The 122,110-nt window shown below is 38.2% G+C and overlaps 6 protein-coding genes and 1 long non-coding RNA gene across 24 annotated transcripts; 2 read left to right on the forward strand and 5 right to left on the reverse strand.

The window, feature by feature from the left end:
- Window positions 1-9,821: 9,821 nt before the first annotated feature.
- Window positions 9,822-11,994, reverse strand: LOC127942114 (uncharacterized). The gene is made up of 3 exons (XR_008149259.1): window positions 11,310-11,994; window positions 10,970-11,208; window positions 9,822-10,868 (listed from the first exon to the last, which is right to left on the reverse strand). It is a non-coding gene; the product is annotated as an uncharacterized LOC127942114 (long non-coding RNA).
- Window positions 11,995-33,088: 21,094 nt separating this feature from the next.
- On the reverse strand, window positions 33,089-40,389 carry LOC127941663 (myogenesis-regulating glycosidase-like). Its single transcript, XM_052536977.1, has 3 exons — window positions 40,261-40,389; window positions 37,099-37,552; window positions 33,089-36,872 (listed from the first exon to the last, which is right to left on the reverse strand). The coding sequence occupies exons 2-3, from the start codon at window positions 37,359-37,361 to the stop codon at window positions 35,078-35,080; spliced, it is 2,058 nt and encodes a 685-aa protein (XP_052392937.1). The 5' UTR covers window positions 37,362-37,552; window positions 40,261-40,389; the 3' UTR covers window positions 33,089-35,077.
- Window positions 40,390-47,392: 7,003 nt separating this feature from the next.
- LOC127941664 (protein FAM219A) lies at window positions 47,393-74,929 on the reverse strand. 4 transcript variants are annotated; one of them, XR_008149127.1, is made up of 8 exons: window positions 74,694-74,929; window positions 60,624-60,723; window positions 58,349-58,451; window positions 57,236-57,316; window positions 53,707-53,782; window positions 52,450-52,644; window positions 48,729-48,853; window positions 47,393-47,885 (listed from the first exon to the last, which is right to left on the reverse strand). XR_008149127.1 is itself a non-coding variant. In XM_052536980.1 (7 exons), exons 1-6 carry the CDS (start codon window positions 74,751-74,753, stop codon window positions 52,486-52,488), a joined length of 579 nt encoding a protein of 192 aa, XP_052392940.1. In that variant the 5' UTR covers window positions 74,754-74,929; the 3' UTR covers window positions 48,691-48,853; window positions 52,450-52,485. The 4 variants fall into 4 exon arrangements, 3 of the variants coding, with proteins under 3 accessions (XP_052392940.1, XP_052392938.1, XP_052392941.1); XM_052536980.1 differs by lacking the exon at window positions 47,393-47,885 and having other exon boundaries at window positions 48,691-48,853; XM_052536978.1 differs by lacking the exons at window positions 47,393-47,885; window positions 48,729-48,853 and having other exon boundaries at window positions 49,332-52,644; window positions 74,694-74,928.
- Window positions 74,930-76,127: 1,198 nt separating this feature from the next.
- LOC127941318 (outer dense fiber protein 2-like) lies at window positions 76,128-77,697 on the forward strand. The gene is made up of 4 exons (XM_052536262.1): window positions 76,128-76,589; window positions 76,900-76,985; window positions 77,181-77,285; window positions 77,442-77,697. Exons 1-4 carry the CDS (start codon window positions 76,544-76,546, stop codon window positions 77,667-77,669), a joined length of 465 nt encoding a protein of 154 aa, XP_052392222.1. The 5' UTR covers window positions 76,128-76,543; the 3' UTR covers window positions 77,670-77,697.
- A 1,131-nt stretch (window positions 77,698-78,828) lies between these two features.
- Window positions 78,829-110,783, forward strand: LOC127941310 (spectrin alpha chain, non-erythrocytic 1). 14 transcript variants are annotated; one of them, XM_052536235.1, is made up of 57 exons: window positions 81,820-81,864; window positions 88,023-88,262; window positions 88,672-88,797; window positions 89,202-89,342; window positions 89,454-89,734; window positions 89,826-89,970; window positions 90,141-90,295; window positions 90,415-90,550; window positions 90,735-90,836; window positions 90,952-91,089; window positions 91,207-91,317; window positions 91,416-91,493; window positions 91,629-91,784; window positions 91,866-92,070; window positions 92,206-92,387; window positions 92,524-92,767; window positions 92,858-92,980; window positions 93,097-93,314; window positions 93,513-93,605; window positions 93,719-93,853; window positions 93,948-94,096; window positions 94,659-94,718; window positions 95,068-95,266; window positions 95,367-95,471; window positions 98,115-98,147; window positions 98,288-98,323; window positions 98,593-98,640; window positions 99,317-99,408; window positions 99,535-99,679; window positions 100,144-100,325; window positions 100,614-100,713; window positions 100,848-101,045; window positions 101,132-101,278; window positions 101,361-101,464; window positions 101,555-101,717; window positions 101,952-101,966; window positions 103,555-103,686; window positions 103,771-103,908; window positions 104,021-104,125; window positions 104,221-104,429; window positions 104,530-104,650; window positions 104,767-104,888; window positions 105,046-105,178; window positions 105,292-105,390; window positions 105,511-105,670; window positions 105,792-105,868; window positions 105,966-106,175; window positions 106,264-106,560; window positions 106,635-106,747; window positions 107,238-107,255; window positions 107,608-107,670; window positions 108,638-108,692; window positions 109,377-109,573; window positions 109,707-109,760; window positions 109,848-109,994; window positions 110,073-110,220; window positions 110,325-110,783. In XM_052536235.1, exons 1-57 carry the CDS (start codon window positions 81,835-81,837, stop codon window positions 110,448-110,450), a joined length of 7,539 nt encoding a protein of 2,512 aa, XP_052392195.1. In that variant the 5' UTR covers window positions 81,820-81,834; the 3' UTR covers window positions 110,451-110,783. The 14 variants fall into 14 exon arrangements, with proteins under 14 accessions (XP_052392205.1, XP_052392201.1, XP_052392206.1 ...); XM_052536238.1 differs by lacking the exon at window positions 107,608-107,670; XM_052536236.1 differs by lacking the exon at window positions 101,952-101,966.
- Window positions 110,772-114,773, reverse strand: LOC127941311 (cytoplasmic dynein 2 intermediate chain 2). Its single transcript, XM_052536250.1, has 9 exons — window positions 114,416-114,773; window positions 114,073-114,324; window positions 113,876-113,985; window positions 113,634-113,791; window positions 113,124-113,233; window positions 112,865-113,032; window positions 111,766-111,998; window positions 111,507-111,664; window positions 110,772-111,142 (listed from the first exon to the last, which is right to left on the reverse strand). Exons 1-9 carry the CDS (start codon window positions 114,491-114,493, stop codon window positions 110,904-110,906), a joined length of 1,506 nt encoding a protein of 501 aa, XP_052392210.1. The 5' UTR covers window positions 114,494-114,773; the 3' UTR covers window positions 110,772-110,903.
- A 1,060-nt stretch (window positions 114,774-115,833) lies between these two features.
- LOC127942053 (protein SET) lies at window positions 115,834-119,302 on the reverse strand. Of its 2 annotated transcripts, none has more exons than XM_052537586.1 (8): window positions 118,981-119,302; window positions 117,963-118,020; window positions 117,715-117,857; window positions 117,503-117,606; window positions 117,299-117,412; window positions 117,044-117,214; window positions 116,808-116,943; window positions 115,834-116,657 (listed from the first exon to the last, which is right to left on the reverse strand). In XM_052537586.1, exons 1-8 carry the CDS (start codon window positions 119,051-119,053, stop codon window positions 116,653-116,655), a joined length of 804 nt encoding a protein of 267 aa, XP_052393546.1. In that variant the 5' UTR covers window positions 119,054-119,302; the 3' UTR covers window positions 115,834-116,652. The 2 variants fall into 2 exon arrangements, with proteins under 2 accessions (XP_052393546.1, XP_052393545.1); XM_052537585.1 differs by having other exon boundaries at window positions 116,803-116,943; window positions 118,981-119,301.
- Between the last annotated feature and the right edge of the window lie 2,808 nt (window positions 119,303-122,110).

Consider the following 122,110-nt stretch of genomic DNA (forward strand, 5'->3'; position numbering starts at 1 on the left):
AGTATCTTATAGCCATGTCACACAGGTAAACCATTCATATAATACAATGAAAGAACCATTTAGACCATTTATCTTAGAATTTAAATAGCATTTTGCAGAAAATATTTAACATATTCTGCCCAGAAGATTTCCATTGTGCATGGATGCATTAGTGTAAACATGATTTTTTCTTCAGAATTATTAATCCTTCCATAAAAAAAAAAATGAATATTGATATATTATCTAAGAAAAATAAATAAATAACAGGATATATTAAGCTGTATTTATGAAAGCCCTTAAAAAGGTGATGGTGATTCTTTTATCTCACAATGCTAAACATATATCTAACAAATGTGACTTTCTTTCTTGCAATTCTCACGATAAGCTCAGAAATCTTTATTTTACATGCAATTGCGAGTTATATCTTACTGTACAATTTTGACATCTCAAAATGGACAGTTATAAACTTGCAGTTGTCGGTGAATTGAGCTATTTCTCATAATTGAGAATTTATCATCTTGCAATTCTGAGTTTGTATTTCAATTCACAATTTTTCTGAAAAATATGAGACATAAACCCAGTTTCATTTCGCAATCTGTCCCTTTGCGCCATCTGGCGGTAGTTTCGCGAATGATTTTAACACGCGACTGAATTACAGTTACCATGGCGGTATGCGTGGCGGTAAGGCCCAGATTGTCACGCTATCAGTCTCTGTTTCCTGGGTGTCCCCTAGTGAGCGCACTTCTCCTTAGGCACTTCACCATAGGCACTTTAATTCCGCTTGTCTGGTCATGTCGTCACAGTAATTGCACTCCAATTAAATCGCACAGGTGTTGACTATCCTTAGTCATTAGTCTCCCTATATAGAGCTGTCTTTCTCTGTCGTCTTTATGGAGTCCTTACCCTATGTGTCTCATGCTCTCGTTTCCCCAGACTTCCTCTACCTTCTCGTTCTTCCGAGTTCCCCGTTTCATCCGGTTCCCTTTTTGTTTGGTTTGTCTCTCAAGACAGTTTTATTTTGTATTTAACCTGTTTGTGCAATAAACCTTACCTGCTATTGGATCTTACCCTTTCCTTGTGTTTTTCCCTTAACCCAACCGTGACAGAAGGACTCCATCATGCCTAGATCCAGCGGTGTGAGATTTCGAATCTGTTCCCCAGCCACCATGGAGGAACGGAGGAGGAGATTCCGGAACTTAACCACCCTTCATCAAAAGGGAAGCGAGGTGGGTGGCCTGGCGCAATTGTTTTGGACTTTGGCAGTCGGGTTAGGTTACAATGATGCAGCACTTAAAGATTTGTTTAATAATTGCCTGGATGATCCTTTACCTCAATGGGAGATGAAGGGGTTAGAGATCCTGGACTTTTGGGGGTTTACCAAATACCTGCACCATCGTGCTCAGTGGGGTGCAACAACCACACCAGAAGTTCCAGACAAGACTGCCACCTGCCCAGCGCCACCGCACAAGATGGCCGCCAGCCCAGCGCCACAGCACAAGATGGCCGCCAGCCCAGCGCCACAGCACAAGATGGCCGCCAGCCCAGCGCCACAGCACAAGATGGCCGCCAGCCTAGCACCACAGCACAGGATTGTCGCCAGCCCAGAGCCACAGCTTAAGATGGACGACTCAACGCCTGAGTCTCCAGACAAGGTGCCGCCGACTCGCCATCGTGGAGGACGGAGGAGGAGGAGACAGGCGTCGACCGTCCCTCAAGGCCTGGAGAAAGTCCCAGAGGCCGAGGCTGTTCCCGAGGCGGAGCCCGATGCTGTTCCCGAGGCGGAGCCCGATGCAGTTCCCGAGGCGGAGCCCGATGCAGTTCCCGAGGCGGAGCCCGATGCAGTTCCCGAGGCGGAGCCCGAGGCGGTGCCCAATGCCGAGGCGGTGCCCGATGCAGTTCCCGAGGAGGTGCCTGAGGCCGAGGCGGTGCCCGATGCTGTTCCAGAGGCCGATGCGGTGCCCGATGCCGAGGCGGAGGCCGATGCTGTTCCCGAGGCCGATGCTGTGCCCGAGGCTGTTCCCGATGCCGATGCAGTTCCCGAGGCGGTGCCCGATGCCGAGGCGGTGCCCGAGGCCGAGGCGGTGCCCGATGCCGAGGCCGATGCTGTTCCCGATGCAGTTCCCGAGGCGGTGCCCGATGCCGAGGCGGTGCCCGATGCCGAGGCCGATGCTGTTCCCGAGGCCGATGCTGTTCCCGAGGCGGTGCCCGATGCTGTTCCAGAGGCCGATGCTGTTCCCGATGCAGTTCCCGAGGCTGTTCCCGATGCCGATGCAGTTCCCGAGGCGGTGCCCGATGCCGAGGCGGAGCCCGATGCTGTTCCCGATGCCGATGCAGTTCCCGAGGCGGTGCCCGATGCCGAGGCGGTGCCCGATGCCGAGGCGGAGCCCGATGCTGTTCCAGAGGCCGATGCTGTTCCCGATGCAGTTCCCGAGGTGGTGCCCGAGGCTGTTCCCGATGCCGAGGCGGTGCCCGATGCCGAGGCGGTGCCCGATGCCGAGGCGGTGCCCGATGCCGAGGCGGTGCCCGATGCTGTTCCAGAGGCCGATGCGGTGCCCGATGCTGTTCCAGAGGCCGATGCGGTGCCCGATGCCGAGGCGGAGCCCGATGCTGTTCCAGAGGTCGAGGCCGATGCTGTTCCCGAGGCCGATGCTGTTCCCGAGGCGGTGCCCGAGGCTGTTCCAGAGGCCGATGCCGAGGCGGTGCCCGATGCCGAGGCGGTGCCCGATGCCGAGACGGTGCCCGATGCTGTTCCAGAGGCCGACGCGGTGCCCGATGCTGTTCCAGAGGCCGATGCGGTGCCCGATGCCGAGGCGGAGCCCGATGCTGTTCCAGAGGCCGATGCCGATGCTGTTCCCGATGCAGTTCCCGAGGCGGTGCCCGAGGCTGTTCCCGATGCAGTTCCCGAGGCGGTGCCCGATGCCGAGGCGGTGCCCGATGCCGAGGCGGTGCCCGATGCCGAGGCGGTGCCCGATGCCGAGGCGGTGCCCGATGCCGAGGCGGTGCCCGATGCCGAGGCGGTGCCCGATGCTGTTCCAGAGGCCGATGCGGTGCCCGATGCCGAGGCGGAGCCCGATGCTGTTCCAGAGGCCGATGCGGTGCCCGATGCTGTTCCAGAGGCCGATGCGGTGCCCGATGCTGTTCCAGAGGCCGATGCGGTGCCCGATGCCGAGGCGGAGCCCGATGCTGTTCCAGAGGCCGATGCGGTGCCCGATGCTGTTCCAGAGGCCGATGCGGTGCCCGATGCCGAGGCGGAGCCCGATGCTGTTCCAGAGGCCGATGCTGTTCCCGAGGCGGTGCCCGATGCCGAGGCGGTGCCCGATGCCGAGGCGGTGCCCGATGCCGTTCCAGAGGCCGACGCGGTGCCCGATGCTGTTCCAGAGGCCGATGCGGTGCCCGATGCCGAGGCGGAGCCCGATGCCGTTCCCGAGGCCGATGCTGTTCCCGAGGCCGTTCCAGAGGCCGATGCCGAGGCGGTGCCCGAGGCGGTGCCCGATGCCGTTCCGGAGGCCGAGGCGGGGCCCGAAACCTTTCCCGATGCGGTGCCGGAGGCCGTTCCCGATGCAGTGCCCGAGACCACTTCGCCCTGGGGGACTCCGACGGTGACCATGAGGACGTGGTGGTCATCCGCTCCGCCCTGGGGGACTCCGGCGGTGACCAAGAGGACGTGGTGGTCATCCGCTCCGCCCTGGGGGACTTCGGCCGCGACCACATGGGGGTGATGGCCCTCTGTTCCGCCCGGGTGGGCATCACCTAATGTCCTCCATTTACCAATGGTTTTTGTTTTCATTTGTTTTTTGTTTTTTCTATTTTCCTCCGTTGGACCTGGCCCTCCGTCCCTCCCCTCTTTCCTTCCGCCGGTCCACCACCCTCCTGGACTCCTTGTTTTGTGTTACACCTTCCTGTCTCTGCCTTTCCATCACGTCTGGTTGTTCCGTCTCTTTTCTTCCATTTTACCTGGTTGTCCTGTCTTTGTCTCTCCTTTTCACCTGGTTGTTTGTCTCTGTTTTCTGACCCTCCGTCCCTCCCCCTAGTCCGCCTCCGCTTCACCTCCCTCCTACCTCCTTTTTCTGTTGGGTTTTCCGGGGTTTCAGGTGGAGCATCTGGTAGCTGCTCCGTAGGGGAGGGGGTAATGTCACGCTATCAGTCTCTGTTTCCTGGGTGTCCCCTAGTGAGCGCACTTCTCCTTAGGCACTTCACCATAGGCACTTTAATTCCGCTTGTCTGGTCATGTCGTCACAGTAATTGCACTCCAATTAAATCGCACAGGTGTTGACTATCCTTAGTCATTAGTCTCCCTATATAGAGCTGTCTTTCTCTGTCGTCTTTATGGAGTCCTTACCCTATGTGTCTCATGCTCTCGTTTCCCCAGACTTCCTCTACCTTCTCGTTCTTCCGAGTTCCCCGTTTCATCCGGTTCCCTTTTTGTTTGGTTTGTCTCTCAAGACAGTTTTATTTTGTATTTAACCTGTTTGTGCAATAAACCTTACCTGCTATTGGATCTTACCCTTTCCTTGTGTTTTTCCCTTAACCCAACCGTGACACAGATAGGCTGGCCACCTACTGTATGTGTGCTGGGACTAGAGCATGAAAACTGTTAGCAACTTTATAACCAAGTCACACTGATAAACCTGTAACAAGGAAAGGACCATGTAGGCTTCTTACAGTTTAAATACTATTTAATATAACTGCTTCTGTATGCCTTGTTTATGGCTTCCATTATAAGTAACTTACTGTAAAATGCATTTTGCAGACAATAGAGCAATCTTTCCATTATGACAGCGCTATTCCTGAACTTTCCCCTTTAGGCCTTATCTACACACACACACAAACAAGTTTTCCATTGCTTGTATTTCCTGTGTGATTTGGAGTGGCTGATCTGTTTAGATGGCTGTATCTGCACAGAGGACATGCTGCTATATCCACCGGCTGACTAAGGCGTCCCTCTCAGAACAAAGGACCACATTAATGTAGACAGGAATTGCCATTTGATTTCTTTGAGGTCTCTTTCTCCTCTCGCAGTGGGTCAGATAGGTCCTTGAATAAAAACACACAAAGGCAGCTTTTCCTCTATTTTGAAAAGGAAGGGACTGGAGAGAAAGGTTACAGGCAATGATAACATGTTTAATAAGACGAGGCCACAGCGGCAAGCTCTGTTATCTCACACAAGACAGCAGAGAGAGGGAGAGAGCGAGAGCGAGCGAGCGAGTGCTGAGCCGTATGGTGTGCGTTAACCCCTCCCCACCCCTGCTCCGGTGGCCCAGCCTGTGGTCCACTCCTGAGCCCGGTCAGTCAGAAGCCATTACACCCACTATTAACTCCTGCTAAGCATCATTAAGCATGCAAATTGAAGGGGGACGACGGCTCGGAAAACTTTTTAGTGCCCCCTTCCCCCTCCCCATCCCACCGCCAGATCTTCTCACGTCGTCTGATGCTTGGCAGAGCCGAGGATCCTACTAAGAACTGCCCAGATCACTGTCAGTCCAATGATATCCTTAATTTAACTCCATTCCTTCTCTCCTTCTGATCCACCCGTGCACGAGCTGCTCTTCTATGAGATCTGACCTTCTGCAATAAACACAAATCGAAGCATTGACTGAAGTATATTGTTGACTGTATATTGAGTGCTTACACACTTGGGTCTCTTTTTTGGCTTGGCATTCACTTTAAAGAATCTAAGCTTGTCTGGTGCAAAAGTGTCTCATAAATGTATGTTTTGAAAAGGTTCTGGTTGTGTCCCCCTATACGGAAGACATATGAAATATTTTCATGGTAGATTATCAACAGCTGACAGTTAAAATCATAAAGGTATTGCTATATCAGTGCATAAATATTATGTATTTTGTTTATTAAAGTGACATATTCATTGAGTTCACGTAATAGAATGGGTATTTTGAACTCAATTTCTATTCTATATATTATTTTATTATAGCTGTCACAGTAAAAATGTAATAATAATGCAGAAAAACACCAATAACGTGATGGCTCTGAAAATACAGCTCAAAGTAAAACGTCAACATGAGAACCTATTTATGCTACACACCTCGATAAATACAAGACATACATCATCGACAGTCAGGAAATAAGGACTTCATCAACGATTTGAGTACATATTATAAAAGTATGATAATCTGGAAGCAGTTTATGAGCAGGGGAAACAACCTTGTTGGCATTCTTTCCATTTAGCTTCACAGAGGAAAAGGAAAGATTCATTTCATGGGAAACATCGCCCTCTGTTGGTGGCTGTTGGAAAGGTTACATACATTGTTTGAAATGACAACAAAATAATGACAAAGATTATGCTGAACTCTAATGATGGTTATTTAAAAATTCATTTTTCTCATTAACGGACAATATAAGGCATAAACACAGGTGAACTTTAGCGTTGAGCCAACTTGGGATTTCATCTTTGATGAATATGTTTTGTTCTACTCTCATGTTAAAATCATTTCCAATCTTCTTTTCACTATTCGCATTATAAGTGAGCTTAATTATTTATGGCTCCATTAAGGCAAATGACCTTTTAATATTTCTGTGCATGTTTAATTTTAACGATAAGCAAGTCAAAGCAAGTAAATGGAATTGCAGACAAAAGATAAACAGCTTTCAAGGCAACAACGCAGATAAGTAGCATTTAATTTACTTCCTGAGAGAAACTCTTTGAGTAGATAGAAGACAATTGATGCCGGTGGCCCCGCCTTTTACTGATTCGTAAAAATACTTTCATTAAATGGTTTAAATAGCATCTAATTCATCTTAATGTAATTTCACTCACTAATTAGTTATTAATTATCTGATTAAACTATCCCAAACTTTCTCAAACCCCATTTTCAACCTTTATTTTCGACTAGTTCACCAAAAAACTAAATTCTGTCATTTACTCATCCTCATGTTGTCCCAAATCTGTGACTTCCTTTCTACCGTTGAACACGAAAGGAGATGTTAGGCCCAATCTTCTTCTGCCAAACTCTAATAAGAAGAAAAATACACTAGACAAGTGGTCAACTTATGTGCACTATTTGTAGTCTTCTGAAGTCATACAATAGCTTAATGTCAAGAAATACATGTTTGTGCCTGGTCCTCACATGTGTCCTAAAATACAATATTTTTGAATGCAAATGTTACTCAAGTTTTGCATTCGACTAAAATTTTGCTCTCGACCTCTCACAAAACTTTTGAAGACTTAGAATATAGAATATGTTAAATATGACATCTCAATAAAAATGCGATCTCTTATCATTTCTGTAACCTGATGACACACAACACTTGTGCTTTTAGCTTCATTGACAGACGTGTAACTTTGACAAGGCCATCTGTCTCTGCTTAAAAAAGGGTACTGTTGTTCTCTTTTATCTTGTTGCTTGTTTACTGACAACAAATCAGAATGATAAGACTACACAAATGCCACTTACAACAGGTGCCATATTTGCAACAATGAGGGCCAGCCAGATTACTTGGCTCATTGGTTCATTTTACAGGGGTGAAATTAAAGGCCTGGCGCAGGTCCTTTCATTCTCTTGTAATTTGGTTGTGGGTAAAAAGAAGCCTAAATGATGTTTTGGCAATATGAGGGTTATTATGCATTACATGGACAGGTTTCAATTTCAAATTAATCGGAGAAAATATTTCCAAATGCACGTTTACTTTAACACAACACAAATTATTTTTGCTACTAAAGAAAAGAGTTTAATAAAGCAACACAAAAAAGCATATGTATAACTAAATGAATGCATTATTATTATTATTACCAGTCCTATTTAAATTTTTTTCAGATTAATTTTGGTGTGACAGCTTAAACTTGCTCGTGTTAAGTGACTGTGTTGGAGCCCATGTAAGGGCCAGGGGCCAAGAGCAGGACAGGTGGGGGACTAATCATGCAGAAAATGAGGCCTTTGGTGGAATGGAGGAGGTGAACGAGGAATAGAGGAGTAGACAGATGAGAGGGCGACACACCTGGGATCTGACCTGATGGGAACAAAACTAGCGAAACGGCTACAAGTCCTCTCAGTTCGGAGTTGAACCCAGCCCACCAGCATCCAACAGTCATCTTCCATCCATCCTCTGGCCAGGCCTCTAACAGAGGCTGATTCAGCTCATTGCCCCCCAAAAATGCACAAAAGAATAAGATGGCATTTATAATTCTAGACAACTTCTGAACTGGTATCATCTGAAAACTTTAACATCTAAAGGTGTCACATGTAACATCCAGTCTATCACATGATCATTTAGAAATCATTCTAATATTCTGATTTTAAAAAAGTTTTTTTTATGTTTTCATTTCATGAGAATTCAGGTGAAAAGAAAAACCCACTAATATTAGGAATTTGCATCCATCAGTGTATTTGCAGCCATCCGCTTCTGTTATTCACATCGTTCCCGCCAACCCTACAGCACATTCAAACTGACCCTGGCCGACCGTCTGCAATCCTGTCACACTCTGCATTTTCTCAGCAGCTTGTTGTACATGACATTATATTAATCCGAAAGCTAAAAATCACACCAGCTATTGGGTTCTATTACATTAGCTGAGACAGCACTTTTCCAATATGTGCAGAAATATTCTCTGAGATGGCATATGCATTAAGAGAACGTCCTTATTGGTGCAGAGATGGAAGCTGACAGCGGTAAATTGGTAATCAGCTTCCTGGATATTGAAAAATTTCTCATTTATCAGGTGGAAATGGTGGAAATCTTTTCACTGCATGTTGTTAGTGTCCCAACAGTGGGTATGTGATGCTCATGTGGGGTTATTGTATTATCCTGATAAGGTCTTTCTTCACACACTTTTGATTTTTACAATAAATATGAAAGTATTGATTTTTACAGTACATAATATGATGAAAATAGATCTTTATCAGTACAAAAATCCCAAATATAAACACACAAGTAGTTTTGTAGTTAATGTATGCATTGTCTATGAAATAAAACCTCACATAGCTTGGGCTGCCGAGATGAGGGATTAAGAAAAAAGAAAAAAAAAAGAAAGCTATGAAACACTTGGGGGGAAAAGAAAAGACTGGCGTTATAAAGGACAACAGAAAGGAAATCAACTTCCTCAGCTGTGGCCATATGTTACCAAGGTGATGTTCCATGAAATCGATCCCAGTCTTAATATCTGCCAGCACTTGGGCTTCCAGAGTCTTAGCTGCTCTTTGCATGCTGATCTGGGCACGGCTGGAAAAAGTGTTACAGGCTACTGAGAAAAGAATATATGCATCTGTTTTTTCATCCTTATTTTAGATGTACTGATATCTCAGCTTGAACTGTCTTCTGAAGATCCTTTTAATATGAATTTGGAAAAAAGTTCCTCCAGTGATTTTGTAGCATGAATCATCTGTCACACTTTATATATCAATGCGTGCACACATAGAGATAGTCAGAGTAATTTCCTGCCTCAGTGTTCCAAAAAAAAAAAAAAAAGAACAACAAAAAGCACACTAGCTAAGAGAAGAAAAAAAAAGGTTTTTGTATTACTTAAATATTAGGACGTTTATGGTAACAACTGCAAAATTTACCAGAAAAAAAGAAATCATTAATTCTGACACCCTATTTATTATGTGTACAGATGATTAATGCTTTTTCTCCAGTGAATGCACTGATTCTTGTTAAAAGACACCAATTCGAAACACATTTGATGGATCCAAAATGAACCAAGAAACAAAGAACACAGTTCTTTTTGCAATCAAACTGTATCTGCCCTTACAAATGGATCTGAGATTTTATTTATTGGATTTTTAACAATTACAATTACAATACAATACAATCTTCCCATCCCCCCCACACACACACAGCTTAAGAAAAAAAAAAAAAGGGATTTTTTTAAAATAAATAATAATAGTATATTAATAATAATAATAATAATAATGAAAATCTTGAGACAAGACATCCTAGATTTCCCAGCATTGACAGCACGGAACCAAGTATTCCACATTCCCTAGAAGAATTGGTACATGTTCATAAAATACATAGATCACACATTATAAGCTACTAGTCCAGAAAACAAGAGAGCTGACACACACACAAAAATAAAATAATAATAATTATATAGTGGTTTAACAGAAACAGACATTTATACAGGACCGGCATGCACACATTAAAAAAATAAAAAATAAATAAATTCTTAATTTGCTGCTTATTAATAGTTCGTAAGGTACAGTAGTTGTTATGTTTAGGTATTGGGAAAGATTAGGGATGTAGAATAAGGTCAAGTAGAATAAGGCATTAATATGTTCTTAATTAGCACTAATACATGGCTAATATTCTAGTAATATGCATGCTAATAAGCAACTAATAAGTGTTACCTATTCTAAAGTGTTACCTAATGTTTATATTAATATTATTTAAAGCTTTAGTTTCTGTGTATAAGTTTTTAAAATACATGCCATTCCTTATAAATAGAAAATGCATGACATCTTGTTGCATGTCATCATAAACTCTGCACGGTAACCTAGAACAGCCAAAAACATTTGAAATGTTGCAGTGTAAGAATCAAGAGAACGTTGAGTGTTCTGCATTCACAATGTAATTTAACACAACCCCCGCACTTTCTCTCGGAATAATCAAAAGGGTCAGTTGGATTACACACCCTCAGGAAGTTACAGCCTCATTCCTTTAAATTGCACCACACTCAGAATTGATCAAATTCAGCAGCTATCCAACAATATATCCTCATCAGAATGCTAATACAAGGAGCTTTTCGACTGTCTGTAGAATGCATGAGAGATGCTGTCGTAGAGAGCCAGGGCCTGGAGACATGCAGCCAGACAGAGCAGGAAACAGCAGGTGAAAAAAGGCCTTTTGTCCCTGTCCCGCTATTAATCTGAAGACTATAGAGAAATCCCAAAGGAATTAAACGTGTTACTCCTAAAGCTTTTTTGCTCTTGCCGGTCTGACTGCAAATTAAAAGATGGGGAGGGGGAATAGTGAAGAGGGAGGGACTGTTAATTGCTTGCCAATCAATAATTCTATAATTACTTTGTGACAAATGGCCGACCTGCAGTGCTGGAACTGGTGTGGAAAGGAAGGGTTCAGGTGTCGGAGGGGACGCGTAGAGGGGGTTGAGTACAACCAGGAAAGGAAATATTTGATTTTGTGCCTACAAGCGCCGTCACTCTGGGCACTGTGACGTGGAATTTGTGTCAGGTTTAAACAAGGCGGGTAGGTCTCCAGGGAGCTTCTGTCTGGGGCTTCAGTGAGAGTGAGAAGGGAGAGAACAGCAGCAGGCCTGCATCCCTGAAGAAATCACAGGGTGAAATTCATTCACAGTGAGATCCGAGGCAGATTTAAAAGGAATAGTTTACACAAAAATGAAAAAGGTATCATCATTCACTCACCCGCTTAACACTCCAAACCTGTATGAATTTTTCTCCATGCAATTAGGCTCTCAAACTTCAAAGACGATGCAGAAGCACTATAGAGAAGGATCATAAAACTGGTCCTCGTGAAAACCCTGTATTTTCCAATAGGTATTCTGAAATGATAGCTTTGTTGAACAATAAGAAAATTTAACAATGGCAGGGAGTTCATGAGATTGTGATAACAAATGCTGAAGATTAAAAATGAAATTAAAACACTTGCATGTACATGCATTTCAGGAAAAAATTACTTGATGATATTAACTATTTGATAAATGGAATATGTTGCTGTGTTATTTTAGTTTAATTGAGATAATATGATAGCTTTTTAAGTGTTTGTTTATATATTTTCCATTTTATTTTAACTTTAAAGTAATTTTTAGTCATTTTTGTTACTTTAAAATGTTTCTACAAAGGTTTTATAAACTTGTATTTCAGTTTAAGTTATTTTATTAAGTTAAACAAAATTATAATGAGAAATGTTTCCCTGACAAACAGCTGAAATAAAAACGTTTTCAGTTGATTTCAAGTAACACTTTTTTAGCTTCAGTTTCAGTTTACTACTGTATAATAACATTGATATGCTGTTGTTTACACTTTTTGTATTTATATTTTATATAAATTCATATTTATATCATCTCATTTTCCAAAATCATCTAAAAATTCCCTTAAAACAGTATTTACTGTAGATTTCCTCAAAGTTTTAAAATGTATTGGGTCTTTAAAAAAAAACTGAGTAATTCTATCAAAGGAAAACATTATATTACATTATATTTAGAATCTTGAAGTTGTTTTTTCATACTACTGGTAGAATTTAATATTTAATTTTAGGTTTAAGATTAATTTAAGTTTTTATTTAACATAAAAAGTATTTTAAAACTGATTTTTAAAAAAACATATGTATTATAGCTACATCAAGGACTTATATTTCTGAGACATATCACCTTCACACCAAATCCATTTTATTGCTTGTCACCATTAACCTTGAAGCAATTAGATTTATTTACTTTCCCTTCAAACTGGACACCGACCTTCGCCCATTGTTACCAAACCCTTTTGTGGATTTTCATGTCTGCCTTTTTCCTTTCAGGGTTGCATTTGCATTATAATAGCACCAAATTTTAATATTTTCAATATAAACCATTTAACTGAATACAAAGCCTTTCAACGAACTGATTTGCATTCCTTCAGCTGACTTTCATGCATCTCTTATGTTTCACAGCAGGTGAAAGAGCTTTTGTGTGCCTAAAATCGTCTCAATTTCAGAGTGGACAAATCTTTTGAAAGAGCATAAAAACAAGGAAAGATGTCAAATGTACGAAGCCAGTGAGGGCCAATTGATCCTGGGCTTCTGCAGACTGTTCAGAAGCCCAGTGCCATCACTGAGCTGCTTTATTCAGTGCTTCTGCCGAGTCTGTGTGTTTGCGCTCAGGTATCACAGGGAACTAATGAAGTGCGGTGGGAGGCAGCCGCACTCACTGTGACATGATAAAGCCAGGCATGGACCACCGATCTCCTGACTGCCAGAGAGCTGCTTGTCATTTAGCACAAACCCCTTCTGGAATATATTAACTATATTCTTACTGCTCAGACAGCAACATAAACCTCCCACAGATTCTGAAGAAATCACTGTACATATTAAGACACGGAATGTTTTTATACCAATGAATCAATAATGTAGGGTTAGGTCAATATGCTGTGTATAGGATATTATTTAAAAATGAATAATTTCACCAAAAAATGAAAATTCACCAGAAATGTACACACCCTCAGGCCATCCAAAATGTAGATTAGTTTTTTCTTCTTTGGAACAGATTTGGATGAATTTAGCTTTCCATCACTTGCTCACTAATGGTCTGCAGTAAATGGGTGCCGTCAGTACTGATAAAAAGAAAAAACATCACAGTGATCCAAAACATGACTGCAATGACTCATACAGCATTCCAGATCTGAATCAGGAGAAAGATATGCACAGATCAAGCAGCATATACTAGCAAAAACAGTTATATACAAATCTTGTCAATAAGAGATGGTATAAAAGTAAAAATACCTTAATGATTTGTTTATTACAAATATGCAGCTTTTTGCTTCAAAAGACATTAATCTGTTCCAATGAAGAAACAAACTCATTTACATCTTGGATGGTCTGAGATTGAGTTCATTTTCAGCAAATTTAAATTTTATTACATTTAAATTGTTATTATTATTATTATTATTATTATTTAATTTTTTTTTTTTTATGCACTGGTAAATGTTGATATTTTGGGCTAGTTTGCTTTTATAATTTGCCTTCTTTCAGATTAGTGGAAATAAATTATCCAGATCTGTAGATTTCAATTAATAAATATCTTTAAATGCCATTTTCTCAAAAAGATTTTTTTCTCCTCATGCACTAGACCAGAAATCTCCACTCCAGCAGCACAAAAATATACCAAACTTTCAAGTTATATATACATTCTGAAAGTTTTTAGAATTTTTTTAATATATCATTTGTGTGACATGAATGTAACATTTTATGATGTGTATTAAACATTTAAAGAAATTTCAGTCTTCCTACACCAGAATGTCACATTTACGTTTGTTCCACTTGGCCTATCCTTGTAATTATCCGTGAAATTTACTAGCAATCACTAAAGGAAAATTGCTTTAAAGTAAATCCTACACCAGTGTAGGATCTTCTGAGACAGAAGTTGAGAGAGAACATCTTGTGCAACAGCTCTGTAGCCTAAAACCGAAACCGAAGGATCTGTAGTATTAATAGAAACCTTCACAGTAGTCATTTCAAAGCCTTAATGCCTTAAGTAACAGTATTAGAAAACTGAAAAAGGTTATTTGAGGGCAGTAGGTTGTGTGCTTAGTGTAGCAATGATCAAAGACTCTGTACCAGTGGTTCCAGTTGCTGAAACTATATTACGAAGCAAAGAGGCCAGAGCTGTAGCTCAGGGCCAACTTTTGATGGATACTGATTAGTGTGAGTATAAACACTTCCACAATCCTGGCGCGATCCCTTTGTATCAAAACTAAGATGGAATGATTATCTCCAATTTTCCGCCACTCCTTTGATCCCAAATTGTGCCACCTTTGATTCCTTCTGTCCGATTATTGGACATTATCGTATATCATCCGTCATGGCTCCTTTGAAATGTCTTGGTTTCATCTTTAGAACTCTGACTCACTTCCTTTTTGAAGCTGGTAGCACATTCTGATGGCTGGTAGGCCGTTGTGAAAAACTAGCTTGCTGTTGGAGCTAGTTTTAATATGGCCAGCAGGGGGTGATCATTCCCTGACTTGTACGGGTGCAAATATGTCACGGACAGTTGGCTAAACATCTGATGCATATAAGACACAAAAGTAAAAACACTTCCGGAGTGTCAACGTCAAAATGCTTGAATTCTGAAGTGTGTGTCACATTCTTTAACATTCTTTTAACGTTTAACAAAGATACTGTGACACCAAGCCCCCTTACAAAAGAATAAACCCACCACACAACTGTGAAGGCAAGCGCTTGTCAGGATCAATTCAACTCAGTTTTAAACATTACACATCTGTTATTGTGGCGACATTTCCACACCTCGAAATGTGACGATGAACGAAACAAACTTTGATTGGTTCTTTGACATGTCAGTCAAACGGCCTCATGGGTGGCGGGCCTTGGCCAATGAAAGCTGCCATGAATCCCAGACCTTCAGTCTCCAGACTAGAGAGCAAAAATCTTAGTATAACGAGTCCAACTTTTTGAATGTAAAACGAAGCAACCTCCTGATAAAGCGTTTATACAGGCACCTGTTAAAAGGAGCGTCGTTCAGATGAGGCATTAAACTTGCCTCCTGACATTCTGTAGTAATTAAAGGGTTAGTTTATCGAAAAATCAAAATTATGTCATTAATAACTCACCTGAGACCTCTGTTTATCTTCAGAACACAGTTTAAGATATTTTAGATTTAGTCCGAGAGCTCTCAGTCCCTCCATTGAAACTGTGTGTACGGTATACTGTCCATGTCCAGAAAGGTAATAAAAACATCATCAAAGTAGTCCATGTGACATCAGAGGGTCAGTTAGAATTTTTTGAAGCATCGAAAAAACATTTTGGTACAAAAATAGCAAAAACGACGACTTTCTTAACTCAGAGGTGTCAGCCACATTAAAAAGTTAAAAGCTTAAGTAATTTGTGGATAAATGGGTATTCGAGACGCGAACCATTTAAAGCGATTCAGTTAGATTTGGTTAACTCAAAACGATTTGGTTACATCGAATGATTCGTTCGCAAACTGGATATCACAAACTGCTTTGTTTTGAACTCTCTCACAACAGACACGGAAGAGAAGAAAATGCTGAATAAAGTCATAGTTTTTGCTATTTTTGTACCAAAATGTATTTTCGATGCTTCAAAAAATTCTAACTGACCCTCTGATGACACATGGACTACTTTGAAGATGTTTTTATTACTTTTCTGGACATGGACAGTATACCGTACACACAGTTTCAATGGAGGGACCGAGAGCTCTCGGACTAAAATATCTCAAACAGTGTTGCAAAGATAAACGGAGGTCTCATGGGTTTGGAACGACATGAGGGTGAGTTATTAATGACATAATTTAGATTTTTCTATGAACTAACCCTTTAATTCCCCACCTTAATCATGAATTTGACTTGAATGTTTAAGCTGGTAGCGCATCCTGATGGCCGCATTGAGCTTGTCAGGGTGCGCTACCTCTCTAGAGCAGCTTTATTAAGGCATAGGTTACGAACGCAGCTGTGGCATGCAGAAGGTCTGTGGCATGCAGAAGAGTCTGGTTCCTCTAGGAAACATCTTGAGCTGCTGTATGCATCTGCACACGCATTTTTCTAGCCTCTGTTCTTGTTCTTTTACACAAGCACTGCTCAAACACTGCTTCACAGCAGTTCAGTTTTTCCTTGTCAAAAATACATTTATTCTGGTTCAACTTGTTAAAGCGAGCAAGCTGATCAAGTACTAAATTTTGTTTCTTTCTGAACAAGAGACTAGACATACTTACAAATTCCTTGTCTGCCTAGATTAATTACTGCATTTACATTACAGTGCAGTGTATGAGAACTGCAGCTAAACACTAAGAAAACAAGAGGTCGTGTTTGGGGTAAACAGTGAATGGCTAAGGGGTTGCTTTCTGAAAATTCTGAAAAACATATAACTACTTTATATCTTGGTGAAGATTTCAAAATAAGCAGAAGATTTATGTGCAAAATTTAATTGGTAAAAGATAGAGTGGGGTCCTGAAATCTGAGAACACTAGTTAAATGTTTCTGGTGTGTAATTTCCTAATTTAATTCCACTTTTCAATTGTTAATTGTTTTTTTAAATGTTATTCATCTGTTTTAATTTTAAAATAGAATATATAATCAGAATAACAGGTTAAACTGAAACTTAAAATTAATTCCAGAATTCATTGTATATTCTACAATATTCTTGGTAAACATTGATCAACATATTATCCAGCATAATTTGAAAATGATCCAAATAGCAATAAATAAATAAATATATATACATATATATATATACATATTTACTGTGGAGTTCACAGGATCACATACTGGCTTATATCACTCTTGCACTGTGGGACAAAAAATCCATAAAATTACAGAAAAAGTACTGGCAGCTCTTTACACAGGACATTATCCATTAACATTTCTGTTAACTCTGAAACTCAATGCAGTGTAAAATTCAAAAACCTGGTAAAACACCTGTAAAATGCAATTTAGTCCTGTGATGGCAAAGCAGAATTTTCAGCATCATTACTCCAGTCTTCAGTGTCACATGATCCTTCAGAAATCATTCTAAAATTTATTTCATTTTATCAATGTTTGGTTATTATTATCAATGTTGAAAACGTTGTGCCGCCTAAAAAAATGTTTGGATAAAAAATACTTATATTGGAATTGTATTGACTGTCACTTCTGATCAATTCAATGCATCCCTGCTAAATAGAAGTTAATTTCTTATAGGAAAGAAAAGACTCCGGTTGCAAGCATCAATCATTGACCTTTACACTGTATAGGTCAATATACAGTGGTGGTGGATGACCCAGCTCATAAATGTCAATAGTCTATTCACTTTCTTCCTGGAAAACATAATAAAAAGCAAATGATGTCTGAAATAACATCTGCCTCCTTTTATGCATCAGAATACACTCAAAGACCTCAAAATCATGCAGCACTGTGCAGCCACAAACTCAACAACCTCAGCACTGGCTGTACAGTACATGCAGTATATTTAGAACTTATGCAAATCAACATTATCTTCTCCTACTTGGTGTCTTTTCTCTCGCTCTCTAAATGTAATGTACAGATCAGAGTTTCTTATGAAGTTTTAATTGGAACCCCAAAAGCTTCTTAGTTCCCTTGCAGAGTCGTTCTGCAATAGGTCTGTGGTGCAACTAATTACTTTTCCGAGCCGGCATAATCCCCAAGACAGATTCTCAAGAATTCCTAAAGATATTTAAGACCTTTCTGAACACAAAGTGTTAGGTCACAGTGCCATGGACAGGTATCATATACAGTAAATATTCAACATCCTGGAATTAATTGAGGAAGAAAGTCATTTCACAAAAAGATCATTTGGAAGGCTTACTAAAAGACAAGTTTGAAAAGTCAATGCCAACACCCAGCATCTCTCAACAGAGCGGTCCTTTGTGCTCTACAATTTCCATTCCCTCATTTATCTTTGGGATACATCTTGCAGACTGACATGACATTAATGAGCAAAAAATTCTCTAAAACTAATTTGAGTCTCAAACTTATGGGGGGTTTTATGCTAGATTTAGATAATGATGGAAAACCAGTTTTGAGTGGCACATCAAACTTCCCCTGGCTCATTTGTGCTCAGATCAGCACAGATCTCTCATTAAATGGCTTGCAAGCTGCAGACCGGAGTCTTTCATTGGCATAGGCGACCAGCAGACTGACTGGAAAATAGCAGCTCAGAAACTGAGGGAGTGTTGAATTCTGGCAATACTTACTGTCTGAGTCAGTCTCTTTAACTCTGGAGATGAGATGCTTTGCTCTGACACAAATAGTGCGTCTGGATTCACAATGGCTTGAATAAAGCATCCCTCTTATTGAGGTATCAATTCATTTCAAAAGTTTTTGAATTTTCTGTTCGCCCTGATTCAACATCATCAAACATGGCCAGATAATTGGGACCAAAGCATTGCAAAGTACCTCATCAGCTTTTGATGAAAGTACGCAGTCATTTAACAAACAAGGACAATCCTGCTGGATCATTACAAGATGAGATCGAACTAGCAACTGTGTTCACCAACACTGATTTGCTGATGGCACCACAGATGATCTGTAATATAAAAGACAAAAGACATACATTAGACACACATAATGTAAAGGTTTGGGGTCAGCGTATGTATTTATTTATTTGGTTATTTGTTCATTTGTCTTAAAGAAAAGGGCTGCTGAAAATTCACCTTCACCTTCTATCACAGGAAAAATTATATATTTTAGAATATAATCAAACAGAATTTTTTTTTAATTGTAACATTATTTAATAATATTACTGTTTTTACTGATCACATAAATGCAGCCTCGGTGAGAAAAAAAAAAAAAAAAGAGACTCATTAAAAACAATCTCATTGACCTGAAATATTTGAATAGTAGTGCACACTTTAAAAAATACATTTCATGCTTTTAAAGAGATAGTTCATTTAAAAAAAAAAAAAAAATCAAAGATTGTTATAATTTATTCACCCACGTCATAAAATATAAAATATTATATTGTAAAAAAAAAAAAAAAGTATCATATTTTGAATGGGTGTCAATGGGAAACAATGCTGCTTGCCTCCCAGATGGTGTAGTTACGACATGAACCTGCAGGAGCCAACACATCAGCCAAACCTAGACCCCTTGATGCTGTCTTCATCAGGACCAAAGGTGGGAAACCTTTAGGAGAGGAGATGGATTGTGTTCAGAGCAACTGGGGCAATGTGGCACAACAGGAGAGGATCTGAGCTTGGAGCAGCTGTCATGGGAAGATAAATCTCTGCATGGACGCAAGGTGCCATCTCAGAGGGTTCGAAAGCAGATGGATGGGGGCGTGGAGGGTTCGGGGAGCCCTGGCAGACACACGCAGAGCTAAGTGACAGCCACCAACGTGCAGGACCAATTGCTACAATATGGCACCTTGGCCCAGGCCATCACGGGCAGCTCTCTACGAAGATGTACAGCAAGACAGAATGGTGCTTTTATTTCCTCCAGCTTTCCCTTTAAACAACTAATTCCTTGTAAATTCAATTCTACTTGGCTCCAACCCGAACCTCTATTATCAGCTGTAGAGATTAACCACTTGTGTTTCCTGTACTCTCCCACACTCAATAAGCAGCTTTAATTGTGTTGAGTGAACAAAAGAAAACTACAACAGATGCTTGTGTTGTGTAGCAGGGGTCTGAATGGTGAATGGGGGAAAATACCCATAACCCATACTCAAAAATAATACATTTTTAATTAGCTTAATTAAATTTCAAATCTTTCAATGAAATTCAGTGGCAGAAGTTTAGTCTTGTTGTTAGAACTTTTGGTATGCCAAATGTTTAGTATAATTTTTTTTAAAGCTTTTTTACAAAATGCTGCATAAGTTACATAATTAAAAGGACAGTTGATGTTAAGATTAAAAACTTCTGTGTTTGCTGGATGGATGCTATAGGCGTTTATTCAGGTTACCTTTGTTTTAAGGCGTATTGTTTTTATTGTATGCTGTATTTAGAAGATCTAAAACTATTTCATATGAGATACCAAAAAAAGAAGAAAACAGGATATGATGAATAAATAATAATATAATATAATTTGTATTTTATATATATGTTTTTATTTTATTAACTAAAATATTTTTACTCTGGATTAAAATATAAAATATTTATATTTAAAAAATTATATTTAAAATATTTCTTTAATATTTTATAAGTCATGTTAACATATTTTACTATGCTTTAAAAATTATATATTCTTTAGAATATATTTTCTTTTTCTTTTTTCTTTTTTTAAGAGTAAACAGCTACTTTCTAATACTAATAATAATTTCTAAAGAAATATGCTTCTTTAATTGTGTATTATGGCATCTACCAACATGAGCTAACAGGGCCTTGCTAAACCAGCCCAACCTTGAGGCCTTGGAGATGGCGATGGATTAATAATGATTAATTCTGGGCAGGTGGGGTCTTCGTGGCACTATGGTGTTGCCTCTGCCTGTTTATTCACCCTCTTCTTTCAACCAACCTCATCCTCTCCAGCACGTCATTCGTTAAATTTACAGCCATCTGCAGAGCAGGTATGCTAATGAGATTTATCCACAGGGTCTTTGCTGGAAACTCCCACATAATTCGCACGACAAACTTTATTCCATCAGCATGCGAGTTCCACCCATCGGCTTTTACCTAAAAATAAACAAGGTGGAGGAAGAGGGAGACAATCAGACAGACGGATGGATGATGGCACGTCATACATTACGGGGTGGACACCATTGTCCAATTTGCAATAATCAGTTTGCAGACAGGACAAGCATGTTTTGACTTAATCAAAAAAGCAGCTACAGTCACAATGTAAGCTAGCATGTTCTTATGGCCTTATTAGATATAATAATAATATAAAAACACATCATCTTAACCATCAGAACGACTGAATCATTCATTAAACTCAGAGTGCTTATTAAGGCCTCATCAAATCAATGTCTGCCCGAGGAGGGTACCGTCTCAGTTGAATGCTCACTCAGTATGCAGCGCTGAAGTCATTGCTAAGTCTGTTGCCTTTTATTTTGTGGCTTGCCCATCGATCCCCTGCGCCGCTGAACCTTTGTTTGGCCTGAAAAGCCCAAGACATAAATCAAGGACTGGCTACTGAGAGTTTCTCCACAGGAAGTGGAAGATGGAGGGAAATGCATGGGGCTAGCAGTTAAGATGGAAACAAAGCAACCTCAACCCATTTTCTGGAATAATACCATCAGCTTTTTATAATGAGCAAGCATAATAAATGTTAGGTGCCCTGACAACATCTGGTGAGAGATGTGAAGTCTTGAATCCAAGAAACCTGTCAAGAAAACATCATATTTTACCCCAAATTTTAACATTGTAAAGAATAAAAAATGTAATTACTACTACTACTACTACTAATAATAATGATTTAAAAAGGTCAAATCTTATTACTAGAATGCAAAAAAAAAAAATTATTCTTATTGGTGTAATAAAAAATTGCAATATATATTTTAAACAGTAAAGTATTTAAATTTCATTGTGTTTTACCAATTTCAATCTTAGTTAAAAATGTTTAATTCTTAATTACATATATATATATATATATATATATTTTTTTTTTTTTTTTTTTTTTTTTTTTAATTTGTGTAACAAATGATGTCTTATTGCCTAAAAAAAGCCTTTATTTTTTATTCTCTGTTTCTCTTTTTATTTAAATTGTTTATTTTTTTATTTTGGGGGGTGAAATGTGACCTGGACATGCATTGGTGAGATTTATTATTGAAAAGTTATCCAACAAGTGCCTCAAAGGAATGCCTTCACTCCTATGTCATAATTTATATATAACTTTTCTTCTGTGGAACATAAAATGTAAAATTCTCAAGAGTATGTTTGCAATGCAATGGAAATGAAGAAATGAAGCAAAAACCTTGTGAAAGCCTTGGTGTTGCTATATACCAAGCCTGCTGTAGCCATACGATTGCTTTCAGAGAAGAACAAACCAAAATGTTAATTTAAAAATGTAATTTTTTTTTTACAAAATTCACACGTTTCACAATTTGCATTGTATCACAAGCGACTGTGCACCATTCGCAAAACAATTCACCACTGCTGAAGCTCTGTGTGTTATAAAATCGCCATTATTGCACAAGTTGAGCTGATAGGAAATTCATTTGAGAAGCACATTAAATTGGAATGGTATGCATGTGTTCCTCCCCCCGCAAGCCCCTTCCTGGTTATCTTCAGCTTTGCTCAGTAGGAAACTCATTAGCTTCTTGTGCTGGGCATGGAAATAAAATTCTGGCACACTTTGTCTCCATTTCTGAGAAAATTAATTAGAGAGAACAGACACCATCGCCGATGTGCCAGCCTCTATCCTGACAGTTGCTCCCTTTTTTCCCCTAGTATCATTATTTCCTGCTGTTTTTGTCGCTTTAGAAATGCTCTCTGTGCGTCTAAGGGATTGTGGTATCGATCCACTCAGACCTGTTAAAAAACTCTGGATCAAATTTGCTGGTCTCTGTGTTTGCTGGTCATGCTTTTAAAAATACAGTTTACTGTGTGAGAGGAGAGGGTATTGAATTTTAGTGTTGGTAGTATATTGGGCCATTTACACAACGCGCACGCTCCATCTCTTTAACACAGGCGGGCAGAAAATTACATGGGATATCTTGGATCTTTTGTTTATTTATTTATTTATGGGTGTTAACAGAGGGGCTTGTGGCGCTACACAAATTATGTTACACCTTATCTTTTTGGTCTGTAATATTCCTTACTGGATACTCCAACTCTATCTGTGAATGCAATACATGTTCTCCTCGTATCGCCGAAACCAGTCACGCTGCCTCCTATCACCACTCGTGTGTGCACTTGTTAACAGAGAAGACCAAACTCCTTCACCAAAGGGCAATCATAAAGGAATGACAGTTTTGTCTAATAATGCAGACACCATAACAGTTAGTCCATATTTTTAGTAGGGCTATCAACTCAATATGATATATAGTAATAAGATTAAGACACAACTAGATACAGCACAAAATAATAAAACAGAATGCAGTTATTAAAACTTTACAAACCGTCTTAAAAATGTGCTGGTCATGGCACAAGATGTTGCAAAACAAGACAAAGCAATGGCCAAAGACATCTTTCTGCATGTGATTCATGCTATTTTTATAAATTAATAAGTGTATAAAACAAGTGTTAGGTACTCTGACAACATCGTGACAAAATCCAAATAAATAAACCAAATAATTGAGGGAAGAAATATATATCAAAAAATAAAAAATTATTTTAAAAAAAGTATTTAGCTTTTCTGCATTGCATTTCAAAAAAGTTTCCCCTCAATTCCAGTTATATACATGCTACAGTTTAAAGGTTTTGGGTCAGTGAGATTTTCTTTTAAAGAAATAATCCTTTAATTCAGCAAACATAATTTCACTGAAGACTTAGAAGACACTGAAGGCTGCTGAAAATTCAGTGTTGCCATTACAAGAATAAATGACATTGTAAAATATATTAAAACGTATAATATTACTGTTTTTACTGTTTTATTATTATCATTCAACAAATATTTGTATAAAACAGCCTCTATATCTACCTTGGACAGATATAGCAAAATCGACTGCTATGGACCCTGTGAACAACCTCATGTTCATAGGGGAAAAAAAAAACAATACATTTCTACTGTCATTTTTTTTTTGGATGGTATGAGTGGTTTTCTCAGCATATGTGGATGTATGTGATTCACTGACATAGTATGTGTTTAATATTAGTTATTATCACTGCACAAACTTAGACAAACTTTTTACATGCCTTTTGAGTGTCCTCAATTCTTTCCTTATTGTTGTCCTCTTTTCTTACTCTTGATTGAGGGTGGAGTTGGTTATTGAACTCTGGGTAAAACAGACTTATAGAAGAGGTGAATGGGAGGTGGGAGCCATTTTGTTTCCAGCCGGAGCAGATCGAGAGGAGCAGCATCTTGGTGATATAAAACATTGATCAGCATTGATTTTGTGTGTCTGCGAGTGCAACGCCCTCTCTGTCTCTCCTCGCTCGCCTTCTTCCCGCCTTTCAGGCTAAGCTATGAAATTATGTTTACTCCACGGTTTCTTAGTGGGCGGCATTTTGTCTGAACAGAAGATGGTGGAAAAATCTATACAATAGATAAATAGAAGAAAAAAATGTAACCTCAGGGAATGAAGGAAGAAGAGGGAACCAGGGACAAAGGGAGGGAAGAAAATAAAACAGGTCCATTTTCTGGCCCGTGCCACAAGGCGTGCAAGTGTCCTTTTAGCATTGGTCTGCAATTCATCCTGAAGAAAGTACAAGTTCCATCGACACCGACCTAAACTAGACATTAATCAAAACACTACTTCAACCGAACGTTTTACTGACAAACAGTGGTTTTGTAGCTGCACTGGTGTTTCTTCTCAAACTGTTGTCTTAAAGTTAACATCAGGAACTGACTAGATTGTGAAAAGTGAGTGTTATGTCCCAGAATGGAGCGATTGGTTGGAGAGGGGTTGATGAAAGATTATGAAGACAAACCTTTTTTCTGGGATTACATCCAGTGACCTTATTGACCACAATAAGACAATAAACCTGGAGTAATAAACACAAATAAAAACAAAACTCTCTCTAGCTCTTTTTCGCATTGACTCCCCACCACTTCCCTTCGGGGAGAGTGTTGCAAGGCCAACAAGCCGGAACCCCATGCGCTGGTCTCAGGGGCTGTTGCTCGCTAGTTGAATAAAGGAGAGACTGGCTGATTGATAGACCCCGCACCAGTCCATGCCCCTCGCACGTTTCCTGGTTCACTGCCTTAAATAAGAATCCTTTGCCGGGCGGCCCGGTTTCAGCATTCGTTAAATCTGGTACTTGATGGATGGCACCAATCTTCTGCCAAACCCAGATGAGTCACCTAAGCATTACCCTTTCCCTTCTCTGCCTCAGGTAAATCCCCTGGTGCCCAGGCGAACAGGAGTACTCTAAAACGGTATCAATCACACCAAAGGCCACTCTGCCACGGCACAATGTTTCAATTATACCTCCCGCTCTCTCTCGAATGTATCGTCCTGTCCCAACATCCCAGTCAGGCCCTCTGGCCAAAGTGGAGAGCTCTCCGTCTCCACAGCAAAAGGTGCCTCTTTATCTCTTTTAATTCATTTCAGGGTTATTTTTAAGCAAGTCTATCATTCCCCAAGGGCTGTACCAACTCCAGAGCTGACAGATGCTGCCAAAGCCAGAAGTAAGCTGCTCTCTCCTGCTAGTGTGCCACTTGGTCCGAAAAGTATCGTCTGGAGCCCACAGGGCCCTGAGCTTTCTCAGTCTGGTGGGATGGGAGACAGACTCGTGAGAAAAGTTAAGCAGGTGCAAGCACAGAGTCTCTGGTGTGTCAGAGTCATTTGTTACCCAGCAAGGACAGAGAAGTTCCCCTCAGACACGACTCGGCTGATGGAAGGTCACTCCTCCGATGGCAGGAAAGCTTTGACGCAGTTTCAGCAGTCCTGTGATGTTACAAGTGTGACCGTTTGTTCCAAAAAAAAAGGAATTGGATTCATCAGAAACATCAGATCATCCGGCACAAATCAAAACTTATTCAAAACCGCTTCCGTCCTTAAAGAGACAGTTCACCTAAAAAATAAAAGTTACTCAACCACTTGTCGATCCAAACCCATTAGACTTTCATTCATCTTCAAAACCCAAATTAAGATATTTTTGATGAAATCTGAGAGGTTTCACTCCTTACACTGAAAGTCCATTCCACCAAAACCTTCAAAAAGTTCATAAAAATATTTCGAAACTAATCAATATCGATCCTAGTCTTCCAAAGAGACAAAATCACTTCATATAAAGAATGACATTCTTCTGGAAAGATGTGGGTGAATAAATCACAACGGAATTTTCATTTTTAGATGAACTAACTCGTTAAGCAGTAATTCATTCACTGATAACATTCTCTACCTCAGCTATTAAATCTCATTCAAGTTTGTGTATATTCAAATATGCCTTTCATAACCAACTGGGAAGATTTTCAGTAAATAACTTACATTTCATTCTGTTCCTCACATAAAGCTGACTCACAAACTTGGGATATATCATATGGACCATATTTAGGGGTACTATAATTGCTGTGTTGGTAATTTTTAAAGTTTGGCAGTTTCTGGAAAACCCTTCCAAAGATCTCCTATGTGGTCTACAGAAAAGAAAAATCATACGAGTTTTAAGTTCTGGGTGAGCTATGCTTTAATTATAGTACATGGCCTGATTTAAAATTAAATTGCACCATTGGAACAGAGCTGGTTGTTATGAGAAATTAAATGCACCTTAACCCACCATCTGCATCTACCTAGAAACAAATAATTAAAAGGGTGCATTTAGTTAGAATACTTATAATCCACCATCAAAAATAAAAAGAAAATGTTATCCATTAATTTAAATAAATTCCACCATTAAATCAGCATAATTTTGAATGTCATTAAATTGTATATTTAATGAAACAGTCCATCATCTTTGTCCATTGCTCCTTGGATAATCAATGCACATTCAATAAACACCCATTTATGACATTTTTAAATTTCAGCTTCAGAAATTAACATTTTTTCTCAATTTCCTAATTTTTTCCGGCATCGCAGTTGGTGAACCAGAGTTTCACTTCGGCATAAAGTGAAACTCATCATACGAGAAGCACTCATAGCAGCCAAGGTCCTGTTTCCAGCAGTAATCTCTTCCTACCATTCCTCGGTATCAAAGCTTAGCGTGCTCGTCCATCAGAACAGCTGGGATCTCAAACAGGAATGATCCACTGTGGAGATCCTGCCCATTAACAGTCTCATTAAGTAGCCTCATCTTTATTATCTCCCTCTGGCCAGGACTATTGATTAAATATTCAAAAATGAAATGAAGCTAGATCGATGTGCCAATCTTTAAATCATCAACCCTTTATGAGCAAACTACCAGAACTTAAGTTTACCTTTCACACAAGGCCCAGCATGCGTCGTGGCTTAGGGAACTCTTGGATGTGTAAAGATGCTAAATGTTGCATGTGTGCAACAGGGGATCTTCATCCATACCTAAGAAGAAAAGAAATCTATTTAAATCTTGCTTTTAACCACTCATTAGTACTTCAGAAAAGAGTATGCAGAGAAATGCAGCAGGGCACAGGTGCTCTAAAGTGTCTCCACAGAGGACATATCATTTAATGTACTATTTCACCAGATGAGCTTTTTCAATAGTGAAACTCAATAATTAGCTTTAGAGGCGCTCATTTATTTTATTTGCTATGCACATCCAAATGTTCATTGATTCTGAAATAAACAATAGATAAATAAACAAATAAATAAAATGTTTCCGCTGTTTATCATCACTATTCAAATAAAACAACAAAGCCTAAGATGTGTTAGCTGATCTCCACCTGGCCAAGCTAGTTAGACTTATTTGATTGTTTTATAAGCTTTTGGCCATCTTTGGGCTAGATGGTCTGAATACAAGTTTAACTAAACCACCAACTTGGGTTTCAGCATGGTCTTCGTAAATTGGCACTTCCATAACTTAACATGGCACAAACCTATAGACCAAAACATCTTAAAGCATAAACATAAAACACCTTTTGTTTATGCATCGCTGACGTATTTCTAAGAAAAACTAAATATATTAAGCTAAATAATGAAATGGTACCTAAATCAACGCATCGACATCTGTTTCGGACATTGGTTAACACTGCACTGACTAGATAACATCAGCGGAATGAAAAGTCATTCAGTAACAGAGGAAATTGCTAAAATAAAGTTATGATGAAACAGAAGTAGCAACAGATCTGTTCTTCCATCTACGTTAAGTGACATAATCCGATCAAACAATGAAACAGCATGATGAATCCATATAATCAACAACATGCATTTGGAAAATAAATGAATTTTTATTTACAAAAAATAAAACTTTTTTCTTAAGAACATTATCCACTGCTGAGCACAATAAGAGCAGGAGTATTAAAGTAAATTGGGTCAGTTTTGAATTCATGTTGATTTAAAGGTAATTTAAGCATGTGGTATGCAAAGGATTTGGTTTTGGGGGGAAAACAAGTATATGTGATGTCTGTCATTCCAACATCTCAAAGCTTTTGCATATACGTATATGACATAAATGCTGCATATATTAAGGAACATAAAAAAAAAAAAAACTTGCCTGTGCTTCTCTGATGGCATATGAGTCAAGAAATTATTCATTTTTTAAAGCTGTGTAGCCAAAACTGTATTTGGACCAGCCAGGACACAATCTGGTTCCATTCCTTTTATATAAACCATAATACAGCAAGTGGACTTTTGGGCATCTTATGACTGGTCCTTCCCAGGAAGGCTAGTAGTATGCTCTCGAGGAGGTGGACACAGTCAGATACACACCTGGGAGTGGAGCCGATGGGCTTGATTCACCCTGGCACACAAACAGAACAACTGGCGGGGCTCTTCTGCAGATGGGCACACAGGTGGGCATAGGGCAGAAGAGAGCGCAGGGGACCTCTGCCAGGTTTGTGTCGTCCTTGTAGCTCAGAGTAGGTGCACTTATTTTTTTTCCAGTTGATTACATCTGGGCTGAGGTCCACAATGCTTCACTAACAAAAAAGAAATCACTGTGAAGCTGTACTGCCCCCTAAAGGAGAGTCACGCAACTGCCTGGGATCATCAACTGGCAAGCGACACAGCATCCGCTGCTAAATTCAAATCAGCGTTCGCTGGCTGGCGCTGAGCCAGGATAGACCGTTCGTTCAGCGCTAAAAAAAATCGGATATAATTCTGTTGAGTTTACGAATGCAATGGCCAATCAGAGGCGTTCAGATGAGTCATCGCTGAAATATTTTGTTTACTGGCTCGCTGACTGAATAGGGCTTGGGCGCCAAGTTGTATTCTGGGACGTGGCGGCCATGTTGCCAGCTTCGCGAATGTAAACATACAGCCAGTTGAACGAGAAGAGCAGAGAAAGAAAGAAAAAAAAGATGTCAAAATCGCGAAAAGGTTGTGGGATTTATAGGGATACGCTAAATAGGGATGCCAGGGACCGGTATGTGGACAAAATCGGCTCTATTAACGGTTTGGATCCATATGAAATTCCCAACAAATAGTGGAGTACCGACGGAGACTTTTTGCCGCACGTTTGCATTACAGATATCCTCGGCTACCTTGTTTGTTTTGTGAGCGCCTACACTTCAGAATAGCTCCGAAGCTACAAGTCAAGTCTCATGTACAGTTCACAAATGGATGGGTTCATGAGCTGCAAATCATAGAAATGGAACAGCGGCAAAACAGTATACAGTAATCCGGTAAGCTGCGCTCTAACGTTACCTAGCTGCTAGTTTAGTAACCGTTAGTGCTAACAACCATTCACACATGGACTTTTAACAATGTGTTTCAAAAGTGTAGTTAGTAGCTGTCCACCCTCCTGTTTTTCCGGGGTTCTCACGTATTTGAGCTCTTTCCCAGCTGTCTTCCTTTTTTAGTATTTTCCTGTAAAATATCCCCTTAGCCCCCCCATAAGACCTGTCAAGTCTCTTAGCTGTTGTCCTGTTGCTACTCCTTGCCCTTCCAGCGAAACAGATGTTTTCAAAGCATCGTTTTGCTTACTTGAAAGCAACCTTAGCGTGATTGTTTGGCTTTTTAAGATAGCGTGGTTGTTGTGAGAGCAAGATTTCACGCCAATCTGTAACTAAAGTCACGTTAGACCTAGCTTCACAAATCGCTTAAAGTTAGTTAATGCAGCAGTTTTATAGTACGAATTTTTGCTGTCAGCAGAGGGATAGCAACAAAAAGATGAATGTTGAAATTTCGAGTAACTCGAGAAATTTCCCTTATTTTCAATGTTGACTTAAGCTATATAAATTAATATTCAGATGTTATGGTCTCCGTAGTCGCGCCTCCAAGCAGGAAAGCGGTGTAAAGTTAATCCATTCTCATTTTATTTTCCCCATGGCTATTATGTGTTCCGCTATTACACCCCACAATACAGCAATGGTTGAAAATGGTTAAAATAGATTTTTAATTCATCAAATTAAGACACACGGATGAGAGGGAGTATGTCTAAACACTGCGCAGTAGTCCGAGTGGCAGTAAAGGAAGCATTCAACGTGGCGGCCACGCCAAGTAATGACGTCACGACGCCCAAGCCCTATTATCTGGTGAATTTTCTCATCAGAAACAACATTGCAGATGTGCGTACTAATGTAAGTTAAGATATTAATTTCACACTGTAAACAGCTTCAGTGATTTTAAATGGAGTTTTTGAGAGTGCATGAACTTTGGCTAAACTGAATGAAACTTTTCTTTGTTCTTTGGTCTCTGTAAAATGAAATCATTATAATTAGTAAATTTACATTAAATTCAAAGTCAGTCTAATTAAATATATTTTATGTCATGACACTCATATCTGGTACTTTAAAAAGTACTTAAGTAAAAAGTAAAAAGATAGATAGATAGAATCAAAATGGGTGTGTGTCTTCAGCGCAGGCTGTGAGTGCAATGTCCCTGTCCCAAATGGCACCCTAAACCCTCGAGGTCTTCCTCTAAATCTGCTCTTTGGTGGCGTAATGCTGCTTTGACTGTCGGGTAGAAGTCTGCTGCCAAACTTGCCACATCGTGGGCACATAACTGCCACAAAAGGAGCGCTGCGAGCACGCTTCTGAATGCTAAAATGACAAATAGGACACCCTACAGCAGGAGACGGCAAGTAAGTATAGATATTAGGCCAAAAAAAATTATCCAATAGATGATGGGCCAGAACATATGCAAAGGATAATTTAAAGGGGTCATATGATGCTTTTTTTTTTAAAGATCATTATTTTCTTTCTTTCTTTATTTTTTGAGGGGGCAGCACTGGCTCTTCTAGTTCACCTGGTACCATAGGAAAGATAAGACGTGATCTAAGGAAAAATACTTTAATAACTTGGTTTATTAGTCTTGTGTAATGGTATTAGACTAAGCCAACTTAAACATGCAGGTGTGTAATTCACACGTGTTAATAGCAACGTGCAACAGTCTCAAATGTTTTTTGTTTTGTTTTTGTTTTTTGGAAGCTGCATTAAAAAAAAAATCAACATTCTTACATTTTTTTAGAGAGAAGACATTTTCTGAATGTATCCATTTTGGGAATTGACTGAATCATGAAAAGTAGTCTCAGATGTACAGAGCCCCTACAGGGACATGTTGACGTAAAAATGAGATGGGAGGATCATATTAAATTAGATTTCATTCTCTCCCAAACGTCTTGCATTCCCCTGAGGCTGAGGTACTTTGTGTATGCTAGCAAATAACTTTTTTTGTGAAAAAATGCAAAGTTTCTCTGTGGAACATAAAATCTTTGGGAGACAACACAGAAGCAATGTCTTTTTTTCTCCCATCTAATTTTTCCATCACCATGTACCATTTAGGGGCTTAATACAAATGATAGGTAGTCGAAACAAAGAAAAAAGAAGTGACATCAGCTAAATATAAAAGTTTGCTTTAGAGAAGAAGCAAGTAATTTGATCTTGACAAGAATACAAACCAATTTTAGGGGCTTCGTTCTTGGGCACAGTTGTGGTCTAATAGAGAATCGGACTTATAACTCAAAGGTCACAGATTTGAGTCTCAGCTCTAGCAGGGATTTGATTTTTGTTCTCTTCCACCTTTAATACCACAAATGAGGTGAGACCCCAAACTGCTCACCACCACAGCAAAAAATGGCTGCCCACTGCTCTGTGTGTGTGCACTTGGATTAAATGTTAAACGCAAAGCACTAATGTGCATGATGCCTATATGATTATGATTTTTATTATTTTTTCTTTGCAACAAAAATGCATGCACAATACAACACATGAAATAAATAAAAATAGTTTCCTGTATAATTACATATTGACTTGTGTATAAGGTGTGATTAAAACAAATATTATAACATGAAAAACGAAATTCTCTTTATGTGGAATTGTGTTGTAAATCTTGGACCAAACATACTACTGTCAGGCCACCTTTGGTCTTTGCCCTTTCCTGCTCAACAAATCACTGTTCCACCTCTGTCCCAAACTCTACTAAATGATTTATTGATTCAAGGCAACCTCCAAATAACCTGTATATTCCCTCAACACTGTGTCATTATCTACCAATGATGAGTAGGGCATAAAAAACCAAGATGCCTCTCTGAGGAGAGCGCAGGTCAAAGTCTGATTCAAACTTTGATCAGGCTTAACCTGCTTTGTAATAATTACTATTCCTGTGATGGGCTAAAGGAGGTTGGAGATTAAACGAATCCATGGACCTATGACCACCCTGCCTGAAAGCTTCATTTGAACTTAGCGAAGAGATACAGCCCAATCCACCAGTAAGGAAAATGAGATGAAGATGGATCAAACCAAACCTGTAGACCTGTGGACCTGTGGACAGTGGTCTTCTGACGTTAAATATCTCTCACTAACTAGAGCTAAACCATTTGTACATGCAATTTCAAAAGCGCTATTTGGAATTGAAAACACAGAGGTGTCTATTTTGTTACCATCTCAAGTATAACCATAGTCTTTACTGTTATAAATCTATGTGCAAACTGGTTTTGGGTCTTAAGATTGGGTATTTACAATTAAGTTGCTATTCGAGCTGCTCTTATTTCCGTCATTCTGTTGTTGTTTGGAAATCTTACAGCCTGCATCTACATTAAAACAAAAGTCAACAAAGTTGTTCCATAGAATGATTCATTAACGTTTTCATTTACTTCCCACAAATTAGAAATACAATGGAAAACCATACTGAAATTATACAGAGGGCTGAGGCCGGCAGAACCAACTGCAGAATGCCAAAGAAACTAAACTAATAACCACTGGAAAGACAAGCTAAAATTGCATTGCATATTAGTGCCAAAATTCATGTGGTGCTAAAGTCCAGTAACACTATAAAATGGGAAAATAGTGAACTGGTAGTAGTGAGTAGTGAGGGGGTGGCATCATTCGACCACTAAAGACAGTCTATCGCTGATGTAGAGCAGTACAATTAATGCAGAAGAGAAAGTATACAATTAATAACTCATAACTCTTGAGAGAGGTCAAAAGTTTAATGGTACCATTTTACTTCAATATCAGGCTAATTATATTCAGTGAGAGAAAAATACTGAAATAACAAAGTACATGATTTTCTTGTGCCATGCCAACACACTTCACAAGCTTCAATTGGAGGGGTTTTAAAAGCAGTGGAACACTGCCCTCCTGTGACACTCTAGAGAACGATACCATTTTCAGGGCAGCTTATCAAACTCGGCATTCGCTTTACCAGGACATGTAAAATGCAAAGCAAAATGCATAGCTTTATGCACAAAACAAATAATTACGTTTCATTCACTTCTATTTGTTTTGAAATAAAAACAAATGTATTAGGCTGAGACATTTTGCAAAAAAAAATTTAAAAGCAACACAAATGATGGTGAAGGATTACACACACACACACACACACACACACACACACACAGAGAGTCTACGAAATGTACAAAGCATTTTTGCTTCTGGGAATTTATGTGTTCACACAATATCAGTCTTTTTTGAATTTCCAGTCTGTGGGAAGCTTACGGTGGCTTTGCTCTAGTGAGTTTCTGGAACACCAGCAGTCTACAGTTTGTCTGGGTCAACCGGGGGCCCACACTGTCAGGGGCCTATTAACAAGATCTCCTCAGGGAAAAATCCATAAACACATTGTCACGGTAAAAAAAAAAAATTACCCCAAACACCTCTTCTCAAGTTATTAAAATAGCAAGAAGCAGCACCCTAGACATTATTTGAGGTGCAGAAGCACTGAAAAGGCAGCTGCCATGTGTCGACACACTCTGTAGCTACTTTTAGAGCAGACACATTGCTTGACAGATTCTTTGTTTCACCAGAGTGGATGAGTGCGCTTTCACAGTTGTGTGAGAAGAGCTAAAAATAAGCTTGAAGGTCGCAGATAAGAGAGAGCTTGCAGTGTGAGTCGATTGTCAGCGTGCTGGAAGAGTGTTAAACAAACAACAAACACAAAGGTGACCCTTGTGCAGCAAAAATATAATCTGATAAAGATTAACTGACTCTGCATTAATTGTTGTGTCCTTACTGCAAAGCACAAAAATTAGACAGCACTGCAAAATATTCAAAACAAGTTGAGCAGCACACATCAACTTAATATGAAAAGAAAAACAACTGTATTTGATGTGGAGGAAAATGTTTTTGTGGATGTGGTAGTAATGCAGTAATGCATGAACAAGGCCTGCTGGTGATGTGTTTGGCACTACATGATAACGTGATCAAGTAGAGTAAAAAAGACTGCTGGTCAATCCAATGCAACATTACTCATACAAACTTCTAATGTGATTATTTCAAGTATTGGTGCTTACAAGACAAGAGTAGGGCAGATTATGCTCAAATGTGCTGCATGCACAGCCTACATTTACTGGGATGCAGCATTGTTATTGCTTGCAGTTATAAAGCCATACATTAATGTTTTAAATACATTCGCAAAATTGTACATTTCAGAGAAATCAAGTTGATCTGCTATGTGGAGAACATCTGAAAGTAATTAATAACATTTGCCTTGTAAGAGGAAGGCTTATGTACAGTACTGGTAAAATTTCCCTTTTTAAAAATGCAGATGAGAGAACATCAGGAATACACTGTGCAAAATGACCTGTCACAGCCCGTTAATACATCCTTAAAGTTAGTTAATTTGGCAAGAAGCATATGTAAAAGCTTAACTGTGTCAAAGTTTTGGGCTGGTATCTCAAAGACATTCACTGTTTAAATGCAAGGCACTGATTAAGACATTAGTTTTAGATATATTATGCATGTTTAACTTTTATAATGGCACAAAACAGCACAGCCAAGCTGATGAAGAACGTCAAAATATGCAAACTGGAAGCTTATTTCTTAAACAGTCCTGTTTTTGTTCAATTTAAACCCTGGATGAGTACTAAATTCCCTGAAAAAAATTAAATTCAATTAACAACTACACAAACCCTTTTAATGTAAAACATGCTCAAAACTCCAGATGCTTCCTATAATTCTCACTGAACCCATTCAAAGTAAGCAATTTCATCAAGATCAACTGGATAATCTGTTAGATGTATTGGCTCTTTGTTGTCAAATCGTTCTCCTTTGTAACTTTTCCAGCGTCCGGCTGGTAGATAGATATCCCTTTCTTGCTTGCCCTGTTCCAGTACTGGTGCCACCATCAAGTCATCTCCTATCAAAAACTGTGAGTCAACTCTATAAGCCGTTTCATCACTGGTGGCGATCCACCATAATGGGCGAATTATGGGGTCTCCAGTGTCCAGTACTTCTCCTGCCAGTTCTATGACCCTGGGAGCCACTAGTGTCTCATGTAGTTCTGTGAACCGCTGAGCGATAGCCACCACCTCTTCATCATACTCCCATGGAGGAATGGAGAACTGCATGGAAGGCATGAAAGCAGACAGCTCCAGCCACCGAATATAGAGCTCGCGGTCTGGCAGCTTGCCATTTCCATCAGTACGGTTGGGATAGGCATTGCCTCCAATCATGTCTGGCAAGATGAACTGGTAGCCTAGGATACTGATGGTGAGGACGGTTGGAATCAGGGACTTCAGGCCAAGTTCATAGCCCCACACAGAGTCCCGGTCGATTGGACGGAAAAAACAGGAGATATTCTGAGAGCTGTAGCCAGACCGAAGTTCAGCGCGTTCATTGAAAGGAATGGCCATTTCGGTGTACCGGCGAGTGAAGGTGCTTGGGTCGGGGAGGTGGACTCGAGTTCTAAACTGCCACGGCAAGTAGTTGGTCTCGCCTGCATCAAACTTGAAGGAAGAAACACCATATTTGTGGCGTAAAGAGCGAAGCTGGGACATGAACCAGTTGCGGGCTTCTGAATTGGTAAAATCGAGGATTCCACCAATGCCATTCCACCACTTAACCAAGGCAGGAAGTTGACCTGTAGGCTCCATCACGAACAGCCCTTTCTGTACACATGGCCCGAAATTGGAAGAATCATAATTCACAAAGGGATGTGTCCACAGAGATACAAGGAAGCCATCTGCCTTGAGCTTTTGAAACATGGCAGAAGCATTTGGGAACTTCTGTGTGTCAAACTCAAATTCCCCGTACTGACTTGTGTAACGATCATCAAGTTCTAAGTGGCTACAGTTGAAACCATGTTTGTGTATATTCTCTGCATAGGTTAAAAGCTTTTCCTGGTTGATGTCAGTCTTATGTAAAGCCCAGGTGGACCATATTGGGTGCCAGAACATTTCTTTGGCAGGCACTTTGTTGGGTTTAGGGAAGTATCGACGAACCATGACCTTGTGGATAGAGGTCACATCTGGGCCCACGCAGACTCTGTAACTAAGCTCAGCGTAGGGAGGCCTTCCAGGTGAAGGTTTGTATGGACTGTCCTGATATCGTGCCTGGAAGTACATGGTTTTCTCTGTATCATTCCAGCCCAGGTGGAAAGGCACACTGTCATTGATCTTAATGGCAGTCGCATTGGATGAAAGCCAGTAGCGCTCAAGGATGCCACCAAAGTCATGGCGATTGGTGTACACGTCACTAGTGACAAAAGGTTTGGGTGCCTGCTGGCCCGAAATGGCAATAGGCCAATGCTGAACAGCAGTCTCAGCACCACCATACCAGTGCGATTCGTTGTAGGACATGGCATGCTCCACAGGTCGGTCGGACTCCAACTCTTCCCAACGCACACGGTAACACATCACCGTTTCCTTTGGCTTTACCGTCATAATGAAGAAGTTCACCTTGCCAGCAAATGAACGTGAGCAGCGAAGGATCACTCCCTCCTTTGAGCAGGAGTCTAAATCAAGCGTGCCAGATCTGAAATCAGCAAGCATACATAAGTTTCTTTTAGAATTTTATTCGTGACAAGTTATAAAACAAGAAGAACTTTCATAATTGGAAAAATGATTACTGAATTGAGTTATCAGTGAACAGTAAAAATGATTCACAACTGGTTCTGCTTCAGGACCAAGACTTTACAGTGGATAGTCTGTAGTGCTATCGGAACATTTTAGGATCAGAAGAATATTAGGACCATACTGACCTGAAGCCCATCTTCAGGACAATCCCCCCAGCCTGGTTACGGATGAGGAAGCCATCCTTATTCAGATCAAGCAATTCTGTCTTCAGTAGGTCAGCTTTACGTAGCGAGGCAATATAATAGCACCATGCAGTCACTGCTGCTATCACTAGAATCACACCAATAACTCCAGCCCCCACCAGAGGGCGACTGTTCTTGTCTATCTTCTTGATGGGCATGCCATCGGTAATGGTTCCTCCTGCGCCTCCTGGGACTACTTGATACATTCTGAGTCTTCGATTTTGAATTCACAGTTGAAAAGTTGATAAAACTGAAGGCTAAAAGTTTATACAGACTTTAGAAGACATTTAGCAGACAGAGAACAAAACCGAATAACTTGCGAATTTTGTGCAAAATGGAGTCTTGCATCCATTTTTCCTTCTCTCAGTGTAGCATTTTCCTCTTGTTCATTATGAGCCTGAGGGAAAAGGAGTGGCAAAAAGTGTCAATGTAAACGGCTGAAGTCCAAACAAGAATCTACTGGTCATGCAAATGTAGGAATCACGGTACAAATTACAGCATTAAGTATTAAAAAACTAAAAACTTTAGCTTTGATATTGGCGTGAATTGGTCTGCTTGGAGGTAAAGGCACAAACAAAAGCAGTTTATTCATGCTGTCAAGATTTCTCACTGTGGCAGTGTGTGAATTGACTGCACCAGAGGACACCACAAGGGCCTCCGGTTCGGCAGTATGCAACGCCACCTACAAAACTTTAAGACTGGATAACTGCCACCAGACACACTTGGTTCAAATGAAAGGCACAGTTAATGTTTTCTACTGAGGAAAGACCTAGAAGAGCTGAACTGCCAGCGCAGAGGCTCTCTCTTTGTGTTTTTTGAGGGAAATGTACAGCACACTAATAAGGTGCACCAGTGACGTGGTTTTGGGAAGCATATCATTTTGTCAATAGTTTCTTTAAAAAAAAACTTAATAAAGAGATTTTAATCAAAACAACCAAATAAACGTTTTGAATGGGAACTTTACATTTGAGAAGTAAAAAAAGGTTGTACTTGTAATGAGGGCTGAGAGATATATACTGTCTAAGATAATGTTGTAATTGTTGTTTTAACGATATGCGATTTGACATTATCAAGTATGTCGCAAAAACTAAACCACACCACACCCAAAGAGTGCACAAAACACTATCTGATATATATTAGACTACTGTGCACATGTAAAAGTACAAAAAATACAAATAAAAACATCAAAACGATTCTTATAAACTTGTAACTACAGGTTAAATGCATTAATGTCCTGCATTAAACAGTCCGTGTTAATGCATCTAAATGCCATTTCAGATAGAGATTCTGTGCCACCTTTGCACTACAAACACACATTTTGTTGATAATGATTTCATTTGATAAGTAACAGACCTACAGTTTCTTAATATTTGAATTTATTGTTTAAATTTTAGAATTTAAAGGATGTTGCATACATTTAATTAGGTTAGAAAAAAATGGCCTGACGGTAAAAATGCCCATGAAAGGTTCAAATCAATTTCAACTTAAAAGTCAATTTCTGTCTCTCCTGCAAACTAACCACCACACATAATATGAAGAATATGAAAAGCTTTTGACAGCTCGTTCTGTCCACAGCAGTCCTAAACCAAAGTACCAGCGCAATAATATGCTAAGCAAAATAATCATCTTATTATAGTCTGACAAAATTCTAGAAAATATAGAGATATCATTTTTAGTCATTTTCACACATCTCTAATCGTCAATGTATACTACTTGTCCCACAAAGCACTTGTCCCACAAATATAAAATATTAAATTATTAACTGTATGTCATTAATAATCAAAATAAAGTATTTTTGAAATACTAAACCAAGTTGTTTGAAGGTGTACAAATTGACTCAGTGTCATTTGCAATGCTTTATGGAAGTGGGCGGTCAATTTTATTTCTGTATTTTGACGAATTATATCTGAGTGTAACAGAGAATAACAAAAAAAATATAGTGCATGGGCCTTGTTCAATCATGTTTTTAAAAATTTTAAATATACTTGTATTAATTGTTTATAATAAGTTTTAAAATATGCGTTAAAATATAGATAGGGTTCATTTGTTTTGGTACCTACTTTAAAATCGACTAGTACAGCTGTGGCAGCAATGGGAGGAAATAGGACAAAAGTGAAAGAACAAAACTACTACTAAAAATACAAATAATGCTATAAAGACATAGAATTTAATATATCTATATAAAATCAAATTGAAAATATCCAACAGAAGCATTTTTCATTGTTTTAAATTCTAATGGTAGGTCTCTTAAAAAGTGTACACATTGCTATAATATTATATTTGGCATGTGATTCTCTGAAAAGAAACTTCAGTACTTCCCTAAATGAAAGACGTTTTTGCTCAGTAGGTTGAGTTACTGTCTTATGGAGCAACTGACTGAAGAACAAACAGTGACGGACAACAAACATATGTTTAACAAAAAGATACTCTCCCAAGCAAATGAATAAATCTAATACTTAAAAGCCCACCTTAACAAGAAAACCTTTCTGAAGAGATGAAGCAATCATGTATTATCTCACAGCACTCAAGTAAACACAATTTAGCTGATTCGGAACATGTGACTACGAAAAAAACTGGTTATTCAGTCTTTGCTACCTTATTTTATTCCTGAGAGGTTCAGGCAATGAAAACATGTACATGTTAATAGAGCTGTATCACCAGGATATACAAGTAAACTTTTCCTAAAATAGCCAAACACTTGATACACAATTAATACTGGCTGACCTCTTTAAAAGGCTTTCATGCTTCTTATTTTAATAACTCGGGACAAATGAGACCTAACACACAGACTATCACATGGGTTAAAGTGTAACACAAGTAACGTTACCGAGATATGTATTAGTCACTAAAATAACATATAGATCTAAAACTCCTTAAATGGACATGTTATCATTGGACGACGACAAATGAAATATCTTTACAAAACAGTTTAGCCTTTTGATCATATGAGAGGAGTTATGAAATAACAAGACAAGACAAAGCAAATGGTCGATGTATCAGAAAAAGTGGGTCTACGGTTAAACATACGCAGGGTATTACCGAGGCTGACAGAAGAAATTCGCTATTTAAATGTCTAAACATTTGCAGTTACATGAAATAACATACCAGCTCGAGGATTGTTGGTTTCGTGTCTTGTTGACATGTTCCTCCGACCAATTCAAGACGCTGTACTCCTCGGTGTCTTGATAGGGGAGGAGTTTATGTGGCGACTCGCTCTTCACACAGACTCTTTGACTCTGGGAAATTGAGTGTTATAGGCTGCTCAGCGAAAGAGAGAGTGCTAATATTGCCGTTTGGGTTTGATTGGCTGTCAGCAGCTAAACATATACAAAATGTCGTGTTGTACGCTTAACAAGTTTTTTTTCTGTGGATCTCAAAAATATACCAGGGTAACCCACCATCCATCCCTTGAATGCTATCACTACTTTAAAGGGGGGGTGAAATGCTATTTCATGCATACTGAGTTTTTTACACTGTTAAAGAGTTGGATTCCCATGCTAAACATGGACAAAGTTTCAAAAATTAAGTTGTACGTTTGAAGGAGTATTTTTGTTCCCAAAATACTCCTTCCGGTTTGTCACAAAGGGGGGGTGAAATGCTCGTTTTCACTCAATATCCTGTTAATCTTGAGTACATATAGAGTAGTACTGCATCCTTCATAAATCCAAAAAGTCTTTAGTTTTATTATATTCATAAGAGAAAGATAGTCTGTACCGATTTTTGCCGGAAAAACACGACCGACTGGAGGCGTGGCGTGTGGGCGGAGCTAAAGAATCACGAGCTTTTGCGTTGAGAGCATGTGGAAGCTGTGACATTACCGTGAGGGAAAACCCATCATCCAAAACAAACCATGGCTTACAGTCAGATTCAGCCGTTTATTTATGATCCAGAATCAGATCCAGAGGCTGAAACTGAACGAGAGCAGCAGCAGCAACGACTCGCTCCGAGCGGGGCTCGAACCCGAGTCTCTGGCATGGGAGGCGGACGCACTAACAAGGAGGCAGAGATATTTGAAGCAGTTTTACTCACCGCCTGCGGTTCCAACACACGATCGTGACCCTTTTTCCTTGGGACTGCATCATCCTTAAGAAATAAACGATACGCAAATCCGTCATCAAACTGGGCCTTGTGAACAAGCATCTTCGAAATGCAGGGAACAAACAAAAACACTTGCACAACTCCGTTGATGCTCTGTAAAAATAAACTCCATCCACTGGTCCCTTAATGCTGTTTTTTTTTTTTTTTTTTTGGTAATCTGTGCAGGGTTGTCTTGCCCTAGCAACCAAAAACACACTTCTTTTGTGACATTTGGCGACGCTCTCGCTCTGATCAGTGAAGTGTGTTGTGCTCTCAGTGCTCTGCTATACGGGAGCGCGCGCTCTTCTTCTTCTCTAGTAAAGAGCGCGCACTCTTCCGGCAGAAGTGCGTCAGGACCCATATAAGGAAATTCCGCTCCATCTAACGTCACACAGACCCATACTCGAAAAAAACTTTCCTAAACTTGTGACAAACCGGAAGGAGTATTTTGGGAACAAAAATACTCCTTCAAACGTACAACTTAATTTTTGAAACTTTGTCCATGTTTAGCATGGGAATCCAACTCTTTAACAGTGTAAAAAACTCAGTATGCATGAAATAGCATTTCACCCCCCCTTTAAAACTAAAAAGCTACTTTATTTAAATATGTGGATCATTAAAGAGCGTGGTATAAAATAAATAAATAAATTTTTTCTATATTATTATTACTATCATTATTATTAAATAGGAAATTTTATTTTTAAGTAAATTTGATCAATTTTCTAAATAAATCAAATGGCTTCATAACGCGTTTAAATTATTTTTTTTATGACAGTGGTGGCAAAGTTTGCAAAAAAATTATAAAAAATATATATATATATATATATCATATAATGCATGATTTTGAATAGAGTAACTATTTTTACCAGCTGTCAAAATATATTTGAAATGTATCAACTGATTTGACTGGTTTGAGTTTGGTTAAATAAATTTAATGTAACCTATATACGAATTTAACCTATTTTATTCAAAAGTGTTTTCTACCCCTCATCAGTTAAAATGGGTCACCTAGATATTGGGATGTTAATGTAAGTTGAAGCTTTAATATGCTATGTCGTATTTACATTGTATAAAAACTATAGTTACCATGGTAATGTTTGTAAGACAAAATAATAACAAACATTTAACAGGCACATCATAAACCTTGTTTATTTGTCGTGTGATGCACATTTACATCCAAAAATACATTCTACAGTCAATAAAATGAAGCTGCACCCAAGCATATTTTACGAGGCGGGATCTCTAAACACAAAATGTACCTCAATAATACACTGTAAAATGACATTATCTAACTGACAACAAAAACAACCAAAAAAAAGTTGTTTTTAGTAGTGCTTTTGATACAATCTCTGAGTGGATGATGTAGTATCCAGCTTTATACACATTTACAGCTTTTACAGATTTTATTCAACGCACTGAATCAAAGCATCACGTTATAATATGTTTGAAAGACCATAGCTGATTATCTCTAGTGGCTGTTCATAACTGAAAAGGGATTTGTTTTTATTGATCTGTTTTTATGTATTTATTAAATAGTTAGTTTCATTATTGGTAGTATGTTATATCATTTATTTATTTTGTTTAAATTAATTGTTTAATAAGAAATGCTTTTAAGCATCAAATCATCTTATTAGAATGATTTCTGACGGATCGTGAGACACTGAAGACTGAAGTAATGTCTGCTTCCAATTCAACATTATTATCACAGGAATAAATTTAATTTAAAAAAGTTTTTAATAGAAACCATTTATTTAAAATTATAAAAATATTTCGCAATTTTACTGTTTATCTGAATTATAATAATACATTTTTTTATTTTATTATTATTATTATTGTTTACTCATTGTCGTTGTTGTTGTTTTTTTTTTTTTTTTTTTTTTTAAATACCTGCAATCAGTTGTTAATTTTTTGCGTGATCTTGTGTGATGATGGTTAACCTGGTGTTTGAAGGGTTTTAAAAGATGGCATGATATCCATCTGTTGGTTCAAATAAGAGAAATGAAATGATCCTAAAAACTATATGAATTTGAGGACAAAATCACAGCATGATCTCTTCATAAACAGATAGTGTCAGAAACATACAATAGTAATGTTCAGGTATTCAATGCGTTTGAAGACATTATTGAAGGCATACAGCAGTACTGGAAATTCATCTTGTTTATTCAAACACAAAACATAAAATAATGTCATAAAATAATATTTAGGTTAAACTAAAACTAATTATGCAATGCCTATCCATCAGGTAGAACTGCAAAAGCATTACCCGTGTGTGTTTGTGTTTGTTGCATGAGCAAAGTTGGTTTGTTATGGTTTGGGAAGCCAGGTGGCAGTGTACAAACTGCAGACGAGGACTCAGATGTGTTGAGTCTTTTTGTGATGAGCTCTGCATCAACTGTCCATGTGCTGTTTGTACGTCTTAAGGTCAATACAGAAAAAAAAACAAAATTGATACGTTGTAGTTATATATGTCCCAATAGTAGTTATATATGTCCCAAGTATAGTTCATATATTTGTCTGAAGCTGGTACTGAGCACTCAATATATTTTCAACTACACTGATTTGATCAATGACAGTGATATATATATAAAAAAAAATTTTTTTTTTTTTGACTCAACCTCAGCTGTAGTGACACAAATTGTATTGATACCTGGATACTTGACTGATATGTGTCTGAATGGAGGTAGAAAAGAGGTCGGAGGAGAAGTTGTCTGAAAGTGTTTCTGTGGGCCTTATCCTGTCTGCAGCGTTCTTGGAATCAGGAAGTCCTGGGTGGCAAAATGGTTTCAGAAAACCAACCCTAAGTGACACTTAATATCCTCTAACACTGACCCAGCAGTGGTTAGATTGTTTTGCTAGCATAGTGAGAGTCGACCCCAACCTCGATCCCTGTTTAGCGGTTTGGAAACAATGTAACCGGAGCTTCCTGTTCAGGACCCCCACATGTAGGTTGTTTTGCACAATCAAGCGGCTACAATGCTCTCCTGGCTGGTGAATTATTCATGTTTTGTCAGAGCAGTTCAGTTCAAGGTAATTGAAAATGTTGCTTGTTGTTTACAGTGCTTTTCTTACCTCAGTACTTTGATTTAATCCAATTATTTCACTCATACAGCTGTGTCATTCACACATTAGCAGCAAAATAATGGTGAGAGAATACAAACAAAAAAAACACCTCACAAAATGCAAACCAAAGAAGCAATGAATGTATATGAATATATGGGTCTAAACAAATGTCACTGAAACCCCTAATGCCAAAAGAGACCCATGTATATATAAAATAAATGACATTTATGGTGATCAACAATTATTGTATTAGTTCAGGAAGCTCTTACTGGTGTTCTGTCAATTCCAGACTTTCCTACCTCCCACTAAAACAGTGGGTAGTACAATTCGACAATGAAAAGTGCATAAATTTATGGTTTATTAATGTATACACCTACCCTTACAGTACTGCAAATACAATAATTATGCGTTATATTCACGGTTGTAGCTAGAAGGGATACAGCTACAGGAAACCAACAAAAAAATGTTTTTCTACCAATTAGATTGTGTTTTTATTAAAGTCTACACCTACCCAAACCCTAAACCCACCCTTACAGTAATCCAGATACATTAAAAGTCATTGTTTAGAATGAGAAAAAGGACGCAATATTGATATGTGCATGCTGGTAGGAAAATCTGATGGGTAGAATAAAATGTCAGGACACTGGCCGTGGATGAGGATTGTTCCATTGATTTGCACAGGAAGGTCTTAGCCGGGTAGGTTGGACCCAAGCCGGGTAAGGACCCAAGCCTTGATCAATAATTCAAGCCTTAGATCCTGTGTGTCTTTTGTGGGCCCTGTTCAGCGGGACATGACTGAGGTTAAACGTGATTTCATCAAGTACATGTTCCTGGATTAACATCCTTGTTGATCCTGGAATAACATTCCTATCAACCAATCAGAATTCAGATATCATTTTTCAGGAAATGTCAGTTTCAGGTTTACAATCAGGATTGGGTGCTTCTACACCCTTGTTAATCAGCTATCATTTTCCTCTGATTTTATGAATAAATAATGGGTAAGGTTAGGTTTAGGGGTGGGGATTTAGGGGTGGCAGATTTAGAGCTGCATGGGCAGAATAATTAATATAATTATTTAATACTGATTCTAAGAATACAAATTTAAATTAATACGTTTTTAAAAAGAAAGAAATTAGAGATGTAGTTTTTTAATAAGCATTCCACCACTTTGAAGAGAAAAAATTAATTACCATATTAAGTAGTTATGCAGGATGGGACCTGTTTTCTAGGATAGGACAAAAAAAATAAAAAATTTGGAGTTGCTTCAAACTAAATAAGAAATAAATGTATAATTTTCATATGTTTATTTAAATCATAATTTACAGTAAAATAGTAATATTGTAAAACATTATTACAATTTAAAATAACTGTTCCGTTTTCAAATATTTTCAAATGTTGAAATTGTGATTTATTATTGTGATGGCATAGCTAAATTGTCAGCATCATTACTCCATTCTTCAGTGTCACATGATCCTTCAGAAATTATTTTTAATATGCTGATTTGCTGCTCATTTTGAAACGTTGAAAACAGTTGTGCGGTTTAATAATTTTGTGTGAAGTATGATAAATATATCAGGTTTGTCAAATGAATAGAAAGAAGAACAAAAAACTGCATTTCTTTGAATTGGAAAACTTTTGTTTCATCATAACTCTCTTTATTGTCACTTTAGATCAATTTATTGCATCCGTGCTGAATAAAAATATATATAAAAAAGCACAGAACTGCGGAAAGCAAGTCAATTTCCCTTTCTCTGTCTATGAATCATGCTACTACAGCCATAAATGTGTAGATATTAAACTCCACAGTAACTATAATATGATACATTAGGGGAATTTGTTAATGCCTTTGTAGTAGATACGATATTTCGGATGACAATAATGAATGACTAATCCTGTATAAATGAAAGAAGTTCTTCATTCATCAGAGATAATCAAGAGAGTCATTTAACTGAGCATTTGGCACGTATCCACAGTCACTGTCAGCCACACAAAATATCATCTGTAGCTGTGCCAACAAATATGCCATCAGCGACCTATTATGCACAGGACAGCTTTGAGGTTTCTCAGATAGTTCCATACATACTTAATAACAGGAAATGGGTCTGAAGGGTGGTTTCTGTCAAGTTCTACTTTTTTTAATAATCACTCGCATAGAGAAATAACCTATGGGTGCTGTCAAAATGAGAGTCCAAACAACTGATTTTGTCTCTTTCCCTTCAATGACCAAACATACAGTAAAGTTCCAGAAGGATTTCTGAATGAAAGTCGCTAATTCGAAAAGAGAGAAATGATATTTAATTTAAAAAAGGAATCAAGGGGAATTATAAAACACAATAAAAAAAATCAAGACATGAATTCCAAAATTTGTGTTGTAGATGTGCAATGGTTGTCTAATGTTTCTGCTTTAGTCCAGTTTATTGGTGCTTGGCTTCCACATTTGCTTTCAGTTTAGTAGACATAGTTCTGCAAACAAAAAGTAATTATTTAAACAAATTAACCAAGCCTCACATTCAAGAAATATGGGATTACAGATTCAGATTATTGATTACTGATTAAATTTCAACCTATGCAGGTATAAAATAAGGAAAAAAAATAAAAGTCACTAACAAAAAAAAAGAAAAAAAAGACATCTAATATGATCTAATAATAACTCTTTCTAAATTAAAATGACTAGGGAGTAAAGTATGTGCCAATAATACATTTTGGCAATAATTTACCCACATGCATGGTCCATATTGTCCTCCAGCCAACGCTTGGTGCCCAGGAAGATATATTTACCACCACCAGTCAGGGAGAATAAAAGGTGGTATCTAAAAGATGTTAATGAAAAATAATGCAAAATAGTGTTCGTGTTGCCAGTTTTTAAATTATTTTCCCAACACAAACATTTTAAGTTATAAAACAAAGAAAGAACTAAGAGAGCCTGGCTTCGTGGGTCGCTGTAGAGGAGATGAAAGAGTCGAAAACAGCCATGCCATTAGAGTCTGCACCATACGCCAGCCACTAGACACACATACAATCTCATAATACACACTAAAATAAAAATAAATAAAAAAACTAATGTACTTTGAAAAATTAAAATATCAAAAGTATCTTTATTCTTTTGAAAGGCTGTTTGAAAGGCTCAGTCCCCACAGCAAGTGAACCATCCCAATTGCAACATCCATAAATCATTCGGAATCATGTTTAAAGAGAGTGTGATGTATAATGTGACCAAAAAAGATGAAGCATTTATTAATATATACTGGGGAAAAAGTGCCTTGAGTGTAGTTGATCTCCCTGTGTATGTGTGTGTGGTGACTTACAAGAGCAAGGCCAAATGAGTCATAATGGGCTGTAATTACAATAGTGGGTGGGTTTTCTCCAGCTTCAGGAAGTACTCCCTTGAAATGAAGTAATAAATCGACTTGACTGACAGGTTTAATTATAGCCCAACACTATTACGTTTTCCAGAAAAGGACAGAGTTGCTGTGTGTGGCCAGCCTTCATTCTCACCTCTAAAGTCATGATGGTGGTATGGGTAATAGGCTTGATGGGGGAGTTGTTGTTCACTAATATTTGGAAAGCAGTGGCAGTGAGGATACTACGGAGAACTGAGAAAAAAAAAAAGATGGCTTAAAATTTACTGTAAATCTGCTTATATGAATATTTACTTAGTACAGCACTTAGTACACTCAAGAAAACATGTAGGCCTAACATCTTTTAAGGTTTATGTATTCAAATTACATTTATAATTTCCATTTGGATTGCATGTTTTTAATCCAACCAAGATTAAACAAAATTAATAAACTAATGTGATGCATGTTTGTCAGTCATACATAAATGAAACAGGTAAGATTTCTGTCATAGTACTGTAATAGTACTAATAAACAGACTTTTCTTTGTATACACAATGACCAGGTTTATATATTTATTAACTGAAAATTTGAAATTTCATTTTAATTTAATATCACTTGTTCCATATCATATAAAAAAATGCTAATTCTAAACCATCTGAATAAATACAAATTTAAAATATTTAAATAAAATCAAATAGATGCAAAGTTAATAATAAACAATGCCTTTTTTAATGCAGAAATCTCTTTCCTGTTTCATTTATGTATTACTGACCATTTATTTTTATGTTCAAACAGTGTAATTTAAGTTAATTTTTTATATCCAATTCAAATACATTACTTTCCATTTGGTGTTTAATTATTAATGGTGCATTTAATTTTATTTTTATAAATTTTATTTTATTTAGCAAGTCATTCACGGGCATCTATGGCAGTTTTTATTATTATTATTTTGTTTCATTTTATTTTGTATTTTATCTTTAACCAGTCATAATAATACATGCATAATAATACATTTGAGTGGCTATAGCATTTACAGCTAAAATGTTACATTATTTGACCTTTTTTATGAGTGCTGGTACTCTGTAGCATCCCTCTCACCTCTCACTAGTACAGAAGCAGACTTAGTTGCTGCAGCCTGAGTGACTTCTCTCTTCCTCTGGGACCACACACACAGGCATGAGGGTCTCCTTCTGCAGGACCTGAGATTCAGCCACCATAAAGCCCTAGAGACAGTTGAGGAAATTCATTTTCTGACCTTTAGCGAACCAGGTTGGGGAATTGAGAGTTATCTATATAATCTACTTCTGTCATTGATCACAAATAGCCTACAGTTATTTGTACGCTATACATCAAGCGTAATTGTGCATAACTGTAGTAGGTGTTGCTGATTGACCTGCACAATTTCCTCTGGTACTGAAGAAATGTTTTGGGGTAGCAGTATAAAAACCGCTTTGTGCATTCTGATTTTTTGGCCTCTAGGTGGCGTGAAATCTTGAAATCAGGCAGCTTCATGATCACACAGCGGCGAGTCAGACTTGTATCCACAGCCTTAACAACAATAAATTAATTTAAAAAAATAATTTAAACAATTGTATTTCATAAACATTTTTCTAATTCATATTCAGTATATAAATTATATATAATAAAGTCAAAACTTTTTTTTCTGGTAGCATACATATGCATAAAAATACGCAGGACAAGGGTGGTGCAATTGTAATTTACTGTAATTGTATTTACTGATATGATTCACTACACAGAACAACATTGTTAAATACTGGCATGGAAACGGTTCATGTCTTCACAATCATGTTTATCAACAGAAGTGGTGGAAATGAAGGAAAGAAAGTAGAACAAAAAACTAAATGTTAAAAAAATCCTGTATATCAATATATTAAAAACATACCACCGGTAATAAATAACATAACCCATTGTATAGCTTGACTTAAGGCATAGTCTACTTAAGTGAAGTAACAGAAATTGGACAATCTATTAGGCGTTACAGAACAGAGTGATTATCTTGAACCAAAGAAGCAAAGCAGAGGCACAGGGGATGACAGACATCCTCATTCATCACTACACAGATCAGTCAGTCATCTGTAAGTACCATGACAGCTTAGAAATGGCAGGCTTAAGAGAACTTGCCATCCGATGTACATATCTATGTAAGTCTACTGAACAGGCATTTTGTAGGTTTGTGTTACGCTAAGGGCCATACCACTCTGAAACATGGCCAACATTGGAATAAAATAACATTGGCATTGGTAAATGAAAACATTTGTGTAATGCTCATGCTGGTGTCGAATGCACTGTGATATCACAAAAATACTGAGTGAATGCACCTCTGTATGGCAGTGGAGTATGAAATACTTGCCTGCATATTAATACAACAATAAAATGTAAGCATTTCGGGATATAGGTTTGGGGAGTTTCCATTGTTGCATTTTGTATCTATACGCAATAATACAGTAAAAAGAAAATATGTAACAGCATACTGTTCTGAAGGAGTTTCAAAACGATCCACAATAACCAAAGCAAAAAGCTTGTCAATTCATACATTTAGATCTTTCAAGATTCTTGAAAGTCCCTAATACTCACCAAGAAAGAATTTATACAGTAAAAACAGAAATATTGTGAAATATTATTACAACATAAAATATATTTTTTTTATTGTAATATATTTTAAAAAGTAATTGATTGATGGCAATGATGAAAACTGTGGAAGCTTGTTTCCGCCACACGATTAAAAATAAAAAATGTAATTAATTGTGACTTTTTATCTCACATTTCAGACTTTATACTTTCAGAGAAGAAAAGCCAGAACTGGGAAAAAAATTTGAGATTTCAAGAAAAAAAAAAAAAATGTCTGAATTATACTATCATTTTTTTATGGCATGGCTGAAACTATACTGATTAAAACATTTTGTGGAAACGATGTTTATTTTTTTCAGGATTTTAATTATGGAAAATGCAAAAGAAAAACAGTGATTTGAAACTGAAATATTTTAACCCCATAAATGTCTTCACTGCCAAATTAATGCTTTAAAAATACTAAGCTATTGGGAAAGAATTAAAATCCTATGGACCTAAGACTTTTGAACAGTAGTGTGTGTGTATATATGTATAAAATTAGATTACTATTCTACTACATTGTAATCTCCCTTCATAAATTCTCTTAATTTGCCACATCAGATGAAAACTGGAGCATTACTATTGTTACGTGCTTGGTGAAATGGCATGTAATTACAGCCTGCAATGGCAACTGGGTGACGATGTACACGCGATAAGACGATAAGGTGCTCTGTAAGTTGTACAAAACAAACAACTGTTGCGAGACGAAAAGAAAACCGACATACTGTAGAGAGCAGTACAATATTCAAATAGATGCAAAGAACTTCATACTCTGAGTGTTGTAGTGTTGTTTTTGACAGAAGTTATATAGATTTGGCCATTGACTCAAACAGCTGAGATTCATTTATAAAGACATTTGTAAGGAAAGGCATCAAATTGAAGCGAAACAGAAAATGTAGAGTATCCTGTTCCTGAGTACCAAACTTAATGTCGGACAGAATGGTACTGCACTTTTAAATGACTATAAAAACGAGTTCACAGAAGTGACTAATTGATTTCTGGCAACATTTTGAATGCTGGCTATAATCATTTCATCACCTTTCCATCTTTAAAATAAAAGAAACAACACATTTTGTGCATTCGGACAGAAATCGATTAAACATAATTGATAGATTTTTTTTTTTGTCCGGTAAATGACAGAGATTATGGGATATGTATCTGGCAGCTGCTATTATCTTCAAGTAAATCAATACAAACTTTCTTCCCCTCCCCTCCTAATTCTCATAAAAATTAAATTAATCAGAAAACTGTATCGAATTATCTTGTGTCTTATGTAGAGGTACATTTTTCGTTTATCTTTGAAAACTAAAATTTAAGTTCCTTTAATCCAGTTTAACTGTTGGGTTTGTGTGAAGCAACACTGACCGAAACACTGAACACAAAAGAATATTCAAAAAATAAAGTCTCTTAGTAAACACATATCAATTATTCAATAAAATTCCCTGACTTAATTAAATCTGCTGTCAATTTCGTAGCAGATTGGTGTCTTCTGTATCGATATATATCTCAATTTAAGAGAATTCCCTTTATTATTGTTTGCTACAAAGCTACAAATAATATATTAATACATACGTCTGCAATCTAAATGATCTGAGAAACGAATTCACCTGGTCACTATACACTCCCTTTCATTACAAAACACATCTCTCCTAGCATCAGTTAAAGGCAGATATTCTAGAGCAACCAAAAAATGTTGATTTTTGCTTTGATAGACCTATAAAACAGAAACGGAGTTTAAATAAAAATGAAATCATTAGGGTGGCCAAAAGATACTCTTACCCTTTAAATTAAATCATTTTTAAATGTGTATTATATAAGTGAAAATGAAAACCTTTCTGATTTGATGTAAAGGGTCCTTCCTGATTAACTAAGACAAAAACGTTGGGAGAACTGTAGTGTGAAATGTTCATTTTTGTTCCAATTTAAAAGAGCTGCATTCTTCTAATGTTGCACCATGCATTTATATTCACACCTCGATGCAGCTTTACACACCTAACTCTAGTGCCCTCTCATGATGATAATCACGTCCTGCCATAGGAGGAACCAAAGACTGTTACGTATTTGTGCATTTTCATTCATTACTTTTCCCTATTTTATGTTCATTTTAATACACCCATTCTATTGTTTTTTTTTTTTAAGTTCTTTAGTTGTTAATTCTATGCTGAGGGTGCTAACTGTGAGTTTAACTCACAGGCTTGAGACAGGAGGGGTCCAAGGAAGGCTGGGGTTACTGAATTTGACAGGCTGTGGAGGAAGTGGCTTGGCAGCACATGCAGGTGGGGTTGACTGATTTGGGGGGGATGAGATCAAGGTCTTCATCATCTGGGATTTCGTCCAGTCGGTAGCCATCCTTCAGCAGCTGGATGTTTAAATCTTGGTTTATTTGCTGTGGCAAAAGAACACAATTTAACAAAATGATTAGTTATCTGATCATTTAAAATATTTAAAATAATATAATTTACCAATATGCATGTGTATATATATATGTGTGTGTGTGTGTGTGTGTGTGTGTGTGTGTGTGTGGGCATGTTTTTGTGACATATCAGGACACAACTCTGTATAATGACATGGGTATGACACAGGTATTACAAGGAGAGGGTGACTTATGAGGACATAACCCATGTCCCCATTTTTCAAAACACTTATAAATCATACAGAATTAGTTTTTTTGAGAAAGTAAAAATGCACAAAGTTTCCTGTGAGGGTTAGGGTTAGGGGCAGGGTTGGTGAATGGCGATAGAATATACAGTTTCTACATTATAAAAACCATTACGCCTATGGGATGTCCCCACTTTTCACAAAAACAAACATGTGTGTGTGTGTGTGTGTGTGTATACACATGCATACATACATACATATACATATAGATATATACACACACACACAGACATACATACATAACATTAGTGGCCAGCTTAAGGCACACCTGTGCAATAATCATGCTGTCTAATCAGCATCTTGATATGCCACACCTGTGAGGTGGACGGATTATCTTGGCAAAGGAGAAGTGCTTACTAACACAGATTTAGACAGATTTGTGAACAATATTTGAGAGAAATAGGCCTTTTGTGTCTTAGATCTTTGAGTTCAGCTCATGACAAATAGGGGCAAAAACAAAAGTGTTGCGTTTGTAATTTTGTTCAGTGTGTGTGTGTATGTGTGTATATAGTATACTGAACTGAACCATTAAAATATTACATTATACAATGCCACTTTAGTAAATATGTGATGACTTAACGAAACTAAACTACAAAATAAAATGAAATAAAAAATAAAATAAAATATAATAAATATTGTAACATAAAAATATACATAAAAATATTGGCTAAATTTCTACTCAATTAGCAGTTGATTTATTTTTAACAATGTACTGTAGAGGCAAGTATAAGTCTAATGAGATGGCAAAGAGTTCAAATACTTAAGTGGCTTTATTTCATTTCATAAGTACCTGGTAATTTAGACATCTCACCTCGGCTGAGGAATATCCAGATGATGAATATCTGGACATATCGAAGTCATCGTCACTAAAAAAAAAACCAACAGTAAGTACATGGTCACAAATGGGTACCTTAATTTGAGATAAACAGCCACAGATCGATTAAATTATCCCTTCTGCTGCAATTCCAAGAAGAAATGGCTCACGTAAAGACAAAACAAAGTCAAACCTTTTTTTTGATTCAGCAAAGATCTGTTTAGGTATGTCAGATATAGCTTCCATATTGAGTGTTGATTTCCCTTGTTTATTTTTCCAACATGTGGTTTCTAGTAATATTAGACACATTTTTATCATAAAAAAAAATTATTCACAGTACAGCAAGTGAGAGAGAAAACTGAAGATGACATTTTAGCCAAATTAATTTATCAGGAAAAATCTGATTGCTGCGTTAATTACAAGTTGTTTTAATGAAGCTGAGCACTTCAAGAATTAGTATGACAGCAACTAGTACAAGCATGTGATGGACAAAGTCCCTGAGCATGTGAGAGACAGTGGGTGTATTTACTAAATGTCAGGGAATGAGTGTTACATACAGCGAGGCTGATATGGAAAAACAGAAAGAGACAGACATTGAAGGATGAGTGACCTAAAACATGACTTAATCACAACCGCAGGCAGCTGAGGTCACAGAGAATCTACAGACAGCTGGCAGCACAGAAAGCATTAAGTTAAGAGACCCATCTGTGTGAAACACTGCACGCTGTGCCTGATCATCTCAACTGAACAGCAACCACGCTATTATGGCTGAACACATACTGTGACACATCTCATTACAGAGGCCTGTAGGCTACACAAACCACACCGATGATGTCAAGTGCTTTGGACTTCTGTCAACAGACATGTTTTCTTGCTTTTTTCCTGGAAACTTAGACAAGAAACATCCTGGCCAGTGTTACACTGTTAATGGTGCCTCTGCACTAAGGCCATGCCATAGTCTGGAATTCTTAAAGGGATAGTTCACTAAAATATGAAAATTCTGTCATCATTTACTCACAATCAAGTTGTTCCAAACCTGTATGAGTTTCGTTCTTCTGTTGAGCACAAACAAAGTGTGGCGAGTGGGGCGGGGCCGAGAGGCGTGGGAACGAGCGGTGGGGCTCAGGTGTAGCTCATCTCCAATCACTACACCTGGCCTCACTCCTCGTTCCCACGCCTCTCGGCCCCGCCCCACTCGCCACATACCCCCATCGCCCCTCGCAGGCCGGGGGGTACTCCCGAGACTGCGCTCTACTCCCCCCCCCCCCCCCTTCCCTCCGGGGGAGACCGCTCACGGGGACCTGCGGGAACCTGGGGGTAGGACAGACGAGGCGAGAGAAAAGGAGATGGAAGGAGGAGCGACAGGGACGAGAGAGGGGAGAGAGAAAAAAAAAAAAAAAAATTCCGGTTCCCAGACGCACTGCTGCTCGGCCCTCCACCGGCTGGGTGATCTCCTCCGCGGTGCCCGGCGGTGGCACTGGACGGCCCTCGGCGGACGGCACGACACTCCTCCGCCGCCCGGTGGACGGCGACGGCTCCTCCGATTTTGGGCAGCGGCAGGAGTCCCCCGTTCCCTGCCCCTCCGGATTCCGTCACGGAGGCGGCAGGCTCCGGCCCCCTGGCGAACGGCGCCGACTCCTCCGCTCCCTCACGGACGGCAGCCGCCCCTCCTTGTCGTGGGCGGTCGGCAGCGAGCTCGCCCGTCCCCGGCAACTCGCTCCAGCCCACCGCCTCGAGCGTCAATGGCGGCACGTACCTCGCCAGCTCGAGGGCACCGCGGATTCACCACAGCGGCGAGGGATCTTCAGCAGCGCGTCCCTCCTTCTCCCGGGTTTCGGCACCACTGTAATAAACAAATCTCCATATTCATCGGGAAGAAGGAGGCGGGAACCGGCGCACAATCAAAAACTCATTTTAATATTCAAAAGTAAATACAAAACGGCGCACCAGCCCCTCACGGACGACTGGTGCGCATAAATAAAAAGCAAACATAAAATAATGTCCCAGGCCTGGTCCTCTCTCGTCCTTCACGGTCGTCACTCCAGTTTTATATCCTTCCATCTCCTACGTGGGACTCGATACTAGCGGTGGGGCTCAGGTGTAGCTCATCTCCAATCACTACACCTGGCCTCACTCCTCGTTCCCACGCCTCTCGGCCCCGCCCCACTCGCCACACAAAGATATACTGAAGAATACTGGAAACCAAACAGTGGAGGTCAACAGCTACTTTGGTTACTGACATTCTTCAAAATACGTTTCTGTAAGTATTCAAAAGAAACGAATACAGGTTTGGAACAAGCGGAAGGGGAGTAAATAATGGCAAATTTTTCATTTTTTTCTGGGTGCACATTAACACAATCATTCCATATCATTGGAACCATATCATTCAAAAACTGCGTTTTCCACTATTTCCTGAAACAAGATAATTATAATTATGAAAATGAAGCTGCAAAACACACAGTGCACATTAAATTATTAAACAAATTATATAAATATTAAGCAGCACAACTGTTTAAAACATTGTTTCAGGATTTCTTGAGAAGAAATTCATGTGACACTGAAGAATGGAGTAATTGCTGCTGAAAATTCCCCTTTGCCATCACAGAACTAAAATACATTTTAAAATATACTGAAATAGATCAGTTATATTAGATCAGTAATATTATTTCACAATATTATGTTTCTACTGTATTCTTGATTAAATAAACACAGCCTTGGCATAAGAGACTCAAATAAGAGATTCAAAAAAATCATACTGACCCCAATTTTTTGAATGGCAGAAGAAATATTAAAGGTACCGAAAAAATACAGTTGAAATATAAGGATCAGAGAGAGGGTGGACAAAGTTCATATGAAAATAAATGCTTTAAAATTATGTTAATAATCAATTAAAAACCAATGACATTTTTGGTCTCAGAAACTTATCGAACATTCGTTAACTTAACGGATGAAGAATATACAAAAGAAAATGTGAAAGTGTTCCCTAAAGACACAATATTATAAAAAGATACTACAAACTGAACCAGGTGATGAAACTTGCTTCTGCTTTTCCAGACAATTTTCATCATAATTAATGAGAGTCTCTTCTGTGATCAATGACAATTTTATTATTATTATTTTTTTTATTTGTATTTTATTTTTTTGCAAAAGCAAATGTTGCTTCATTTCGCCAAATGTCTAGCTTTGCCTTCCGGAAAGCACATTAATTTTTAATCTTTTATGCTTTGCCAGTTTCTCACACCAGACTGAAGGGCACCAGCTTTAGTCACATTAAAATTAGTTGGTATTCTGATTAAATGTCAGGTCCTTCTTTAATGGAGATGGCTGGTGTTGCGTCTGCTAGGAAAATGGCACAAAGCTTTAATTAGTGGATTTATTTCTTTCTCTCATAGTTTCTCATAGTCTCATAGATACATCCTAATCCTTCCCTGGAAGTGAAGCATTCTGAAAAATTCACTAACGATTTCTAGAGACAGAAATAGAATGAAGTTTTTAGTGTGAATACCTGTCAGTGTCCAGTGCTACAAGTGGCTTCTCATCTGGACTCTGGTCTAAGGATGAATAGCCTTTATTAGGGACAACCAACCTGAAAAGAGAGTAGGAAAAAAGGAAGAGACTGTCAGACCAGTTCAATCAAACATGTACGGTACATCTATGCTTGAATATTAATGAATCAGATTGAAAACAACTGATGATAAAATTATACAATTTAATACCAAAAATCAAATGATAAAATAAAATAAAAAAAAAATATATATATATTTTTTAATCCACTGGCACATTACCAGTAATATAAAATATTACCAGTTATATAAATAGAATATTATCTAAATTATATCTGACTATTAGAAACCCTCGAAAACAAAGGCAGCATATTTTGGTTTTATTTTTAACTATTAACCTTTCATTTAAACATCCTCTTTTCCCAAATCTTTAAGTACTAGGACAAATCTGGCAAGGGAAATCAAATAAATAAGCGGCATGGCTGAGTTTAACATTATCAAACCCTGTTACATTAGCCAGAGCGGGCGCTAGACATCTTTTGTTGCTCATCTCTGGGACAAAAGCTCAGTTAATCTCTGGCCCTCTGGATATTAGAGTAAGCAGGCCTGTGTGCAGCTAATCTTCAGGCCTAAAGCTGTGCTCTAAACCAGGCCTGCGGATGGGTCCTTGCATTTGAGCTAATCCTGACAGGGCCCTAGGGACCGGTGGGAAGGCAGAAGTCCTCATACACACTGCACTAACACTAATTAACATTCACAGAAGGTTAAGCCTTCATATAAAGCTGCTGGGATTTATATGATGTTGTTGCTGTTCATATTTTGATGTACTAAACTTATCAACCATTATTATTAGGCCATACATTTGTTTTATATACACCCACCCACACACACACACACACACACGCACACACACACACACACACACACACACATATATACACACACATACATACATACATACATACATACATATATATATGTATGTGTGTATATGTATATATATATATATATATATATATATATATATATATATATATATACACACACACAAGAGGTAAGAAAGTCATTTTTAATGAAGTTATTTCTCATGAAAATGAGAGTGGACCAAACCTCACCTTGTTCTGGCCATAACATTATTTTTCTTGGGCTGCTGATTTACTGGACTACCCACAGTTCCATTCTTCACTGAGCCCTTCCTCGCAAGCTCTCGCTGTTTCTCTACCGAAAGAACAAATTGGAAGAAAATTACAATTTGTAAATCTCCTGTTGACTTACATTGATAGAACGCTCAGCATTCAAAACATAACCAACAGCTGATGGTGTGATCGTAATATTTGCATGGGGAATCGGTATTGGTCTTCATTCTCATAGCCATTTGCATACTGAAGACTGTCTTTCTTGCATACATTTATGACTGCAGTTACGCTTTGAATGTGTTCTATTGAATCCAGATAATTACCATGGCAGCACAAAGTTTTATGATACGTTGAGACTACAGTCTTATTAATATTCTCCATTCTGCGTGGTTCTCTGGCTGGAGAACGGTTTCTTCAGGCGTGAAGTCTGAGCTCGACTTCTGTGTGACTTACACACATTGGCCTGCATGTGTGTGTGGGAGATTAATAAGGCTGTCAGAGGGAGGACTGTAAAGTGAAGTTTAATTAACAACAGCAACTGCTGTATTTCTGAATGCCCTACAGCGCGCAACTCAACAGAAATCGACGTGAACAGATGCAGACTGGTTCTTTCTAATCTCAGCCTCAGACGTCGCACCCACGGACCGTTGGCTAAACATCTGAAAAACAAAAGTGGAACCACTTCTGGAGTCGTCATTGGATTTGTTGAATTCTACAGGATTTCCGGGAGACGCGTGTGTCGCGTTCTTTAACGTTCCACCTGGAAACAAAGATGCCATGGCACCAAACCCCCTCACGAAAAAAGAAAGCCGTCATGTTTACAACTATGACGAGTCGACGAGCGCTTAGCATGATTAACTAAACAATGGAGTTTCAAAAGTATGTGAAATATTTAAAGTTCATGGCATAGAATCTTTAACATACTTCCGAGCGTTTTACACAACGGTCTGTTATTGTGGCGACATTTCTACGGCCCTAAACGTGACGCTGAACGAAACGAACTGTGATTGGTTGTTGGATATATCGGTCAAACAACTGCTTGATTTCTATAAAAATACAAATAAAAACTAGCTTCTCTAATATTTTTGTTTATTTTTGTTATTTTGTCTCTAAAATTTTTTATCTAAATTTTTCAATTGGCTTAATTGAATTTATACAATTTAATTCACAGTCATTACATTTGGCCAGTTGAAACATTAACATGATATCAGTCATTGGAAAAATTTTAGTTGGAGATGTCTGATTTTTATTTATTTGTTTTTATTTTTTACAGTGTTTTCTTTTTATTATTTAATAAAAAATAAACTAATGTATTGCATTAAGCTTAATGAGATTCATTATAGCACTTGCAGATCATTGCTCTCGTTGTTTTTGAAGTCGCTTTGGATAAAAGCGTCTGCTAAATGACTAAATTTTAAATTATGAAACATTGCTTTACATAATTGAAATTAAGCTGCAATAAAATAAAAATAAATATTAGATGAAAAACTTCAACAAAAAAATTACTTTTCAATTTGAAAACAGCTAACTCTCAACTAGTTTTCAACTAACTGACATAATTTGTAGAACTAAAATTACTCAAACTGAAATAAGAATAAATTAAAGCTTAATAGAAATGTAAATATAATAAAAAAAGTTGTTGTTGTTGTTTTGGTAAACAGCCAATAATTGGTTTATAATTAATTATGGTTTATAAATTATATAATTGAAATTTATTATAAATGTAAACGTTTTGCATTATACCAAATTCCAAATGATTATTAAGTTATTACATTCATTATTAAAAGATTACAAGTTACACAAAGTAGATTGCTTCAAATGAAATTGAGCATTAAAACATTTTTTCATGTTCAAATAATGGTCCAAAATATGGATAACTATTTAGTTGCTTTTGAAACCTGACAAATTACATAAAGATGTTTTTTGCAATTTACACAGAAATTTATTTTGCTCATATTTCAAATGTCCTTGCAGAAAAGAAAAGCCCAAAAGAGCTCCACGATTGTATTTGAAAAGCTGTATTTACTTTATGTGAGAGAACCATTCAGACTTAAAGACTCATTACACTCCTGCTTATCGAAAACCACGGATCCATTTCACACGGCCTACTGCTTTTCGCTTCTTAGCTCTCGCTCCAAACCGTATGCTTCACAATCACAGAATCAAGTGGGAGAATCAGTCCAGTTGTTTTTACACTCAAATGGAGAAATTCCAGTGGTGTCGATATGGCATGTTATTCAGATCATTGCCTTACCTATCTTCACTTGCAGTGGAGAGGGCTTGTAGTTGATGGTGACTGACTCTGATTCTCTCGTTCCTGTTTCAGCCTCCAAAGTGGACGTTTCTGCAGGATCCTGACAAAAAAAAAAAAAAACATAAAAACAATCATACTTATGAGTAGATGCAACACTCCATTCCTGAGTGCAGATGCTAGATATTAACGATATGCAATACATTTCCAAAATTGATTAGTTGACAAATGGATTTTGACGAAGCTTTGGTTTCGATATGAATTAAGAAAGCAAATCTGGAAAAGCCTTTCAAATCTGAAACAATGTAACATAGAAGGGCTCTCTCTTAAACCCCAACCATGCTCAGTGTGCTGATGAAAAATAGACATCAAAAATTGGACTGGTTGTAAATAATGGCATCTGGAGAGGCAGGGCATGTATCAAGGGTGTTGGGTAAAATAACACCAGTCACAATAATGTCACCACACTGTCATCCAAACAGGTCATTTTAATAGATCTCCCTCAAAACGTCTCAGATTTGCTTTCACAACTGTGCTCCGGCAACTTATCGATTCTGGGACCTGAGATGGATAGAAAACTCCTAATGTACTGAAAGGTTATTGGTTATCAGATTAATCCGGATTTTGCCTGCATTAATACATTATTTTATTCCTAGAAACATTATGAAAATGATTTGTTCTGGAAGTTGGCAGTATTTTCTGATTTATGGAGTGATAAAAAGACATATCCAAAATCTATTCTAATAGTTCTATCTGTAAAAAAAAAAAAAAAATCTACTTTAACTATTATGATTAAATTGATAAGAATTTTGAATCTGGCTTTATCCAATTTTCAGGCTTCTCTTCTAGAAACGTCTAATCTAATTAGTGCATATTTAATTAGATAATGTACCTTTTGCATACTTTAACATAAAATATCAGAAACAACAACAACAAGCCATTTTTAATATAGTCAATGGGGAAATATGAAAAACAAATCAATTATGAATACACTGGTTTATTTTTGGGATGTCTTGCCTTAAACAATATTTAATAAATATTTTATTTCATTTTAGATAGTAATTGCAAAAATAAATAAATAAATAAATAAATAAAATACTTATACAAATAATATTTGATAGAAATTATTTTTAAACCATCTACTGACAAAATTTCTGAACAAATCTGTAACAAAATCAAAAGTACGACAGGCCAGTAAAATATGCTTAATAGTCAAAGGTCTCTTACAATATGCAAGTCTTGAGTCTTTATTACAAATTGAGTCTTTATTTCTTTCAGAAATATATAGAACTAATGGCACTAAAATTAGACTGATGGATAGACAAATCTTACTGTCTTGTTGTCCAATATAAGATTTACACGCCTTCATTACTACTCAAAGTCTGAGCCAACACACCTTCCATTCTCCTCAGCCTTTTTTCTGCACAGCTGCTAGTTGAGAGATGGATGAAGGAGAGAGATTCTAGCTGTCATAGTAACTGGCCGGTACTTCCTGCAAAGTTGGCTCGCATGACACCAGGCATGTTTTGTTGCTCCAGCCTTCAATACGTAGAGTCGGAGTGCACAGTGACATCACTCGAGACAGAACAGAGGGAGCTTGTTGGAGGAAGTGTTGAGAGCACACCCAAGCTGCCTTTGCCAACAGAGTGTCTATTATGACCTACAAAAAAGCCTGCCTTCATTGCATGTGGCCATTTGAGAGTCTTTGGGCCGTCATCTTGAGCCACTAGAGCCATGCGATTATAGCAATGCTATGTTTTTGGTGCAGTTCATGACACACCAGATGACTAACTGAAACAGTTTGGTAAAAAAAAAAAAGTAAAAAAAAAAAATAATAATAATAAATAAATATATATCACTGACAAACATTTTAATTTTTAGCACTACTTCTGAACTTTTTCCACTGCCCACCTATAAACAATATCAAATATCAATATCAAAATTTTATATCAATAGTGTTCCTGTAGCTCAATTGGTAAAGCATTGCGTTATCAAGCGCAAGGTTGGGGGTTCGATTCCCCGGTATCAAATGATACGTAAAAATTGGCAGCCTGAATGCACTGTAATTCGCTTTGGATAAAAGCGTCTGCTAAATGCATAAATGTATTTAATTTAATTTTATATCAAATGTCTGACATTAACAAAACAAACATGCTTAGCTCATGTAAGCGATAACTAAATGATGCTAAAACCATTGGAGGGGTTACTGGATATAAAAAAAAAAGACCTGTATCATAAAGAAATCCATTTGTGAAACAAACATGAAGCAGACTTGTTGTTGAAGGAAACCTCTTTGTCCACTGGTTCAGTCGTGGCATAGTGCCAGCTGTAGGCCTGGCAGGGCTCTCACAAACCCTTTAAGCTCAGCACCAGCTAAAGAGACCAGCGGGGGATTGTGGGTAATAGCCCAGCAGGATACCATCAAGCTCTTGAAGCTTCTAATCATATGCTGGGCATGAATTACATTGTCATTCATCTTTATCTCCAGCTGTTGCTCGTCCACAATATAATTAAAAAAGAAATCAGAACACACCTCCGAAGCAAGGAGTTAATGCTTCACTTCAACATCAATTTTAAAAAGCTATTTGTCTTTGTACTTTGCGGTCTATAAAAGACTTTGTTGAGTAAGCCAATGTTACTAAGCTTTCCAGACAGCCTTTGTTAGGCTACATAGACTACACAAATCTCAGAGCAACACCACAAAGAAGAACATCAAAGTCTTGCTTATTCCACCAGCTACATGTACAACTGCCTGTGAAATTTATGCAAGATCTACTAGAGAAAACCAAGAGAAGAGAAGCCTCACAGCACTACAGAACCCAATCTGATTCAACACTATCTCTGGTCTCATTCTTTAAAGCTGATTTAGAGTGTTGTCACAAGACTAAAGTGATCAGAAATATATAGGAACTGAAACACATAAGCAAGTCTGTTTGATCTAGAGCAGTGCAAGAGCAAGACACACATCCACAGAAACACACACACACACACACACACTGTCTCGTGTTAAATTTATCACATGGACTAATGTTTGTCCTCAAGGACTTTAAAATGGATGTCAAAGTGATGGTCAATTATTAACATCAGTCAAGATTTTAGATTAAATATAGATTAATGGCATCATGTGGGACCTCCAGGATTTTTATATGGATGTCAATCATTTCAAGGCATGTTGGTGATGTAGGTTGATGAAGGAGATGAAGATGAGCCAATGCTGACACAGCTGAGGCGATGAAAAGGATTGGTGGGATAATATGGCAAGATGTATATGGTCCAACCAAAGCAAAGAATGATCCATAAGGTGACTACCAGGTGACAGTGGTTAATCAGATAACCAATATATATAGGCTAGTGACAAATGGTCAAAAAGTGCTTTAGTTTTCGAGATACCCCTACCGGAGGTAGAACTAAACCCAACAATGTTTTTCTTAATCTCTAAGGTCTCCCATATATGAAATGGATTCTTGGCTAAAAATATTTTACTGCTAAGATTGTTAAATTAACAGATATTGTTATACACCACAAAACCAATAAAGGACTAAAATTTAGCCTGTCCGTATGGGAGTTAAGGTATATAAACTAATGCAGATCAATCACACAAGCTCTGAGAGCTTTGAAACTTGACATGTTTGTAGTCAGGAAGTTGATTTAACTACTAGAAAAGACTGGATGTGAATATCTTGATGTATGGAATAAATAGACACATGTAAACACATATCTAAAATAAGCGGACATGCACAAATTTAATATCTATGCAGAATGTTTTCATTTACTTTGTGTTTGCTTTGCCTGGCATTATCATAGAAACACATATGATGGCTTGTTGGAAAGGTGGGGTTGTGCTGAATCCAGCAATACCAAATATGTAAATATATGATAAAAGAGAAGTGTTCTGTCACTCAATGTATGAGGTGTCCAAAATGAATGAAAATGGAACACTGACATAATTGAGTCCAAACCCATTCATTATCAGTGGTGAGGAGAATGTTGAGAAATTCAAATATAAGAGACATAAAAAAATATTAAACATGGCACCTTGTACTATATGGAAACAAAGATTGAAATCGAAAGATAACACCTTACCATAGCACAAACAGGAGACCAGGGGCCCTATCTTGCACCCAGCGCAATTGACTTTGTACACCGACGCATGTGTCATTCCTATTTTGCACCCGCGCAAAGCGCGCTTTTCCCTCCACAGAAGCACGTCGCTAAACTAGTGAATGAACTTGCGCTCCCTGGGCGGTTCAGCGCAAAAAAGGAGGCGTGTTCCGGCGCAAACAATCCCTGGTGCTATTTTGCTGTTCCATTAAACAATTGCGCCACTGACCAGAAAAAACCTGGTCTAAAGTCAGTGGCGCGTTGCGCGTTGTTCATTATGCTATTTTAAGGGCGCATGCTTGACCATAATGTATAGCGTGCACAACGCGCATACACTTTGCTCATGTAATCTACACAGATGCAACAGTTATTTTTGCAAATCATAAATTGTTACACTAAAAAAATATTAACACATGAGATGACGGAAATCATTGTGGTGTGACACAAAGATGTGAAAAAAATAGGCATAAATCTAGCTTACAAATTATTCAGGCTAATTATTCTCCCATCCCCATACAACACAACTTCTCTGTCTTTCACTGCTCTTACAAGAACATCAGTCTCCTCGGCTGTGAACCGCTCCTGGCGTGCGCCTGGTAAATACGCCATAATAATAGCAATCCATAATGGAACTTGCGCACCTGCTTTTAAAGGGAATGTTGGATGACGCTCTGATTGGTTTATTTCACGTTACGCCCAAACCACACCTATGAATAATGAAGCTACTTCAGACCAACCCATTTTAGATTTGCGCCGGTCGCAAGAGCCATTTATCCCGCCGGGAAAATAGCAACAGCGCCGAGACCCGCCCACAAACTTACTTGCGCTTCGTGCTTTGACACTTGCGTTTCAGATCGTTAAAATAGGGCCCCAGGAGTTTTAACTTAATGAACTTTTTAATAAAACTATAACTTAACTTCACACAATACAACTTAAATTATTAATATGTAAATATATAATAAAAGAGAAGTGTTCTGTCACTCAATGTATGAGGTGTCCAAAATGAAAGAACGATGGACAAAATAGCCTCAAGTCCAAATCACATTAACAGTGGTGAGAGAAATGTTGACAAATTCATGGTTACTGCAAAGTAACTTACATTAGGTAAGTGCTGATCTATATTTATGATACATTTAATAATGATACATTTCATAAGGCACAGTATACTATACAATTCATATGAACCACAGATCCAATTGAATCAGGTTAACACTGGAATGGAACACCTTTATTAAAATATCGTCACTGACGGGCAGAATCCTCGCATGTCCAAATTTTGTCTATTTCATATTATTTCACAATTCAATGCTATTGGTCAAACCCCACGTGGTAAACAATCTAAAGTGTTGAAAATAGATTGAGAGCAAATCTCTTAACTCCATTGGGCACTTCAACTGTCTGAGAATCCTCGTAACGCCACCTCTTCTTCACTCCACGGCAGGAGCTTCCACGCCATTTTGTGTCCTCAGGATTTAAAGTCGCAACGATTGAGAAATCCTCATCGAGCAACACATAAAGCAAGCCTTAACTCTGATTTTATCTATTTTAAACTATGATATCAGTTATTGATGTATTTTAAATGTCTACTTATTACTAGGCAAGGCAAGGCAAGTTTATTTATATAGCACATTTCATACACAATGGTAATTCAAAGTGCTTTACATAAAATAAAGTAAAATAATCATGAAGAAAAATAAAAAAATAAAGACAAGCAATTTTAAAACTTTTAAAATTATGAAAAACACTACTTAACTAAAATGAATTTAAAAACAGTTAGAAAATGATTTTACATAAAAAAAGTGAAAATATAGTGCAATCAGTATAGTGAAGCAGATTCCAACTGCAGGCAGCATAGTAACTAAAGGAGGACTCCCCTTGTTTTGTGTGAACCTTTGGTATTTCTAACTGACTTGATCCTAGTGATCTGAGTGCTTTGTTAGGTTTATATTCAGTGAACATATCTGCAATATATTTCGGTCCTAGGTCATTTAGTGACTTATATACGAGTAAAAGTACTTTAAAATCAATCCTATATTTAACTGGAAGCCAGTGTAAGGACCTGAGGACTGGTGTGATATGCTCAGATTTTCTGGTTCTTGTCAGAATCCTGGCAGCAGTGTTCTGCATGAGCTGCAGCTGTCTAATGGTCTTTTTGGGAAGGCCGGTGAGGAGCCCATTACAATTGTCCACCCTGCTGGTGATAAAGGCATGAACAAGTTTCTCCATGTCTTGGCTGGAAACAAAACCTCTAATTCTTGCAATGTTTTTGAGATGATAGTATGCTGATTTAGCTACTGCTTTGACATGACTACTGAAACTCAGACCGGTCTCCAGAATCACACCAAGATTCCTGACATGATTTTTAGTTGTTTGACCCCTAGAGTCAAGGTATGCATTCACCTTGAACACTTCATGTTTGTTTCCAAATGCAATGACTTCAGTTTTTTCCTTGTTTAGCTGAAGAAAGCTCTGGCACATCCAACTATTAATTTTATCAATGCATTGGCAAAGGGAGTCAATAGGCGGATCTTTTGTGACGTCATTGTTTATGTTTGTCGCGTTGCATCATGGGAATCGTGTGGCAGGAAACACCGCTAGATACCTGTAATTTGATTGTTTTGCACGTTTGGAGGAGGATTTAGAGAAGAGGATGGTTCACTATTGCTGTGTGGTCGATTGTACGGTTAGTTGGGGGCCTGATAAAAAGTTTTTTCGAATTCCCTCCGAAAAGGATAGCGAAAAATGAAAGAAATTGTTGCGTGCAATTAGGCGATTGAACCTGGACGTTCCGAAGAAAGCCTGCAGCTTCTGATCGAGTTTGTGAGGCACATTTTGTTCATGATAAGTCTTAGTGACTATGTATTTATAGAAGATTGAATAAAAATAAATAAAACTGAGTCAAATCAACCGAGTCATATGTTTTCGCTTTCTGATTCAGGTGTCCCAAACCGCAATCCACAGCTCCCAGACTATGTTCCTCACATCATTCTGTAGCTGTGCTTTGCTGCAAGCCTCACTAGTACATGCAGCATTTGTAAGTCCTATCCTGACAGCTGCTTCTACTTTAAACATTAAATTCTCCAAGACTGGATTTGAAAGAAGGAGAAATTTGTAAGCTGTGATATACAATTTTTCACCATTAGTACAGACGCCATTGAAAGTCTCACACTGAAAACAATTGAATTGGTACAACAGTCACTACATTTTCAGTAAATAAATAAGGAAATAAGAACACTGATCAATGAAGACTTACCCGGATTTGCAGTCGCAGTGAGCAGTGATTATTTTGCCGTTCTCTTTGGCGATCACCCACGGGAGATGCGAATCATGCTGTGACTCTGCTTGGCCAGGTCTAACCTCTGCTTTTAGCACGATCACTGCTTTCTGTTTGGCAGAAAAGATTGGCCCAACTTTTCGAGAAACAAAATAATCATAGGCCTTCAGACTTTTGAAAGCCTTTAATCTTTCATGAGTGAAGGGTCCAGGGGTTTCTATTAAATAAGAATAAATGTCCCCCCAGCAGATTGGTGGCCAAGACACGGGCGAGTCGGACCAACGTTTTTTGTCATCCCAGATTTCATATGGGCTTTGAATAGCTTCGATTTTGTCACCAATACAAATTTTGAGCTTCTCTCCAAACCTCCTCCGGTCTTCAGATGTTAAAGTGCTTATTTATTGAGGATTTTGCCCGCTAAAGGCCGTTCACACCAAGCACGATAACTATAAAGATAACGATAAAGATATAGTTCTAAAAATCGTTCTCAATATTAAAGAATAGCAGAGTCCACACCATAACTATAACAATAAAGAAACGATATCGTTGGAATCACTTTCAGAATGATTTTCCCCCCTGATGAACGATAAAACATTGCCAACCAATCAGAATCAATCCTGCTGTAATGAGCTCGAGAATTTAAAGCAGCAGACGTGCCGGTAAATCTGGGTATCATCAGCATAGCTGTGATAGGCAATTTGGTTCTTTCTCATTATTTGACTTAGTGGAAGCATATACAGGCTAACCAAGAGCGGTGCAAGAATTGACCCTTGTGGCACTCCACATCTCATGGACGTCCACTTAGACTTATGCTCTCCTAGACTCACATAATAGCCTCTCCCTTCTAAGTATGACCTGAACCATTTGAGTACCATCCCAGAAAGCCCAACCCAGTTTTCCAGTCTCTGTAGAAGTATGTTATGATCGATAGTACTAGGGTTATTATTACTAGGCTTATTATACATGTGCATTGAAGTTTTAAAATGTATCTAATTTCTAATTCTACTTGTATTGAATTAAATGTTTTGGATACCAGCATTAAATTATTGTTTTTATTATTATTTTACTGACTCAAAGTTGGCACTGTGCATGTAAAATGCCCCAAGTAGGCCAACAGGTTTTATTTATGGGAGAAAAAAGGTCTGTCTACTGGCACCGAGTAAGCCTATCTTTGCATAACTCTTTTTCATTTCTTACAATAACGAATGAAAATCGTTAGGTTAGATACATTTGAGTAGGCTTGTTTTGTAAAAAATCCATAGCTGTAATGCTTCGGTAATGGTCCACACAGCTGTAAGGCTCCACACAGCTCACGCTGAAAAGCGACGCAGTGCCTTACTCGGAGACTGGCCCCATTCTCTCTTGCACGGATGCTTCGCTAGCATCATCGGATGCCTATCAGAATCCGGGAGTTAAGACCGCAGTTTGAGCCAGTGGCTTGAATTGATATAGCTCAGGCCCTGGCCCTGTGTCCTCAGACACCTCGGCATCCTCCACTTCAGGTGAAGGTGGGGGAGAAAAGTCCTCTACTTGAAATGAACGCTCTGTTGCAAAACTACTTGCGTCACTAGAGTCACTCTCCATTTTAGCGACTCTAACAGCAGCTGTCAATTAATCTGTCACTGAGGGTCTCAGGTTCACGCCCCACCGGCTCAGCCCTGCCCTTGGTTTGTCCCCTCTATCTCCGGTGTGGTCTGCCCACTTTTCAGCATTTTTCAAATATTGCCAGTGGGTGGAGTCAGGCTCTGACCAGGGGTTTAGTTACCCCTTAAAGCCTTATCTCTTGTCAAAAGGCTCGACACTACCGCAGACTTTGATGAACACTGCTGGCAGCAGCGACGTCTGTGCCTGTATCATTCTTATCAATGAGTGCATAACCTCGTATCTCCCCACTCCCAAGTCATAAAAATCTCGTATCTCAGATTAAACATGATTTTGTCCCACCCTCTTTGTTTTTTGATGATGGAAGCATAAAGAAGACAACAGCAGCTGCAAAGTGTAAAATAACCATCAGCATATATCATTGATGGCATGGATCTTCTTCAAATGCTCAATGATTCAGCCTTTCAAACGTACAATGACCTGGGTGAGTGTGTCTGGAAAAAGATTGCAACTTTAATGGGAAAGGAAGGTAACAGCTGTGTCGTTATAGTTTTTGATAGATATGACCACCAACACTCAATCAAAGATCTTGAAAGACAAAGAAGAGGCACCAAGATGGGCTTCCTAGCACCAACCTGGATGAGCTGAGGTGTCAGCAGCAAAACTACCCCCAACAGAAGATGGCTTCCAGCAACATGTGCTGAGAGCCGTGTACCAAACAGCAGTGTGGCATCACAGCCACCTGGCCAAACCTCTTCTCTGGAACCCAGTTGGTAGAGGATGGAGGCTCAGAGAAGGTGGCTGCATTTAATCTGTGATGTTCCAGAAGGCACCAGCACCTAAAGGAGTTAGAGACCTCACCCACCTCTACTGTAAAAACGAAAACTGCACCGATGCCACCAAATGCCAGTGTCTTTCTGTGGGCTTGACCTGCACAGGGTTTTGCTCTTGCCCTGACTGTCCAAATATGACCCACTTTGTCACTGATGACAATGTGGATGAGTGGTGTGTTGCAGTTGTAACATCATGGGGAGTTGACCCCATAATGTTTCAAGAGGGTCTGGCTGTAGGCTTGTACTTGCACTCTCAGACTTGCACACTCAGACATTTGCACTTCCGCTAGTGACATCACTTGCAGTCTTTATTTTTTATTTTGTTTATTTTTTTTTATTACTTTTCGTTTGAATTTCCCAACATTTTATAAAGCCAGGTTGTGAAGACAAGAAAAAAGAAACTAAATTACAATGTCACTTGCAATTGCTACTTGAACTCTCCGCTACCTGTGACTTCACTTGCAATCAACACAAATCGTGCATGTTGCCAATGGAGACAAGACGCTGTGGTGGTGATTAAATTATTAAAACTAATTTAGTACTATAACGTACAGGGTCCTGCAAGAAAAAGACAAGATCGGCAAATCCATGGCCAGAACACCAGAATATGAACATTTGCACAAAGTCTCTAGCTAAGCGTAGAAAAAAAACACTTAACATGGCTTAATATATTAAGATGCTATTAAAATATCAAATTAAATGTACAGTTCATTAATATAAGGAATATGTATATAGTATTTTCCTCACATACCGCAAAATGTGGCATAATGGACATAGATGAGAAAGGCCAAACTCATGCTTCTCTACTTTATTAAAATACATAACTAATATGTACAGGCAAGCAGGTGAGCCCAGAATAAACGCAACACGCAAAGTTTCACATTAAGCATTTTTCCATATAGAATAAACTGTCTACAACTTGTTTATATCACTGTCTTTGTCCATTAACCTACATTATGTGTTTTATTTATATTGATTTTCTATAGGAGGAAAATGTTTAATGTACAATTTAACGCACTGCGTTCTGTACTCGTCTTCTTGCCTGTACGGAGTTGATCCTTTTAAAATCACTTAATGCATAATGCCCGTTCATATTTGCTGGTCTGTATGTACTTAGAGTCAACAACAAGACATATAGGCTAGGCTAGGCCTACTAAATTGTCTTTATCATCTTAGTCTGTTATTAGGCCACATTAAGCGTTATTTTGTATGGGAGGACAAAGTTTGCACATTGTGTTCATAGCCATCTGCTTGACTTGCAGTACATTGAATAATAACTATATATCGAATTTGATCTTTTAATTGAACTTAATGTGTCTGAATACATTATGCCATATTAAGTGTTAGGTTTTTTCTACAGGAGGAAAACGCTTAACAAAAGACTTTGTGCATTGCGTTCATATTCTGCTGTTCTGTGGCCAAGGTCTGTGCTTGTCTTTTTCTTGCAGGACCCTGTACGTTATAGTACTAAATTAGTTTTAATCGTTTAATCACCACCACAGCGTCTTGTCTCCAGTGGCAACATGCACGATTTGTGTTGATTGCAAGTGAAGTCACAGGTAGCAGAGAGTGCAAGTAGCGATTGCAATTGACATTGTAATTTAGTTTATTTTTTCTTGTCTTCGCCACATGGCAACTGTTATAAAATGTTGGGAAATTCAAACAAAAAGTTATCAATAAATAGAACAAAATAAAAAATAAAGACTGCAAGTGACGTCGCTAGCAGAAGCAGTGTCTGAGAGTGCAAGTGCAAGTCTGCAGCCAGACCCTTCTCCAATGGTTACCAAAAGCAGTTGATGTTCCAAATGGTTGCTGCTAGAAAATAAACTAAACAGCCTGAGAAGACAGGGCTCATTTCCCCGAAGAGTGTTTGTTTCTTTAGTTAGATTGCCATTTGTTTTATTTAAGACAGTAATTTAGGTTGTATTGTGTGAAGTTAAGTTATAGTTTTATTAAAAAGTTCATTAAGTTAAAACTCCTGGTCTCCTGTTTGTGCTATGGTAAGGTGTTATCTTTCGATTTCAATCTTTGTTTCCATATAGTACAAGGTGCCATGTTTAATATTTTTTGATGTCTCTTATATTTGAATTTCTCAACATTCTCCTCACCACTGATAATGAATGGGTTTGGACTCAATTATGTCAGTGTTCCATTTTCATTCATTTTGGACACCTCATACATTGAGTGACAGAACACTTCTCTTTTATCATATTTTTACATATTTGGTATTGCTGGATTCAGCACAACCCCACCTTTCCAACAAGCCATCATATGTGTTTCTATGATAATGCCAGGCAAAGCAAACACAAAGTAAATGAAAACATTCTGCATAGATATTGAATTTGTGCATGTCCGCTTATTTTAGATATGTGTTTACATGTGTCTATTTATTCCATACATCAATATATTTACATCCAGTCTTTTCTAGTAGTTAAATCAACTTCCTGACTACAAACAGGTCAAGTTTCAAAGCTCTCAGAGCTTGTGTGATTGATCTGCATTAGTTTATATGCCTTAACTCCCATACGGACAGGCTATATTTTAGTCCTTTATTGATTTTGTGGTGTATAACAATATCTGTTAATTTAACAATCTTAGCAGTAAAATATTTTTAGCCAAGAATCCATTTCATATATGGGAGACCTTAGAGATGAGGAAAAACATTGTTGGGTTTAGTTCTACCTCCGGTAGGGGTATCTCGAAAATTCAGGGGCATTGTCACTAGCCTAATATACCAATAGAATAAAAGGGATGGGATGGGTTCTTTTACTTAAATTTCCCACTGATTTATAGGGTTTTGAATGGTTAGGGTTTGTGTCAGGACTCAGGACAATGTTTGTTTGACAGGAATGTTGTTCTAGAAGCAACAAAATATGCTAATCCTGGAAAACAGCCTACAGTCACTGTAAACTGATTCTCTGGCAGCTTACTGTCATTGCTGCCCTCCTTTTATCCACATGTCAATAGAAAATTAAAATTATTATTATTTTTTTTTTCTTTTACTTATTTATGTGACCTAATAAGCTGTCATATTCATCTCTCTATAGATGAAGGTGATGAGTACAACAAATCCGAAAGCCAATAACTAGTAAATCCCTAAATGGAAGGAGTTTTCTTCTCTGAAAAACAGGAGCCATGTTGCAATGGGTTTATTTCCTTTTCTGCCCACAGACGACTGAATTAGCATGAGAAAGCACTGTTTGTTGTATAGGGTAACAGCTGGGACTTTGGCACTTAGGGAATAATGGGGCGCCAATGAAAAAATAATGGAATTATCAACTGGGGCCATATCTCACCAAACCAGCATATTCTAAATTACACACTTCAGTCCCACTGGATAATACAGGCATACTAACTGAATGAAAACATATTTATTTACACAAGCTCTGTAAAAATAATTCAAGATGTGTCTGCTACTACTGTCGGATTGGGTTGACGAGTTCAAATCTACTCAAGTCTAGTACTTTCCAGACTGTATTGTTAGTAATTTTCATCCTTGTGCGTAAATTCTACAGCATTATGTTTCTCTAACAAATCATTCAAACGGTTCTTTAATTTTTTATTGCATTTAATGTACAGATTTGAATTTAATTTCATTTTAAAATAAAGATGCATCATCATGTGGCCCTGACATTGGCACAAAAAGAACATTGCAGTGCAGTTAATTTTTCACATTTTTTGCTATTCGGCTTTGTAAAGTAATTTAATTTCACATCATTACTTAAATGACATAATTGAGAGCTCATTAATTCAGTGGCCCCTCACTGCAGACCACAATATCCAGGGGGATGGGCTGGATCCACATATATAGGGGGTGGAGATGGGTAGGTTTCTGGCGATTCATCTGAACAATAATCGTCTTTTCCATTCAATCCGATTCGTGAACAAACCTCGCGGATCGATTCATTGAAAAGCTCTGATTCAAAAGAATGTTCCATTCACTTATCAGACACATAATAAAAAAAAACTGACATTTCTGTCAGTCAAAAATAATATCAGCAGGTTTACGAACATATAAACACAACTTAGTAAATGTGAGAACTGGCATAGTGTCAACATATAGTTGGATATATATGTTTTGTCTAAAAACACAAAAAAAAAACAACCACCGATCCTAGATGACATGTGGTAATGCACCGGCGTTTGTGGGGCAGGTTAAATGAGGTAATACAGAATTACTATCTTCTCACACGGTTTCATTTCCCACAACCTGTAAAGGTAGGTACACGCTGTTATTCTCCATGCAGTGAGAGTGACACTTACCAACAGCTTCATCTCTGGATTTACTGGTGGTACTTGAAATCTGTCAATTTCTTCCATCATTTTGATTAAACGTCAGTCTTGTAAAGTAAAGCACAAATGCTCAAGGCGATATCCTAATTGAAAAACGCATTTATTCACTCTCTGGAATGGTTCAAAGATGCCGAACTCTCCAGCATCATCTCTAGCTGTTTTCCGCTATCTGGCTATTACCAGTCAGGGGTGACTCAACAGCAACATCTGACTTCCGGTTGCGGAACCCCTCCCATAATGACGAGTAGATGAATAATTAATGAGCCTGAAACCCACGGCTCCTGTGCTGTGAGTGTAACCACTCTCACCCGGTGTTACATGAGGTAGATTGGCAGATTAAAAGCAGCACAGCAAATATTGGCAGATGAAATATGTAAATCGTGCAGATACTGATACCATAAAAAATTAATACGAGATGTGGTTATGCAAAAAAAAGTGCAATATCCTTATATTTATTTGTTACCCTTCCATCCTAGTACATCCCTGCATCTTATCCTATTCCATTATCATTTATAGCACAATTGTTTATACACTTATTTTTTGCCTACAATATTTTTTTTTTTTTTTTTTTTTTTTTTTTTTTTTTGACTGTGTGTTGGTGTCTCTGTGAACTGGAAGCTCATCTAACTCAAAACAAATTCCTTGTACGCGCAAGCATACTTGGCAAAGCTCTTTCTGATTTCTGATTCTGATTCTGAGAAGTGTTAAAAATTACTTTTATAATTTATTATCATGTATATATATAAATAGTTTATTGTGATAATTACTGTGGTTTTGTTTTGTATTTGTAAATCAGGTAAGAAAAAAAAATAGAGAGAGAGAGAGAGAGAGAGAGAGAGAGAGTCCAGTGGCAACATTGTTATTCTTAGACTCAACAAAAACACTTTTTTGCATGTGTCAGGTTTTATGAAACTTTGAAACACAAGTGTCGCTATCCCCATCTTGTGGTGTTTTAGGGGAGGATTTAGACTTTGCTCAAATTACGCCTTTGAATAACTTTTATTTTGAAACAACCTACACAAGAATCCAGTCAAGTCTCTTCAGCCGTCTGCAGCAAACATAGATTTATGTATACTGTGAAAAAATATAGTCAAAAAATTTTAAAGTACAAAAACAACAATAATAATAACAAGAAAAATAACAAAATAAATAAATATTTTATGAATATTTCGATACGTTTTAATGATATATACTTATACATTTTATTTTACAATTAATTGGTTTAAACATAAACATAATACATTTCTTTAATGTGACTATAAAAATTTTACATATATTTATTTACAATGTTTGATTTTATTATTTATTCGCATATAGGAATTTTGTTGAAACGCTTTTATTTTGAAAGCTAACTCAGTTGTTAGGCTTCTTCACGTTTGTGCAACAGACTCTGTAATAAAATAATAGAGAGCATCGCAACTTGTTTGAAGTTTCTCGTCTAACCACTGATATAGTACCTGCGATTCCCTCCAATCACGAACTCGCACCGAATCCTTTTGAATCTGTTTCATTCATTTTTCGCCGTCTTTGTTTTAATGTACCGTTAAAGATAGTTTTTGCTTCCTTTGCAGGTTAATTGCCTGTTAACTTCTAGCTCAGTGTCATATTTTGCCTCCATTCACTTCTGAATCCATTGATGATGTAATGGTGGACATATTGAATAAACTTGCATATATTCAATTGGTTGTCACCTTTATATAAGCCAGATGTCATTCATGATTATAAGAGGGTATGTTGTGGTGGTCTCGGTTCACCTCTTTGAGTACTGTCTTCTGAAACTTGACCTGAGGATGTGTGACCAGTAAAATGATACTTCAGACATGTGTTCCCTGATCCACAAACAAAGACTGGTACCTTACTCGAGTGGTTAGTGTGAAGTTCTGACTGTATGAATTTTAATGTTATCATAAAATACAAAAATAAATGAGGTGGTATACATTAATTTAAAAATGTGTTTATGTACCTTTTTTTAATTTATTTTGTTATTTTACATTTGTTTGATCATCAGACATGTCATTTTTAAGAGTATAAATATAGAATTCAACCTACTTATTTATATCACTGATGTAGATTGTGTATATTAATTGTGCAGTGAGTTGAACAATTTACAATCTGGACAGTTTGGGAAAATGAATTTACATAGGCACATTTATTGATATTTATCTTTCTTATGCAGAGAAAATCAACAACAAACTCTTCTTCCCCACCTCTACATGTCATGTGAAGAAGAGCACAAAATGCAGCCCTACCAAAACAGTCCAGGTATAACACCAGCTTGCAGTCAGTGCATAGACACCCATGCTCAAAATATCCTTGCATATATATTTACAATGATTATTACAAAATAATAAAGAAATGTCTACAGAGGTGTGCAGTTTCAGTTCTCTTAATGCTGTTTAAAATATTCCAAAGGTCCATTAGATCCATATCACACAATGGATGTCTTTTATGATCCAGGTTAAAACAAAAAGTAGCTTGCATCCTACTGTTAATGTGAAGACAAGGGTCCCACGTATCCCACATGGCAAAGTCTCAACACGAGAGATCCCATTTAAGTGGGAGGTCAGTCAAATATTACAATATTACAAATTAGCAATATTACAATATTCCCATTTGTGTTTGTACATATTTCATGTAAAAATAATACACACTATGCAGTCCTTTGTAGAAGTAATCAGTATTGTGTATTTCAGATCATGATGTTCATGTATATTTTAGGGTCCATCTCATCGTCTGGAGATAACACCTCCACAGGAACCAGAACGCTCCCAGTCTCCTCTCCGAATAGAAGATCTCGTCCCTGATGAAGAAGAGACACTGCATGGACTCATCAATCAGTACGAGAGGAAGATCGACAGCCTGGTGACAGAGGTCAACTCTCTGAAAAATGAGATGAGAATTTTTTTTGTCATTTTTATTGTCATTCTTTTCTTTCAACGAAAATAGAGAATTATATACCTAGAAAAATTGATTCAGCAATTAGAAACACATACACTATAGTGTAATATGGGGTCTGTACATTTTTTTTAATGGTTTTGTCTCTAATAAAAGTCAAGGCTACATTTATTTGATCAAAACTTCAGTAAAAAAAAATAGTTTGAACTATGGTTAAAACTAAGAAAATGTTTTCTATTTTAATGTAGTATAAGATGTAATATATTCCTGTGATGTCAAAGCTGAATAAATTAAATGTGTTATTTCATAAATAAATCTTGCTGACCCCAAATTATAACAGTATAATTATTTTGCTCTCTCTCACACACACATTTATGTATATATATGTGTGTGTGTGTATATATATATATATATATATATATATATATATATATATATATATATATATATATATATATATATATATATATATATATATATATATATATATATATATATATATATATATATAAAATACATTAATAATTAAAACCTCTTGGCTAATATATAATAACAATGCTTCATTAGGGGAGCGTTCTATTTATTGCTTTTCATTATTATTTCCGTTTACAACCAAAAGCACTCTGCTCTCTCTTTATGATATTTATGTTTCTCTACTTGAAGATTATTATATTTACAAAAAAAAAAAATGCTTTAATACTCTCTTCCATGTAGTTCTATCTGAACATTGTGCTTTAGTCAGGAAAGAAAATGTCAGTCAGATTATATCTGCCCTCACTTCTGCATGCACATATAACGGGTTTGACTCAGAAACTGCTTCAGTTGGTCTTTTTTTTATTATTGTCTTGTTTTATTTATAGGCCTTCTTGCAAATTTCATCTGGATCTGGATGTGCCAGGACACTGTGATACAGCAGAAATCCTGCCAGGCAGATTTATTATGGCAGTGTTTTCCAGACCAGGAGTACTGCCAGGAATTTAAAAGAAACATAATTACTTATATTCATCACAGTCAAAAAATTCACCAAATTAAACTGATAAAAAAAATGCTAAATTTACTTTCAGCAGCAAATTGCAAAATCATATATTTATGTTATATACAGAAATCTGAATAAATAAATAAATATATAACATATATTCATTGTGTTTTGTCTAAAACACAGAATTTTAAAAACACTCAAAGACAAAAGCACTATGGGGATCACTAGACCTCTTCGTCATTTTCCGTCGGCGCTCGGCTAGTTGCTGCAGTGCATCTCGCGCAGCTCGTTCCATTCGGTCGCTCGCGCGCTACGCTGCTATTTCATTCGTTGAGGTCGCCACCCGTTGCCACCCAGACCCAGAAAAACAGCAAATACTTCGACAAGGTAAGCTATTATGCACTATTTAAGTTTTACAGATGTGCACTTTTTCGTAGAGAACACATTTCCCGGGCGTTTTAGTCCAAAACTAAAGGTATGCTTGTGTTTTTGTCGCGTTAGCTCTGCTTAGGGCCGTCCTGGGCGTTTCAACGGCCGTTTGAATCGGTTTAATGATATACAGAACAGAACGTCTCTCTCATTGTACTATAAATGTACTATTATTACATTGTTGTGTCATTATTATGAATTATATACGTTTTTCAGACAAGGTTTTCATTGCCCTGTCCAATGGAGTCGTTAGCTGCGGAGCTAACCTAACGCATATTCCCGGCTAGCGTTAGATTATAAATTAAACATGCGCGGATACAGGATAGTAAGATTCATTTAAGTCTATGTGACTGCATAGGGACATTTGATTAAATGATTAAATAAAAGCCTAGCTGAATTATATTGATTTAGGTTTACATGGAATGCATCTCTACTTGCAGATAAACCAGCAACCTAATAGAATTCCAAATGTTCTTCCAAACAAAGACATTCGTTTCAACCATGTAACGTTACCTTGTTCTGTCGATACACAATTTGTGTATTTTCATTGGCTTAATGTGAATTTATTGATCTATATAATCAGACTGTAGAGGATCCGCCCAGCGCTTGTTTCTCTCTCGGCCTTATCATAACAATTTGCCCTCAAATGAGCCCTGGTTGCTTGGCTTTATTGTTTAATTATGGTCTTTTTAAATGTAAAGTGCTTATTATAAACATGCATAAACATAGATTTGAGTTTTGGTTAGATAATGGTTTATCCCTTAAAATGTATGAATGCTGGAAAACCTCTGGTAATAACAGTGTTTAGACTGTTATTAAAATAAGCTGTATAAACTCTTTGAAGGCAGGTCATAATTATTTTATCAATAATTCATTTGGACTGGCTAAACCATGTGGATGGATATAACAGGGAAAATAAATGGATAGTATGTGTTATGTTGTCACAAATTATATTCTGTACTCTGTTGTTTTCTGGTTCATGCAAAGTGTTTGAAACTATTGTTTGACCATGATTTGCACCAATGCATTTTGAACCCATAGACATTGGCATGTCAGCCAACTGCTGACATGCCAATGACCCTGCTGAGCTCCTGAAATTTTTTTGGAGACATTAGCATGCATTGCTTATAATCTGCAATACTGGTCCCCTTATTCATTATAATATGTAGAGGCAGACAGATAATTGGTTAGATCCAAAACGTTTTTTTATTGATATTAAAATTAGATTTGCTGATAATATATGAAGGACCAAACCTGCAAAAAATAAATAAATAAATGTCATAATAGGAAAATAAAGGAATAAATGAATTGCTAAATCAAATACAATAAGTTAGTAAATTTAGTCCATGAATAATTATTACTAATTGGCACCAAAGATGATTATAAATGTGCAACCATTTAGATTGCAAAATAATTTTGTATAACTTGAATAGCATAACACCAGTAGTCATTTTTTTAAATGGTGTAATTGTTACTTAAAATCAGACGCAGAAACTAATCTGTATCAGACATAAAAGCTATATCGGCCAATCTCTAATAATATGACTTTTCCAGTAACGTTTTTAGTTGCCCTTAATCAGCACAAGAGGCCTATTTTCAGATCTGGTGCCTCTGTGCAATTGCACATTATGAAATAACCTTGCATAACCTGTCGTATCAGAATTTGAAATTCAACACTTTTGTTGGTCTCTGTATAACAGCATAGACAGTCTAGTGTGTTTCAGAAAAAATACATTAATGTTCATTGCTCTCTTCATCCTGTTTCCTCATAAGCTGACGGCATGCATGCTGAAATTGTTGAGAATCTTTCAAAGGGTGTGGTCTACTGTCTCATAACTCATAACTCATAACATGCAGGGTCTTTGTAAGGGTTGGTGGGGGTTTCCTTTGAGACATGTTGCCTTTGTGCAGCTGTGTAACTATTTCAGTTGACCCCTCCCAAGTGTCAGGGTCCTGTAATTTTGTTTAGTTTCACAAAAAAAAAAAAAGGGTTGTTTAAGTAGTTGTTTAAACCTATATTAGAATTCTTCTTGGTTCAAGCTGTTGCACCAATCCTGATTCTAAATTCTATTTATTTTTGACGAGTAGATGATTTGTGGAGGTCATTAGGGTGTCACTGGAAAAAACAACTGATTATTGAATTAATAGCAGCTCTGTTTCCATAATGACACAGATATTATACTGATGCCTGTCACTGTTGCATTAGGATGATGCCTTGTGAGGCTCAAAGAAAAAAGACCAAATGCTGTGTGTTGTGCCATTGTTTGCTCTGGTTTCACATTGCATCCTGGTGAAACATAAACCTGAAGTGGTTTACTTTATTTAACAGGCTCTAAGGTACACCCTTTTTCTGCATTTGCATCTGCCAAGCATGTATGTGTGTGTGTGTGTGTGTGTGTGTGTAAAATATTATATCAGTCTGGCAATTAAACTAAAAAATGTACCTGCCAGTGGCGATTATATCAAAAAGGTGTTGAGGGATTGATGGTCTCTTTCCTGTGGTCTGTGTTGTGTTATTACAATGTATAAGCTGATATGATACTGCATGACATACAAAAATGCCTTAAATTAGCCAGGCCTTGGTCGTATTAAATGCTAGGGCTGCATGATTGACAACAGTTGAACTGATAATCTTGTAAAAATATTGTATTGAGAGGAGCAGAACTCATGATTAAAATACTATTAATCTTGCAGCCCTAGTTTATGCGCATTTGTCCCAATTCTATTTTTATTAACTGGTCTCAATGTTTTAACCAATAATGTTGTTTTACATTACGCCTTGTAGCCACCGAAGAGACACCTGTTACCATGTCCAAGTTTCTTAAACCCAAACTGAAGGTAAAATATGTGAGTTATGTGTGTCTCTGCCCTGGTTTGCTGTGTAGTAGCAATGAGAAAATAAACTGAAAGTGTTCGCATTGTCTATGTAGGAAGAAACCTCTGTGTGAAGTGTTTTTCTCCTTTTTCTCTTGAAAAGAGAGATGCATGGGCTGGGCTTTACCATGGCTGTTGCCCCATACAGGCCCGTCACTGCAGTGCTGATGCTTTTGTCTGCACTGCAGCGACAGGGAGAGGAGATGGTTAGACAAATGCAGTCAGAGAGAGGTTTTGTTTTCTGCGTACTCATGCATTCATCATGATCTCAAGAAACATCATTGCATATACCTGAGCTGAACGTAAGTGATAGGATATGTGACATGAGGACAACAGGATATTATGAATTTTTGTCTGTGTATGCTTTTTTTAATATATGATGCATGGAAATTGCTAGATGCTAGTTTATTTCAGGTTTTGTGTGTTTGTTGCATGGTTTGTGTGGGTGTATTCTGCATGATGTAGCCTAGTTGCCATGGATTAATTCTTCTCATAAAGTCAGACTACATGTGATGTTTTGATCCCTGGCAGCTGTGATGTGAGAACCTTTTTTCCCTGCAGCTCACTGTAATCATTAATATTGTATGGGTTCATTTAACTCTTAATCAGTAGAGTAGTCATTACCAAGATATGATATGCTTTAAAGTCTTAGTCAACTCAAACATGAAAATGTACTTACCTTCCAGTCATTCAAGATGTAGATGAGTTTGTTTCTTCATCAGAACATATTTGAAGAATTTCAGCATTACATCCCTTGCTCACCATGTGAATGGTTGCCTTCATAATGAGAGTCCAAACAACTGATAAAATTATCACAATAGCCTTGTTAAGCTAAAAGCTGCATGTTTGTATAAAAATTCATTGTTAAGATTTTTTTTTTTACTTCAAACCACTGCATCCAGGTAAAATGCGAGTCCTCCGTCTATAAATATGTACAGAGCAAGCACTGTTTATGAGTGAAAACAGTCCAAAACTGTTTTAAACAAATATATTAGTGGATTTTGATGTGAGAGGACAACAGCTTTTTCACTGGAGGAAGCATTATTGTGGATTATGGACTTGTCATTTCCACAGAAGCTTTGGTTACAGTTCAAATATAAGAAATTAATTTCTTACAAACAGACAGCTGTTCACTTCACAAGATGTTAATTGATGGACTGCAGTCGTGTTTATTATTTGTGGATTTTTATGATGTTTTTTTATCAGCTGTTTGAACTCTCATTTTGATGGCACCCATTCACTGCAGAGGACCTGTTGGTCAGAAAGTGATTTAATGCTAAATCTGTTCCAATAAAGACAAACTTGTCTACATTTTGGATTGCCTGATGGTGAGTACATTTTCATCAAATTTTCATTTTTGCCAATTCTTTAAATGTAAGGGCTTTAATAATATAGGCGCATTCATCTGTATCTCTATCAGATTTTGGTCTCATCCAAAATCTACTATTAGCCAAGGTAAATCTTTGGAGACAGCCCACCCATTTCCTCTAAATTCCTTAGGCTTGCATCCTCCAATTCAGACGTCAGCGCCTCTCGGATACAGATGTGTTACCATGGAAACTTCCAGGCTTTCGATGTGACCTCACCGAGTTCTTAGTATTTTCAGCTTGAGAGTGGGAGTGCATTTAATAAGTACTTCACTCGTGCTGAACACTCATGTTTAGAGTATGGAATCCATGTTATGAAAAATGAATGCTTTGGAAAAAGTCTTATTGCACCACTTCATTCTTCATGTCACCTCGTGATCTCATAAGAATGTAGTCATCTTCGCAATGTAACTTCATGATTGACTCACTTTGCATGTACTAGTTTTGCCTGGTTAAAGGCTCCGTGTCACTCAGTTGTCACCGTCTTCCGAGTACTGCTTTGAAAATATGTGTCACCTTCAGCTTTGTGGTTATTAATATCCCAGCTTTTCTGCAAAGAGAAACTTAAGAATGTCTATCAGGACGACCTTATTATCAGGACGGACTGGGAATAGGAGCCTTGACGCTATTAGAGAATCCTGATTGTCTAGTTGGAGTGGGACTATCCTAAAACCTAAAATGGATTCTTGTAGGCTGCAAACAATTGGTTAGGGATTTAATGAAATAAAATTCTGCTCAAGTAATATTTTCTAGTTATTATTTTTGTAAAAAGAAATGTCTTGACAAAAAGAACGGTCACTTTTGATCAAGTAAATGCATCCATGCAAAATAAAAATGTTGATATATTTTTAAACAATTAACTAACCCCAGACTTTTAATTGTTCATTATTTAATAATTTTATTGGTTTATTATTATTATTTTTATTATTCAATTGACTTCTCCTTCTTCCATTTGTGGTTTTTGGCCACAGTGGTTATAGTTTTACTATAACAAAGATAGTTGGTTTTACAGAGTGTTTTTTTTTTTGTTTGTTTGTTTTACACACAAACCACAAGAACATAAAATGGTTTTCAGCAAAACTCTTGTAATGGTTGCCTGTTCATAAATCATAAATGGCGACTGTATTGCAGCAGGGCGAGAGGTTGGTCTGCAACTTCAGTTGCGTCATCGTGTGTTGGGAATGTGAGAGGCAGTTACTGAAGAGCTTTGCTCAGTGAATGAGCAAGTGGGAAAGAGCTGGACTGCTGTGTTCATTTGGATTCAGAAGCAACAGACTAAGACAAATGTTAGAGAGAAACGGGGAGAGAGAAGAACGTGTGAGATTGTGTTATCACTAGTGTGCAGTCGCATTTAGAGGTGCTATCTGTTCCTACAGCTGGACTGCAGTGTGTCTCTTATGAACACGTAGCTTTATATTCTGGTGAGTTTTATTACATTTTTGGGGGTCATTTTAATATGCAACTCTCTTATTTCATGCTTAAGCATTTTGAAAATGCATCACAACCTATATGCTGAGAATTCATGTTTATTAAAGACTCATCTTGGGTTGTCATATGCTGACTTTTATCTGTGCATGGGTGTGGCCTATTGCGTTTTTTCCAACACACATTTACCGGCTTAATTTAACAGTGGAGATCCGTGGTCATGACATCTATCTTCACAGAGCTGTCAGAGTAAAACAATGGTGATCTGGTCGTAATCTCTTGTCTAATCTAAGTGGACATTGAGACAGGATATTTTTGGAAGAGGCAGGATTGGGGGAAGGGCGGCATGCGTCCAGCTGATCTGGACAAAAACAGGACATATTCACAGTAGAGAACAAGCTGTGCATTAGATCATCAATTATCAATCATACCATTTCTCATCTGGATGTGTTTTATGCATTTTAAGAAGTTATGATTAAGCAAAGACCTCACTAATGGATCAGCCATTAGCTAATCAATCCCTTATCTGCTTTTTCTTTTCCATCTTTCGGTTATTATATCAAGCAGATGTTTTGTAAATAGGGCTGATCTCCTGCAGTTAATTATCAAACTTCTTCTCGATACTTCATAAGATATTGCCATTTCTGTCTCTTTTATATTTAGCATTATGATCGCCATCTTCTCTTTCCTCCCGTTCCACCATTTTCCCCTTTATTTAGCTTATTTCTTCTATCTACATGGGGGGTTATAGAGGAAAGATGGCAGTTCTGGCCAGCATAACAAAAGGCTGTATTGATCCAGGCTGACAGTGCATTATATGCAGACTACTCCTTATTCTGGCCACTCTTCATGTTGTTAAAAGTGCTGTTTTGTTAGTCTTCTGGACCTTGGGATTATCCTGAACCCTTTCCAAATGCATCCTATATGGATTCACTTCAGCAAATGGCGTACAAGGCCCATGAATGATCTTAGCATGTAATTGTCAGACAAAATCCACATGCAGTCACACAGAAATGCGATTTTTAAATAAACACAGAGAAATACACATGAATTGAATTGTATAACGAAAGCTTTTTAATGATGGCAAGTGAAGGCATTTTTGAACGTGTCTGGCCAATCAGTGTATACTAGGGTTGTAACGATATACATGTCGATATACCATGATATAATGTGCAATTATCATACCGTGTACATTTGCTTATCTATGGTATTGGGAGAAAATAACAGCCACACATACAATGGAGACAACATCAGAGACAGAGGCCATTATATCTAATCTCTATCTCTAACCTGTAAAATAATGACAAAAGCACTGCGATATAAATAAATGGGCTAATCTGTTTGTTTTGCATGTCTCTCTGTGAATGAGCGACGTTGTGACTTGTACTACACAATCAAGTATGCACTGGCGTGGCTTATAGTGCCTTGTTTAACAGTGCCTGCTGTCTCACTATCTGAGGACGTGTACACAAACAATGAGAGCCTCACTGAGAGAACAATTTATAATGATTTCATCATTTTATTTGAGAAAATCATGGTCAATAACAAATACATTCTGACTTTCCGAGCTCTTCAGTACAACCCTTCAAAATAAAAGTCCACGTTTAACTCAGAGAAATTGACAGAAATTATGACTGTACTATGTAGCCTACTTCAAAAATAATAATAATACTAATATTAATTACATATTTTTAAGGAACATCTTATTTGTTTCACTTATTTTATTTTAGTAAATCTCTGTTGTGCAACCCTTTGCAAAAACATAAGTTTAAAATGATTAACCAAATAAAATCTTTATGCATTTTCATTACCATCATTTTTGATAGTATATTTGTATTAAAAAGTACAGAATCCAGAAAATTAAGTGAAACCAGAATTTGTGAATTTGTATAAGTAATTAATGATAAATAGAAGTTATTAAACTAAGAAGTAGTCAGTAATTACATTTTGTTGTTTTTGATTAATGAAATTTGAATAAACACATGCTTTCAAACATTTGTTCAACCAAAAAAAAAAAAAAAAAACATTGTGATTGTTTAATACTGTATACCATGAAATCATATAACCGTGATATTTTCTGAGATGATTATCATACCATGAAAATCTCATACCGTTACAACCCTAGTGTATACTTATGTCACGGTTAGTACCAGTTGAGCTGGTTAGACCCTGCTCCAGAGTAGGATCTAATTTGATTCTCAAAAGGCAGTCCGGTACTATAATTGTACCCAGTTTCGGCGGTGCGAAAACACCAAAAGTGAGTAGTTACACAATTAGTTCTGGTAATATGAAAAGGTTCTCGCCCTGAAAGGCCCTATTCATTGTAACTAGGGTTGGGCAAAAAATCGAAATGTGATTTTCATGCGCATCTCGTTCATTCAGCCACTCCTGTGATTAATCGCCAATGAATCTCCAACGATTTTGAAAGCAGTTTTCAGCAGCTTGTCAGTGAACTAAGGCTCCTAGAGCGGCATTTACATTTACTGGGAAACGGGGTGATTATTACGTGATCAAAGCACAGAGGGGAAATTGTTGCCACTCCACTTCGCTAGCAGACTCTAATCTGAATGCATGTCCAGGAGATACTTATCACTTATCACAAGAGTGGGTTTACTGATGAGATACAGATGAAAATCACATTGATTTTTTTGCCCGGCCCTAGCTGTAACCTGGGTGTGACCCTTCTTTCACTGGTTCAGTCATTCTGGAAACAACCATAACATTGTCCCCTCCACCCTCAAATACAGCTGAAATCACACATCCCCCTCCCTGCTAACAGTATGGGACAGATTTAGTGGATTGGGATGGATGTAGCTTTGGATTGGTGGGGGTTGTGTTCAGTCAGCAGGGGGCTGATGGCAGCACTCTCTTTGTGCCGGTTTGCTCAGAAGAGTTAGGAATTTGCGCAGAGGCCACCATGTGCTCAGCTGTTGGCCATTGCTGGGGAGAGTTGTGTCTTTTAACTCATAAAATGTCTGCCTGGTTTTAGGTTCCTCCCTTAAGTGATTGTTTGTTCCGGATAGATTTGATTGTGTCATTTTATTATTATTTATTTTATCTAATTTGCGTCAGTACAATATTGTTTTAATTTAAACATTGAAAGTTGTAGTATAAATTCTTTAAATCCTTTTTTGCTATTACCTGGAATTTCCCATTGTTTCCTTTGAAAAAAAACCACTATTGCTGTACTCTTGTTCCATTCTGATCAGAAGGCCACGCTAAGGGTCTTCAAAAATGTATTTACATTTTTGCATTTGCTTTCAAAGCCCAAGTTCATGTGGAAGAACTTTTACATTTGGAGATTTATTAATGATCTTTTCCCTCTTTTAGAAAATGGATATCAGTGGAGTTAAAGTTCTGGAGTCAGCCGACGACATCCAGGAACGCCGACAGCAGGTTCTGGATCGCTACCGTCGTTTCAAGGAGCTGTCCGTTGTACGCAGACAGAAACTTGAAGACTCTTACCGGTTCCAGTTCTTCCGTCGAGATGCAGATGAGCTAGAGAAATGGATCCAGGAGAAGCTACAGATTGCCTCTGATGAGAACTACAAGGACCCCAGTAACCTACAAGTGAGAGAGAAAAAAATAAGTTCCCTAAATGCCCTTTCTGAGATCTCTGAGAAAAATGTGTTGTCATCTCTATTCTTGAAGTGATTCTTCCTTTAAGCTGTAAATTCCTTGACAGGGTCTGTCTGCTGTAATCAACAGTGAATTACTTTATAAGGTCATCAGATTATAATATCTTAAATACAGTAAATTAACACCTGCAGTGACTTTGGTCACAAGGTTTGTGTTGTGATTTATGCAGACATTAATAAAGATTTATGCAATTGGTTCAAATCAGGCCTTACAAAGTGGCAAATTTCTCTAAAGAAATGTATTTCACAATATTCAATGTTTAAAAACAAAAATCTGCATATGCTGCATCTTGTCTTTACCACTATATTTGTCTAATACAGCATTTCCCCCCTTGTCTTAGGGAAAGCTCCAGAAACATCAAGCCTTTGAGGCAGAGGTGCAGGCTAATGCTGGAGCCATCATTAAACTGGACGAGACCGGCAATCTCATGATATCTGAGAGCCACTTTGCATCTGAAACCATTCGAGTAAGGCTCTTTATTTTCAATACCACATGCTAGAGTTCCATAATGGAGAAAGGTGAAATGTAACTTTATCTTATATGGATCAGTCTTTCACGCCTTACCGGACCACTCAGCGACCAATAGTAAAAAGTGTCAATTATGGCGCTTTTATTCCAGTAGGTATTGAGTGCGGTGAAATAGGTTTATTTTCATTTGTTCTGCTTCCTTTTACAGTGCATGTCTCTTGAAGGAACTGAGTGCTGTGTTCTTTTTTGGTCTACCTTATTCAGTCTTTCTATTCAAACTGACTTTCTTTTGCCGCAAAAATATATTTCTAGACTAAAACTGAGCTGTCCTTAAACTTTTTTGTTTTGTTTTGAGTTTGTTTTGATCCTATTTGTCTGGCTTTGTCACCTCTTAAAATTCAGACCCGTCTAGAGGAACTTCACCGTCTGTGGGACCTGCTGCTGCAGAAGACTAAAGAGAAGGGAGTGCGTCTCCTGCAGGCCCAGAAATTGGTGCAGTACCTCCGTGAGTGTGAGGATGCCCTGGACTGGATCAGTGACAAGGTGAGACATCAGACTAGACATCATTTATTGCACTGTATAAATGTTTGGTCAGTGCTGAAAAATATTTCACCTAATATATTTGAAGGCACACTGACAATAAATTAATTGCAGGAAGCTATTGCCACCTCAGAGGAGCTTGGCCAGGACCTGGAGCATGTGGAGGTTCTGCAGAAGAAGTTTGAAGAGTTCCAGACAGACCTGGCAGCCCACGAGGAGCGTGTGAATGAGGTGAACCAGGCAGCCGGTAAACTAACCCAGGAGAACCATCCCGAGGCCGAGCTCATCCTGAAGAAGCAGGAGGAAGTGAACTCTGCCTGGCAGAGGCTGAAGGGATTGGCTCAGCAGAGGCAGGGCAAGCTGTTTGGAGCTGCTGAGGTGCAGCGTTTCAACCGGTGAGTTATTCAAGACATTTGCAATCACTAACTTATATACAGATTTGTTGGTTTGACTTTAGTTATTAAAATGTTCTGTTCTGACCTACAGGGATGTGGATGAGACAATCAGCTGGATTAAGGAGAAGGAGCAGCTGATGGCATCTGATGATTTTGGTCGTGACCTTGCCAGTGTTCAAGCCCTGCTCCGGAAGCACGAGGGGCTGGAAAGAGACTTGGCGGCCTTAGAGGACAAGGTCAGTTTTTTTTATATATATATATATATATCCCACAAAACAGACCTGCCCATAACATTTATACATTTATTCTCTCATTATTTTATTTATGTATATTTAATTTAATGCAGAGATGTACTACAGAATGTGCAAGCATTGTACAGTCATAAGTCATTTTCTTCTGTCTTCAGGTAAACACTCTTGGTGGTGAGGCGGACCGTCTGCAGCAGACACACCCCCAGAATGCCACTCAGATCCACCTGAAAAGAGATGAACTCATTACCAACTGGGAGCAGATCCGTACCCTGGCAGCTGAGCGACATGCTCGGCTCAATGACTCCTACAGGTAGGTTAGGATACACCTTTTGCTTTTGATCACTGCTTCAAACTGATTGGTTGATGAGATTTTAAGTTAAGTTTACACAGAGCTACCTGGTGATCTTATGGTTGTTGTCTTGCTTCTAGGCTGCAGCGCTTCACTGCAGATTTCCGTGACCTGACCAGCTGGGTGACGGAGATGAAGGCTCTGATCAACGCAGATGAGTTGGCCAATGATGTGGCCGGAGCTGAGGCCCTACTTGACCGCCACCAGGAGCATAAGGTATTGAACTTTGAAAATTTAAACAAGTAAAGCAACATGGGAAAATTATGTTTGGATAGTAAATAAAGTATTTATAACCTTTCTTTCAAAACTGTGATTTGCCTGTTTTGCATTGCATTTATATTATTGCTCTACCAAGGATGCTTGACACTGAAAGACCATAATGCCCATTATGTTTTACCAGGGTGAGATTGATGCTCATGAGGATAGTTTCAAATCTACCGATGAGGCTGGGCAGGCTCTGCTGAACACCGGACATTATGCTTCTGAGGAAGTCAAGGAAAAGGTGTGTCTAAACTTGGATCTGTGTTTTTGTAGGCTATTTTTAAACTCATCATTGATGCATTTTTAATTCTAAAGTGAGCTTCTGAATGACCCTCATTTTGTGTTTGTTGGTGTAGCTGGGCATCCTGTCTGAAGAGAAAGTGTCTCTTCTGGAGCTATGGGAGCTACGTAGGCAGCAGTATGAGCAGTGCATGGACCTGCAGCTCTTTTACAGAGACACTGAGCAGGTTGACAACTGGATGAGCAAGCAAGAGGTAAAAATTCATCTAGACTTCTTTTATTGTGACGACTTTCTCTTAAATGTGGGACACTTTTATGTTGTTTACAACTGAGAGCAAAATTTTAGACATTTCAAACTGTCTTTTTCAAAGGCTTTCCTGCTGAATGAAGATTTGGGTGACTCTCTGGATAGCGTTGAAGCTCTTCTGAAGAAACATGAAGACTTTGAGAAATCCCTCAGTGCCCAGGAAGAGAAGATCACTGTAAGAAATCACACAGTCTGATGTAAAATTCAAGGCTTAAATAATTAGTTTTACAAATCTTACTCAGTTTCCTTTTAATTCTACACTGAAATATACAGGCCCTGGATGAATTTGCCACCAAACTGATCCAGAATAATCACTACGCCAAGGAGGATGTGGCCACTCGCAGAGATGCAGTAAGTGGAGATGAGCACCCTGAAACTTCCTTCACTGCAGCTTCGCAAGCACTTTCCTCCCTTCAGTTTATTGCTGACAGAAGTGCTGTATCACTGGTAATACTATGACTTGAACACCTTTTTTTTCTACTTCAGCTGCTGAGCAGACGCAATGCTCTTCACGAGCGCGCTCAGTTTCGCCGTGCAGCCCTGGAGGACTCTTTCCATCTGCAGCAGTTCTTTCGGGACTCTGATGAGCTCAAAAGCTGGATCAATGAGAAAATGAAGACCGCCACTGATGAGGCCTACAAGGTTTTTTCAGTTATTTTGCACATTTGGAATCATTTGTTTATTTTTCCTTCTTTCTCTCACCCTTTATTCCTTCTCTTTCAGGACCCATCCAACCTGCAGGGGAAGGTGCAGAAACACCAAGCCTTCGAAGCTGAGCTTTCTGCTAATCAGAGTCGCATTGATGCACTGCAGAAGTCAGGCCAGGAGCTGGTTGATGGGAAACACTACGCCTCCAGCGAGGTGTCCACCCGAATGGAAGAGGTCAGCTCTCAGTGGAAGAAACTTCTAGAGGCAACTGAACTCAAAGGTGAAAAAAAGGCACAGCATGATAGGACTACCTATTTGACAGGAAGAGACAGCAGTTAAAACGGTCTGATTTATTAATGGTAATTATGAAACCGAAGGCAGATTTTCAGTTATATCACATAAATGACTCTTTCAGGGATTAAATTGCGTGAAGCTAACCAGCAGCAGCAGTTCAATCGTAATGTAGAGGACATCGAGCTGTGGCTATATGAGGTGGAGGGACACCTAGCCTCAGATGACTTTGGCAAAGATCTGACCAGCGTCCAGAACCTTCAGAAGAAGCATGCTCTGCTGGAGGCTGATGTGGCTGCCCACCAGGTAACAATGTCTTAATGATATCCAGAGTAAAGGATATTGGATGTTTACACTGTTTCTTGTATGATTCTGTGCAATTGGCAGGTTAAACTGAACTTTCTTCATCTTAACTATAGTTTTTTCTCTCACCTTTTTACAGGACCGCATTGATGGCATTACTATTCAGGCCAGGCAGTTCCAGGAGGCTGGTCATTTTGATGCTGATAACATCCGCAAAAAACAAGAGGCTCTGGTGGCACGCTACGAGGGTCTAAAGGAGCCCATGGCCGCCCGCAAACAAAAGCTGTCAGACTCTCTGCGCCTTCAGCAACTTTTCAGGGATGTGGAAGATGAGGAGACATGGATCCGAGAAAAGGAACCCATTGCTTCCTCTACCAACAGGGGTTCGTGTGGTTAAATTACATGACATTAAATCTAAAATTACTATAAAATATTTATATTCTTAAAACAATTATTTTCTCATACTCTTTCAGGAAAAGATCTCATTGGAGTCCAGAACCTTCTGAAGAAACACCAGGCTCTGCAGGCGGAAATCTCTGGCCATGAACCCCGAATCAAGGCTGTTACTCAGAAGGGGGAGGCCATGATTGAAGAGGGTATATTTAATTCTAGCTAAATTCTATTTAAATCTTTCATAAGAGACTGACTTTCTACTAGGCATTGGTTCAGAACATTTTTAGTTATTATTCAAAGATTTTTTTCCCCTTTTCAGGCCATTTTGCAGGGGAGGATGTGAAAGCTAAATTGCAAGATCTGCACAATCGTTGGGATGGACTGAAGGGAAAAGCTTCCCAGCGTAGACAGGATCTGGAGGACTCCCTTCAGGCTCAGCAGTACTTTGCTGATGCCAATGAGGCTGAGTCTTGGATGAGAGAGAAGGAGCCCATTGTAGGAAGCACTGACTATGGCAAGGATGAAGATTCTGCAGAGGTAAACAAGGAGGAGGGCTGGATCTAGAATGAAACTAGTTAGAAACTAATATTTGAGCTAGAAAAAAAATGTAATTTTTTCATCCATGCATCCTTCATACATCATAAGATGTTTAAAGTACCTTTGTGGCATCTTAAATTGCAGTTTTGTATAAAAAGTAATTAGATGGCTCTAACATGTTAGTGTTATTATTTGCAGGCTCTGCTGAAGAAGCACGAGGCACTGATGTCTGATCTGAGTGCATATGGCAGCAGCATCCAGGCCTTAAAAGAACAAGCTGAGGCCTGCAGAGTAAGATCACATAATAACACTTCTGCATTGCCCAAAGGAATATAACATGTAATCTTCTGTTCAATGTTATGGCAATGAAAATGTGGTCCTTTTTCACTGATTTAAATCAACAGCAACAAGTGGCCCCCACTGATGATGAGACTGGCAAGGAGCTGGTGCTTGCTTTGTACGATTACCAGGAGAAGAGTCCACGTGAGGTCACCATGAAGAAGGGCGACATCCTGACTCTGCTCAACAGCACCAACAAGGTGATTTATAGGGCACACTACATGTGTCACTTAGCATGCCAGTTTGAATCCAGATGAATGCTTGGACTCATGAAAGAAATATATCTCGTTTCAGGACTGGTGGAAAGTGGAAGTGAACGACAGGCAGGGTTTTGTTCCCGCAGCGTACGTGAAGAAGTTGGACCCGACTCAATCTTCCTCTCGTGAGAATCTGCTGAACGAACAGGGCAGCATTGCTCTGCGACAGGAACAGATTGAGAATCAGTAAGAGTCATTCTGCCTTTGGTTTTCTAATCAAATGATTGTGGGCAGAATTCCTACTTTGTTTAATATGCATTCGGGCTATCAATGTCTCAAAAGTTTGAGGTCAGAAGGAAAATAATTTAAAATTTTTATTCAGTAAGGATTCATTCAATTGATTGAAAGTGACAGTAAATACATTTATAATGTTACAAAAAAAAATTCACATTTGTTCTTTTGAACATTGTTCAATAGAATCACTATTTCCACAAAATAGGATCACTGTTTCCACAAAAAATATTTAAAAATATTCATTCATAATTTTAATTGATTGATGGCCCTAATGTGAACATTTTATTTGTAATTTTTTCAACTTTGCAACTTACATTCTAACAAAATCATTTCCTTTTAACACAAAGCCTCTTAAGATCTTTGCATCTTTATTCTTCCTGCAGCTCAAATAAGGCATCTTATAAAAACTAACTCTTAATAGTGTTTCTGACCCCTCATTACTCCTCTTCTTTTCCTTTCTTTTCTATCTTAATTTAAATGCTTGCATGTGTCTTCTTGCCCTGCCCTGTGGCAGGACTGTGGTCACCAAGGAGGTGTGCAGCGTGTCTGTGCGCATGAAGCAGGTGGAGGAACTGTGAGTAGGAACTGTGTTCATCCACATTCCCCTCTTTTATTGTGCTGTTTTCTCTCATGCTTAAGGTCTTCTGTCATTCTGTCTGTCCATCAGATCATTGTCTCATTCTTCTTCCTCTTCTATTCCATCAAGGAATAGATGTTTACATATCTTCTGAGGATGTTGTCATTCAGAGTTTTTTTTTTTTTTGTAGAATTGGTATCTAGATGTTTCACTCTGCATTTTCGGTCGCTTTACCGATTTCTTGCCATTAGCTGTGAAACCCTTTCCATGTTTCCATTTCCCATTTCCTCTCCTAGAAGGAGATGTTTCAGTCACAGCATTGAATGGCTCTGACCTCTCTCTTTAGGTATGGTACACTGCAAGAGTTGGGAGAGAAGAGGAAGGACATGCTGGAGAAGAGCTGCAAGAAGTTCATGCTTTTCCGTGAGGCGAACGAGCTGCAGCAGTGGATCAATGAGAAAGAGTCAGCGCTTACTAATGAGGAGGTCGGCTCTGATCTGGAGCAAGTGGAAGTGCTGCAGAAGAAGTTTGATGACTTTCAGAAGGTATGTTTTTCCTAAACCTTTATGACTCATTTATCACTGGAAACTTATGTTAACTAATACGTGTTCACTGATTCTAAACTTGCTTTTTATTGTTTATTAGGACCTGAAAGCAAATGAGTCTCGGCTGAGGGATATAAACAAGGTGGCATCTGAGCTGGAGTCTGAAGGACTGATGGCTGAAGAGGCTCCTGTTGTGCAGGCCCAGGTATGACTAAAAACACTTTAACCCTCTGGGGACGGATTAGGCGGTACCGCCCAAAATGGCATACTTTTACAAATGTGTAGTTATCTCAAAAACTATTAATGTTAGAGAGATGCGGGTTTTTTTGCCGTCTTCCTCAGATTCCGCTGAAAACAGCGGTGTCCAGTTTGTATATTAAACACTTCCCTTATTGCGCAATACCACTGCGTAAACAGGCCAATGAAAAAGATTGTGCTAGGCAGATTCAACACGCAACAGCCAATGGAAAAATTGCCGCTGGGAGGAGTCTTTTTCTAACCCAATCAGAGGAAGGTTATGTCTTCTAGCGATTCAGAGGACTCTGTAGCTCTGCTGTAGCCTTGTAAAAGCTGGCTGGACTAAAGTAAAAGACATGTAATCAATAAGCGTTCAGAGAATCAGCATCAGGGTGGAGAAAGCAGAACGCGATCGGAGTATTAGCGAGCACAAAGAGCTAAATTCGAGCGATCGGAGAATCAGCATCACGTGGAGATAGCAGAAAGTGTGTTAGCGAGCACAAAGAGATCAATTCGAGAGAGATACAGCATTATTACACAATTGTTTTATCAAAATGGCAAGCAGTAAAAGATTTACGGCAGAACAAGCTCTGGAACAATTACTGGAAAGGCCTGGAGAGGCCTGGAGAGGCCTTGCTTTGCTCACTGGCATGCCTAGGACTGTTTTTAAAAAAAGTTAATTATTTAATTGTTCTTTACACATTTGATTAAACAATAACACATTTCTGTCAAGCAAAGAGTTTGAAAAAATATATTTTCTTTGTTCAAAAACTGTTCTATATTGTGTGTTTTTCAGTAATAAATGACAAAAATCTAATTTTAGTTTTTGAAATGCTCTAGTTTATTGTAAAATTTTTCACTCATACTTCCTTTATATAAACATATTGCATGCATGCTTATGGTAGCTTAGGGTCTTCTGAATCCATAGATACCAAACACAGGGTGTTTCATCTCCTTTACATATGATTTATAAGCCCAAATATAAAAATAGAGAAAACAGACCAAAAAGGGCTTAGTCCCAAAAATAAAAAAAACGCCTAGGACTGTTTGTAAATAAAGTTAATTATTTAATTGATCTTTACACATTTGATTGAACATTAACCCATTTCTGTCAAGCAAAGAGTTTGAAAAATATATTTTTGGGTCAAAAACTTTTAACTATTGTTGTGTGAGGTAGGATTTTCAGTAATAAATGACAAAAATCTCATTTTCGTCTTTGAAATTCTCTAGTTTATTGTACAATTTTTCACTCATACTTCCTTTATAGACATATTGCATGCATGCATATGGTAGCTTAGGGTCTTCTGAATCCATTGATACCAAATACATGGTGGTCCATCCTCATTACATATGGTTTATAAGCCGAAATGTAAAAATAGAGAAAACGGACCAAAAAGGGCTTAGTCCCCTAAGGGTTAAATACAGTGAATTTGATTAAACATACCGTAATTCCTCAAATAAAAACCGGGGCCTTTATTTACCTGAACTGCAGAAGGTAACAGGCTTTTATTAGAGACATGCCTTTATTTCTAATTCCATCTTTTTGATAAATAATCCGTATATGAACAGTTTTATATTAAAAGCAATATTATTCCAGGACCGAGATCATAACGTTAGCACAGAATCAGTTCAGAATCAATCCTTAAAAGACGCGCTGTGTGTCAGACTGCTTCACGCTGAATCACGCATGCTCACAGTATCATCAGCTCCTCGGTTCTCAAACCGGACGTGTCCGACAGAAACAGTTCTCGGTTCAGTGTACTGTTGATCCAAAAACCGATGCAACCGGTTCTTGACTTGAGAACGAGAACCGGCTCCGGCTCCGGCTCCGGCTCCGGCTCCGGCTCCAGCAGTGGGCGTGTACGTTCGTTATCTGACTGCTGATTATCCACACAAATTTTCCCCCAGTCTTTGTTTAAGACCGGCCTTTAATTGTCCATGTTGACCACGCCCCTGGCCACTATAAGACGCCCAGCGTTTATTTGACTACCAGTTTTTATTTGAGGAATTATGGGATATTGCCTTTGAAAATTTTTTTTTTTTCTTTGCTCCCGTGCATTAAATTGAACAAAAGTGATTGTAAAGACATTTATAATGTTAGGAAAGATTTCGATTTCAAATAATTACTGTTCTTTTGAGCTTTCTATTTATCAAAGAATCCTAAAAGATTTGCAGTTTAAAAAAATATATATATTAGGCTAATTAACTGTTTACAACACTGATAATAGTAAGAGTTTCTTGAGCACCAAATCAGCATATTAGAATGATTTCTGAAGGAAATGAAAACAGTTATTTTAATTTGTAATATTTAACAATATTAATGTTTTTACTGTATATTTGTTCATATAAGTGTAGCTTTGGTAAGCATACTAGCCTTCTTTCTAAAACAAAAAAACTATAACCAAGCTCAAACTTTTTGATGGTACTGTACATCATGATGTTTTCTATATTTTGAGTCATTCCACTCATCGATTTTATGTTTATGTTTTTATGTACTCTTATTTATATACCTGAATTCATGAGCTTTGTAGATTTGGTAATCTTACTTATTTTTCCCTTTTCTCCTTGTGACCCTTCATTCCTTCACATCACCCCTTCATCCTGCCTTCAGCAACTAGAGATGCTGGGCTCATCTCCTGGCAAGGTCATTATTGTACCATTCATCTTGTCTCTACAACAGTTGTGTTGTCTGCATGAAACAAACACATGAATATCATACAGTGTTTATTATTATTATTATTATTATTATGTAAAATGATTCTATTTATTGTATATATTTCACAGGATGAACCAGATTCCAAAGGTGCATCTCCATGGAAGGTAATATAGCATAATGCTGAATTTGAAATGCTTTAAATGTAATCTATTATATCATCTATTGTAATCTTGGGTCACTGAAATTGATGCTTGTTTAGTTTTTATGTAGGGTCTTGTTTAGCCTGTATGTCATCCACAGAGGATTTTGGATACTGTGGTTACAGAAAGACAAGAACAGTCTGGTTCTTGTAACTCCTTTTGTGACACTTTCTTGACTGGTGTGTTTTTCCTGCCCTCTCTCTGTTTTTTTACACATTTTTTACTCAATGTAGTCTGTTCGCTTGGCTGTTCAAACAACTGCCAACTTTAATACTATTAAGGTAAGATTCTAGGTTCTTAGTTTAAGTCTTTAAACCTTTTCTCAACCGATCCCGCTAAATCCTGCATTGTGCCCCATGTACCTGGAGGACTAACTCCTCATGGTGGTCTTGTACTCTTACCATGGTTTCTTGTTCCCTACGTCCTTTTACTGAACCATCAACTGTGCATTTGCATCCCTCTCCCTTTGTTTCCATTCATGTGTCTTTGTTGACTATTTGAAATAACTCCTTTATTTCTTCACACCAGATGTTTTGGTGGAGGTAAAACAACCATTCTAGAATACATTAACGCTACTTTTTCAGTTTGTGGCTAATGCACCCACCCAAGTTTTCCATATTTGCTAACTGTCATCACTCATCCTATGCACTTTAATGTTGTAGCCTTTCTGTTTATGCCACTCACCCATACTGTCACTTTTGCTACTGATATGAAGAGCAAATATGGTGCAAAGGATATAGAGCCATTTATGTGGTGCTTTGGATAGTGGGTTGGCTGTTAAATTTCATATTTCTGAATGTCAGAGAAACAACTTTTTGTTTCTCATCAGTTAATTTATTTTATTTTAAGACGTAACCTCAGGGAGTCAAATCCGCTGTCTCAGATCCAATCATTGTTTTAACTGGACCTATAATCTGACCTTTGATTAGCTGCTAATGGGTTTATGTTCGTGTGTAGGAGCTGAACAACCGCTGGAGGTCCTTACAGCAGCTGGCTGAAGACAGAAGCAACATGCTTGGTAGTGCTCATGAGGTGCAGAGGTTCCACAGGTACATATATACGCCACTGATTAACATCAAAATTATTTGTCATACATCCTGTTTTGTTCATGTTGTATTTGTATGATGTGAGCCCCATGAAGTGCAGAGGAATTTAGCTCCGTGTGTGATTTACAGGGATGCAGATGAGACTAAGGAATGGATTGAAGAGAAGAACCAAGCCCTGAACACTGATAACTACGGCCATGATCTCGCCAGCGTGCAGGCTCTGCAGCGTAAGCACGAAGGCTTTGAGAGAGATCTGGCCGCTCTAGGAGACAAGGTAAAATGTTAACCATTATTGGTGTGGTTCATTCCTAACAGAACATTAACTAAATATCTAGTTCAGTCATGAAACTTTATATGGCACTGTCTGATAGGTTCTTTAGATGCAAGCTGCTACTGATCACATTATTTACTACACTGCACAAGCTGATTGTCCTCTGCTGATTCTGCAGCCATGAGCTTACTTGTTCAACATTGAAATAGTCTGGTACAGTGTTCGCTGCAAATTGGTTCTGCAACAAGCAATCAGAGTTCCTCTAAAACCCACCACCTCCCCCAGCACCACCTGTCTAAGTCTGCTACAAGATTTATGTGTTCAAGCTGCAGCAGCAGCATGTCAAGCGTGCTTGCACTGGTGTAGCAGCTGTATCAGATCTAGTCCGTAAATAACAAAAACATTAATACTGTCATATCAAGTTATTGTTAGAGTTGTCATGATATATAATTTTCTCCCTGGGGCAGGTGAACTCTCTTGGTGAGACTGCAGAGCGTCTGATTCAATCTCATCCTGAGGCTGTGGACGACATCCAAGAGAAGTGCACCGAGTTGAACACAGCCTGGAGCAGCCTGGTGGGTCGTGCTGACCAACGCAAAGAAAAATTGGGCAACTCTCACGACCTGCAGCGCTTCCTCAGTGACTTCAGGTGAGGAGGAAAAAAAAGAGGGATGGAAAGAGAGTTAAAATATGCAAAACAAACAACTTGGAGAAACTGTATAGGCCGTTGGTGATAATCTGTGGGGTTACTTTTTTTGGTGTGTTCCACACATCGGCTCTCGGCATTCTCACGTCAGTGACAGTCTGCACGAGATGAGAACACCAATCGGCTTTCCTCGCCACTAGTTCTTTGAAGCCGGCTTGGTGTGTCCTGGCCTTATGACATCAGAGCAGTAATAATGAACAGACTAAACAAATCTGTGCTTCTCTCTCCCAGAGATCTCATGTCTTGGATCAATGGAATCAGAGGGCTGGTGTCTTCAGATGAGATGGCCAAGGACGTCACTGGAGCTGAAGCCCTGTTGGAGAGACATCAGGTACTTAAAAACACCTATGATATGTACTTTGTTACAGTTGCTGTTTATAAGATGAGTTTCTTTTGTTAATATTTAGCAAAACCCTGTTTATCCCATGAATATATGTTAAACGCTCACATATTTACATTCTGTAGGAACATCGCACTGAGATAGATGCTCGTGCAGGCACGTTCCAGGCATTTGAGCAATTTGGACAGCAGCTGCTTGCCCGTGGCCACTACGCCAGCCCTGAAATCCAACAGAAGCTGGAGGCTCTTGAACAGGAACGTGCTGACCTGGAGAAGGCCTGGGTCCAGCGCAGGATGATGCTGGACCAGTGCCTGGAGCTTCAGGTTAGCAAGGACCATGTTTACAATTTATACACAAAACTTGGACACTTGAAGATGGTAAATATCATATTTTTCTTTGTCTCCCACAGCTATTCAACCGTGACTGTGAGCAGGCTGAGAACTGGATGGCAGCTCGCGAGGCCTTCTTGGCCAGTGATGACAAGGGGGATTCCCTGGACAGCGTGGAGGCTCTCATCAAGAAACATGAAGACTTTGATAAGGCTATCAATGTGCAGGTCAGCAAGCGCCATTGTGATATGATGCAGTCAAGCTCAACTTCATTTGATTTTGAATTATTTGATTTGTCTGTGCTCACAGGAAGAGAAAATTGCAGCACTACAGTCTTTTGCTGACCAGCTTATTAGCGCTGACCACTATGCCAAACCCGAGATCTTTAACCGCCGTAATGAGGTCTTAGACAGGTAGGGGTTCATTTTGATACTGCTCTCACTGAGTGAATCTGTCCAAAATGTGTGATTTATGTTAAAGTAGTATGTCCTTTTGACCTCCAGGTGGCGCCGTCTCAAGGCTCAAATGATTGAGAAACGCTCTAAGCTGGGTGAGTCCCAGACTCTGCAGCAGTTCAGCAGAGATGTGGATGAAATTGAAGCATGGATCAGTGAGAAACTCCAAACCGCCACCGACGAGTCTTACAAGGACCCCACCAATATCCAGGTAACATCAAATTTCAGGTATCAATCTCTGGACAGATAAGTGCATATTTTTTCAAACATGCTATTAAGGTGAATATCCCGCCTAAGTCTAATCCTGTAAATATATTAATACTGTAATATATTCAGGTGCAAATTAAAATGTGTTTCTCATATTATTCCCGCCTCAACCCCAAGTGTTTTATTATATAGGAAATTAAACTGAAATTCTGTCTGTGTTCCCATTGTCTGTTTCTAGCTGTCCAAGCTGCTGGTAAGTGCAGTAGTGTGCCAGAGCTAACTAACCCCAAAAAGCTCTCTCCACTTGTTTATTGTCTTATTGTTTTGTCTGTAAATGTGTATTTGAGTTCCGTATGTCTATTATATGTGTCGCTTTGTACAGCATCATCAGTTGTTTGTCCCCTTCCTGCGCCCCATTGTTGCATAATTTAATTTTTTTATTTCTGGGTGTGGCCTCCATTTTGTTGTTTTCATTGAAGTTGGGATGTCTTGGTTTAAATTTGTTCCACACAGAAAAGCTGAACTTCTCACAGTGTTGTGGAACTAAGAGCAAACTATAACAAAAAGTAGAATGCGAAAGACAATTTCTGGCTGTGTTCAGAATAGTGTAGTAGAATTATATGTTTTATGCTGCCTACCGTTTTATGAACTACTATGTGAAACAGAACACATTACACATTTGATAAACGCATATACTATATGTGATGTAAACAGCCTTTTTAAATCACATTTTATCATAAATATCGCAAAAAAGTTTTTAGTTTGTGACGGGCCAATAAAGGTCAAGTTGTGCAACCTCATAATTTCACCAACAAAGAGAAGTTATCAGAAAACTAAGAAATAAGTCACTGGAACTAGCGCGATCACAAAACGAACATCATAAAAGCAGCCATTTGTTTGCATGCTTGGTTAAATATTTAAATTCAAAAGCATCTATGTTTTACTATAGAATACGTGATACATTGATCATAGATCATTTATCAGGACTCAAAATTAATCACACAGAAATATATTTCTATTTTATTTATTTATCGAGGCACGATCAAGCCCCGGAAGTGACAGTGGAAACACGACTGGCCCTGGCATGCACTAGCACGCCCGGTTTAGGCCCGACAGTGGAAACTTGGCTAGTGTGTCCTAATTGTACTGCACATTTTACCAAATATAGTAAATCATTCAGATATTAAATGCATACAGGTTTTACAGAATACATCGAACATGCATGCTGCAAAAGTAGAATACGTAGTATGTTAGAGTGCTATTCCGAACATAGCCCCAATCCTGTGTCAACCCAGAGAGAGAAAGTGGAGAGGTGCTTTCAAACAAGTAATTCTGCTTTGCTTCTTGTGGAATACTGTTAAAACAACAGAATCTGTTACGTGTGTGCTACAGCCAGAATCCATAAGCAGTTACAGTACCAGCAGCCCGGCTTTCTTTGAGTGTATCAGCAAATGCTTTAGAAAAGCCGTTTGGAATTGCTTTTTCCTGCTTCCATTCTCTCTGGGTGATATAAAATGTGGAATGATCTCAAACAAAACACCCCAACTCCTCCTAGGTTCCGCTCAGAGTTCATTGTGTGCTGGATGCTGTCCAGTTCATTTTATTGAATGTTCCATCAGGCTTTGATTGTGTCCTGTTCACAGTATGAGTTCCACGTTACATGTTTGGTCCTTGTTTGGTGGTTTGTTAATTCAGTCACTGCACTTTTTTTATGCTTATTTTAAATACAAGTTTAGCAGAGTTAGATAAAAAACCAGCTATTGCTTTTTCAAAGCCGCACCCATGCATGACTTCACTGTGTGGCTCAGTTTTGCTGGATTTCGCTTTCTTGACACTTTCAGAGCAAGCACCAGAAGCACCAGGCTTTTGAGGCCGAGTTACACGCTAATGCTGATCGTATCCGTGGGGTGATTGACACGGGCAATGCTCTCATCCAGAGAGGTGCCTGTGCTGGAAGTGAGGATGCTGTAAAGGTAACACATTTAGAAGTATTTCAGAAATAGGCAGATGGTGAGTTACAGTCTGTGCTCAATTTGCATTCTCATATTTGCTCTCAGGCTCGTCTTAATGCTCTGGATGAGCAGTGGCAGTTCCTTGTCAACAAATCTGCTGAGAAGAGCCAAAAACTGAAGGAGGCAAACAAGCAGCAGAACTTCAACACTGGCATTAAGGACTTTGACTTCTGGTTGTCTGAGGTATTGATATATGACTTAGGATAATTCTTAGTAGGTCTTGACGTAAATAATGACTTAAATGTAAAAATAATAATCATAACAATATCCATACACATTTTTCATGTGCTCTTAGGTTGAGGCTCTTCTTGCCTCTGAGGATTATGGCAAAGATCTGGCCTCGGTCAACAATCTGCTTAAGAAGCACCAGCTTTTGGAGGCTGACATCTCTGCTCATGAGGTAGCTCTTCAGACATACTGATCAGGGATCACTCGTTTAGGTTATATCCAAAATCCAGTATATTCTGATTAATGCTTGTTTTTGTGATCTTATAGGATCGTCTGAAGGATCTTAATGGCCAGGCTGACAGTCTGATGGCCAGCAATGCCTTCGACACCTCTCTGGTTAAGGATAAGCGTGATGCCGTTAACGGACGCTTTAGCAAAATCAAGAGCATGGCTGCTGGGCGCCGTGCCAAGCTGAATGAGTCGCATCGTCTGCATCAGTTCTTCAGGGATCTGGACGATGAAGAATCTTGGATCAAGTATGGATTACATTATTCTGAGTGATTGATCAGATAATTGATCACAGCAACTGCATTCTTTTGAGGCTGTATACTAGATTGAATTCATTGCTTCCATTAGGGAAAAGAAGTTGTTGGTGAGCTCGGAGGACTACGGACGTGATTTGACAGGAGTACAGAATCTGAGGAAGAAACACAAGAGGCTGGAGGCTGAGCTTGGAGCACACGAGCCGGCTATTCAGGTAAGAAGGGGCACCTGCATCATGGTTACATATCAATTCATACAAATGCTTAGAGCATTTTAAAAGCCAGTTGAATCATCATTCTGAATGCTAACTGTATTTTTGTGGCCTTGCAGTCTGTGTTGGAAACTGGGAAGAAGCTGTCTGACGACAACACTATTGGACAGGAAGAGATCCAGCAGAGGCTGGCCCAGTTTGTGGAGCACTGGAGGGAACTGAAAGATCTGGCTGCTGCTCGGTGAGAGATTATACTATTTTTCTTTTTTTCTTTTTGTTTTTCTGATCAGGTTGTAATGTTCGTATCAATATGTTTTTTTTTTTGTTTTTTTGTTTTTTGTTTTTTTCAATAATTAAAAAAAATCTCACCAATTATTATTTGGTTTTCTGGTTTTTAGTGGACAGAGACTTGAGGAGTCGCTGGAATACCAGCAGTTTGTGGCAAATGTGGAGGAAGAGGAAGCTTGGATTAATGAGAAACTGAACCTGGTTGGAAGTGAGGATTACGGTGATACTCTGGCAGCTGTGCAGGTGCAAAATTATAAACCACATTTAGCTGATTATCCCTTGATCTTGGACACACCTTCATATTTCTGTTATTAGCTTGTGTCTTCATTTTTATTCATTTGGCTTTTATTTTCTAGGGCTTGCTGAAGAAACACGAAGCTTTTGAAACAGATTTTACGGTGCACAGGGACAGAGTGAATGATGTGTGTTCCAATGGAGATGAACTTATCAGAAAGGTACAGTTCAACATTTAGAAAGTCCATATAGTGACCGTTTAATGCTTAATTACAGACGGGATCTTAAAAGTAAAATGTGACCGGCTAGTCAAATTTCATCATATTGTTGCTATTGTGCAGGAGAACCACAATGTGGAGAACATCATGGCTAAAATGAAAGCCCTGCGTGGGAAGGTGTTGGAACTGGAGAGCGCTGCAGCTCAGAGGAAGTCTAAGCTGGATGAGAACTCTGCCTTCCTTCAGTTCAACTGGAAGGCTGATGTGGTGGAGTCCTGGATTGGTGAGTCAATGAGATTTCATTCAAATGTGAAGAAACTTTCATTTAAAAGAGGGTTTGATAAGAAATAGTGTTTTCTCTGCTGCTTTGTAATCTGTAACTCAAATGTGACTGGCTTGATCAGGTGAGAAGGAGAACAGCTTGAAGACTGATGACTATGGTCGTGATCTGTCCTCGGTGCAGACTCTTCTCACTAAACAGGTGTGATATTGCATTTGAAAAAATGTGTAATGCAATCATAAGTCGTAAAACAGCAGGTCCTTTACTACTGTAACTGTTTTATTCCACTCTTTCATAGGAAACCTTTGATGCTGGGCTTCAGGCCTTCCAGCAGGAAGGCATCACCAACATCACAGCCCTGAAAGACCAGCTGTTGGCAGCCAAACACGTGCAATCCAAGGCCATTGAAGCTCGTCATGCTACCCTGATGAAGCGCTGGAACCAGCTGCTGTCTAACTCCGCTGCCCGCAAGAAGAAGCTTCTGGAAGCCCAGGAGCACTTCAGAAAGGTTTGAAGAATGGAATTTTGCCTAAAGTTAGGAATGGGGAGTTTTGTGTGTCTTAAACTCCCGTTCTCTTGTTCGCTACTCCATCCAGGTTGAGGATCTCTTCCTCACCTTTGCCAAGAAGGCTTCAGCCTTCAACAGCTGGTTTGAGAACGCTGAAGAAGATCTGACAGACCCTGTGAGGTGCAACTCTCTGGAGGAGATCAGAGCCCTGCGGGAGGCCCATGATGCCTTCCGCTCCTCGCTCAGCTCCGCAGAGGCCGACTTCAGCCAACTTGCAGAACTTGATCGCCAGATCAAGAGTTACCATATGGTCTCCAATCCATACACTTGGTTCACCATGGAGGCTCTAGAGGAGACCTGGAGGAACCTTCAAAAGATCATCAAGGTGATGATGGGATCCTGAAGCATGACTGAATTTTTTTATAAAGTAGTTAAATAATTTTTGTACTTGCTCTGTAGGAGCGAGAGCTGGAGCTACAGAAGGAGCAGAGGAGACAGGAAGAGAACGATAAACTCAGACAAGAGTTTGCCCAACATGCCAATGCTTTCCACCAGTGGCTGCAGGAAACCAGGTACAGGGGACCAGCATGCACTACTTAGAGTGCTGATTTCTCCATGTCATTATTGTATTATTGTATGCTCGAGTACCAAACACACACAACATACAACACATTTGTTTCCATTGCATGAAATCACACACATCTGTTTGGATTTGATCAAGCTTTCCTGATCTCCATGTAACTTTCTTAGACGCCCATTTGTATTCATGTCAACTGTTTTTGTGACTACAGTCTTTAAGTCATTGCCTGCTTTGCCATGTCGTCTGTATCGGTGAATGGTTCTTCACATTGATCACAGAACATAAACCCATCTGTGCTTGATATGCTACAGCAGGCTTTGTGCTGATCACAGTAGCATTCATGTGAGTGTTGAGTAGTGGCGATGTCACAGCTCAATGTTTTAACTGTTTCTTTCTCTCTCCCTCCCCTATTTGTCTCTCTTTCCCCATTCCTTCGGCCTTCTCACTGCTACAATGATGCTTGGAATCATTTTTCTAATCAGGACATACCTTCTGGATGGGTTAATATCACATTTTTTACTCTTTTACTATAGTGTGTGTGTGTGTGTGAGTGAGTGTGTATGTATTGTTTAATAGCATTTAATGAATGTCAAGGAACTGTCGTGATAGAAACACATTTGGTATAAAATAAACCAGGAATTTGTGAGTTTCAGGTTAGAGTAGAACAATAATTTGGATCAAAATAATAATACAGGGTGTCTTAAGATCATCAAGAAGGACTTTATCTCGCTTTACATTTATTTTTGCATATTTTATTGTATGTTTTGACTATATATTTCCAGATGTATTCCTTTGTTTTTTCACTCTTTTTCCATTCCCTCTTCATCTCCCACTTCCATCGTCTCTGAATAGCATAGCCTATCGGAGGGTAGTCCGGGTCTTTCAGTATGAAGTCGATGATGATCTTTCTGGAAGGTCTTCTCCCTTTTTTCCTCCTATGATTGGCCTCTTACCTCTCACCCCACACCTTTTGGGTTTTCTTCTCCTCACGCACTCGAGTCTGACACCCACTGTAAAGGCTCTTATGTGTGTGTGTTCACTCCTTTTTACTAACATTCATTGGGATGTGAGGCTTTTTTTTTTTTAGATGAACCCTTCCAGCTTCTTAACCCAATGAGCCTGGCTTCATTTGGCACCGAGGTTGAGGAGTGTGAACACTTCATCTCATTCTTGAACCTTTTTGTTGTTTCCATGTTTCGGTTATTTGGAGGGAAATATTCATGCACCAGATCCAGGGTGGAAACTGCTGTGTGATTTCCATGATTGAAAACGTACTTTTAGACTTTTTCAATCTCCTGGTCTGAATTTGAACAGCTGTGCATTGACATTTTTAGACATTTATAATATGGCTAGTTCAGTCAGACTCCTAATCTTTGATTTTGCACATTTTGCTTTTTAAAACTAAGTAGTGGTACAAATATAGAAGTTTCTAACCCTGCTGACAGCAGCCCTAATTAAGCATGGTCTGCATTACCATGGATATAATTTGGCTTCATTAGCATGACTTTCTTACTGTAGTTGCATTCTGGGATGGCTTCATTGTTTGTACTCCATATCTACAACAAAACAATTGGTAAGTCCTATTATCAGGTACAAGAAATTCAGGAAGATGTAGGTTACATAACCAGATGTAATGACAGGTTGTGCAAACCATTTAAACAAAGTAGCATAATCCGGAGTCATATAAAACAGACCTTTCTAAACCTCTGGAAAACACAACTGGTTTTGTTCCTGATAATGACCTAATAACTGAGCTAGTCTAGTGAGAGCCGCTCTTGTAAGGTGTAGACTGGCATGTGGAGTGAGTGAGATGATTTTGGGTGGATGTGTCTTGTGCTCTCGGGCTCCTGCTGCTGGTTTCATCATTCTGTGTGTGGGGCAGGTCCTGCATGGTGGAAGAATCCGGAACTCTAGAGTCCCAGCTAGAGGCCACTAAGGTGAGTTTGAGAGCAGTAAATGGATGTTTGATATCTTTTTAATGAAGCTGATCGATTTGGAATAACAAAATGAATCCGCATTAATGAAATTTCAGCTTTTTCTGATTATTATCAGTATTGAAAACAGCTGAATATTTAAACTGCTAAATATTTTTTGGAAAGCGTAATACATTTCTTTTTTTATTAAAGGGTTAGTTCACCCAAATATTAAAATTATGTAATTAATAACTCACCCTCATGTTGTTCCAAACCCGTAAGACCTCCGTTCATCTTCGGAACACAGTTTAATTTTAGATTTAGTCCGAAAGCTTTCCCAGGCCATGCAAATTGATAAAATCCTAAAAATATACATTTTATAAAATATAAAATAAAGTTCTGTTGATCTCTAAATAAATGTATTTTTGTATAGTATAGTGAGTACAATTTTTGTAGTCATGCTGACTGAAGTTTTTCTTTAAATGTTACTGTGTGTGCCCTATTTATATAAAGTATTTTTTTTTTTTTTTTATATCCATCCATTATAAATGACTAGAAAGTTATGGAAAGATCATGGGAATTCAACAGTTCACTTTAGATGTCTGTAGGAAAGAACACATTAAAACACTTTTCTAAGCTTTAAACCCAAGACAGTAATAAATGTAGTGCTCTGTTCTCATGTCTTAACCCTTGGGTTTTTTTCTGCAGCGCAAGCACCAGGAGATTCGTGCCATGCGCAGTCAGCTGAAGAAGATCGAGGATCTGGGAGCAGCCATGGAGGAGGCGCTGATCCTGGACAATAAATACACAGAACACAGCACCGTGGGTCTGGCCCAACAGTGGGACCAACTCGACCAGCTGGGCATGAGAATGCAACACAACCTGGAACAACAGATCCAAGCCAGGTGCCACTTCTCAAACCAGTCCACAACACTTTTCTATTATATCATACTAAAACCATTTTTGATCATTTGAATTAGAATTTATTTTTGAATACACTGTTGTTATTATTTATTAATTATTGTAATTATCTTCTAGAAACACTACAGGAGTAACAGAAGATGCCCTGAAGGAATTCAGCATGATGTTCAAGTGAGCAATTAACTTTAAAGAAAATAAAAACATTAAAATGTTAAACTTAAGTGTTCTGGCAACTTAACAGAAATGTTTGTTTCTCAGGCACTTCGACAAAGAAAAATCTGGCCGTCTCAATCACCAAGAGTTCAAGTCCTGCCTGCGGTCACTGGGCTACGACCTGCCCATGGTTGAAGAAGGAGAACCAGACCCCGAGTTCGAGTCCATCCTCGACATAGTGGATCCAAACAGGTGAGAAACATCATCTGTGGATGGGCTCAATATTCTGTTGTTTCTGTCATGGAGCTCACATCGGTTTGTTTGGTTCAGGGATGGAAACGTGTCCTTGCAGGAGTACATGGCCTTCATGATCAGCCGAGAAACAGAGAACGTGAAGTCAAGCGAGGAGATCGAAAGCGCTTTCCGTGCTCTCAGTGCCGAGAACAAACCTTACGTCACCAAGGAAGAACTCTACCAGGTACAAAATATCAAACCCATGCCATTTATAAAAAAAGGAGTTTTAGATCAGTTTCATTTTTGGGTTGTTAGAAAGATGATCTTAACGACCTTCTGTGTTTCCAGAACCTGACGAAGGAACAGGCAGACTACTGCATTTCCCATATGAAACCCTACATGGACAGCAAGGGCCGCGAGATCCCGTCAGCTTTCGACTTTGTGGAATTCACCCGCTCGCTCTTTGTCAACTGATTCCCCGCATCCTGCCTGCCAGTGACCAATCGGGATGCGTTTTCCCTCCTTCACAAGAACACACAGCCTAACTGCATGGATCTGAATTGAAATGCTCTATAACAATATCTGTATCTTGCTATTGCTCTTAACTCTCCTAAATTACTGCGTATTTATCTGACACTTCTTCATTCTTCACTAACAATAGTGTAGTGGATCTGTCTACATTTTATTGTGGTTGTTTTAGCTGTTAAGTGCTTTGCTTTGTTTAACTAACCTATAGAGAGGATATGCTGTAACATCACCCACAAGACTGCAGTGTGCTTAAATAAACGCTACTGGTTATAACTGGAAGGAATTGTCAAGTGTTTTTTTATTTTACAGTGTAAATATACAGTTGAAGATATGTGAATGTGTTTTTAAGAATGCTCAAGCCTGATCAGGACAGTCTGAAAAGAGGAAGCTCAAACAGACTCAGTCCACCACCTCATTGGCCAACTGTTCTAGCACTGCCGTCTCCTTTGCACCTTGTTCTGTTAACTCGGCACTGAGCTGCCAGATGTTGACACTACCATCTGCATTACCCACTGCCATCAGATTTGTGTGTTTGGGGTTGAACTCCAGACAATATGTTGGCTGACCACTTGTGTTCTGGTCAACTGTGGCAGCTGGCCTTAAAGACCTCCGACCCAAATCAAACATCTGGACCAAACCTGCCAGTGAAGAGTTTACATTTCTAATTATTATAAAATATCTTCAGACCATGCTAAATATAATTTTTTTTTATCTATATTAAAACTATTTATTAGAATGCAGTAAATATTTGAGCACAATCCTTTTTATATAAAAGTATATATATATGTATATATAAAATGTAGAAAAAATTAATCTAACTTTTTTTACATATTAGACAATAAATACATAACAATATATATATTTTTTATTATATTTAAACTATATTCATGTCTAATATTATACTTAACAATATTATATTAATAATAAACAGCTTTAATATATGTATCCAGTGTAGATCTGCTCTATATTTACTGGCCTTTTGAAGAATTACCAACATCTCACCCTGTCCTGTGGCTGCAGCAAAGACTAGAGGGCGTGTAGGTGACCACCTCACCCCAAACACGTATGAATCGGACACCCGTAGAGACAGCAGGGGACGGGGCTGGAGCACAGTGTGCAGGTGAGCCAAACCATCTGTCCCGACGCTTACAAACAGATTCCTAAATTCAGAAACACCAGTGTGTTACAATTACTGCCAATAAGCCTTAAAGTATATATTATAATAAGTTAATAACAGTACAAAATACAGCACAAAGCTCACCTATGGAACGGTGAGAAGTGAACTGAGTGTACAGGGCCCCCCAGTGGTGAGAAAGAGAATTGCACGGGGGCCCGCAGTGTCACGCTCTCACCATCAGGGGGCACTGCTGACACTGTCTCACTGCTGAAGGAGCATTTGAGCACAAGGCCTCCCTCTGAGCCCACCAGGAATGTGTCCAGGTCCCACGGGGAAAGTGCAACAGAGGTTACTCCTATAGTGGTACTACCTCGGGTCTTCAGGGAGAGAAAATTGTGTTGTATTACTAGGGTGGAATGCTCAAAAATGTTGTCATATTCCATCCCATATTGTATTAGTATATTATATTATATTATTGCACTGTTAACGTAAAAACGTACAAATAAATAATCAAAAAATAAATAAATATTATATATATATATATATATATTATAAAACCTTTACAGACATATATAAAAAAGACAAATACACATAACAACATAACTAAAATTTTACCTAAGGTTTAAATAAAAAAATAAATAAAAAAATGCCAAAGATAAAACCTGTATCAAAATATAAAAAAAAATAAAGACTATAATATCATCTCAATGATACAAATAAAAAAAATGTCACATACTATGTAATTTACCAAATATTTGGTAAAAAAAAAATGGCTCATCATGAAAAGTAAAAAAAATAAATGAATCATTAGTATAATTTGTTAGATTTTTCTAATGATTTTGAGCATAAATGTAACTTGTATATGACAGGCTTTTTGAGATCCACCAGGTCAGAAAAAAAAGTCATAAAAGTAGCACATTCTTTATCTGGGATCATTACAGTAATGATTAGATATCTCTCGCGGCTGTAGACTGTAATGTTTTCTCTTGGTTCTAAATAAATGCAACTTATAGTCCAGTGTGACTTATATATGTTTTTTTCCTCTTCATGACGTATTTTTGGACTGATGCGACTTATACTTAGGTGCGACTTATAGTCCGAAAAATATGGTACATTAATTTGTGTAAAAACCATGTGGTTCATTAGGATATATGTTTCATTATATCATCTTCACAAGGAAAACTGGACAGTTGGCCATTTTTACAAAATATTTTTTTTGCCAAGACCATATTGTGACACCCACCCTGCTTGCTGCTCCACACTGAGGCACCTGCTGTTGAACAAGGGCATATCCAGAACTCAAGATGAGTTTGGCTTCAGCTCCATCAACAGTCCACAACAGAACTCTTCCTCCTGAACCGGCGCTCAGTACCATAAACTCCCCTCTGCGAGCTCCTGGGACCCAGCTGACCTGTGCACACACAAATACTCTACAGTTATGTATGGATCACTGAAAACTTATTGATCAGATTTCATTTCATTTTATTTAATATGTTAAACACCTGAAAAACTGGTTCACGGTGGGTATCTGCAGACATTCCCGTCTGAGCCAAAATGAGGTCCTGTGAGCGGCTGGTGTCCCAGACCACCACCTCACCACTGTACAGCCCCCCTAATGACAGTAAAGATGACCAGCTGAGACACAGGACCAATTGAGGCAGCAATATTTATTTATCCGTAACAACGGAGGGTTTGGATTCCACTTTTGAATATAAGTGTCAAATACTGCAGTATAAAAATACAAGGAGAATATCACTTGCACAAATTAGATTTTTCTTTTAGATTTTAAGACTTACAACTCTTCGGAATTATATATATATTTAAAAAAGTATCTTATGCCCAATTCAAAAGTTCAAATGAAAAGCATTTATTTGAAAAATATTACACATTTTATGTTTATTTGGTTATGAGGTAAAATATGACCTAGCTGTGTGTGTGTGAGAGTCATTCTTTAAGGGATAAAAAGAAAAAAAAATTGAAAAGCATGTGATTTTGTAAATGTATTTCCATACCAGCAACCACAGACGGTCTGACAGGATGGAAGCACAGACACATGACCGGAGTGGGCACGTCTATGATCACATCCGGCCGCTTTGGGTTCAGGTTCTGCCGGTCCAGGTTCCATGTGCACACATAAGCCTTCTCATTGCTCCAATCACCATCATCCACACTAACCCCAAAAATACAACATTAAAACTGCATTAATCGCGACGGCAGGAGGTTTTATGTGTCTGTATGGGGAAAGAGCTGTTACCGGCCGAATCCACAGCCTATGACCGAGCCGGTGCAGTTCCAGGACACACCAGTGACTTGCAGACCCCTTTCCTGAGCCTCAACATGCTGAAGACGGTACATGCAAGACACCTGTGCAAAAAGAAATCACCAGCTGCAAAATCATTTTAACAATTATGAAACGATTTATTAATATATTTTTGCATTCAAGGCTCTCACCGACTCGGTCTGATCCTCCCAGTTCACTCGAAACCCATCAAAAGCATGGCTCTTGGAGTTTTTCACCAGTTCTTTGATAACTATGTCTTCAACTTTATGCAAGAAGTCCAGCAAACCAGGAAAGTCCGATATGTCTCGATCTAGAGAGAGTGTTTGACTGATCTGGTCTTGTGTCTGGGTGCTGTTGTCTGACACATCTCTGGCTTGTGTTTCAACCTCTGCTGTGTCAACTGGAAGAGTTTGACAGCTTCTCTGTGCGGGAATAAAAGACACACGATATATCGTCACACAAAAGGACTTGATATTTACAAAAGCATGAATATTCTGGCAAATGTTCACTTACTGATTCTTGTGTTTGCTGATGTGACTTTCTCCATGTCGACTCGGCACCAATTATGTCAAGAGTTTCATCCGTGAACATGTTTCAAATGTTGACCAAAAAACGTATGTTTATATCTCTACAAAATGCTTAAGTCCCAATAAGACGTTACCGTTAGCTGGGAGCTAGCGATTATTTCCATAAAGCACGATTTGATGGTTATTCGTTGTATGTAAAAAGGTTTTATGTTTGACGAATCAAAATCTGCTTCTGTTGTAGGAAAAACACTTATCGTTGCTAATTTTGTACGATATTTTATTGTATTTGGCCACTGCACAGAACTGTTCGTTCCTCCATTGTTATCCTGGATGTGACATCCGTGACTGCGCTGCCATGGATACACTGAGCCAATCAATGATTGACTGTCTATCGTACGTCACTGGTGCTAGCTTCTGATTGGTCAACCTACTCGGAGCAGTTTCAGTTTTACATTATAAAATGATATTTTTCTTGGGTCGTTCTTACAATTCGGTGCTATCTGGGCTTTGAAAAAATCTAAAACTAAATTAACACTAGTTGGTGAAATGCTTCATAAAAAGAACACGTGAACGTTTTCAAAAGTCATACTGACTAAATATTATATGTACAACTGACAGGCACAGGAAAGTATAACCGGTCATAAACAAACACATAATAACTTCTGGCGTCTAATATGAACTATTGTTTTCATTAATCACGAAATAATGTAATGTTCTTGTTATGAAGGTGATTTTTTTCTCACATGTCCGCTCTAAAATATCATGCGATAAACGTGCAACTAGTAGAATAACATTAATTAATTGAAATCAAACCCATTTCTCTTTATATTAAAATAAATCCATTATAATTAAACTTCAAGAAATATATCTTATCATTAATAATTTGAAGTGATAAAACATTCGTTTCCCTTGGGTTTCCTGCAATTCGGTGTACATAACCTTCACCATAAATGATCAACATCTAACCCAACATAAATTATATATGTATATATATATATATATATATATATATATAAAATCACTATTAATAATAATAAAATGTATATATTTTCCCCCATATCATTCAATCAAAATGTAGTGGATATTTTTAGAAGACATGTAATATACTGTTCATGGAAAATGACATGCCAATAAATCAAAATGGGTTAAACTATTCCGTTTTACACCCAAATCAGTGATTAAATGTCTCCTTTTAACCAAAGTCGTTAGAGCTCAAAGCAGTAAAAAATTCTAACCTTTGATGAGATACAATTCAAAATTAAGCTAAATTATAAAAAAAAAACAGGTTTAAAGGTATACCAAATTTTTTTAAATAAGTGTATAAAAACACCTTATTCTCTTAAACACGTTCATTTGTACATCTCCAAAAGAAGAAAACAGGTGGAGAAAAGACCAGTTGTAGAGTTCTTTAAGATTCTACAGCCTTTATTATCTCATTTAAATAATCCTTTAATTAGCCAAGCTCAAAATTACAAGAGGAAGTTTTTTTGTTTTGTTTTTATTAAAAATGTTTCAAACCTCATGGGTGTCTGTAAAACATTACAATGAAAATTCAATCAACATAAACCCAAATGTTGATGTGTCAAATGCCCACTTGCCCCACCCGACCCCACTGAACCGTCAACAATAACAACTGCCATACCCTGATATTGACCCCAAAACATTTACAAGAGGTGACAGGAGCTAGCTGGTGCTTTCCTTTTGTCCGATACATCACATAAGAAAAACAGTGTCAACTCTTTGGGGCCCACCTCTGCAGTAAAGAAAATATACAAAAAGAAAAAGTGGCTAGGTATGTACGCTATGATTAGATCACTGCACCATGGCTTATTACTTCAACTCACAACCATTCACAGAAAAAAATCTTTTCATATACTTAATATATAAACTGCTATTTAAGTTTAGTCTACAGAGGATGACGTGCAGATTGTTAATATTTTGCATTTGTCTTTGGAGATGGTTGTAATTAAAGATGACGCAAGAGGCTTCAGCAACGAGATGCCACTAGTTTTCCGATGCAGGAACTGTATGTCCAGGGAATTAACAGGGTTTAGACATGGTCAGGACAGGAGAGGCTTCAGTAGAACAGAAGATGGAGCACAAAAAAAAAGAAAAAGTAAAAACAAAGCTTTTTGCTCCCATGGTTGGAGGATGACTTCAAAAAGGAAAGAACAGGTGCGAGTGTTGGAATATGTCCTTATCAGCCTTTAGTCATCCTCCCCATCATCCTGAAAAAAAGAAAGGGAAAATATTTGGGGGTCAAACTTAAGCCAGCTTTTGATAAATTGATAAATACATTTTAGATCAATGTCTGCATATAAACTGTCATGCATTAAAGAGTGGAATTTCCCTAAAGTGCTGAATAATTCTCACCTCACCATCTTCTCCATCATCCTCCTCTTCATCTTCCTCTCCCTCTTCCTCATCCCCTTCTTCATCAATGTCCTCCAAACCCTCCTCTTCCTCATCATCTTCCTCCTCGCCTTCACCCTCTTCATCATCCATATCAGGAACCTGAGAGAGAGAAAAAGATAAATACAAGTTCTGACATGCTATGGCTAATACACACCTGCAGTAATGCAATAATAATAATAATAATAATAATATTTCATACCAGGTAGTACTGCAGAGGGTTGGGCCAGATGTCATCTTTAATGACCTCTCCGAGTTCATCAGCCCCTGCATCGGAGTGATCGGTGAACCAGGTGAAGAAACTCTCTGGCTCTTCATGTTGCCTTTTCTTCCCTGCCTTGGTCTGTGTCTGTCCAGTACGCTTCGTCAGGTCCTGCATCGTACATAAAAAGTTAACGTACACCCAAAAAGGAACAGCATTCCAACAGCAAAAAAAAAAAAAACATAGCTAACCCACCTTTCCAGCCTTCCATTTGATTTCAGTGGATTTTGAAGATGGGTCACCACTCTCATTCAAGTGGAACTCTTTTGAGAGGACTTTGTTTTCAAAGTATGGATTTTCATCAAAGTACTGCAGAGAAGATAAAATTACAGGTCAGACCTTCGTTGGTCATAGCTGTTTATTACTTTCAGACTCGACCAGATGAAAAAGGGTACTTACAAAATCTATTCTGTAACCTGATTTGATGTCCTCAAACTCTGTGACCTCCACCCTGGTCAGGTAATGAAGTGCTTCTTCATCCTCCTCACCGAGCAAGGCTGAGACTATTAATCAGAAACAATTCATTAGAATAGAATATATGAACCATATCAGAAACCAACAATATTTAACATCACCCTCAAATGGTCTCAGTATTGTATGCATCTTCTCACCTTGTGGATGGTTGACGAATGTTGTGACCCAGAAGTTTGGAATTTTGGCTATAAGTTCTGACCTCTTCTGGAAGAACGGCTGACGTAGCTTATTGTACTTCTGCTCTACTTTTAAGATTTCCTCACTTGCCTGCTCATTCAATCTGAGGAAAGCAACAGAAGCGGGAAAAAAAAAAAATTAAATGCATAAATAAACCGCACTGAACCTGAGCTAACAAATGATACCCGAGCAGCACTGGCAAACTCACCTGTCAATTTCATTCTGTACTTCGTCAATGTGTTCAATTGCCTCCTGTTGCTCTTTTTCTGAAATGCAATAAACAGAAAGATTAACAAAAATGCTAATTCACTATGCCATTAAAATGCATAATTGTCCTACAAAAAATAAGGACAAAATTGCATGTGCAAGCAATCCTTATATACGGACTAACATAAAAGCACAACTTCACAAATAATTGCATATGCCACTTTACACTAAACAATGCATTTGCACAATGTAAACACGATCTATTTCGTAAATCAAACTAACAAAATAAAGCAACATTATCGAATATTCGATTCAAAAACACAAGAGAAGTTAAAAGTGAAACCGAGGTGTTAACGCCAAACAACCGGCTCAATCCGGTGCAGTTTCAGCAATAGCTGCGCAAGGCCGCGAGGTTTAAACAGAGGAGGAGGCCACGCGCTGGGCCAGATTTACCTTCCTCCCAATGAATTACACATTATTGCCATGCATTAACAGTTAGATCGGATTAGAAAGTCATTTTGACCCAATTGCGCGTCATTGAACACATTTACAGTGATTTGTGATGCAGCGGCAGCATGGTTCAATGACAAATGTGGGAACGGCTCGTGATGGCGGGGGAGACACAATAAGCAGTTAGTCTATTAACACACAACATGGGCGCAATGCAATGCACAAATAACACTCGAGCCACATTGTATTTAAAACACAGAGCTAAGCACATACATAAGTGGAAACAACCAGGAACTATACTGTTTTTATAAATTAAATGGCGCGCTAGCGCAATGTTCTTCGCGCGTGGCACAATGAAGCCGCCGCGCAAGGAAACATGGCCTCCGGTGCGCGCAACACCCCTTGGCTGAAATTTCACCGCAAAAAAAGACTTTTGTTGGGTAACTCGGGCTTTGTTTAAATGTTAAAATAAACACCAAGCGGCTAGTTAAAATTGATATTCGTGCTTTAAACGCAAGAAATGTAAGTTACTGAAAATGGCGGTGCGCAGGAGGCCGCCATTACTTTACCCGAGGTCTCGTCCGCTCCGTCGTGATTCGAGTTCTGCTCCTTTCGGCTCACTTTCGCCGACGACGCCGACATTATTCCTCCACAGCCGAGGATTTGCCTTCTTACTCCTAAAACAAAAACTCCGGAACGTCCTCCTCCGCTCGATGAAAGCGAAAGTAGTGGGAAATAAAGTTGGTTCTAGCTCAGTTTAGAAGTGCGAATATCACAACGTGTGTTGCGCTTCCCCTCCACACATACAACACACGCACGCACACACAAACTCAAATGAGAGATGCGTATCACGCCATGCACCTCCTCTTTTCTGACACCCACTGCTGTGCTCGCATGCGCGCCCCCTCTGGTAGTCCCGAGAACGCGCTTTAGGAGAATAAAGAGCCACGCCTCCTCCAGGGCAGGCATAATCAGAGCTGGATATAAGTGATTATATGTAATCTGAATTACGTAATCAGAATCCCCAAATTTGATACCAGTATATTGATTTTTCCTAATTATTATATAATTATATTTTCTCTTTTTCATCTTTTAAATGTTCCTCTAGCCTACCACTTGTATTCATTCAGAAAGTCTTCCAGTTTTGTGGACATTCCCACTAAGACGAGTCACCAGTCAGAGGGCTACACAGCATTTGACCACTGATTAAAACATTTCTGGTTTAAGAAGTTTCAACATTGCACAACAACGTGATGAACACATTCATTTTTAGTTTTAATTTTCACTCGGTGTATTATATAGCCAAGTATTACTAGATCTTTGGAAGGCTTTTGTCTTTCAAACACATAAAAAAAAAAAATTAAAAAAAAATATATATATATATTTACTTGTAGTACACCTAATATTTTAAAATAAACATTTTAATAATGAAGAAACATTTGCATGTTCATGGTTATTAGATTCGATTAGATTCAACTTTATTGTCATTATGCAGAGAACAAGTAGAGCTAATGAAATGCAGTAAGCATCTAACCAGAAGTGCAATAATAAAGTGTTTTATATACATAAAAGTGCAAAGTAAGTGAAGCTATGATATACAAAATGTACAGTGGAGTTGCTATATACAGTATTAAGCAAAGTATATACAAAATATAAATAGGAATGCAAATGTAGGGATTGTATGTACATAATGAACAGAGCAATTTAGGATTATATATACATTATGAACAGCAGCAACGTGAGAACAGTGGTAATAAATACAGTTGGATGAGTGTGCAAAAGTATTGTTAAACAATGTATTATATGCAAAATAACTAGTACAATGATATTTTTATAGAAATAGTTTACTGTGCTTTGTACAGTAACAACTTTAGATAATTTACAGTAATAGCTAGAATAGTGTGCAGTCTGTGCAAAATATGAGTAGTGCAAATATATGTATGTAAAGTACCGTGACCAGTGAAGTAAAACAGCAGGTGCAGGTTATACCGCTATTATACTGTCACTTTTTTATCAATTTAATATTTTTATGGTTAATAAAAGTATTATTTTGCTATAAAATATTATTATTATTTATTATAATTTTGTTGTCCTGTCTCTGTACCATTCATTGAACACCGATTTGCTTATTTTACCTGTTTCAACAAGGTCACACAGGCATGTTGTAGACACAACAAAATATGTAGCTAAAACATCTCAAATCATTTATTCATTCATTTACCCGAATGCTTACTGTATTTATAATACATTTATAGAGATTTGACACTGGTTTTGCATCTGATTGTGTTGACACATATTGTGTTTTGGCAGATATGTTTTGAGGAAAATTATCCATGCATCAATGCTTATAAATATTTAGCCTTGCTAATTCTCTAATAAACGATATAAATTTAAGAGTTACACTGATTACATTTTATTGTTACTTTCAATATTTTTTAGTAGACTATGTTTTACATGCATAGTTAGTCTCTGAAAAGAGGGCACATATGTCAAGCAAATAGCTACTTTCAAAAGACGTGCTTTTGAAAGAAAGTTTTGAGCTAATTCACATATCTTTTTATTCAAAGATTGTTTTTCTTCTTCTTCTAACTATTATTTTTTTTTAATTATACACTGATACAGGACTGATAGAGCTTGTCTGAATGTGTAGTTTGTTGTTTCTAAATTACTACCACACATTTGGGAAGAGTCTTTATGAAATATATTATCCGCCTTTTAATTAACTGTAACCAAGCTTTTCACCCTCATGTGGTGTTCGGGTCAATTTGACCCGGAGAAGATTTTCTTTTTCCCGAAAATAATAGTTAATGTTATCGCTTTGGACTGAAACTTAGTGACTTTGTTCCCAAAGGGTATAACTAAAGTTAAAAGAAATTTGGGAAATTTTCTTACTTTTTTGTGGGGGTTTTGTTACCTTGTTACACTTGTGGTGTTCCCGGTCAAAAATGACCGGCCTATAAAAAATAGCTCATAAATTACTCATTATACCATATTTTCACCCAATCTTGGATTCAATCTTTTTGTCAACTTGTTCTCTTTCAATTAGGACTGGTTTTATATTTCTTTTTGCATCTGATTAATCATGGGCCTCATTTATCTGAGAGTAGGCATCTCATTTTTTGAGTAAAAAACTAATAATTTATGAGTAAATTTGGAAATATGGAAAAAAATTATGAAAAAAATGGCTACTGTTGATCACACTAGTCTACTCTAATGTTTCACCAGGAATTTTGTTTTGAAACTTTTGTTTTGTAAAAAATATGGCACATAGTCACACTTGTGGTGTTCCCGGTCAAAAATGACCGGCCTGTAAAAAATAGCTTAGAAATCACTCATTATACCATATTTTCACCCAATCTTGGATTCAATCTTTTTGTCAACTTGTTCTCTTTCAATTAGGACTGGTTTTATATTTCTGTTTGCATCTTATTAATCGTGGGCCTCATTTATCTGAGAGTAGGCATGGTCAAAAATGGTCAAAATGGCCGACCATTGAAAGTGAATGGGAGAGACTGAAAATAACAAAACAATTTAGTTTTCAGGAGCATGTTCATTATTTTCATGTACACATATGAGCACATGTGCTTGCAAACATCGAGCCCTTGGACCTGTGCATGTATCGATACATTTATACACACGCTACCCAGACACACACACGTTAAAACAACTTTTTTGAGCATTACACAAGGAAAACCTTCA

Source organism: Carassius gibelio, chromosome A21 (assembly GCF_023724105.1).
Source record: "Carassius gibelio isolate Cgi1373 ecotype wild population from Czech Republic chromosome A21, carGib1.2-hapl.c, whole genome shotgun sequence".
In the NCBI taxonomy this organism is placed as follows: Eukaryota; Metazoa; Chordata; class Actinopteri; order Cypriniformes; family Cyprinidae; genus Carassius; species Carassius gibelio.

Bases quoted from the DNA above. Each gene is read 5' to 3' on its own strand.
- LOC127941663 (XM_052536977.1), bottom strand. From the start codon at position 37,361: ATGTATCAAGTAGTCCCAGGAGGCGCAGGAGGAACCATTACCGATGGC. The intron at 36,873-37,098 runs GTCAGTATGGTC...TGCTGATTTCAG, and splicing joins GTCCTGAAGATGGGCTTCAG to ATCTGGCACGCTTGATTTAG.
- LOC127941664 (XM_052536980.1), bottom strand. From the start codon at position 74,753: ATGATGGAAGAAATTGACAGATTTCAAGTACCACCAGTAAATCCAGAG. The intron at 53,783-57,235 runs GTATTCACACTA...TTTTTTTTTTAG, and splicing joins GTAGCACTGGACACTGACAG to TGACGATGACTTCGATATGT. The intron at 52,645-53,706 runs GTACTTATGAAA...CTTTTGCCACAG, and splicing joins TGAGATGTCTAAATTACCAG to CAAATAAACCAAGATTTAAA.
- LOC127941318 (XM_052536262.1), top strand. From the start codon at position 76,544: ATGTGTTCCCTGATCCACAAACAAAGACTGGTACCTTACTCGAGTG. The intron at 76,590-76,899 runs GTTAGTGTGAAG...TTTCTTATGCAG, and splicing joins ACTGGTACCTTACTCGAGTG to AGAAAATCAACAACAAACTC. The intron at 76,986-77,180 runs GTATAACACCAG...TTTATGATCCAG, and splicing joins GCCCTACCAAAACAGTCCAG to GTTAAAACAAAAAGTAGCTT.
- LOC127941310 (XM_052536235.1), top strand. From the start codon at position 81,835: ATGTCCAAGTTTCTTAAACCCAAACTGAAG. The intron at 89,971-90,140 runs GTCAGTTTTTTT...TTCTGTCTTCAG, and splicing joins TGGCGGCCTTAGAGGACAAG to GTAAACACTCTTGGTGGTGA. The intron at 101,465-101,554 runs GTAGGGGTTCAT...TTTGACCTCCAG, and splicing joins CGTAATGAGGTCTTAGACAG to GTGGCGCCGTCTCAAGGCTC.
- LOC127941311 (XM_052536250.1), bottom strand. From the start codon at position 114,493: ATGTTCACGGATGAAACTCTTGACATAATTGGTGCCGAGTCGACATGG. The intron at 113,792-113,875 runs GTAACAGCTCTT...TTTTGGGGTTAG, and splicing joins ATAGGCTGTGGATTCGGCCG to TGTGGATGATGGTGATTGGA. The intron at 111,665-111,765 runs GTGAGCTTTGTG...TTCTGAATTTAG, and splicing joins CACTTCTCACCGTTCCATAG to GAATCTGTTTGTAAGCGTCG.
- LOC127942053 (XM_052537585.1), bottom strand. From the start codon at position 119,053: ATGTCGGCGTCGTCGGCGAAAGTGAGCCGAAAGGAGCAGAACTCGAAT. The intron at 118,021-118,980 runs GTAAAGTAATGG...ATTGCATTTCAG, and splicing joins CGGAGCGGACGAGACCTCGG to AAAAAGAGCAACAGGAGGCA. The intron at 116,658-116,802 runs GTGAGAATTATT...TCTTTTTTTCAG, and splicing joins ATGATGGAGAAGATGGTGAG to GATGATGGGGAGGATGACTA.